At 39.2% G+C, this 104866-nt stretch overlaps 3 protein-coding genes across 6 annotated transcripts; 1 reads left to right on the top strand and 2 right to left on the bottom strand.

Annotated features, from left to right (window-relative positions):
- Positions 1-25610: 25610 nt before the first annotated feature.
- On the bottom strand, positions 25611-26534 carry LOC127107796 (uncharacterized). The gene has a single exon (XM_051045120.1). The coding sequence runs from the start codon at positions 26532-26534 to the stop codon at positions 25611-25613; it is 924 nt and encodes a 307-aa protein (XP_050901077.1).
- Positions 26535-29614: 3080 nt separating this feature from the next.
- LOC127107787 (uncharacterized) lies at positions 29615-46592 on the bottom strand. The gene is made up of 3 exons (XM_051045107.1): positions 45780-46592; positions 29864-29896; positions 29615-29683 (listed from the first exon to the last, which is right to left on the bottom strand). The coding sequence occupies exons 1-3, from the start codon at positions 46590-46592 to the stop codon at positions 29615-29617; spliced, it is 915 nt and encodes a 304-aa protein (XP_050901064.1).
- Positions 46593-97126: 50534 nt separating this feature from the next.
- Positions 97127-100952, top strand: LOC127137463 (metal tolerance protein 1). Of its 4 annotated transcripts, none has more exons than XM_051063931.1 (2): positions 97127-97294; positions 99532-100952. In XM_051063931.1, the coding sequence occupies exon 2, from the start codon at positions 99532-99534 to the stop codon at positions 100765-100767; it is 1236 nt and encodes a 411-aa protein (XP_050919888.1). In that variant the 5' UTR covers positions 97127-97294; the 3' UTR covers positions 100768-100952. The 4 variants fall into 4 exon arrangements, with proteins under 4 accessions (XP_050919888.1, XP_050919894.1, XP_050919901.1 ...); XM_051063937.1 differs by having other exon boundaries at positions 97136-97303; XM_051063944.1 differs by lacking the exon at positions 97127-97294 and adding an exon at positions 97397-97777.
- Positions 100953-104866: the final 3914 nt, after the last annotated feature.

Here is a 104866-nt window from a genome sequence, read left to right as displayed (position 1 = left end):
CCGTTCTGGAAAGTTGTTGGGTTTTGTTGTCAGCGAGAGAGGTATCGAGGTTGATCCTGCCAAGGTCAAAGCAATACAGAAGATGCCTGCACCCAAAACTGAGAAGCAAGTCCGAGGTTTTCTTGGCCGCTTGAATTATATTTCCAGATTTATATCCCACATGACTGCCACATGTGCGCCGATATTCAAGCTCCTCCAGAAAGATCAATCTCATGATTGGACCGAGGATTGCCATAAAGCTTTCGACAGTATCAAAGAGTATCTGTCTGAACCTCCGATCTTGACTCCACCTGTGGAAGGAAGACCTCTGATTATGTATCTGACTGTTCTTGAAGACTCGATGAGTTGTGTCCTCGGTCAGCAAGATGAATCAGGGAAGAAAGAATCTGTTATCTACTACCTCAGTAAGAATTTACTGATTGTGAGTCTCGATACTCTATGCTTGAGAAGATGTGTTGTGCTTTGGCTTGGGCTGCTAAGCGTTTGCGCCAGTACATGATAAATCATACGACTTGGTTGATATCCAGAATGGATCCAATCAAGTATATCTTCGAGAAGCCTGCTTTAACTGGGAGGATTGCCCGTTGGCAGATGTTGTTGTCTGAGTATGATATCGAGTATCGAGCTCAGAAAGCGATTAAAGGTAGTATCTTGGCTGACCATCTAGCGCACCAGCCGATTGAAGATCATCAGTCTGTTCAGTATGACTTCCCTGATGAGGAGATTCTGTATTTGAAAATGAAAGATTGTGATGAGCCTACACTTGATGAAGGTCCAGAACCTGGTTCCAGATGGACGATGGTGTTTGATGGCGCTGTAAATCAGTACGGAAATGGTATTGGGGCAGTAATCATTACTCCTCATGGCACACATATTCCGCTTACAGCAAGGCTAACTTTCAAATGCACGAATAATATGACTGAGTATGAGGCCTGTATTATGGGACTGGAAGAATGTATTGATTTGAGAATCAAGCATCTTGATGTGTATGGTGATTCGGCCCTAGTTGTCAATCAGATTAAGGGCGAATGGGAGACGAATCAGCCAAGTCTCATTCCGTATAGAGATTATGCAAGAAGGATTTCAACATTCTTTACAGAAGTTGATTTTCATCATATTCCTCGAGAGGATAATCGGATGGCAGATGCTCTTGCTACGCTTGCTTCAATGATTGTTGTCAAGTATTGGAATGAAGTTCCCAATATTGCCGTGATGCGCTTGGATAGACCAGCTCACGTATTTGCCGTCGAAGAAGTGAATGATGACAAGCCTTGGTATTTTGATATCAAGAATTTCCTCCAGAACCAGGTATACCCGCCTGGGGCATCTGTGAAAGATAGGAAAACTTTGAGAAGGTTGTCAGGCAGTTTCTACCTCAGCGGTGAAGTGCTGTACAAGAGAAATTTTGACATGGTTTTGCTCAGATGCGTGGATAGACACGAAGCAAACCTGTTAACGACTGAGGTCCATGAGGGTTCATTTGGTACTCATTCCAATGGAAATGCCATGGCAAGAAAGATGTTGAGAGCAGGCTACTATTGGCTGACAATGGAATCTGACTGCTGCAAATATGTGAAGAAATGCCACAAGTGTCAGATTTATGCGGATAAGATTCATATTCCTCCGACACTTCTAAATGTGATTTCATCACCATGGCCTTTCTCTATGTGGGGAATCGACATGATCGGCATGATTGAACCGAAGGCATCCAACGGACACAGGTTTATTCTCGTAGCAATTGATTACTTCACCAAATGGGTTGAGGCCGCTTCGTATGCGAATGTGACCAGGCAGGTGGTTGTGAAGTTTATCAAGAACCAGCTGATTTTCCGTTATGGTGTGCCAGATAAGATCATTACTGATAATGGATCTAATCTGAATAATAAAATGATGGATGAGTTGTGCGTTGAATTCAAGATTGCACACCACAATTCTTCTCCTTACAGACCCAAGATGAATGGGGTTGTTGAAGCTGCTAACAAGAATATCAAGAAGATTATCCAGAAGATGACAGTTACGTACAAAGATTGACATGAGATGCTGTCATTCTCTTTGCATGGATATCGTACATCTATCCGCACTTCAACAGGGGCAACCTCTTTCTCTCTTGTTTACGGCATGGAAGTTGTTCTCCCAGTAGAGGTGGAGATCCCATCAATGAGAGTCTTGATGGAAGCCAAGTTGACTGATGCTGAATGGATTCAGAGTCGTTATGACCAACTGAATTTGATCGAAGAGAAGCGATTGACTGCCATGTGCCATGGTCAGTTGTATCAGCAGAGAATGAAGAAAGCATTCGATAAGAAGGTCAAACCTCGTGTGTTCCGAGAGGGTGACCTCGTGCTCAAGAAAGTCTTGTCTTTCGCGCCCGATTCCAGGGGCAAGTGGACTCCAAACTACGAGGGTCCATATGTTGTTAAGAGAGCCTTTTCAGGCGGAGCTTTGATGCTTACAAAAATGGATGGGGAGGATTTCACTCGTCCTGTGAATTCAGATGCATTCAAGAAATACTTTGCCTAAAAAAAAGTATATGCAAATGAAAAACAGAATAGCTCGCTAAGTTGAAAACCCGAAAGGGCGACTTAGGCAAAAATGAGCGTCTCGGTGGAGAACCCGCAAGGGTAATCCAGGCAAAATTAGAGACTTGAAAAAAAAGTATATTTGCATCCCGCTAGATTGAGTACCTCACCCTGGGGAAATCTAGGCAAAAATTAGGGATTTGGCAAGTAACTGCATCCTGACAAGACTTTCTGTTCCACAGCCGTCTTTTCGTCAGAGGTTCTCGATTCGTCGTCGACTGCAGCTTCGGATACATCGAGATTCAAATTGGTAGAGAAAGGATCATTATGTTCAATGTAGCCCTCTTCCAATATATATCACTGATTTCAAATTTGTACAGATCTATGGAGTCTTGCCATTTGCAGGCTACCATTCCATCAAATCAATTTGAGCCTTTTATCCAATTATTTGCATTCTTATTTGTTTCAATTCAACAAATGTTTTGCATGTTTTAATTGATAAAATGTCATTGTTTTAAACAAATAAATTTTTCAAAAAAAAAATGTTGTTTTAAACAAAGTGAACATTCACAATGATGAAAGGATACTTAAGAATCTCTCAGTGCTCTCCCGAGGGTGGCATGATTTCCAACAGGTAAGACATTTGTTCATATTCCTGGCATTGGTTGTATCCTCTTTATCCTGATTTTTGTTGGGGCTGTTCCCCAAGCAGAGCTTTTGTTAGGGTTGTTCCCTAAGCAAAGATGTTGTTGAAGACTTCGTTTTCTTCTCCAGCAGTATTCTCCCCCAGCATGGGTGTTTTCCGTTTGGAAATTTCGGTAGTGGGTGGTTTGAGACCCCGGTACCCTATCACTCTCCCCAGTGCAGTCGTCAGCGGAGTTGTGGTCTTTCTCCTCAGCATGGTTGCTTTCCTGTTGAAAATTCAATGGTTGGTAGATTGATATCCCGGTACTTTACCGCTTTCCCAGCATTGTCGCATGCAGGATTGTTGCTATCTTTCCTCCGCACAGTCGATAGTGGGATCTGTGATATATCCCCAGGATAGAGTGCTTGTGGAAGACTTCGTTTGCTCCAGCAGTACCCTCTTCCCCGGCCACGTCGCCAACGAAGTTACTATATCTCCCTATCAGTGCACTTATTCCTTCAGCAGGGCAGTGATTGTGTTCCTCCTCAGCAGTTGTGGGTGTTCTCAGAAGGTGTAGTATTTGGTGGCCGATCCCCAGCTCTCTTCCGTATCCCTTAGTGGATTCTTCAACGGATCTCCCCAGGAGACGTCAGTAAATTTTTGGTTTGGTGGATCATGTATATGCAAAGTCTCCAATGGAATGGGTATTCCTCATCAGAGTCAGGATTGCATCTGAATATTCCCCTCAGAATCTCCGCCAGAGTTGGAAACCTCTGTTTTCCCCAGTAGGGTTGGGTAGTAATCTGTCATACATAGATTTGGTAGATTTCCTGTCGCTTTTGATCCCCAGTAGAGTGGCTTGTTGCAGAATCTACTTGTGTGATCTTTTCTTCCTCCTCAGTGGGTTGTTCCCCAATGGAATGGATATTTGCGTTATCCCCAGGTAGAGTTGCTTGTGCAGCCAGATTCTACGTGGATGATCTGTTCTCCCTCAGTGGGTTGTTCCCCAGTGGAGTTATTTTAGAGTTGCTTTCACAGCAGTTCTCGCTTGTGCAGTGAGCTCTTGTTCCCCTGCAGATATTTTGGGACTTATCCCATTCCCCAACAAGTTTGTCTGTGTGGCTATTTATGCCTGTTGTGACTTTCTGTACTCCAGTTGGGTTGATTGTTGATCCATCACTCAGAGATTTTGTGATATCTCCGATCTTTTGCCTTCCCGCAGATCTTTGCTTTTCAGCTTGAAGATCTCCAGCAGATTGGCTTTCCAGTTGGACCTCCTTGGTTCTCCCTGGAAGTATAGTACCGGGCGTTTGATTCCTGGGACCTGTTTGTGTTAGATATGTCTGTTTTGTCAGCATTCATCAAACATAAATCACGCATATTCATGCATACTCATAAACATTCAAATATTCATGTTGCATTTTCGCCATATATGTTTTGTTTGTTGTTTCCTGCTATAGTGATATAGATCTCCTTTATAGATCTCCCAAAGCAGATGTCGGGTGTTTAATCTCTCCAAGTAGAGTCAGCCCTTAAGCAGAAAGTGTCTATCCTTTCCTGCCATTTCCCCATTGAGATACATCCTCGTGGATGACGGTTGTTTCCGTTCCCTCCCAACGCACATTGGAACGGGTTTCCTTTTGAATTACATCCTCATTAGGACAAGTCTTGATTCAATCCGCCTTTTTGGTTCGATCCTAAATTGGCCTTTTTCAACTGTCTCTTGCGCTTCACTGTGGCATAAATGAATAGTTGCTTACAAACCGGCGCTCATTCATCTTATCCTCAGTGGAATGTTTGGCCTTCTGCCTACAAACCAGCAGTTGTAAGTCCTATCTTTGCGGTTTTCTACCTACGAACCGGTAGTTATAAACCCTGTTTTCTCCCCTAACGGAGTTAACTTTGTTCTTCATCCCAACCGATGACAATTCCCCTTCTATGGTTTTCTATCCAATCTTTGGTAGATGTAATCCCCTCTTTGTGGTTATCTTCATCTAGTTCTCAATGTTGATTTTCCTTCGCTTGGATAAGTCGCTTGAATAAGCACTTATATTCCCAGCAAGTCTTTTGTGGATAATTGTCGTATGCTAGCAATTTTATCCCCAGCGGGTCCCTTCACCTTTTGTCAGTGATTGTGTTCCCTGGATCATTGATTTTCATCAATGTATCCTCGGCGAGTCTTCTTTTATTTACCCTCTTGTTGGTAATGTTGTGACTCCTTGTTGATTGCCCATCTTTATATACCTAGTTCGGTATCCCGATGCCTTTCTTTTTGGATTTTATCCTATAAACAACCTACAACCCGGTTAAGGAAAATCTTCCTCTCGAGGTTATTATTCACGTTTTGACGGCAATGAATAGTATATCTCATTCGCTCTTCGGTCGAAACCTTTTGTGTTTCCCTAGTCGAGTAAGATTCGTTATTTCCCTTTGCGGAATCGAATATTTTGTTGTTGGATAATTGTCGGATGCTTGCAGTTTATCCCTTTGAGTTGTCCTTCGTGTACCCGTATGCTTGGTATCGATTGTCTCTCTTTTTGGTTGGTCATGTAACACCCTTCTAAAATACCCCAAATATTTAATTAAAATAGCAATATATCAATCAGAGTAATTATGCAATTAAGGGTGTCACACAATCATTTCACACCATTCACCAATTAACTGTCATGCTCTTTTATTAATTCAAAACATAAAGCATTTGCACAATACGCAGCGGATAGAAATCAAATCAATCATGCAAAACATGTAACACATTACATGTAAAATTATTCAACAAGGTAAAACATCCCGTCCCGATGTTACATCTATCAGAGCATGACCCACTAAGGAGACTACACTAGACTCCAAGCACTAGCTTCTACTCAATCACTGCTCGTTACCTGAAAAATAGTTGTAAGGGTGAGTTCCTCAATCGATATAAAAAGCATTATAAAATATCATGTAATGCTAAGTAAATAACACATTAATCACCCTAATTACATCACACATTCAGTAACGGCAACATCAACTCATACTCATAATCATACTCAACATAAACATCAAAACACACGTATAATATTGGAACACATTCATTCATATTATACACAATACATACATTATGCAATGAGACTCCATGCATGCGGTACCGACTATTCGTGAACATATAGTTCACCTCACCGATCAAATCCAGATACGGCTACCAAGCCCACTAGTCCCACTCATTTGAGACCTAGTGACTCACTCACTAATTCCTCACCACGGAAATTAGCTACCACCAACTCACTAATTCCTCACTATGGGAATTAGCTACCACCATACAGACTACAATATGCATGCTAAATCACCTAGCAATGCAAAATCATCAACAATAATCCACAATGATTTACTCACTAATTCCTCACCATGGGAATTAGCTACCACCATAAAGGCCACAATATGCATGCTAATTCACCTAGCAATGCAACATCATTAACAACAATCCACAATGGACATATGCTCACACTCTAAGCCATAAAACAGTCCATTCACCAACACATGCATAATATATACATTCACAACATTATGCATATTTTCACACATCATCAGTATATTTATCACATAATCATATCATGTCATGCCAATTAATCAATCACAGTATTAGCACACTCCACTAATACCTATACTGCTCAAAACAGCGGGAATTAATCCCTATTACATCATACGCCAATATAGGCCAAACACCAATTATGCACACATTATTCAAATATTAATTTTTTCCAATTTCCAACAGTGTTAACCGGTTAACACCCTGGGTTAACCGGTTAACGCAACACAGAACACGCTTTCTGGCAAAACTCAACAGTGTTAACCGGTTAACGCCCTGGGTTAACCGGTTAACGCAGACAGAACAGCAATTTCTCAGAAATCACAACAGTGTTAACCGGTTAACGCCCTGGGTTAACCGGTTAACGCAAGCAAAACAGCAATATTTTCACAGTTCATAACAGTGTTAACCGGTTAACACCCTGGGTTAACCGGTTAACGCAAGACAGAAAGCTGTTCCTGCGCTAACACGAAGCAGAATGCAGAATTCTCCGCATTTTCCGCCGTTGGAGGACTTCCGGACCTCCGATTCCGATTCCGTAAAAAGCTATACGTTCGGGAAATCACAACTCACACAAATACAGATTCAATTACAGTTTTCACATCATCTATTCATCACAATTTTTCAACATTCATAATCCAATTAGGGTCAAATCAACGGCTTATCACTACCCATTACATGTTAACCCATAATACCCATTAACCGACGATAAACCCCCCTTACCTGAGTTAATCCGGCGAATCTTTTAGCCTCAAGCTCTTCTCTTCTCCAACCTTCTTCCTCTTGCTCTGCCTCTTTGCCCTTTTCCTCTTTTCAGCCGCTTCTCTGCTTTCACGTGAAAACTCTTTTTACCAAAAATGGAACTCTTTTTTCCTTATTTCCAACTTATATATATTTTCCAATAATTATTATTCCAATAATAATAATAATAATAATAATAATATTCCAATAATTCCAATTATTTAATTAAATTAATAAATATAATATTAACTTAAATTAAATAATTATCTTATTTTTATCGGGGTGTTACAACTCTCCCCCACTAAAAGAGTTTTCGTCCTCGAAAACATACCTCAAGCGAATAACTCCGGATAAGACTCCTTCATCTGACTCTCAAGTTCCCAAGTCACATTGCCACCTGCTGGTCCTCCCCAAGCTACCTTTACCAAAACAATCTCTTTACCCCGCAACTGCTTCAATTCTCGATCCTTGATCCTCATAGGTGATGTTTCAACAGTCAGGTTATCTCTCACCTGTACATCATCTATTTGGACTACATGCGACGGATCAGGAATGTACCTCCTCAACTAAGACACATGAAAAACCTCATGCAAATTCGCAAGTGACGGCGGTAAAGCGATACGATAGGCTACCTCCCCTATCCTCTCCAAAATCTGATAAGGACCAATAAATCGAGGTGTCAACTTCTTCGACTTCAAAGCTCGACCAACCCCAGTTATCGGAGTAACACGAAGAAACACATGATCTCCCTCTTGAAACTCAAGTGACTTCCTCCTCTTGTCGTGATAACTCTTCTGACGACTCTGAGCAATTCTCATCTTCTCCTGAATCATCTTAATCTTTTCCGTAGTCTGTTGAACAATCTCCGGTCCAACCACAGCACTCTCACCGGACTCATACCAACATAAAGGCGTCCGACATCTCCTACCATACAAGGCTTCAAACGGTGCCATACCAATGCTCGAATGAAAACTATTGTTGTAGGTAAACTCAATCAAAGGTAAATAACAATCCCAAGTACCTCCCTTTTCCAAAACACAAGCCCTCAAAAGATCCTCCAGTGACTGAATCGTCCTCTCAGTCTGACCATCAGTCTGCGGATGATATGCAGAACTCAATCTCAGCTTAGTTCCCAAAGCCTTCTGCAAACCTTCCCAAAACTTCGATGTAAATCTAGGATCTCTGTCCGAAACAATACTCGACGGAATACCATGCAAACTTACAATCTTCTCAATATACAACTCGGCTAATCTCTCTAACGGATAATCCATTCTGATCGGAATGAAATGAGCCGATTTCGTCAATCTATCTACAATCACCCAAATAGCTTCAAAATTCTTACTTGTCCTCGGTAAACCAGAAACAAAATCCATACTGATACTATCCCACTTCCACTCTGGAATAGCCAACGGTTGCATTAGCCCAGACGGCTTCTGATGCTCAATCTTCGACTTCTGACAAGTCAAACAAGAATAAACAAAACTCGCAATTTCTCTTTTCATTCCCGGCCACCAAAATAATTTTTTCAAATCATGATACATCTTCGTAGCCCCAGGATGAATACTCAGGCCACTACGATGTCCTTCCTCAAGAATACTCTTCTTAAGTTCGGTAACATCCGGAATACACACCCGATTACCAAATTTCAAAACACCATTCTCATCAACTCTGAATTCACCACCTTGATCTTGATTCACTAGAGTCAACTTATCAACCAAAAGCACATCGGATTTCTGACCCTCTCTAATCTCATCCAGAATACCACTCGTTAACTTCAACATTCCCAGTTTAACACTATTGTGAGTACTCTCACACACCAAACTCAAGTCTCTAAACTGCTCAATTAAATCCAATTCCTTAACCATTAACATAGACATATGCAATGATTTCCGACTCAATGCATCAGCCACTACGTTTGCTTTACCCGGATGGTAATTCAAACCAAAGTCATAATCCTTCAGAAACTCTAACCATCTCCTCTGTCTCATATTCAGCTCTTTCTGATCAAACAAATACTTTAAACTTTTATGGTCACTGAAAACCTCAAATCTTGACCCGTACAAGTAATGCCTCCATAACTTCAGAACAAATACCACAGTTGCCAACTCTAAATCGTGTGTCGGATAGTTCCTCTCATGAACCCTCAGTTGTCTCGAAGCATAAGCTATAACCTGCTTATTCTGCATCAACACACCACCCAAGCCCAACAATGAAGCATCACAGTAAACCTCAAATGATTCCGACGAACTCGGTAATATCAAAATAGGAGCAGTAGTCAACCTTCTCTTTAACTCTTGGAAACCTTCTTCACATTTTGAGTCCCAAACAAACGCTTGCCCCTTTCTAGTCAACATCGTCAACGGTAACGCCAACTTAGAAAATCCCTCAATGAATTTCCTATAATAACCAGCCAAACCAAGAAAACTCCTTATCTCAGAAACTGACTTCGGAGCTTCCCACTTAGATACCGCTTCTATCTTAGAAGGATCAACAGCAACACCATCTCTTGAAATCACATGACCAAGAAAACTAACCTCTTCTAACCAAAATTCACACTTGGACAGTTTAGCAAATAACTTCTTTTCTCGTAGAACTCCTAAAACCATTCTCAAATGCTCAGCATGCTCTTCTTCCGATTTCGAATACACCAAAATATCGTCAATAAACACCACAACAAACTTGTCTAGATACGGATGGAAAATCCTATTCATATACTCCATAAATACTCCAGGCGCATTAGTCACACCAAAAGGCATTACAGAATACTCATAATGTCCATACCTTGTTCTGAAAGCAGTCTTCTGAATATCCTCAGTTTTCACACGTATCTGATGATACCCAGATCTCAAATCTATTTTGCTGAACACACTCGCACCAACCAACTGATCCATCAAATCATCAATCCTCGGCAAAGGATACCGATTCTTGATCGTCACTTTATTCAGTTGCCTGTAGTCCACACACAACCTCATAGTACCTTCTTTCTTCTTAACCAATAACACTGGTGCACCCCACGGTGACACACTCGGACGAATAAATTTCTTATCCAACAGATCTTCCAACTGACTCTTCAGTTCAGTTAACTCAACAGCAGACATACGGTACGGAGCCATCAACACCGGCCTAGTACCAGGTACCAAATCAATCGAGAACTCAACTTCACGCTCTGGCGGTAATTCATTCACTTCTTCCGGGAACACATCAGGAAAATCACACACCACAGCTAGGTCGCAAATCACCAGTTTATCTTTAGCCTCCAAAGTCGCTAACAGCATAAACAACTCTGCCCCATCTTCTACTGCCTCATTCACCTGCCTCGCTGATAGAAACAAATCCTTTCCTTCCTCAATCTCAGGAAAGATCACAGTCTTATCAAAACAGTTGATATAAACTCGGTTACCCACCAACCAGTTCATACCCAGAATAACATCAATCTGCACTAGTGGAAGACACACTAGGTCTATTCCAAAGTCCCTACCAAAAATACTCAAAGGACAATTTAAACAAACTGAAGTAGTAGTCACTGAACCCTTCGCAGGAGTATCAATCACCATACTTCCATGCATCTCAGATATCTCTAACTTAAGTTTCACAGCACAATCCAAAGATATAAAGGAATGAGTCGCACCTGTGTCAATAATAGCTACAAGAGGAAAGCCATTAATATAACACGTACCTCGGATCAAACGATCATCTGCAGAAGTCTCAGAACCCGATAAAGCAAAGACCTTGCCTCCAGACTGGTTCTCTCTCTTCGATTTAGGACACTGTGGGCTAATATGACCCAACTCTCCACAGTTGAAACAAGTCACAGTCTTCGACCGGCACTCTGCAGCCAAATGACCACCTTTGCCACACTTGAAACACTTCCTCTCAGCACTGGTACACTCATGGACACGATGTCCAGCCTGACCACATCTGTAACACTTAGCAGGGGCACTAGAGTCTCCCCCACTAGGCCTCTTCATTCCACTCTGTCTCTGGAAACCTTTGCCAGCTGCATACGGTTTCCCACAATCATTCTGATTCTTGCCTTTCCTATCAACCCTCTGCTGATAGCTTTCCGCTCTGGCCTTGGTATCCTGTTCAAAAATCCTTCAACAGTCAACCAAATCAGAAAACACTCTAATCCGCTGATATCCAATAGCCTGCTTGATCTCGGGACGCAACCCGTTCTCAAACTTCACACATTTTGAAAATTCCCCAGTAGCCTCATCATAGGGAGTGTAATACTTCGACAGCTCTGTGAACTTAGCAGCATACTCAGTAACAGACCGGTTTCCCTGCTTCAATTCCAAGAACTCTATCTCTTTCTTTCCTCTGACATCCTCTGGAAAGTACTTCCTCAGGAATCTCTCTCTGAACACAGCCCAAGTGATCTCAGCATTCCCAGCAGATTCCAACTCAGTGCGGGTAGCAACCCACCAATCATCTGCTTCTTCTGACAGCATATGCGTACCGAACCTGACCTTCTGGTTATCGGCACACTCAGTCACTCGGAAGATCCTCTCGATCTCCTTCAACCACTTCTGAGCACCATCTGGATCGTATGCTCCCTTGAACATTGGAGGATTGTTCTTCTGGAACTCACTCAGTTGACGAGCAGCTCCCATTCCCACAACATTCGGATTTCCTCCAAGTACTCCAGCTAGCATACCCAGAGCCTCAGCAATCGCAGCATCGTCTCTACCTCTTCCAGCCATCTCTATTCTGAAAACCCAATCAAGCTAAAACAATAAGTACTGATAGGGTTACACAACACCTATCCCGTACAGGGAAAACAGAATAATTACGACTCGACTCGACCGACTATGCTCTGATACCACTAATGTAACACCCTTCTAAAATACCCCAAATATTTAATTAAAATAGCAATATATCAATCAGAGTAATTATGCAATTAAGGGTGTCACACAATCATTTCACACCATTCACCAATTAACTGTCATGCTCTTTTATTAATTCAAAACATAAAGCATTTGCACAATACGCAGCGGATAGAAATCAAATCAATCATGCAAAACATGTAACACATTACATGTAAAATTATTCAACAAGGTAAAACATCCCGTCCCGATGTTACATCTATCAGAGCATGACCCACTAAGGAGACTACACTAGACTCCAAGCACTAGCTTCTACTCAATCACTGCTCGTTACCTGAAAAATAGTTGTAAGGGTGAGTTCCTCAATCGATATAAAAAGCATTATAAAATATCATGTAATGCTAAGTAAATAACACATTAATCACCCTAATTACATCACACATTCAGTAACGGCAACATCAACTCATACTCATAATCATACTCAACATAAACATCAAAACACACGTATAATATTGGAACACATTCATTCATATTATACACAATACATACATTATGCAATGAGACTCCATGCATGCGGTACCGACTATTCGTGAACATATAGTTCACCTCACCGATCAAATCCAGATACGGCTACCAAGCCCACTAGTCCCACTCATTTGAGACCTAGTGACTCACTCACTAATTCCTCACCACGGAAATTAGCTACCACCAACTCACTAATTCCTCACTATGGGAATTAGCTACCACCATACAGACTACAATATGCATGCTAAATCACCTAGCAATGCAAAATCATCAACAATAATCCACAATGATTTACTCACTAATTCCTCACCATGGGAATTAGCTACCACCATAAAGGCCATAATATGCATGCTAATTCACCTAGCAATGCAACATCATTAACAACAATCCACAATGGACATATGCTCACACTCTAAGCCATAAAACAGTCCATTCACCAACACATGCATAATATATACATTCACAACATTATGCATATTTTCACACATCATCAGTATATTTATCACATAATCATATCATGTCATGCCAATTAATCAATCACAGTATTAGCACACTCCACTAATACCTATACTGCTCAAAACAGCGGGAATTAATCCCTATTACATCATACGCCAATATAGGCCAAACACCAATTATGCACACATTATTCAAATATTAATTTTTTCCAATTTCCAACAGTGTTAACCGGTTAACGCCCTGGGTTAACCGGTTAACGCAACACAGAACACGCTTTCTGGCAAAACTCAACAGTGTTAACCGGTTAACGCCCTGGGTTAACCGGTTAACGCAGACAGAACAGCAATTTCTCAGAAATCACAACAGTGTTAACCGGTTAACGCCCTGGGTTAACCGGTTAACGCAAGCAAAACAGCAATATTTTCACAGTTCATAACAGTGTTAACCGGTTAACACCCTGGGTTAACCGGTTAACGCAAGACAGAAAGCTGTTCCTGCGCTAACACGAAGCAGAATGCAGAATTCTCCGCATTTTCCGCCGTTGGAGGACTTCCGGACCTCCGATTCCGATTCCGTAAAAAGCTATACGTTCGGGAAATCACAACTCACACAAATACAGATTCAATTACAGTTTTCACATCATCTATTCATCATAATTTTTCAACATTCATAATCCAATTAGGGTCAAATCAACGGCTTATCACTACCCATTACATGTTAACCCATAATACCCATTAACCGACGATAAACCCCCCTTACCTGAGTTAATCCGGCGAATCTTTTAGCCTCAAGCTCTTCTCTTCTCCAACCTTCTTCCTCTTGCTCTGCCTCTTTGCCCTTTTCCTCTTTTCAGCCGCTTCTCTGCTTTCACGTGAAAACTCTTTTTACCAAAAATGGAACTCTTTTTTCCTTATTTCCAACTTATATATATTTTCCAATAATTATTATTCCAATAATAATAATAATAATAATAATAATAATAATAATAATAATAATATTCCAATAATTCCAATTATTTAATTAAATTAATAAATATAATATTAACTTAAATTAAATAATTATCTTATTTTTATCGGGGTGTTACAGGTCACCTATTATATACCTCGGTATCTCTGGTGTCTCTTCCTTTTCGAGGTTATTATTCATGTTTTGACGGCTATGAATAATATATCTCATTCGCTCTTCGGTCAAAGCCTTTCGTGTTTCCCCAAGTAGAGTAAGATTCGTATTCCTTGTGGAATCGAATGTTCATCCTATAAACAAGTCTGCTGTTCTAACTTTCTTCAGGATGATGAGTGTTTTGGAACACAAACCAATTCACATTTTCGGATTTTTATCCTATAAACAACCTACAACCCGGTTCAGGATAATCTTCCTTTTGAGTATACTATTCACGTTTTGACGGCTATGAATAATATATCTCATTCACTCTTCGGCCGAAGCCTTTCGTGTTTCCCCAGTAGAGTAAGATTCGTATTCCTTGTGGAATCGAATGTTCATCCTATAAACAAGTCTGCTTTTCTAGCTTTCTTCAGGGTGATGAGTGTTTTGGAACACATACCAATTCACATTTTCGGATTTTTATCCTATAAACAACCTACAACTCGGTTCAGGATAATCTTCCTTTTGGGTATACTATCCACGTTCTAACGGTAATGGATATTATGTCTCTTTCACTCTTGGGTCAATCTTTTGATTGTTTTCTCCGCAGAGTAAGGTTCGTATTCCTTGTGGAATTGAATGTTCATCCTATAAACAAGTCTGCTTCCGCTCTCTTCAGGATGATGAGTGTCTTGGAACACAAACCAATTCACGATTTCGGATTTTATCCTATAAACAACCTACAACCCGGTTCAGAATAATTTTCCATGCGAGGATATTATCTATGTTTTGACGGCTATAGATAATATATCTCATGCACTCTTTTGTCGGATCCTTTGTTTGTTGCCCCAATTGAGTAAGATTTGCATTCTTTACAGAATCAAATGTCCATCCTATGAACAAGTTTGCTTTTCTAGCTTTCTTCAGGATGATGAGTGTTTTGGAACACACACCAATTCACGCCTTGGTCGGTCACCTGTTTCATACCTACAACCCGGTATCCTTGGTGTTTCCTTCCTATCTGCTCCCTATTACGACCCTGGTCCCCTGTGGAGTCAGATCTTCCTGAGTTTATGTACCTTTTTCAGGTCTTTCTCAGATGTTTGGTTGATTGATATCTCTCACCCGTATACAGGTCTTAGATATTCATTCTCCCTGAGTTTGTTACTCACTAACCGGTAACATCTCATCCTTTGGTTTCCCCTGGAAAGTCTTTTCTAGATTTCCCCAGCGGATTCGTGTTCCTATTCGTGTTGCTGTATTGGTGTTATCCCCAGTACATGCATTTTGTGAGTCAGCTTGAGTCTTTCCAATGGATGTATCCTCCTTTGGAATTTCTTTCTCTCCCCAGTTTGAGTCCTCTGCTTCCCCAGTGAGGTCTCTATTCCAGTCGTGTCTTGTTCACGCTGTGTCAATTTTGTTTTTCCCCAAATCAGAGTCGTGTCTTGCTCACGCATTCTTTTTCTTTCTGTTTTTCCCTATCAGAGTCCCAATAAGAGTCCCGTTTGAGTCTCTGTTCCTGGTGAGTGAATTACTCCGATGGATCGTCTTTTCTTCTGTGTGAACTATATCCCCACAGAGTTTGTGTCTTTTACATGCATACATTTGCATCGTGAGGTCTCTTAGGGACCAAAAATTTGTCTCATTACTGTTATTTAAGTCCATTCTACCGCGTCGAGATGAAGATTTCTAAACTTCACTTCTCCGGTTAGAATGACCTTAAATAGGGGCATCTGTAAGACCCCAATTTTGTCCCTAAGATCCTTCATGGCATCATATCATATCATCATTGCCTCAAGGATCATTGTGCACCTTGGCTTCCCTCCTAGTGGGTGGGTTATCTTTTGAGAGTGGTTCTTGATCACCAAGCATGTTTAGAATTTGTATATCATTGCTTTTCATTTGTTTACTAACCAAAAGTACAAAAATATTGTCATCTAACCTTGTTACTTGCAGATGAAGCAAAACTAGGTCAAGCCAGTCAAAGGCATTCCTTGAGCCATATATGGTGGCCATTCTGAAGAATTTGGGCACCATGATCATTCATCAAGAGCTCATATGAGTTGTGATATCATTTGGAATCAAGATCTCAAGTGGTAGAGGTTTGGAATTCATCAAGGCATTGTTCAGTCAACCAAAACCCTAACAAAGTCAACTGTGGTCAACTGTGCATAAAATCAGGGATTTGATGGTGGGAAATGGTCTGAGATGTCTCATTCATGTCCATACAAGCCTCATATAACATGTCAAACATCCACATTGAAGAATTGGAGGTCAGACAAAAAGTTTCCAAAAATAGTAAGTGACCTGTAATTTCAAACTGCCAAAAATGGAAAGGTCTTCTCCTCAACTTTACATCATCAAGCAAGCTTCAAATAAACTTTTGTCCAACATGAAAGTTGAAGATCTTGCTCTTACCTTTCCAAAAAGTCCAAGAACATCAATTTCTCATGTGTGGTTGGCAAGTTATGATCAAATCATTGTCAAGAAATATTGAACTTCAAGGAGGCATAACTCTTGAACCAAAAGGCCAATTCATGTGATTCTTTTTGGAGCAAATTTCTTTTGATCTCCTCTATCATAATCATGTATTACATTTCATCAAAAATCACCATACAAAAAGTGCATTTTTCAAGTGAATCAATTTGAATTTTGGTGGGAAAAAATGTCATTTTGAAAAGTACACATAATTCTCATGCCAAACCAATTGCCATTTGCCTCAAAACAGAATTTGTGACTTGCTGCAAGTGAAATTTTACTGTTCCATTGGTTACATTAGCATGAGGGCATTTTGGCCAAATTACATAACATGAGCATTTCACTAATCCAATCCATTTTGCCTAATCATGTTTAGCTAGTGTGATTAACATGTGGTATAAAGCACTAATCCTAACAGAATTCTCAATCAACAATTCACAATTTCAGATCCAAACTCAAAATCTCTCAAATTCTCTCAAATTCTCTCAAACTTTTTTTCAACTTTTGCATCGAATTTCACCATTCCTTTTGCTTGTTCTTGTGTTGATCATCATCTGCAGGTATAATTGAACATCTGTTGAAGCAAATATTGGAGGATTCTTGAAGAATTGGAACTGTTGAAGCTTGAACATTCACATGGCATTTGGAAATTTCATCGAAATCAAGTTGTGTTGAGCTGAAGTCTTGATTCCATACACTCATCTAAGCATCATTGAGCATCTGTTTTCATATTTCCAAGCTTTGAATCCAACAAAATCGGTTGCTGCATCTTCATCAAGGTAAACCTCGACCACTCCATTTCTTGCAATTCACATATGGCTTTTGTAGATCTTAGTATGTAGAGTACACTGCACTTTAGATCTAGCAATTTCATGCAAAATTGAGGAAGATATCTGGATTTGAATGTTGATTGTTAAAACTTGTTTTGATCGATCCTTTTGCTATGGTTAGAATTAGGACAAATCAACGTTAGATTAGTGATCTAGGATGAATGCTGGTTCGATTGATATATGGTTTGCAAGTTTCGGTGATTTTTTGTTCTTGATGATGATGAATGCTGAAGAATACAATGAGTTCTTAGGGTTTGTGTTTCCAGATTCTCTTTGATCTGCCTGGCCCGTGCTTGCATGGTTTTTTCTGTTTTCAGCGCATGGAGTGGTCCACTTGTCGTGTTATGATTGGGGCTGCGTTTCCTTTAATGAAACGCAGCGTTTCATACAGGCGCCAATATTCAAAAGTTCTGCTTATTTACAAGTTTGCCATGCGCTTCATTTAAATCATTTTCCAACTCAATTTTTATTTCATTTCATCATGCATCTTCAAAAAATCATAGAAACTTCATGGATGATCCAAATTGAATGGGAATTTTTGCATTGATCTCCATTTTTCCTCTAGTTTTTTACTAGCATGATAGCAAAAGTTGTGCACGGCCTGTTTTTGTTTTGGTCTAATGGTTTTGATCATGTATGCTATTTGCCTATGCTTTACCATTTTGATTGTGAAACCATGATGCTTGATTCTATGGAGCTGAAATTTTATATGCATGATCTAGACATCTTAAGTGATCTTTTGGTATATGGTTTGCGATTTTTGCCTTCCTGGATTGTGAGATATGATGTGATCTTTGGAGGTGTGACAATGTATGTCACACCATTTCTTGTTCATGTTCTTGATTTTATTTTCCATGCCATTCGATTGCCAATTGCTCTGAATTTTTGCATGTTGAATCTTCTGGATGTCTAGTTTGAGCATGATTTTTCCTGGAATTTTGGAATGCATTTTCTATTTGTTTGAGAATTTCTCCCCTGTTTGACCAATTGTGAACCTTTTGTGAGTCATGATCTTATATGATTTGTGAAATCCTTGGTGTTTATTGGATGGACTTGGAATTTGGCATGTGTATTATAGACATCTTGAAGTTTGACATGGCTTTGATTTGGGTCATTTATCTTATGTCATTTCTGTTTTATGCTTACTTGAAGTTGATGCATGATTTGGTGCCTTGTATGAGCTTGCTTGAACATGCTTTGACTTGTTGATTTTAATTGACATACTTCCACATATCCAAATGACATGATTTCTGGTGTGTTGCTCATTCAATGTGTTTTGTTTAGGCCTAATTTTTCTTGGAATTTATTGAGCCATTTTGGTATGGATATGCTTGTGTTCATTCTGTTTACTCCAATGTGTTCTCAACTTGACTAGTTTGACATGATTTGCTTGTGAAATGGAATTGGTGCATAGTTTTGACATGAGACCAATTGGACTTGGTTATTAATTGACTAATCTTGATTTTGGCCATTTTTCATGTTCTGTTTTAAGTTTTTCCCTATCTTGGACCCTAGGCTTTGGCCTAAGGGTTTACATCTCATGTTTGAAGCTTTGTTTCAGGTTGCACATGCAAGTTACACAATTGATGATGCCTCATCTTGAGAGCATTTGATATTTGCTTTTGATTACTAATGTGTGTTTTGTAGGTTGAAGTTGATTCAATTGGGATTGACTTGTGGCTTATGCCTTTGCCTATATTGGTTGTCTGTTGCATTAACTGTTGGTTGTTTGTCTGTATAGCATACTAATTTGTTTGATATTTCCACAGGTACATTTAGTTGCTATAGTTCATTGTGAACTTGCTATTTCTTTGCTTGATAGCTTAAGAATTGAGGTAGAATCTCTTGTCTCCATGTAGTCTGGAAGACCTGGCTTGTTACTTAGCCAGGCACCTGTCTGAAGTCCTCCTTAAGAGGCAATGTTTGTGATTGTTTATCTTTGTCCCCAAGCAGGAAAAGTCCTTCTAATAAGGCAATTGGTAGACAAAAGAGATGTGTAGTCTATCTCCTACTATTCTGTGTGTCACTCACCTTGCTCGCACCACATGTGTTGATGCATAGTGAGTAAAAGCCCAAGATCTATTGAGTCCTTAACTTGTGGAGAGAGTTCCAACTTTCTGAACTCCCACACCTTCTGATATTCAAAGCTCTCCCTGACCAGGGATAAGAGCATGAGGTACACCCCTCATATCCTTTCATTTGTTTCACCTTAACTCTTAATATTAAGGTTAAGAGCACCACTTACCCCATTCCAGTTGACTTTAAAGTCTAACCCTTGCTTGAGCCTGATTGCTTGGATATAGTGTGTGCTAAATGACTTTGTTTGATTGATTACTTGGTTCATTTGTACATGTTTGCTTGTTTGCCTTTATGCACTTATCATCATTAATTGTTCATTATTGCATGATCATCATTTCATATCTTTGTGACCATCTTTGGTTTACCCATTGAGGACAACTGTAAGTCCATTCATTTGGCCATTGTTCCTGTGATTTGGAAGGGATAGAGTGTAAGACCATTTCATTTGGTCACTTATGTCCATTGCTTCTGTTTGTTTGTTGTATGTGAGGATGCAATTGTAAGACCATGTTGTTGGCATTTGTATTCCTATGATCATCTGTTGGAGATTAGAGTAAGTCCAGATAGATTGGCATCTGACATCCATGTCTTGATTCTTTGGAGATTGGTATAAGACCACTTGATTGGCATCCGGTATCCACCCTTTTGTTTTGTTTTTGTTTTGTGAGATTGGAGTAAGTCCATTTATTGGCATCCGGTATCATTGTTTTGTTTTAGGAGATTGGTGTAAATCCCTTTTCACTTGTTGACTTTTAAAACTCGTAATGCTATTGTGCAAACATTCTCATCTCTTGTCAAATTAGAAACCTGGACCCTAAGTCCTTGACTTTTCAAACTCTATTTCATAACACTTCTTTGAATCAATCCTAATCATATCTTGACCATACTTTGTGAATACTCATAATCGATTAACTTCACTCATTCAATTGTTTTGTGGCTTTGTCCATTGTTAATATGTTTTCATACATTAGCCATAGGTTTCAATTACCATAGTGGTTGATGTAAATCTTACCTTATCCTTAGTGAGTTGATTGTAAGACTTCCGTACTGAAAACAGGGTTAACCCCTCTAGTACGTCGAAGCCGTCCTCGCATGGTGGATTGTTGATTCAGGTTGAGTTTTCTCCCATTGGTAATGAAAAACCTTAATGCTTTTGTTTTAAAATCAATTCACACACTTTTGGAAATCTTTTAGCCGAACTACGGCGTTTTTATCCTTACCTTTGATGGAAGGTACGTAGGCAACGGGTTCATCCGTTCAAACACAAAAATAATAAAATTGTACATTCTTTTCTCATTATCCCATTCATGTTTGCACAATATGTCATAAACAAATAAACATTTTCTTATACAACAAGTGTGAAAAGGGCTCCCTAGGAGTACCTAGGACGTGATGGGTGCCTAACACCTTCCCATTGCGTAATTTACCCCTTACCCAGATTCTCTGATCTTTTCATTAGTTTTCTATGTGTCAAACTTCTTAGGCTTTTGTTCGCTTTTTAGCCAGTCCTTTGGATAAATAAAAGTGCGGTGGCGACTCGATTCTTTGTATGTTTTGCTTATGGTTTAATCAATAAATCATATAGCGACGAATACACCGCTACAGAGCAGGACCAAACATATTGACATTAGACATCACTTCATCAGAGATCTGGTGGAAGACAAAGTGATTACCTTGGAACATGTAGCTACTGAACTACAACTTGCTGACATATTCACAAAGGCTTTGGATGCTACTCAGTTTGAAAATTTAAGGGGCAAATTGGGAATATGCCTTTCTGAGGATTTATAGCAACCAAGGATGTTTGGAATGTATTGTTTAATAATTCTAACTATTAAACAATTGAAAGTGTACTCTGATTGGTCAACAAATCATAGCTATTTCACTTGCTGCAAGTGTGTTAACAAGATGTTAAGGGGATGTCCTAACATGAGACAGCCTATGTACCTGCTGAAGTTCATGCAGGAGTGGTTCAAGATGTCATACACAAAGTCATGGCATCTGATATACCTGCTGTGAAGACAGAGTGTGTGTCTACTTGATCAAAGCTGTGAAGCAAGATCAAGTGGATGTTGTCTTGATCAAGGCTGAGAAGCAAGATCAAGATTGGGTTTCTGACAAGTCTGTGTAATTTTGTTTTATTTTGGTTTGTAATTTTAAGTGTTGCTTTGGCAACATTTTTGACAAAAAGGGGGAGTAACACCTGTGGTGCCCTAGGACAACAGATTTGCTATGTGCTTGAACGGATATTGAAGATCCTCTAATCCAGAGGTTGTGCTGCAGCTTGATGTTCAACTCCTATGTGTGATGAGTGTGAGTGTGTTGATGTGTGCATTCTGTAAGTGTGCTGCTGTTAGAAGTTTTTATTTAACTTCTGTGTATGTGCTGCTGGTTGAAGTTTTTATTTAACTTCTATGTGTGTTGAGTGTGTTGCTGCTCTGAGTGTATTAGCTAGGTTAATTTCCCTGCTAGATGTGTGTTTTCCGCTGCTGTGATACCAAGTTGTTTTAGCCAAAAATTTGCCAAAGGGGGAGTTTGTAGATGTTTGATTGGCTGCATTTTATGTCAAAACACTAACTGGACTCTAATGTCTTGACTGATGTCATGACATGCCTTGGAGATGTTTGATTGGCTGCATGTTGTGCTAAAACACTAATTGTACTCTGATGTCTTGACTGATGTCATAACATACTTGAGTAGTATGCTGCAGGTTTAGCTAATACAGGATTTACTGAATGTCAAACTAGATGTTATGACATTCATCCCTGACAGTAGATACTGAGGTACAAAATAGTTGGTTGTCTGTTATAACTCAGTATTTAATTCAGTCTGTTTATCAAGGGAATAACAAACCTGACATAAGGCCTACTGTCTGAATGTCAAACTGGATGTTATGACATTCATTAGTGACAACATATACTGAATAATAGGCAGGTTGATTTTTCTGCTACAGTTCAGTATTTATTTCAGTCTGTTCTTCTGGAGGATAACAGACCTGGCATAAGGCTCATTGTTAAAATGTAAAACTGGATGTTATGACATTTATCTCTGTCAGCTGATACTGTAGTATAGACTGGTTGGTCTTTTACAGTACAACATTTAGTACAGTCTGTTTTCAGGAAAATAACAGACTTAGCATATGGCCTATGTTCTGGACGTCAAACGGAATGTTGTGACATTCATTCCTGACAGCATATGCTAAATTGTAGGATGGTTAATTTTTCTGTTTCAGTATTTTTCTCAGGCTATTTTTCAGGAATCCAACAACTGAGCTAAAATCTAGGAAACTAACAACTGAGCTACAATTAATGAACCTAACAAATAGCCTATTTGTTAGCACCCTAATATTTGAAAATTAGGTTAACTTGCTTAACCATAATTTTAGGAAACTCAAGTACAAGGCCCAAGTGCTGCATTATAAAAGGATGGCAATCCTACTTTCAGCAATTCAGAGATTTCGAAGTGTGAAGCTTTAAATACATCACTGTATTTCATAGTTGTATTTTTATTGTGTTTTGTATTTGGTTGTATTTGTGAGCCAAGCAATTATCACCTAGATGATTGCATTGGACTAGGGTGTTCATTGAGTTGTAAGTGTTGTGTCACTCTAAGCTTTTAAGCGTGAGTGCTGTGTATCTTGATTAAAGCTGTTAAGCATAATCAAGAGTTGTTTGAAGTATAACTTCACCATTAACTTTAATCTAATTAAAGGTTGTAATCACTGAGGTCATTGAGGGGGAGTGAGTAGGAACTCTGGTCTTAGTTTAAGATTGAAATTGCATTGGGTAGGTATTAAGTGATAGGATTAAACAGGTGGTTTAAGGCCTGAATTAATACTGCTAATAGTGGATTTCCTCCCTGGCTTGGTAGCCCCCAGACGTAGGTGTGTGTGACACTGAACTTGGTAAACAATTCCTTGTGTTATTTACTGCACTTACATTTACCTGCTGTTTACATTCCTGTCTGCACAGAATCGGATGTCATAACATCCTGTGTGACATCGAAAGTCTGTTAACTAGAATTTCACCTTCCCTTAGGTTAGAAGTAACATTCAAATTTCCCATTATCACACCATCCTGCATCCAATTAAACTGAAGATTAAGATCTCAGAACTTTTCCAACAATGCATATTCTAACATCATCAACTCAGCTTTATGCATATTTTTCCGACTTAAGGCATATGCAACCTTATTCGCTTTCCCCGGGTGATACTTAAGCTCAATATCAAAGTCCTTCAAATACTCCATCAATTTCCTCTGTCTCATGTTTAACTCTTTCTAGTCAAATAAGTATTTCAAACGCTTGTGGTCGCTAAACATCTCAAAGCGCACTCCATACAAGTAATGTCGCCACACCTTCAATTAAGAACAACAACAGCTAGTTCAAGATCATGGATCAGATAGTTCTCTTCATGAGTCTTCAACTGACGAGAGGCATATGCTACAACCTGACCACTCTACATTAACACCCCTCATAATCCTTTCTTAGAGGCATCACAAAATGCTTCATAAGACTTACTAGGATCAGGGATGATTAAAATAGGAGAAGTTGTTAGTTTCTCCTTCAAACTCATGAAACTCTGCTCACACTTCGAATCCCATTTAAAAGAAATTTCCTTTCGGGTAAGTCTAGTCATTGGTAAGGCTATCTGTGAAAACCCTTTTATAAATCTTCTATAGTAACCTGCCAAACCTAAGAAACTTCTGACTTTGGAAGCATTCTTCGGTCTTTCCCAATTAATAATTGCTTCAAATTTAGATGGATCTACCGATACTCCCCCTTGTGATATGACATGACCAAGAAACTTCACTTCGTTCATCCAAAATTCACACTTACTTAACTTGGAAAAAGGTTGCTTCTCTTGCATTACTGACAGAACAACCCTTAGGTGTTCTCCGTGCTCTTGTGGAGTACGAGAATAAATAAGAATGTCATCAATAAAAATCACCACGAACTGGTCTAAGTAAGGTAGAAATATCCAATTCGTATAGTCCATGAAAACAGCAGGGGCATTCGTCACACCAAAAGGCATTACAAGAAACGCATAATGACCATATCGGGTTCTAAATGCGGTCTTTGGTACATCCGAGTTTTTAACTCTTATTTGACGATAGCCCGATCGTAAATCAATCTTCGAGAACACACAGGCTCCTTTCAACTGATCTAACAAATCGTCTATCCTTGGTAGAGGATACTTGTTCTTAATAGTGACTTTATTCAACTGGCGATAATCAATACACAACAGCATACTACCTTCCTTCTTCTTCACTAATAATACTGGAGCTCCCCATGGTGAGACACTAGGTCGGATGAAATGCTTGGTTAACAACTCTTCCAATTGATCCTTCAACTCTCTCAACTCGAGTGGCGTCATACAATACGGAGAAACGAAGATTGGAGTCATCCCAGGTACCAGATCAATAGAGATTTCCACTTCCCTTTTAGGAGGAAGAGAAATGACATCCTCAGGGAAAACTTCCGGAAATTCAAAAACGATAGGAATTTGCATAAAATTCAGATTGTCGCTAGATTCCTTGGTGAGAACTAAGATAACTGACTTTCCTTCTCAAATAAGAAATTAACCATGTCAACCGTACCTTCCAAGATAATAGTTAATACATCCTTTGGAGTAGCCTCACTAGATAGAACGATAATCAACTTCTCTTCACATCCAATAAACACCGAATTGGCGGAAAGCCAATCCATCCCCAACACCACATCAACCTTCTTAAGTGGTAAACAAATAAGATTAATCTGGAAAATTCTACCATTCACCGAGAGCGAACAATTCTCATAAATTAACGGTGTCTTAACCACATCATCCATGGCGGTAGTAACCACCATAGGAGGAGACAAGGGAATTGCTTACTAGCCAAGACACTTCATGCACTGAATTGATACAAAAGAGTGTGTTGCCCCACAACCAAACAATACAAAACAAGGATCATCATTGACGAGACACGTACCAACAATTAAGGCATTGTTTCTCTTAGCCTTCCTTGCATCCAAAGTATAAACTCGACCAATGCTCCTCCCCTGCATCTGATTCTTATCTTGAGGACAATCCCTAGCCATGTGTCCCTCCCTCTGACAAGTAAAACACTTAATTCCACTTCCGACACATCTTCCAAAATGAGACCTCTTACATACTTGACATTGTGGAGGATGGTTAGGTCTTGCATGTTGCACTTGTTTTCCCTTGAAAGCTTGACGTCTATGCCTAAACTGGTTACCCGACCTCCCTTGGTTCTTCTGTCCACTCCTATACTGATCCCTTTCTTCTTGAACTTTCTTCAAACTGTTCTCAGCCACATAGCATTGTCTTAGAAATTCAGCATAAGTAGTGAATTCCCTTTGAGAAACACTATGAGAAATTCCACCTCTTAGACCAAAAAGGAATTGATCGATCTTCCATTTCTCATCTGATGCATACTCGGCCTGTCTAAAATAAGCAGCCAGATCTTCAAACTTCTCAGCATACACAGCTACTGTCATAGTACCCTGTCTAAGCTGCTGAAACTCAAATTCTTTCTGAGTCCTCAAAGAGCTAGGAAAATACTTATCCAGGAAAGTAGTCTTAAAATGCTCCCAATCCCTAGGTACTCCTTGATTGGTCATAAGAGTCGAAGCACTCTCCCACCATCTCACAGTGGGACCCTTCATCATGTGAGAAGCAAATACAACTTTATTCTCTTTACTACAATGCACTATCTGAAAAATCCTTTCCATGCTGGTTATCCACTCATGAGCCTTCACAGGATTTAATCCACCATGGAATTCAGGAGGACTCATGCGAAAGAAATCTCAAAAACTACCACCTGCAGCTTCTTGTGGAACCCCTTGAGGATGAAAACCACCATTCCATTGTTGCAATATATGTTGCATGAATTGGTTATGTTGTTGTTGCATCTATTGCACGAACTGAGGTCGTTGAAAACCTTCACTACCACTTGGTGGTTCAGAGTTGGAATTCTGAGTTTTGGGTCTACCACGACCTCTGCCTCTGTCAGCCATGATCCTGAATGTCATACAAATAGGATTAAGTTGATTAGGCTCAATACTATGAATATATCATCAATGACAATGATGACAACCCATATATGAGGCATAAAGAAATACTTATAATATCTCATGGCTAGGTCGAGGATACGACCTGCTCTGATACCAATTGTAACACCCACATATAATATATGTCTATAATATATATTATACATAGTATAATACTGGTACTGAAATACATAAGCGCCTAGCGGCAATAGTGTACATATTTACATGCCCAAAAGAAACATAACATGGCACAAAATATACACAAAAGTGCCCAAAATAAAAACTAGGAGCTAGATCATTATACAATGATCTCAAAATATATACATAGCGGAGTAGCCATCCAAACATCAGGTAAGCAAGACATCACTCTATCTTGTCCTTACCCTTCGCCTACTCAGAACCACCTAAAAAATAATCAACAACATGGGGTGAGATAATAATCTCAGTGGGTTCCCTATCTTATGGATCCACTCGGCTCTACAGGGTTTTCTAATCAATATCCAACTTAAGTCAACAAGGGAAAGAAGACTTAAGTGATGGGGAACTAACTCGCAATGTATGGCAACATGTACCTGAGTTCTCGCAACTCAAAACAAGATCATTATTCAGATTCAGGAAACATCAATCCCTGAGCGGACTTACGTCTAGGGCAAGCCCAGTTCATGCATGCTCGTATGATTCGACTTTCGCGGTGGATATCAGGTCCTCTATGAGTTCCAAACTCATTTCAAGCGACTGTCACCCGTATGGGATTCTAACCCACTTAGGGTATCTTTCACCGTATGGGACTCTAACCCACTTAGGTGTCCACCTTTCCCCCATGTCCGTCGTGGTTGGGGCTCAAACCCAATTGAGGCATGAATCATCAGTCTCACATCCTTTTGCTTACTCATCTAAGCATATCAAATAGAGATGTGTACCACCAAGGGAAAAACATTCTGAATACATGATCGGTTCCACAAATCATAACAAGATTCATCAATCACAGGTGACTTCATTCACCAAAATACACAAGCAATAACATAGCATGTTCCATACAAAGCGTCTCACTCTCAACTATGGCAACCATTCGTTCACGACCTCCACATAAGTGTCGTACGAATGAATGTCGCCTTCTACTGTTATCTAAGTTATAAGTCTAAGTTATTTCCTAAATTGATCACTTGGTTAATTCACTAGATTCATTATATAATTCTCACATTAAAAATTGATTCAATTCAAGTATAACATCACAATTGATTAATTGTTGATGAAATGCATTTAGAAACATCAAAGAAATGAATTTTGAAGTGTTTGGCATAAGTCAATCGATTGGTTAGGGAAGCCTAATCGATTGGTTCCTCTCACATTTCTGTTTTTCTAAGAATACAGAGGATCAATCGATTGATCCTCAGTGTCAATCGATTGGCACCACAAAAATTTCTAGTTTTCCAAAACATAAAGTTTGTGCAATCGATTGGACTCCGATGTCAATCGATTGGTCCTGCTAAAATTTCCTTTTCTTCACAACAGAAAGTTGACACAATCGATTGCCATCAAGGACCAATTGATTGGTCCTAAGCATTTGCCACTTTTTCATACATAGAGACTTCATTTCTTCTACAACTTCCAAAATCCCAACCTGCATAATGTTTGCTTCACTTCTAACTACCAATCTCTTGACATGAACATAACAACACATCAACAAACTTCCAAGCAACAACCACATTATTATGTCACAAGAATCTAATAAATGCAAGAACACACATAGAGACAACATCAATGAAATTTCACATGATTCATAGAGAAACTCATCATAATCAAGAGGAAACATTCATCATATAGTATGGATTCTTATAGTCAACCTATGATTCTACAAACTAAATCCCTAGAAATATTAGGGTTTCTAACTAGAACCCACCTTTAGAAATGGAAGAGGAGGTTGAAGAAGATGATGAGATGAGATGGTGATGTTGATGAAGTGATGATGATGGATTCCAAGCTTTTCTTCCTCCACTAGCTTGTTTCCTCTTCTTCTCTTGAGCTTTTTCTTCCTCTGCACTAACTTGTTTGATTCATAGAGAAATGAAATGGCACAAGGTTGGTAGGTAATGGATAGATATATGTGGCCACCATTTGCCACAAGAAATGTGTGGTTAGATAGGTTGCTAGTAGTAACAAATATCTCAAGCGGTACCATACTTGTAATGTTTGTTCTACTAGAGCTATTGACCCATTAGTAGTGTTACCAAAATGTCCAAATTAATAAAAGGTCAGTCCCAATTAATATTAATTAAGTCAATCTGAATTCACTATTTATCCTATTTATCTCAACTGATAACTTTTAGAGCATATAGGAACTCAATTGATCACTTACCCAAAGAAGCAATAGATCAATTCATGTGATATTTAAAGGAAAATTTCTGTGGCCCAACATTGTAGAATGCAGACAATCCTAGCCATCGCAACCACCTCACCATTGAGATGCAATGCAGTGCCACAAATTCCCACCTAGCCATCACAACCACTTCACCATTGAGAGTGATGCGTTCGGAAGATCTGGATCCTCACCATCTCCAACCAACCTACCGTGAATAACCCCTATCCATGTTGCAGTAGATATAAATGTTTGGATTTTTCCAAAAGAAAAAACATAAAAGTTTAGCATGAAAATGTACACTATTCATATTCACATTCTTAAACGGCCAAAAAAACAAGGAGTGGACAGAAATTTTATTGTCTTAGACAAAGTTGACTTCCAGAAACATAATTGCATCTAGTCTAACTAAATCCCTCCCAGCAAAGCATCACTACACACAACAACAAAAAAGATTCAAAAAGAAAAACTAGCGTTCTATCTGCTTCAGGATTGATTTTAACATGATTTGTGTATGCTCAGTGCTGGGTGCTTCCATCTGCAATATTTTAGTCAAAATGTAATATTTATTGAGTTGGTGATAAACCAGACAAAAAAAGCATACACTTCCAAACACTAAATGAAAATATCTGAGTATAGCAATAATTTGAGAAATCATACAACAAATATGAATGAATTAAATGCTGTTTTTTTTTCTGATTAAAAGTGTCAGACATACTCGTGTGAAGAGCCAATCAAGTAAAACCTTATACTGAAAGCAATAGCAAAACAAGTAGACTAGCATTTAATTATTCACTACCCTTCACCTAATAACTGAATACTATTATTGTGGGCTCCCAATCTTATTAATAGATGTTGAATTTTAGCACATGCGGGATATATTTCAACACTCCATCATGCTAGAAGCACAACTCACTTTGTTTCCGGTGCTATGTTAGTTATAAAATTTTGAATGATATTTTTATTAAAGTATTTTTATCATATAATGATGAAAGTAATTAAAAAGTAAAATTGGAAAAGATGAATTAAAAATTAAAATTGATTATTTATTTTAAAACACTTATTTATTTTAAATGGATTATTCATTGTGGGACTGAAGGACCGATATATATTTTGATAATTTTTATAAAATACATAATTATAATTATGATAGAAATTTAAAATACATAAAAAATCTCATCAATTTTCTTTTTAAAAATGTAAAATGGAGACAAAAAACTGTTTGAGTTAAAAATATGAAAATCAAATAAAATTAAGGGATAAAAATTGTAATATAATCTATTTTTAAATATAAGTTAAAAATAAATGCTTTAATAAAAAAAACTAGTGATATTAAATTAGATATAAAAAAGTAAAATTTAAACATTAAAAAATAATAACTGAGGGAGAAAAAGTAAATCAAAAACAAAAATAAGAGCAATGAAAAGTTGAAAACTCAAAGAAAAATTATGATAAATAAGTGAACAAAAGTAAATAAGTGAATCTAATCTATTTAATGGGTACTGTATAAGCCCCCAATATTGTATATATGGATTGCTAGTGGAGTTATCCTATTGAATGAACCTGTTCGAAATGGGAATTAGATTCTGCACAGTGGTCCTCAAAAGTCATAATTGATTATAGAATTTTGAGATGCATATTCAGACATATCCTTTTAATATATTATCGCATAAATTGTTGATCCACGTTTATTTTATTAAAATTTAGTCTGCATATGCATCACTTTATCAACATTTGAGTGAGTCCGGAGATGTATATTTATAAGAATCCTTCATTCAAAATTTGGAAAATTTTACAGAGATACATATCCGAAATATACTTAGTTGGGTCAAACTAGAAACAATTGGAGAATGTTGGAAATACAACACAAATTAACATTAAAATACTTAACTTTACATAGATAACCGTTAACATAAATTTAATATTACATGTCATTACAAACATTCAGGATATTGCAACATCCTTAGAATATTTTCGACCGATCTTGCAATCGTCGCATCCATTTCAATCGGACCCTTTGTTGAGTAACACTAAAATGTACTACACCTAACCTTTAAATATTTGTTTGTCTTTAGTTCAAGCTTGGTGAACCATATTTTTCCTTCATCGTCAATTGAGGATGAACGACCATCGAGTTTGACAACTCTCCAATTTTCTGGATATCACAGGAGAGTATTCAGTTTGGATTTCAGATCGACAAGATATGTATCATCGGAGACCCTAAATTGAAGTGGGGGTTTACGCCATTGAAATGCACCAAAGCAAGATGAGGATATGTATTCATTATGGTTTGTTGTGTTTTTGTAAAGAACATGGAATGAGATACCTCTATTTATACAAGTTTTATATTAATTTGGACATTAGAAACACCATCCTTTCATCATGGCATATTTCAGATATACATGTTCGGGTTACCCTATTTTTTTCTATTTACGAAATACGGTGTTTACGAAGATGCATGATCAGTGCATTTTGATGCACTTTTTTCTACTAGTGTTGGATTACATCTCTATTTATAGTAATCTAAGGAGAACTCTAGACACACTAATTCTAAAGAGTTCTCAACTCTAGATATTCAAAGAGTATTCTAGAAAATATTACAATCTTAAGAAATATCTAGATACTCTAAATACTACAAGATTTTTCTAGAAATATTACCCAAAATAAACTAAGCCCAAATAACTAAACCCAAAATCAAATAATAAAATCAGGCCCAAATCAAGTTTAATATTTCAACATCCCCCCTTAAACTTGATTTGTGACTCCAAGCATATTCCTTAGCTTCACGAAAGTTTCCAACTTGAGTGGCTTAGTGAAAATGTCAGCAGATTGATCTTGAGACAATACATACTTCAACTTCACCTTGCACATCCATCTTATTCCGATTACTTTATGTCCTCGTGGAAGTGTAGTAAGTTCTCATGTATCATTCTTCGTGATTGACTTGATGTCTTCTTCCATGGCGTCTCTCCACTTTACGTTTTCAACTGCTTCTTGATAGCTTAGAGGCTCGCAATTACCTAAAAGACAAAAAAGGTTAATATCATTTATGTTTTCGGTTACCTCATAAAGCTCTTCAATACTCCTTAGTCGTGGTGTCCTCTCACTTGAGCTTGTTTCATCCAACCTTGGTGTCGATTTAGGAACAGGTTACCTATAACCTGCTCTAATGCCAATTGTAAGTTAAGGAGTGCCTTAGAGGCACTTAGAGTATTTTCCGGATTTTTGACGGTTTATGACTTTTACTTTCTGAATTGCTTAAGTGAAGAAAAGCGGTAAAGTGCGGAAAGTAAAGGACGCAGCGATGTATAGTGGTTCCCCTTACAGATTGAGAGTACTCCACTCCCCTTTCAACACGAAAGAGAATTTCACTATAATGTTAGATTCCTAGACAAGATATCTTAAGGTCTTTCTATCTATTCTAACACACCAAGAACAATCCTCTTGGATTTACAATGTTTAAAGTCCAATCGAGACTCAATTTCTCACAAATGGACCTCTTGTATCCACACACCGGATAACAAGGATAACACCTTACAAACCTATCCTTAACAATCCTAAGAATAAGTTGTAATCAAAGAATATAATTCTGAATAATTTGTATAAGATGAGATAGATGAAAATTGAAGTATATCAATTAAATAATTGATCTTCTCCTTTGTAACACTCAAATCTCACAATAATTATACAAGTGTTCTTTAAATGAAAATGAAATTATGATGCTGAAAATGAAGGTTTATGCAAAGTTTCACTCTTAAGGAAATTTGAATGAACACTTAGAAAGTTTGAGAGAATGTGTGTAAATGATTTAAAATTTTGCAAGGAGGTGATCTTGAAATCTGAAAAATGATGTTTATATAATGTCTAAAACACCTCCTCAGATGAATGCAATGATCCAAAGGTTTCCATGTTTCATGATGAAGAAGACATAAGAGTTTTCATGAAAAGATGCAAATATTTTTCATTCTGGATCAGTGGTAATCGGTTACCATAAATTGGGTAACCGGTTACATGCATTCAACGTTAAAAAATAATTTGAAATTTGCTTGAGGTAACCGGATACCTTAAATTGGATAACCGGTTACATGGTTCTAACGTTACAAAAATGTTTGAAAATCACACAGAGTAATCGGTTACTCTAAAACTGATAACCAGTTACTGTTTCACAGTTTTGAAAAATAACTTAAAGAGTGAAGTGTGGTGGTTTGTTTGATGCATAAAACTTATTTTCAATGATTATGATATGAATGCAACATATTATGAACACTTGTATAACTATCTAGAGTTCAAGTGTTACCTTATCCATTTGAAAGCTGATTCTTCATGTGATTCATCAAGACTTGATCATATGTTGGAAACTTCGTACACGAGCTTGAACCTTGATCAATCTTTTTGTTAATCCGACTTTAGCTATGTAGAAAGGTTTGTCGTCATCAAAATATCTGAGAAGTCATGTCTTCACAGATGAGGTCGGTGGTGTAATATTTTCTTCTATCATTGGTTGTTCCATTTCATCTTCTTCTTCAAAGTAAGGAAGAAAATTGTACCCGTCTTCTTAAAGACTCCAATCCCAACAATCTTCTTCTTCGAACTCCACGTCACGACTTATGACGATCTTTCCACTATTTGGATTATAGAGCTTGTACCCTTTAGAGCTTGAGTCATAGCCGACGAATACATACTTCTCACTTTTATCATCGAGCTTTGTTCTTCTTTCATCAGGAACATGAGTATAGGCAATGCTTCCAAACACTTTGAGGTGAGAGATCCCAGGCTTCCTTCCACTTCATGCTTCTTGTGGTGTCTTCTCATGCACGCTTCTTGTTGGGGAACGATTTGTCAGATAAACCGCACATGCCACTACTTCGGCCCAAAACTCTCTCGGCATCTTCTTGCTCTTAAGCATGCTTCGCACCATGTTAAGTATGGTCTGATTCTTTTTCTCTGCTACTCCATTTTGTTGTGGTGATCTTGCCAATGTTAGTGGGCGGCGGATTCCATGGTCTTCACAATATTTTTGGAACTCATTTGAAATGAACTCTCCTCCTCGGTCAGATCTCATGGCCTTAATGGAAAGACCACTTTCTTTCTCCATAAGGGCTTTGAACTTCTTAAAGTTTTCAAACACTTTTTACTTCTCCTTCAAGAAATAAACCCATGTTTTTCTAGAATAATCATCAATAAAGAGGAGAAAGTACTCTTACCAAAAGAGTTTGGATGATTGGTCCACAGACATTAGTGTGTATGAGCTCTAGTGGTTTTGTCGCTCTTGACGTTGATTCCTTTGGAAAGCTTTTCCGGAATTGCTTCCCAACTAGATATCCTTCACATAGTTAGTCTGGGTGGTTTATACTAGGCAAGCCTCTCACCATTTCCTTCTTTGACAAACATTTTAGACTATCGAAGTTGAGATGTCCTAATCGTAGATGCCATAGCCACGAAGAGTCGGTATAGCAAGTCTTGAGACACTTTGCAACATCATTTTGAATGCTTAAGAGGAACATTCTATTATTTGACATAGGCACCTTAGCAATCAAGTTATGTCTACAATCTCTTAAGAAAAGACTATGTTCTTTCAAGTGGATGTCATAGCCTTTCTCTAATAATTGTCCCAAGCTCAAAATATTATTCTTCATGTTAGGAACATAATAGACATTGGATATGAATTGATGACTCCTATTCTTTAAGCGTATAAGAATTTTACCTTTGCCTTTGATCGGTATCTTTGAGTCATCTCCAAATTAAACATTGTCAGTTGTCACTTTATTGATCTTTACGAACATGCTTCGATCGCCACACATGTGATTGCTTGCACCGGTGTCGAGGTACCATTTGTTTCTTTTCTCTTCAACTTGGTTTTGGCACACGAGCAACAAAGTTTCTTCTTCTTTGCCTTTTTCTTCTACGAAGTTAGCTTTCTCCATAACTTTCTTCGAGAATCTACATTCAGATGCATAGTATCACACCTCGAAAAAATGGGGATACGACTTTAAAGCGAAGCGCGATCGCACGCTCGCATTGATGGACTGAACAGAGTCGCCACCGAACTTTATTTATTCCTAAAAAGGAAAGGGGAAATATCGATAAAACCCAAGACAAAATGACAATGATTATGGTCGTCGTAACCAATATCAGGGTTCGGGAGTCAATTACGCAAGGGGAAGGTATTAGCACCCCTCACGTCCGTTGTACTCAACGGGAACCATTAGGCTAGTTGTGTGCGTTAGTGTTAGTTGAAATATTAGGCTTTTCGAATTATTAGGTGGGAAAGAAAGAAAGGATGAGAATAAAATATTTTTGGATTTTTGACGAAGGGCTAAACCTAAGTTTTTTATTAGTGGGCATGACAAGATTTATAAATCCTGCTCCTACGTATCTCAAAAGAGAAATCAAGGCTTACGTAGTTCTGGGTAGAAAAATGTTTGTTTGTTGGTCGATTTTAGCGAAAGTTATACTGTATTAATCGACGAAAACATTGTTTTACCCAAAACAGATGAGGAATGGACGCATATCACACATCGAACGGATTTATAAATCTACATTCGGAAAAGCGTCACTTATCTCGACTCAACAAATATCCAGCTATAATCCCGAATATTAGGCTCAAGCTGTAAGAGTTTGCAAGCCATAAATATTCATCTTCCCTTCCACACTCTAATATTCAAATCGTTTTCTAAATAAAATGTGAAGAAAAAGATTATCCTGGATGGAATATCCAGTTATAATCCCGAATATTAGGCTTAAGCTGTAAGAGCTTGCAAGCCATAAATATTCGTCTTCTCTCCAAAACATTCGTAAATATCTGAATCATTTTCTTAGCAATATTGGAAAGAAACAGACTGCCTGGGTGGAATGTTCAGACGTAGTCCCGAGTATTAGACCCAAGCTGTAAGAGCTTGCAAGTCACAAGTATTCGTCTTTCAAACTCCAAAATACTTAATTCCGATCTTAACCTCTTTCAATAAAGATGGAAATGGAACATGGTGTATACCGTGCACTCCTGAGAATAAGATTCGAGGCGGATGCCTCGCCTATCTTAACTCTCGCCATTGTCTAAAATTGTCAATGCGGTTTCGTCAAACCCTTTCTCAATCAAACCTAAAAATACTTAATCTTTATTAAACACTTTTGTCAATAAAGATGGAAATGGAACATGGTGTATACCGTGCACTCCTGAGACTAGGATTCGAGATGGATATCTCGCTCATCCAAGTTCTCGCCATCATTCAAAATATATCCAACCAATCAAACTCTTTCTCGCTGCCGTGCGATTAATCAAAAACTTTTTCATAAGCGAAAGGTATCTTGTCTTAAGTGATACAAAACAATGTTTCAGCCACGATTGTTGAGTCGAGATAAGTGACGCTTTTCCGAATGTAGATTTATAAATCCGTTCGATGTGTGGTATGGGTCCACTCCTTATCTGTTTTGGGTAAAACAATGTTTTCGTCGATTAATACAGTATAGCTTTCGCTAAAATCGACCAACAAACAAACATTTTTCTACCCAGAACTACGTAAGCCTTGATTTCTCTTTTGAGATACGTAGGAGCAGGATTTATAAATCTTGTCAGGCCCACTAATAAAAAACTTAGGTTTAGCCCTTCGTCAAAAATCCAAAAACATTTTCTTCTCATCCTTTCTTTCTTTCCCACCTAATAATTCGAAAAGCCTAATATTTCAACTAACACTAACGCACACAACTAACCTAATGGTTCCCGTTGAGTACAACGGACGTGAGGGGTGCTAATACCTTCCCCTTGCGTAATTGACTCCCGAACCCTGATATTGATTGCGACGACCATAATCATTGTCATTTTGTCTTGGGTTTTATCGATATTTCTCCTTTCCTTTTTAGGAATAAATAAAGTTCAGTGGAGACTCTGTTCAGTCCATCAATGCGAGCGTGCGATCGCGCTTCGCTTTAAAGTCGTATCCCCATTTTTTTCGAGGTGCGACAGATGGCGACTCTGCTGGGGAAGATAATCCCTAAGTGAGTCAAGCCTAGTTAGGTCGTTTGTGTGTCTTTGTTTGTTTACCTATGTGGCTTTTCTTTATTGTTTTTACTATCTCTATTGTCATATTGATATGAATCTGTTGTATTGGTTCGATTATGGTTTGGTACTTGGATACTCTGATTGTAAACCTTGTGGGAAAGACTTTTTACCCGAGTCTCGAGTAAAAACATAAGATAGGATGAGGTTGATTAGTGCGGGTCCGCGAGATGTATTTCTCGTTGGGTCGGTACGAGAACCTTACTTAGAGTAGATTCTTGAGAGGATGTTGTCGCTCGGCAAGTAAGTTGCCGTAAGCTTCGATATTTTCTTTAGGATCCATGACTCTGAGAACCATTTGTAGAACCTTAGTTCTTTGTCCAACTAGGAAAGATGGTTGCGTAGTGTGGGTCTGCGAGATGAATTTCTCGTTGGATCGATGCGAGAACCTCACTTAGAGTAGATTCTTTAGATGAAGTTGATGCCCGACAAGTAAGTTGCCATAGGCAGCAAACAGTCTAATGGATCCATGACTCTAGGAACTTTTTTGAAACCCTAGATCATACTCGGTGAGAACCTATTCTTGGGAAGCAATCAGATTCATCAGTACCTCAGAACCCGTGTATTGAAAAAAAACAAATATACATGGATTGCATTGCATCCATTCATATACCATTGCATATGCATTCGTCATCATGCATTTCATATCATTTTTCGCAAATACCAAAAAAAAACTCATCCATCCTTTGTCCATGATCAGCAAAGTGATTCCCAACACGCGTTTAGAACAAAGAACCATGTCTCAGGAGATGATGGACGAGCTAAGGAAAAGCCAAGAAGCACTGAAGGAGGAACTTAATCTTTTGAAGAGCCAAATGAGATGGATCTTGGAAATCCTGCAAGTCTTGTTGAGAAAAGAGGGTCACCCAATATACATTGCTGCAAGAAAGAGAGCTACTACTCCACATCCATCTGGTGTTACCCCAAGTCAAGGGAAATTCTATATGGCAACTCCTCGTCTACCGGCATATGGCCCTCCCTCAAGACGTCATCGTCAACATCCTCTGGCTATTCCTCCTCAAAATCACCGAAGTCAGGTTCAGAACAAAAATCAGAATCAGAACAAGAGGAACGAAAATCACAATGACCCAATTTCGGTGCCATATAGCAAGCTCTACCCACAACTAATCTAGAATGCTTTGGTGACCCCTCGAGCTCTCACACCTGTGTCACCATACCTGTCATGGTACAATCCAAATGCAACATGTGAATTCCATAAAGGAGCATTGGGATATAACTTGGATTCTTGCTTAGCGCTAAAAGCCTTGGTACGAGAACTAATTAACAAAAAGAGCTTAGTCTTTGAAGAAGATCACCCGAAGATCAAGTGCGGATACCATACTGGAACAATGGGGCACTCCATCGAGGAATGCAAGATTTTTAAGCTCAAGCTGCAAAGATTGATTGACATAAGGTCACCAACACTCAAGGAGGAAGGCTCAGGTACATATACCTTGGTTTCTGGGCCAGGTAATGAGAAAGGGAAAGGACCCTTGAGACCCCTCAAGGTTTTGTTCCACAAGGAAGATGTCAGGGATGTGGCTAATGAGCTATCATTGTTTCCTGGTAAGAGCATTGAGATACCGCCTTGGATTTCCAATGTCACGACCCATACCAATGAAAGAAAAGGAGAAGTGAGTAGTGGATCCAAGAAGGTTGCGTTCAACGATGAGATTGAAGGAAAAGAATTTGAAGATCATCATGCCAATGTCAAAAAGCTTTTTGATCCCAACCTTCAAGTTTGAAGAAGTCAATTCCCTAAAGATGGCAATCATTTGGCTGTCTCAACATTTCTTTTGTAGTTTCCTTGCATGTTGATTGTTAATTGCTTTTAAGCATTGTTGTTTTCTTTGAATAGGTAAGATTAATGAAATGTTTATGCATCTTTTAAATTAATCCATTCGTATTCACTCGTTTTTCATTCAAGTTAAAAACAAAAAATACTCCTCTCATTCACTTTTGTTTATCAAATCGTTGTGCTAACAAAGATTGGATGGAGGATGATGAAAACGAAACACCTGAAATTGTTGTGGTACGCTTTTGAGTAAAACCTTGTCGATGATGTAAGGCATTGTTTCAAATCCCCAAACACTGAAGAGATAAGGAGTTAGTCCCTAGTCAACCACTTTGAGCCTAGAAGTTGGTGTTTATTTCGGATCTAAAACCCTTAATCTTAACCTGGGGCAGGGTAGTCGTGTTCAGATAGTTTGATCGTGCATTCGATCTTTCAAAAAAAATCGTCCATATGTACGCCCTCCAAATAGGTTCAACCACATGTTATCTTTCACGCACATGTTGAAGTGTCAAAGAAGCTAAGAAAAGCTAAAATTAGTGTTGGTTGATCCTTATCCACCAATAATATGGCAGTCAACACCTTTAAAAAAAAGAAGATTGAAAAAAGCTCGCTAAGTCAAATACCACAAAATGACTTAGGAAAAAGTCAGGGCATCCCGATAGACCGAAAGCTTCAAAGAAACGGTCCAGGCAAAATCAGGGATAAGGAAAATCAATCAAAAGAGGTCATTAAATCCTCAACAAAAACAAAATAAGGTGACTGCCATTTCAAGAAAATTCGTCTTGAATCCTCATCACACCTTCGAACCCTCTTGGAAGTCGAATGCGTGTATCGAATTAACTGAACGTAGGATCTGGAGATCATCAAGAAGAAGGGGTGGGTAAAAATAAAATTTTGAGCCTTATATCCTTTTGTTTCAAAAAAAACCGTGAACCAGGCCACGTTACAACCCTTGAAAGACCTAATTGAGACAGGGTCTATTTTGAAAGCATACTACAATAAGGTTGTGTTAACTTGAATCCAAACAATTTTTTGTTAATCATTTGATGGCACCAACTTGCATACTGTGAATGACTTGATCACCTTGGTGTTCTTATCAACGACTCGTTCACTGTATTTCACCCATTCATATCAATAAACTTTGAATTCAAATTTTTGCATAAGCATTGAATTAAAATTACCATTTTTGAATGAACAATCTTATTTGCGAGTTAACACTTAGCATCAAATAAATTCCAACAATATGCAGTTGAGGAAATTGATAAAGTGAAAGAAGTCCAAACAGGGGAAAATCACTTTGAGCATCAGTTAATTTGAGCTAATCACCTTATGGGTCATCTCGCCAAGAGTAATTTGCTTCAAGACTCAGACCGGGGCAAGCCACCTCAGAGCTCAATAAGTCCAACTATCCAAGGAAAGTCAATCAAAAGTTTACCATTCCAACATTTGGTTAGTCAAGTTCGGATCATTGCAAGTTTCAAACACTTGGGGCAAGCCATCTCGAGGTAGTCTCATGGCAAGTTGTTTCCAAACCACTTTCAAGGTGAACATTTTCAAAGACCCAACAAACTGGGGCAAGATGAGCCACAAAGGGAAAGACCCCCTTCATGCTTTCAAACTGCTCAAATAAATTCTGTCATACGTCAACAACTATTGAGTTTAAGATGAGTGCCCGGAAATTATGCTAGCATGATTCATTAATCCTCTAAAAGGATCCCATTGACTAAGTTGTGGTTGTCAATCTTGATAGAATTCTCCTTTGATAACATCTATCATAAAATATTTGGTTGAGTTCTCGGTGTTGAGGAATCATGATCTCCATAAATAGTCTTTACAAACTCCCTGTCCACTCAAGTGTCAGCATTCTCATACCATGATCATTCATATATCATGCATAAAAAAATCCAAATCATGCATAGCCAAAATGTACTTCGTGCTCATTTTGCATTGACCTAGGTCTTATTGTTGATCCTATATCCTTTGACCTCTAATTCTAGTTTGTCTTTGGTGCCCTTGAACCAACATCCGGTCTTCAGAGACATTTTCAAGTCCAACTGTTGATTGGCACCAATCCGTTAAAATTTGGTTATAATCTATTAAGAGTCCAATTGTTGTTGAGCATTGTCAGGTCATATATGAACCTGTTGTTCAGTTCTATTCAGGTCATATATGAACCTGTTGTTGAACTTTATTCCATTCTCAGGTCATATATGAACCTGTTGTTCAATACTATTCAGGTCATATATGAACCTGTTGTTGAGCTTTATTCCATTGTCAGGTCATATATGAACCTGTTGTTCAATACTATTCAGGTCATATATGAACCTGTTGTTGAGCTCTATTATATTGTCAGGTCATATATGAACCTGTTGTTCAATACTATTCAGGTCATATATGAACCTGTTGTTGAGCTCTATTCCATTGTCAGGTCATATATGAACCTGTTGTTCAATAATATTCAGGTCATATATGAACCTGTTGTTGAGCTTTATTCCATTGTTAGGTCATATATGAACCTGTTGTTCAATACTATTCAAGGTCATATATGAACCTGTTGTTGAACCTTATTCCAGTGTCAGGTCATATATGAACCTGTTCTGAAGAGTCTTTCTCTATGGTTGTTTTAGTGTTGTCAGGTCATATATGAACCTGCTGTTGAGCTTTCATTCCAGTATTACCAGGTCATATATGAACCTGTTGATACACTCTTCTTGAATTTTTCTGAGTTTGTTAGGTCATATCTGAACCTGCTGTCAGAACTTCTTGATATTCCCCAGCATTGTCAGGTCATATATGAACCTGTTGTTGTGTTTTATTCCAGTATTACCAGGTCATATATGAACCTGTTGTAGCATTTTTTTTCCTTATTCGGGTTTAGTAAGTCATATATGAACTTACTACCGAAATCTCTTGTATTCTAAGTATCGTTTATCAAATTTCACTTTGAGTACTCCCCAGTGTGTGTCCGATTCTCCAGCAGGATTGTTTTCCCCAGCGAGTTGGTTTTTACCATTTGTCTGTCTCCCTGTGGACCATCAGCATTCCCCACAGATCTTTATTTCATTATGTATCCATCATAAAGCATCATGCTAGGGTTTATCTTATGTCTGATCATATCCCTAGCAAATCAAATAAAAAAGAGTCATTCATTCAGGCATTCATCTCATATCATATCATATCATTTACATTTCAGGATCAAAATTTGGGTCTTCTTAGTATTTAACTATTTCCCACTATGATCATATGAAGAGTGTACTTCTTCATATTGTCATGTTGAAGATACTTAAATAGGGGCAACTGTCACACCCCAATTTTGACCTTGAATCACCAATTTAACACATTCGTCATAATCGTTGCATCTTTACATATCATAACATGCATTCCATACCGCATAGGGCCTAGAATATCAGTCGAAATAATTTTTTGGAATTACAGGCGAACCGGCTGAATTAATCGCCAGATGTGCGTCAAATCAGTAGACGAAAAAATTTAAAATCAAGCTTGCAAACATCAATTTTATTAATCTACGTTTCGCGTAGTTTAATCCGGTATGCTCGATTTATTTTTTCAGCTAATTTTTCGGCCACTTTTTGATCAGCTCAAGCCTGTTTAACCGGTCAAAATTTATTTCAAAATTAAAAGAAACGCTGTATTTTTCCAATAAGTTTATTTTGCACTGATCATTTTGGTGCATTCATTTTAGTTTGTTGAGCATTTTTGCGTCCGACCTTTATTCATCTTGAGTGATTTAATTTATATTTCTTTGTCAAAAAGTTCATAATAATTAATTAGAATTATTTATGTTTTGGTTCCGATTTATTTTTATTTATTTATATTAATATTATTTTTATTTAATCTAATTTGTTTATAACTATTTTTATACTACAACACTCCAAAGGATAATATAGACATTTTGGTTGATTGAGAACCCTAAAAACTCAAGTATATAAACTTCGTTGGCAAATGAAGAAAAGAGGGGCACAAAATAAATCTGCCGCTCGCACATAGCCGCTAAGGATCTTTTTCTCAATTTGCAAGTAGTATTCTTACTTCCTCACACAGTAAACACTTCCACTCTTTTATTTCTTTGAGGCATCAAAATAAAACTTGCCATGTAAATTCTTTTTCTGCAATTTTTCTTCTTCTACACAATAACCTAACCTCATCATCAAATATTAATCTTTCTATTCTCTCTTTAGCTTATACATATAAGTCTCCTAAGTTTTTTTCATTTTTATTCTCTCACTGTTACTTCATAATTAATCTTAAACATTCACTATAAATTGAAAATGATGAAAATTCTAACACTTTTATTTTATCTTAAAGTTATATATTACTTTATTTTGTTTTTTTATATATACGTATACAATATTTGTTTTGATATATATACTTCAGTTTATAGTTTCATATATATATATTTTAGTAATTATATATAGATAAATAGATCTAAGCTTTTTGTTTTATATGTATATGTTGTTTTACACTTTCAGTTTTCGTTTATGTGTATATCTTCATTTTGTTTTGTTTTATATATATATTTGCAGCTGTTTTTTTTTTATAGTTTTTGCATATAGATACTTCGATTTTTTTTTTTATTTTAAGATTTATATAGTTACTTCTGTTTTTTTAGTATTAGATATATACCCTTTTGTTTCTAGTCTTATGTATATACCTGTTAATCTTATTTTAACATTTCATTTTATTTTTTTAATTTTATGTTGATTTTATAGTAATACAAATTTATTTTGGATAGCATGTGTGTATATGTCGTGTTAGCTTCTATTTTTTAATTATTTTGAGTTGATGGAATAAAATTGTAAGACCATCGTTATAATAATAATGTGCCTGATTGTTGCTCGATTTATTATTGCGTTACGATTTCGGAGTTAAAATCCAATTTAACTTTTGAAAATCATTTGGACGCATAGATTCGTTGGCTCAACTTCTTATAGAGTGATTCTTACATGAATCTACTCTAAGTTTGCTTAGAGCTAAATTCAGTTTTCTCTCGAATTCAGTTGGTTTTCAGTCTCGTGGCTTACTCTTGGGCCTTCTTACAATGAGCTTTTAAGCAGTACCAACTCAATTTTCAATAATTTCAAATCTCTGTACTTTAATTATTTTAATTTATTATTCAAGACATTTTCATAAGTAAGTTGGAAGAAAAAGATTACCTGGATGAGATATCCAGTCGTAGTCCCGAATGCTAGGCTCAAGTCGTAAGAGCTTGTAAGCCATGAGTGTTCGTCTTCCCCCTAAAATATTTGTAAATATTCAAACGTCTTTTTCTCAATAAAATCTGAAGAAAAAGATTATCCTGGAGGGAATATCCAGCTATAATCCTGAATATTAGGCTCAAGCTGTAAGAGTTTGCAAGCCATAAATATTCGTCTTCCCTTCCACACTCTAATATTCAAATCGTTTTCTAAATAAAACGTGAAGAAAAAGATTATCCTGGATGGAATATCCAGTTATAATCCCGAATATTAGGCTCAAGCTGTAAGAGCTTGCAAGCCATAAATATTCGTCTTCTCTCCAAAACATTCGTAAATATCCGAATCATTTTCTTAGCAATATTGGAAAGAAACAGACTGCCTGGGTGGAATGTTCAGACGTAGTCCCGAGTATTAGACCCAAGTTGTAAGAGCTTGCAAGTCACAAGTATTCGTCTTTCAAACTCCAAAATACTTAATTCCGATCTTAACCTCTTTCAATAAAGATGGAAATGGAACATGGTGTATACCGTGCACTCCTGAGAATAAGATTCGAGGCGGATGCCTCACCTATCTTAACTCTCGCCATTGTCTAAAATTGTCAATGCGGTTTCTTCAAACCCTTTCTCAATCAAACCTAAAAATACTTAATCTTTATTAAACACTTTTGTCAATAAAGATGGAAATGGAACATGGTGTATACCGTGCACTCCTGAGACTAGGATTCGAGATGGATATCTCGCTCATCCAAGTTCTCGCCATCATTCAAAATATATTCAACCAATCAAACTCTTTCTCGCCGCCGTGCGATTAATCAAAAACCTTTTCATAAGCGAAAGGTATCTTGTCTTAAGTGATACAAAACAATGTTTCGGCCACGATTGTTGAGTCGAGATAAGTGACGCTTTTCCGAATATAGATTTATAAATCCGTTTGATGTGTTGTATGCGTCCACTCCTCATTTGTTTTGGGTAAAACAATGTTTTCGTCGATTAATACAGTATAGCTTTCGCTAAAATCGACCAACAAACAAACATTTTTCTACCCAGAACTACGTAAGCCTTGATTTCTCTTTTGAGATACGTAGGAGCAGGATTTATAAATCTTGTCAGGCCCACTAATAAAAAGCTTAGGTTTAGCCCTTCGTCAAAAATCCAAAAACATTTTCTTCTCATCCTTTCTTTCTTTCCCACCTAATAATTCGAAAAGCCTAATATTTCAACTAACACTAACGCACACAACTAACCTAATGGTTCCCGTTGAGTACAACGGACGTGAGGGGTGCTAATACCTTCCCCTTGCGTAATTGACTCCCGGACCCTGATATTGGTTGCGACGACCATAATCATTGTCATTTTGTCTTGGGTTTTATCGATATTTCCCCTTTCCTTTTTAGGAATAAATAAAGTTTGGTGGCGACTCTGTTCAGTCCATCAATGCGAGCGTGCGATCGCGCTTCGCTTTAAAGTCGTATCCCCATTTTTTCGAGGTGCGACACATAGTGACCGATCTTGTTGCAGTTGAAGCACTTGATTTGTGATTTGTCACACCTCGACCATGAATTTCCTCTTACATGACCTCTTGTTGCTTGTGGGTTCCAAATTGTTTCTCCATTGTTAGAGTAGTTGTTGTAACTGCCTCTTCCTTCTCCTTCATGTCCTCGTCCACACCCACGATCTTGGCCACGACCTCGTCCTCTTTGACTCTTGTAATTCGCATAATTTTCTTCCTTTATGTTGAGTTGTAGTAGTTGCTCCATAGCCTCCTTTTGTTTAATTTTTCTCTTTTGTTTTTCTTCGTATGCTTGTAAGGAACCCATGAGTTGCTCAATAGTCATGGTCTTCAAATCCTTGTTTTCTTCAATGTTGGTAACAATGAAGTCAAAACTTGGATTTAAAGTGCGAAGTATTTTCTCCATGACTTTTACCTCATCAACATCTTCGCCATTTATTTTAAGTTGATTGACTACAATCAATACTCGAGAAAAATAATCAGAAGTTGACTCGGACTCTTCCATAAATAAACGTTCAAAATCACCTCTAAGAGTTTGAAGACGAATATTTTTCACCTGTTCCACTCCTTTGTTGCAAGTTTGAAGTTTGTCCCATGCTTCTTTGGCCGTCGTTGCGTTTGAGATCTTCTCAAATGTATCTTCATCCACCGATTGATAAATGAGGAAGAGAGCTTTCTTGTCTCTCTTTCTTGACTCCCTCAATGTCTCCTTTACACCTTGGCTTTGCGAGACTTCATCTTGATCATTGAAGCCTTTCTCAACAATATCCCACACGTCTTGAGCTCCTAGTAGCACCTTTATCTTGATACTCCAATTGTCATAGTTGTTCTTTGTGAGCATCGGCATTTGAAAAGGGAAACCTCCATTCGCCATTTTTTTAGGACCTTGAAGCTCTGATGCCACTTTGTTGGAAATAAACCTTTTTTGTGTTTAGAAAAATGTGTGGGAATATTATAGGCTTGAATAGAAACTTGGTAGGTGTAACACCTCAAAATTTGCCCTCCTCTCTTGGGACTAGCTTAGCATATTGCATTTCATTTTTAGGTCATTAGTCATTGCATATTTGCATATCATATGGCAACATTGAGCAAGTCATCCTCTTAGGTCTTGATCAGAAGATAAAGAGGTTAAAAGATTCAAGCCCGAGGGTCTCATGGATTGATCACTAATCATCTGAGGGTGTGTGCTTCAAATTAGGGCTTCTCAGTTCCTCAAGGAGATTGATCATCATCTTGGTTGAAATGGTACATCATCATCATCATGGTATTGTCATCATCCAAGGGTTTCATTGTGTTTGATCAGATTCCTTGAGATTAGGGTTTTGACCTCTAGTCAACCCTAATCATCTGTATTGTGCCAATCAGGGCTTGTTAAGGAGATGAGGTCTTCATGGAGATGGGGATCATTCTATGGTTTTAATAAGCTTATGGAAGCTAAGGTTTCATGTTTGAGCCATTTCATCAGGAGTTTGAGGCTCAAGATCATCAGTGCATAGCCAATTCATCTATCAGTCAAAAAAAGTCAACCAAAGGTCAACTGATGGATTTGGAGGTGGGAGAGGGTTAGAGACACTTCATTCATGTCCAAACAAGTTTCATTTGACATTTCAAACATCAACAATGAAGAAAATAAAGTCAGATGAAAACTTTCCAAAAATAGAAAGTGACTTGTAATTCTAAATTGTCAAAAATGGAAAGGTCTTCTCCTCAAAATTACATGTCCAAAAATGCTTCAAATGAAATTTTGTCCAACATGAAAGTTGTAGATCTTGCTCTCACCTTTCCAAAAGGTCCAAGAACATGAATTTCTCATTTGTGGTTGGCAAGTTATGGATCAATCTTGGTCAAGAAAAGTTGAACTTCAACAAGGCATAACTTTTGCACCAAAGGGCAAAATCATGTGGTTCTTTCTGGAGCAATTTTCTCTTGATGTGTATCATAATCATGCATCACATTTCATTAAAACTCATCACAAAAAAAGTGCATTTTTCACTTGAACTTATTTTGAATTTGGAGGGAAAAAGGTGAATTTGAAAACTAGGCCTTGGCTTCACATAATTCCACTTGCATTTGCCTCCAAAGTGATTTTCTGATGTGAATTGAAACTAAACCTGCACTGTTACATTGAATCACATGTGAAGGGTGAATTGGCCAATTTGCTAATGTGCACTAAACATGCATTTTCACTAATCATGTGCATTTTGGCTAATTGTAATTACCAACATCATTAGCATCACATATAAAAGCTAAATCATAACGGTTTCATTGCTAATCATAACAGAATTGAGATCTAGATCTAGAAATCCAAAAAACTCTTCAATTTCTCTCTCACTTTTTCTCCAAAAATCTGCATAAACATTGCATTGATCTTCATCAATCCTTCATCCCTGTGCATAATTGAGGTCATTAGAAACAAGATTGCAAGGAATTCAAGCTCAATTTGGAACTGTTGAAGTGAAGGTCATCCATGGCAATTTGATTTTTTGGACTTATCAAGCGCAATTAGCTTCCAAACCTTGCTTCATTCATGCATATGAGAGTTGAAGAACTTCTGTTTTTGCTTGCCATGGCCTGAAACACACGATTTCACTTCTGCTATCCAATTAAGGTACATTAGTTGCTATAGTTCATTGTGAACTTGCTTTTGCTGTTGCTTGGTTGCTTAACCAATTGAGGTAGAACTCACTAACTCCATGTAGTCTGGAAGACCTGGCCTGTTACTTGGCCAGGCACCTGTCTGAAGTCCTCCTTAAGAGGCAATGCTTGTGATTGTTTATCTTTATCCCCAATCAGGAAAAGACCTTTGTTAAGGCAATTGGCAGATACAAGAGATGTGCAATCCATCTCCTGCTATTCAGTTGAGTCATCCCTTTGCTCACACAACTGGTGTTGATGCATTGTGGATAGTAACCCAAGATCCTTGTACAGTTGTACAGTTGAGTCAGTGTCATAAGTGTAGAAGGGTTCCCACTTTCTGAACCCACACTTCCTTTGTCTAAAGCTCTCCCTGGCCAGGGATAAGAGCTGTGAGGCACACCCCTCACTTCCTATTTCATCTGCTTCACCCTAACTCTCAATGTTAGGGTTAAGAGCTAACATCACCTAATACAGTTGGCTTGCTTTTGCAGCCTAACCCTTGTGTGAGCCCACTTTGTCTGTATATAGTGTGTGCTAATCGTGAATGTTTGCTTTGTTTTGATTATGCTTGCATGATTTGCTTTGCCTGTTTAGGATTAGCTTGCTGCTTGTGCAAGTAGATAGAAAGCTCAACCTAGGACCATTGTGGAATACATGATAACTATTAGGCTCGAGTCAGTCTCCCTTCTAGTTTGTCATTTCCCGGTCTCTGGTTAGGAGAAAGTTTCTCCTCTGTTCAGGGGAACTACGTTGCCCTGATCCTCATACCAGATGAGGTACGTAGGCAGGAGGTCGTACGAGATCTCTCCGGGCACCCCTTTTTCTTTTTGTGTGTGTTTGCTTGACAGTTGCTAGGCTCGAGTGCCAGACTCCTTAGTAACTTGTTGCTTGTTTCTTCTTGTGTGTGTTAGGAGACGGATGTAAGCCCAGCGATTGACATTCCGTATCCTATTGTTGTGTGCTTGGAGTCCGGTATAAGTTCATCAAGTGGCATCTGGTTTCCAGTGTGGGTTTGTTTGGTTCGGAAGCTGATGTAAGTCCAGCGATTGGCATTCGGGTTCCATGTTTGCCTGCTTGTGTGTTTGTTTTGTTTGGCTTGCGTGAGCCGAACTACGGTAGCTCTGATTCTCATTCCATATGAGATACGTAGGCATAGGATGTGATGTCCTAGCGAGCCCTCTCCCCTCTTCCTCCACCTGTATTTCTTTCCAGTGTGTATGTGTGATGTTTGTGAGCAGTTTTAGCAACCTTGTTCTATCTTTTTGAGCGTGGATCCTGTCGAGTACGACAGATGCGTAGGGGTGCTAATACCTTCCCTTCGCATAACCGACTCCCGATCCCATTCTCTTTGGTCACGAGACCATGTCTTTTCCAGGTTTACTTTGAGCGTTTCCTTTCCCTCTTTTGGGATAAATAACGCACGGTGGCGGCTCTGTGTTGTTTTGTTTTAGCCCGCCGGTTGTTTTTCGCGGATGCGACAGCTGGCGACTCTGCTGGGGAAAATAGAAGTTGACCTATTGCTGGTCCATCTTCCCTAAGCGAGTCTCTCCTAGCGCTCTAGGATAGTTAGGGTTGCTTGTGTTGCTCTATTTATTGCATTTATTATTTTGCTGTGTATATATTTGCATAAATATTTGCATGCATCATACTATCATGTTGTTGTCCTCTGTACAGGTGGTTCCTCTGTTTTGGGGTGGGTGTTCTGAGTGGGGCTAAAACCCAGGCCCGAGTATACACCTAGGATTAGTGTGGTCTCACGTTCCTCACATGCTGGTTGGGCATGTTGTTGCGACGTGACATACCACGAGCCGGACGAGGTTCATTTGAGAGTGCTCTTCCTTTGTGGGGTTCCACTTTGGTTGGGTTACCTCTTTTGGGCTATTGACTTCGGTGACCGTTCATTCCCGGATCTTTGGTTTAGACGATCTTAAGAGAGCTGCAGCGGCAGACCCGAAAGGGCAAACCCGTTGAGTATCTTTGCCCGATTGTCGAGACTATTATCCGCCTTAGGATGACCTGATTAGAATTTACCTGTGAGGGGAGGGTTGATTCTTACAGATGCATGTTCAGATGGTGACTTTGATGGTGACTATTGGTTCCGTGGATCAGAGTCATATTTATAAGTCGGATTTATGGACAATTATTTCTGAGACGTCGGAGTGTTGTCCGTGTTATTTATCAGTGGGGATCCGTTTATTTCAGGATTCCCCGGGCCGATTCAGAGATCTTGTGGTTATCTGCTCAGAGATTGTCTGGTGATGATGGTGATGTACCTTTCAGTTATGTTTATTTTGGAACCCTTGAGTGGGATTTGTGGTTACATTTTCCTTCAGATGGTTGTGATCAGTTCAGAGATCAGGCTTCAGTGCAACAGATGTTCAGATGACTTGGAGGATGGCACAGTGCATTGCATTCACGCATCAGCATCATCCACATTTTGCATTCATCGGCATTTAACTCATGTCTATCCATACTCAGGGTACATTCTCGATTAAGATTCTGGTTGAGAGACATCCTGAAGTCAGAATGTTATTGTCGAAATATTATCTGTCTCGATGAAACCAGGATCAAAAGACAGAAGCTTCCTCGTATGGATAGACGTTGCATTCATGCATATTAACCTGTTTGCTGTTTTGCAGGTATCAGTTGCTAACGTGCTTGATTGTTTCAGGAATCATTGCTCGTGCTCGTAGAGTTGTACCTTTTCACTCAACCCGTCCTCACAGGTACTTCACCAGACGCAACACTCCTAGGCTGATGGATCTCCCAAACACAGATATTCTCGAACTGAAGGATAAGATGAACGAACTGATCAACATCATGCAAGGTTTTGCAGTTGGTCAGAAAGCATTGGCTGACAAAGTTGAGAAGCTCGAGCGGGCTTCAGCTGCCAACAGCGGTGTCAACCTGGATGGTGTCTCCAACCAGGGGCTGGGTGGTTCCAGAGATGGTGGAAAGAGAACGATTGTGGGTGTGGTGACCAACAATGCTGGTGGTTTTGATGCTGCCACAGGTGGTGGACCAGGTCCAGTGGGCAATAATATGAAGGACAGTCTGTTCCCTCATTTCTTTAGGGTTAAGGATGATAGGGAGGAAGACAGAGAAGCAGATCAATTCTCCATGCATAATGAACCATTCGGCCAGTACGGTGCCCAACCGCCAAACAAAGAGATTCAGGTGCTGGCAGAAAAGATCAGGGCTCTGGAAAGCCATGCCACTCCCGGGTGTCGCATTACGCGAAAAACCGGCGGGAAAAGAATGAACAACAGAGCCGCCACCGTGCGTTATTTATCCCAAAAGAGGGAAAGGAAACGCTCAGAGTAAACCTGGAAAAGACGTGGTCTCGCGACCAGAGAGAGGGGGATCGGGAGTCGGTTATGCGAAGGGAAGGTATTAGCACCCCTACGCATCCGTCGTACTCGACGGGATCCACGCGCAATAGGAAGGAAAATGGTTGCTAAAACACTGCTCAAATAAACATCTATACAGGCTGAAAGAGACACAGGAAAACAGACTGAAACTGACTCGGCAGGATATCGCATCCTGGGCCTACTTAGTCTATCAAGCATAGACATCAGAGTCTAAGTAGTTCGGACTGGGGAAACGACACATGCTCGCTAGGATGTCGCATCCTATGCATACGTATCTCCTTTGGACGAAGGAGAATCAGAGCATTCGTAGCTCGGCTGACACGCACACAAACAAACACAGGCAAAGGCAAACGTGGAGCCCGACAACCAAATGATAGAATTATGTCGGCATCCGAACCAAAACACACTCAAAAGGGCAAACATGGAGCCCGACAACCAATTGATGGGATTATGTCGGCATCCGAACCCAAAACACACTCGAAAGGGCAGACATGGAGCCCGACAACCAATTGATGGAATTATGTCGGCATCCGAACCCAAAACACACAACAGCATGTAACAAGACACAGGAATAAGAAGGGTCTCGATTGCAACTAGGGCAAGAGAAAGGGGAGGTCTCAATCGCAACGAGGGCGAGAGAAAAGAATTAGTGTTAGTTGTTAGTCAAACTCGACAAGACATCGCATCTCGTGCCTACGTATCTCATCTGAACATGAGAATCAGAGTTGCCGTAGTTCGGCTAAACTATTCCTGTTGGTTTGTGTTTTTTAAGTGGACGACGTCACTACGCAATCTACCTGATGCTCGACCTTTGGAGACTTACTCACCTGTAGTAGAAGGAGTTGACGTATCCTTAAGAGGGGATAATGTTTGTTTGTGTTTTAGGAAAGCTCAAGCAAGAAAGGAAGTCTTATACGAAGGAACCGTGCTACCTTAATCGACATGCAAACGAGACTACGCGGAGTCTAGCAAACCTAGGGGATACAGTCACGCCACACAAACATATACAGCATGAAATAAACACACCAACAAGGGGCTCAAACATCAGGGCTAGGCTTTAGTCGAGGGGTCATATCAACCTCAACAAACAAGCCTCTGTATCGGGGTCAGGTTAGCTCTTAACCTTGCCATCGAGGGGCTAAGGTGAAGCTAGATGAAAGGTGATGAGGGGTGTGCCTCATTGCTTCTATCTCTGGTCAGAGAGAGCATCAGACAAAGGAGCGTGGGTCCAGAATGGGGGGACCCTTCTACGCTCAGGACATAGACTCGACTGTACAATGTACAAGATCTTGGGCTTGGATCTCAATGCTACAACCATGTAATGGGAGCAAGGAGAAGACTCACAGAATAGTGGGGGATAGATTGCTTATCCCTACCTTCCACCAATTGCCTCAAATGAGGACTTTTCACCTGCTTGGGACAAATATAAACATACACAAGCATTGCCTCTTAAGGAGGACTTCAGACAGTTTTGCCCCGCCCGGTAACAGCCGGGTCTCCAGACTACATGAAGAAGAAGGTTCTATACCTCAATGCCAATTGCTTATAAGCAAAGCAATGCAAGTTCTTAAGAGAACTGAGCAACTAAGTGTACCTGTACAAAAGTCAAACAGAATCAGCATCCCATTCATAATCAGACAACAATATAATGACCAATTAACAATCCCAATGATGTGCATAGCACAAGTCCATGTGGACCAACATCCTACAAAACAGCCACATTAGTTTACAAGTATCAAGCAAAACATCCCAAATGTGAAACAATACCCTTAAGCCTTAACTCCTTAACCTGAAAAGCCACAATCACATTCAAATGTAAGTAACATGACCACTAGGACTAGCCTAGGGTCAAAAAGATGGAAAAATCCTAAAACAGCAACCAATTCATGATCAAAGTCAAACTATTTCAATAACAAAGGGATACCAATTGGTCCCATATCCTAACTATGCACACATTTTAATCTATGCAACATGTAAGGCAAAGTGAGCAATGGTGAACCACATATGAGCAACCAGCAAAATCTCATCACAAAAAATATCAAAACAGCATGGAAAATTCCACAAAAATTATATCCTAAACAGAGGACATTCAACAAGCTACATGTCAATTTTCAAGCAATTTGAAATAATGGAACTATGGGAATTAATTCAACATGACAAAGCATGCAAAAACACAATCAAATGAGATCAAAAAATATGTACCAACTTCAATTAAATGGTAAACAGTGGGATTACATGGGAAATTAGTAGGACCAAAGCCAAATGAAAGCTACACATGTCAGGAACTATTCTACCAAATTTCATGGTCATATCATTCATCATGCTCATTCTATGCACAAAATAAGGCAGACTAGTTCAAAGGAAGCACTAAGCCTACAAACAGAATTATTGCATTCAAATCCACATCAACACCATCCCAAAAATTCTCAAACAATTTACACCTAAACAGGACCTAATCCAGGTATGGCACACCAAATTTCAGCTTAATTGGGCAAATGGAACCATGTCAATGAAAATCAACAAAAACAGGCACAATTATAGGCTCCAAATCACAACATCAACACATACTTCCACTTCGAAAATTCATAATTCAATGAAAACAACAAAGAAATGGATGAGACCAAAACAGGGAGGTCCTAACATGTGTCTTCTACTAGCATATCAAATTTCATGATTATACAATACCACATGAGCATTTCACAATCAATCTACCAACATGCATCATATGAGCTTGCAAATTCAACCATCAGAAATGAAAAATCATGATCAATTAGAAAACACAATGAATAACTCCACAAAAATTCACAAAGGATCCTAACATGTTAATGAGCATCCATACCAAATTTCAATCAATTCTAACAAGGATAGGTCATACTAAAAAATCCAACAAATTGGCATCAAGAGGTGTGACACCAATTGTCACACCTAAGTTCAAAAATTCATAACTCCATGGCCAGGTATCAAAAACTCAAGAAATTTATATGGAAAAAAACCTCAGCCAGTCAACAATCAACACAAAAATTTTCAGCCATTTATCATACAATATGAGGATTTCATGATCAAATCATTCAAAGGTATCAAATTATGCACATGTGGAAGAAACCCTAGGTCAAATGAAAAATATTCCATGCACAACTTTGACCAATAGGTCAAAAATCATCTACAGTCAACCACAAAGTCAACAAAATTATTTTCACAATTTTCTGATTTTTTCTATGGTTTTATATGATTTTTCTAAGGTCACATGTATTTTTTTATGATTTTTTAAGAATTAATTGAAATTAATTAAATTAAATTAGAAATGGCATTCTCGTAATTAAATGCGCGGGGGAGGGAAACTCCCAGTTTGAATTTTCAAACTGAAATATGGATCTAGCGCATGACTCTAGTCGTCTTCCACATGAAGAAATTCCAGAAAATATGAAGAACACGCAAAACACCAAATCCACAATTCCTAACCAAAATGCACAATCTCATAGTCATTGGAACCGTTACAACACATAGATCATGAATCTCCACTCCAATCATCCTAACAACTCCTAAATCGAGCGGATCGATTGATCTAAGGTTCTAGATCTAAACTTCGAGTCACAATTTCTACGCCTACGATCGATCATTTTCAATTCCAAAAGCAGCACGATAACCTACATACTATGCACTACAACACGCACACCTTAATTTATCGAAAGCTTAAGATCGAAATCTGAACCAACCTGCAATGGCGGTTGTGGCTCGGGACGAATCGGTGCACGTTTTGGCAAAACAGCAACAGTATTGGCTATAGGAAGAGTGATGTGAAGCTCCGTTTTGCTCAATTGTGCTCCTAGTTCTTGCAATTCGAAATCACCATGTGAGGACCTTCTTTGTACAGTGGTGTATGGCGCGGCTATGGTAGCTTCCTTGCACAAACAGATGGAGTAATGGACAATAGGAAATCAATGCAAAAAGAAGAATCCAAATTGATCAAGGTTTTGTGGAGATTTTTGGATTTTGGCTCTTGTGAGTTCTTGAAGATTCTTGGAGTTTTTTTGATGATTTTGATCTGAAAATTTGGTGAATGAGAATTCTGTTATGTTTATGCAGAGATTAAGCTTTTATATGGTAGCTTTAATCATGATTAACAAGCCCTTAATCCAAATTGCAATGTTAAGCAAATGTGCAATTTTTCCCAAATGGCCAAAAATGCCCTTTCTCTATAACAGTCCAAATTGCAGCCCAATTTTGGTTCCAACAAGTCCAAAATGTCCTATGCAATGTGTAGAAACAATTCCCACTTCAATTGGATAAGTATTCTTGAATTTCACCATGTGATGGAAAATGTCCAATTTATGCACTTTCATTCTTCAAGCCAAAACTCAAATTATGAGGCCTAGCCATGAAATGAGGATTCAAACACATTCCAAATGCCATTCCTGAGGTGTTACAAAAAGTCCCATCGCAAAATTCCAAATATTTTGACATTTGGACAATTTTGCCCCTGATCCAATTTAACAGTCCAGTTGAAAAGTGACTTTTTGCATTGGCCACTTTTGGAAAAATCCAATGATGCACCCTTGAAGTACATGTCAAATGGAGTTTGTGCATATAAAGAACTTGCAATTTGGACAAACCATGTGGTAGTTATGGCCTCCTGATTACGGGTCTTTTCTGAAATTCACTGAGCCATATTTTGCAAACCACACATTGGATTTTCAAGTTCTTGGACTTTTTGGAATGGTGAGAACAAGATCTTCAACTTTCATGTTGGACAAAATTCCATTTGAAGCTTGTATGATGAAGTTATTTTGAGGGGAAAAAGTTTCCATTTTGGGCAACTGAAATTACAGGTCCACTTGCCATTTTGGGAAACTGTCTGCCTGAGCTCAATTCCTTCAACCTTGGTCTTTGAAATGCCAAATGAAGTTTATATAGACATGAATGAGACATATTCAACCAATTCCAATCCTCAAATCACTGATTAAATGTACAGTTGACCACAGTTGACCACAGTTGACTTTCTAGGGTTTCTGGTTGACTGAACAATGACTGGTGACTTCTGAGCATCCAATCTTTGGACAAACCACTTCAAAATGATCCTTGGACCATATGAGCTTGATAAATCCACCCTAGGGCCTTGTCCCAATGAAAATGGCACTCACTTGCTTGATTAACTGATCTCCTGACCACAGTTTGTCCTGATTGGTCAGCTGAGCTTGCACTTGGGCAAATGGACAATGCAATGTTATGCAGTGGACATTGTTAATTCTATGACCTAATATGAAATGAATGTACAAAATGGTAGGGTGCAAATTTGAGGTGCTACAGCTGCCCCTATTCAATCAACTGGGAACCCGAATGGATGAGAGCAATGGCTGTCAGACTTTCAGGGTAAACGGGGATTGAATACCAAGAACCGTAGAAATTTGCACACTGCTGGGAATTTTTCTTCTTGTTTTTGTTGTTCTTCAGAGGTACGACCACATCCAGACATCGACACACGATGACTGGGATCAGAAATCTCAACTAGATGCCAGCGGACAACTAGGAAAAACTCAACGTTTACCAAGACCAACGGAGAGGTAAATCAACTCTACTGGGGATAACCAGGAAAGGATACAACCATACGTCAGCGGACGCAACGGGAAAAACTCAGCGTTTACCAAGACCAACGGAGAGGTAACCAATCATCATAGGATGAATGGGAAGACTCGTGATACAACCATACGCCAGCGGACGAAATGGGAAAAACTCAACGTTTACCAAGACCAACGGAGAGGTAACCAGTCATTAATGAATGAATGGAAAGAGAGATACAACCATACGTCAGCGGACGTAATGGGGAAAACTCAGCGTTTACCAAGACCAACGGAGAGGTAACCAGACATCATAGGATGAATGGGAAGACTCGACCAGACGTCACAGGACGAAAGGGAGAAGCTCGACGTTTATCGACACCAACGGAGAAGGAGAAAACTCAGCCAAGACGTCATAGGACGAAAGGGAGACTCAACGTTTATCGACACCAACGGAGAAGGAGAAAACTCAGCCAAGACGTCATAGGACGAAAGGGAGAAGGAGAAAGCCACTTCACGAGGGAAAGGCACCACAACCGGAAACCGAATAGGACGTCTACTGGGAATTCTGGTTGGGAAGTCAACCAGACATTAATGAATGAACTGGGAATAGGGTATACAATCAGACGTTCATGGACGAATGAGAAAAACACAACGTTTATCGAAACCAACGGGGAGGTAAATCCACTTGGGGAAAGGTACAACTAGACATCATAGGATGAATAGGAAAAACTCGACGTTTATCGACACCAACGGAGAGGAGGAATATTCTGAGGGGAATCATCTGGTATTACCAAATGATCTGCGGGGGACAATCAACTATACGTCATAGGACGCACAGGAAAAACTCGACGTTTATCGACACCAACGGAGAGGAGAAAACTTCTGGGGACGACCCTGTGGGGAAAGATATCAACTATACGCCAACGGACGCAGAGGAAAAACTCGACGTTTATCGACACCAACGGAGAGGAGAAAACTTCACTAGGGAAGGGATAGCGACGTTATGAACATCGAAAGAGGATGTTTACCGACATCAAAAGAAGACCAGACACTACGCATGACTGGGAAATCACCGAAAGATGGTGTTTACCGACACCAAAGAAACAACACACGCGAGTGCTGATAGGATACTGACGTCTACATGTCTGGGCAAGGCCACATACTGGCAGGGGGTCTCACTGGGTAGAAACATGCTTTCCTTTCACCAACGGATGAGGAAATAAACCTCTGTGGGGATCATTAATCCCGAATGCTGTCAGGAGCAACTGTAGCAAACGTGTTGTACAAGTTAAACGAACATCCGCCTCTGCCGGGGATACGGTCTGACAGGTTTCGGAACACATGAATGCATATGTTTGAATTTTTCTATGGCGTAATGCTCCACATTGAATGGAAATGCTACGCGTTTTGAGGATGCCATGATTACTACATGCAAAATGCAAATGCACCCTGGCTACGGAGCCAAAAGATCAGGTACTCCAACTTGACGGGGAGACTCTGACTGAGGAATACTCTGCGGGGAGAGCCTTCATCTGGGGATGCTTTGCGGAGAAAGCACCGACTTCTCACTCATGCTGGAGAAACAAAACTGTTGCCGGGAATAAGATAGACTTCGCTGGGGATATCCTTCACAGGATCCAATCCACTCGGGGACTCCACTTGGGAAGCAAATAAACAATACTCCGCTGGGGAAGTAGACCAGGCAACTCTTCAGGGATAGTACTCGCCAGGGAGTAACAAGACATCTTTACCAGAGATTGATAAAGCGACTTCACTGGGGAAGATTCCACCAACCTTAGGTAGAACAGCTCTGCTTCGGGGAATAACCTCTACTCCCCTGGGGACGATCCACCCAATCCACAGGTAGACTAAGCTCAGTTGGGGATGCCAATACTGATCTGCCACGGGAACCCGTCCAATCCACAAGTAGGATGAACTCTGCTGGAGAAATATTTCTTTGAAACCCGCTCCACTCGGGGAACTTGCTGAAGAACAAACCCACGCCATTCTGCCGAGGAGAACAACTCTGGTGGGGATGATAACACATTATATCATACTGGAGATAGACCTTCACAACCCTGCTGGGAGAAACACTCACGGCCGTGCTGGGGATAACATATCACAAACCCAACTGCTGGAGAACAACATTCTCACGACAAACTCCGCCGGGGGAATTCCTGGGGAAACATCTGCCAGGCATTCAGCGGGGATCTCAACTGGGGGAAATCTGCCAACACAGGCCTGCTGGGGATATGCAGTCCTTACATCTGCTGAGGAAAGAAAATACCATCCACAGACACCTCTGCAGGGGAATACAACTCTGACAGATATCAAACTTGCTCCGAGAAGAACTTGCTGGGGAAAAGCTTACAGATGTCGACCTGTAAAACAGCAGAACACAATGCCCCAGGGGTACATGGACAAGATATGCTCAAGTGTCCTCAACATTCAAAATGATTTTCAAATGTTTTATCCTTCTGCAGGTTATTGTTAAGCCTTCATGTTTTATTATATGCAATGTTTATCAAAAATTCGGACGTTTTTGCAAACAAAACAGTAAAAATAAAAACAAGAGAGCTATTTATCTGAATAACAACTTTTATTGATTGAAAATGTGCCCGAAAAGGCAAATACATTGGGAAGCAATCCCTAGAAAGAGGTAATTGCGCACAAAAGGAAAATAAACTATCCTAATGGCAATGTGAATACGGCATCCACTATTTCCCAATTCTGTTATAACCCACAGATCATCAGTTTTCCTCCCAACTCCTTGCTTTCTGAGAAGAATGACTGGACCGATCACATCTTTCAAGATGGAAGCTGACGAAGCGCTATGAGGTACAGATAACTCAGACTGTAGTCTTCGCTTTAATCCCTCTTTTGGCTGGATCGCCCTTTCGGGTTTTCAATCCACCGGGATACCCATTCTTGCATAAGCCGCCCTTGCGGGTTTTCGACTTACCGGGTGTACAAATTCTTTTCATTTATATCCCTACTTTTTGCCCGAACCTTTTCTTTCTGTTTTTGGTTCGCCGGGATGCCCTTTTTTGCCTGGACTCTTTTGTTCTTTTTGCCCAGCGGGTCAATTTACGCGAAGTATTTTTTGACTACATCTGAGTTAACAGGGGACGGGAAATCTTCACCATCCATTGTTGTAAGCATCAAGGCTCCACCGGAGAAGACCTTCTTCACAACATATGGACCTTCGTAATTAGGAGTCCACTTGCCCCTGTTGTCGGTACCGGGAGGAAGGATCCTCTTCAAAACTAGATCTCCAGTTTGAAATGTCCGAGGACGCACTTTCTGATCAAAGGCTCGCTTCATCCTTCTCTGATATAACTGCCCATGGCACACAGCTGCTAGCCGTCTCTCTTCGATAAGGCTTAACTCATTAAACCTTGTACGAATCCACTCGGCTTCGTCCAGCTTGACATCCAATAATACCCTTAGAGAAGGGATCTCCACTTCAACTGGTAGGACTGCTTCCATACCATACACAAGGGAGTACGGGGTTGCCCCGGTCGACGTACGTACTGAAGTACGGTACCCATGCAAAGCGAAAGGCAACATCTCATGCCAATCCTTGTACGTAACGACCATCTTCTGCACAATCTTCTTGATATTCTTGTTAGCTGCCTCTACAACACCATTCATCTTTGGTCTGTAGGGAGAAGAGTTGTGATGTTCAATCTTGAAATCTCTGCAAAGTTCTTTCATCATCTTGTTATTGAGATTCGAACCATTGTCAGTAATGATTCTCTCGGGAACCCCATAACGACAGATGATTTCCTTCTTGATGAACCGGGCAACCACTTGTTTGGTAACATTGGCATAGGAAGCTGCTTCTACCCACTTGGTGAAGTAATCAATCGCAACCAAGATGAAGCGATGTCCATTCGAAGCAGTAGGCTCAATCTTCCCGATCATATCAATGCCCCACATGGCAAACGGCCAAGGCGAGTTCATGACATTCAACGGGCTTGGTGGTACGTGCACCTTATCAGCATAGATCTGGCATTTATGGCACTTCCGAGCATACTTAAAGCAATCGGATTCCATAGTCATCCAGTAATAACCGGCTCTCAACAATTTCTTCGCCATTGCATGACCACCGGCATGGGTACCAAACGAACCCTCGTGTACTTCTTGCATCAACATGTCTGCTTCGTGTCTATCCACGCATCTGAGCAAGACCATGTCAAAGTTCCGCTTGTACAGCACATCATCCTGATTCAAATAAAAGCTTCCAGCTAGCCTTCTCAGGGTTTTCTTGTCATTCTTCGATGCACCTTCAGGATACTCTTGAGTCTTGAGGAAGTTCTTGATGTCATAATACCACGGTTTCTCATCAATCGCAACAACAGACTCGGCTGCAAACACATACGCAGGCCTCTCGAGTCGATTCACAGCAATGTGTGGCACATGATTCCACCAATGAACTTTTATCATGGAAGATAGAGTAGCCAAAGCGTCAGCCATCTGATTCTCATCCCGAGGGACATGATACAACTTCACCTTCTTGAAGAACGTCAGTATTCTTCTGGTGTAATCTCTATACGGAATCAAATGCGGTTGGTTCGTATTCCATTCTCCATTGACCTGATTAATCACTAGAGCTGAATCTCCATAAATGTCAAGAGTTTTGATCCTCAGATCAATGGCTTCTTCTATCCCCATGATACAAGCCTCATACTCAGCTTCATTGTTGGTGACATCAAACGTCAATCTGGCAGAAAAAGGTATATGAGCACCTTTAGGATTGATCAGCACCGCACCAACACCATTACCATTCACATTCACGGCCCCATCAAACATCAATGTCCACTTGTCATCAGGATCCGGTCCTTCCTCGACAAGAGGCTCGTCACAATCTTTCATCTTAAGATACATGATGTCTTCATCAGGGAATTCAAACATCATAGGCTGATAGTCGTCGATCGGTTGTTCGGCGAGATAGTCTGACAAAACACTACCTTTGATAGCCTTCTGAGACGTGTACTGGATATCATACTCAGTTAAGATCATCTGCCAACGGGCAACACGTCCGGTGAGAGCCGGCTTCTCAAAGATGTATTTGACTGGATCCATCTTAGAAATCAGCAAGGTAGTATGGTTCAACATATACTGCCTCAGTCGGCGAGCAGCCCAGGCCAAAGCACAGCAAGTTTTCTCGAGCAGTGAATATCTTGTTTCACAGTCGGTAAACTTTTTGCTAAGGTAGTATATGGCATGCTCTTTTCGACCAGACTCGTCATGCTGTCCCAATACACACCCCATTGAATTCTCGGTAACTGACAGGTACATTATCAGCGGTCTCCCTGGAACTGGAGGGATCAGGATTGGAGGTTTCTGTAAATACTCTTTAATCTTGTCAAAAGCTTTCTGACAATCTTCATTCCACTTGATTGCCTGATTCTTTCTGAGCAGTTTGAATATTGGTTCACACGTGGCAGTTAGGTGAGATACAAACCTTGCAATGTAGTTCAATCTCCCTAAAAACCCACGAACCTGCTTTTCGGTTCTTGGTTCAGGCATCTCCTGAATAGCTTTGACTTTTGCTGGATCAACCTCAATCCCTTTCTCACTGATAATGAAGCCTAACAGCTTCCCTGATCTCACACCAAACGTACACTTGTTTGGATTCAGCCTCAGTTTGAACTTGACCAACCTGTCAAACAACTTCTGCAGATTTACCAGGTGCTCCGCTTCTGTCTGCGACTTCGCAATCATATCATCCACGTACACTTCAATCTCTTTGTGCATCATGTCATGAAAGAGAGTCGTCATGGCCCTCTGATAGGTAGCACCGGCATTCTTCAGCCCAAATGGCATCACCTTATAGCAGAACGTGCCCCAAGGTGTAATGAATGTCGTCTTTTCCATGTCCTCTGGCGCCATCTTAATTTGGTTATAGCCCGAGAAACCATCCATGAAAGAGAATACCGAGGATTGAGCCGTGTTATCAACCAATACGTCAATGTGAGGTAATGGGAAATCATCTTTCGGACTTGCTCTGTTCAGATCCCGGTAATCGACACACATCCTGACTTTGCCATCCTTCTTTGGCACAGGAACGATGTTGGCTACCCACGGCGGGTAGGTTGTTACTGACAAGAAACCAGCATCGAACTGCTTCTGAACCTCTTCCTTGATTTTCACTGCCATATCAGGACTCGTTCTACGAAGCTTCTGCTTGACCGAAGGACAATCATCTTTGAGAGGTAGTCTATGAACCACAATATCAGTATTCAGCCCAGGCATATCTTGATAAGACCAGGCGAATATCTCCATATACTCTCTCAGCATCTCAATCAACCTGCTCTTGACTTCAGGTTTCAAAGCAGCCCCAATTTTGATCTCTCTTCTGGCGTCCTCAGTACCAAGATTCACAATCTCCAATTCCTCCTGATGAGGTTGGATGACCCTTTCCTCCTGCTTCAACAATCTAGCCAGTTCTTTCGGGAGTTCACTGTCTTCATCACTCTCCTCTTCAGCTTGGTAGATGGGATTGTCGAAATCATACTGAGCCATAACAGATTTGTTCATAGTGGATGCCATAAGATCATTTCTGCATGTTTAATGCTTTATTTCAGAAAAAGAGTTCAAAAAAGTCACAAAAACAAAAACATTGCCATTTTTATTTTTTTGAAAAAATGAAAAACAAAATAGAAAGACAGGGATCACAAAATTGTTTGCAAAACGTCCTTTATTAATGATAAACAATGAAAACATGTGGCCCTACAATGAACCACTACGTCTTGGGCAGAACGTAGGGTTTTGTGCAGAATGAGAAAAAACAAAAGAAAATTACTCTGCCTGAAGAGTAACTTGGACTATATCCTCGGCAGTCCAGTTGTTGATCACTTCCCCTGGCGCACTCGGGCGGACCCAGCAGTCGAGATCATAATCGCTGTCGACATCTTCACCCTCAGTAGCAAAGACATCACCATGATTCATCAGCCCAGCGCTGGTGAAGGTACTCGGACCTGCTGCCCCCTGCTCTGCTCGGAGAGGCTCATAACCGATGCCAAACTTATCTTCTTTGACAGGCAAGTCCACCATCTTGCCCCAGCCTTCGGCCTTACCCGAGTCCACAACCTCCTTAGCTTGCTTGTAGGAAGTGATTGAAGCACCTGGCTTCTTCTGCTCAGCGTAGGCCACCTTCTCAATAGCCACCGTCTCGAATGCCTGGCACAGAGTTTCGTGGATCTCGCCATCCACCTCAACATATTTGAATGAGGACAGATGACTCACCAGAATGTCCTCTTCGCCACACACGGTCACAATCTGACCGTTCCAGACGTATTTGAGCTTCTGGTGGAGAGTCGATGAGACTGCTCCTGCTGCATGGATCCATGGACGTCCCAGAAGACAACTGTAAGCCGGTTGGATGTCCATGACATAGAAGACAATGTCAAACTCCTCCGGACCTATCCTTATAGGCAAAGTGATTTCACCAAAGACAGAACGCTTGGATCCATCAAAAGCGCGAACAACTAGGTCACTCGGCGTCAGCACAACCCCTTCAATCGGTATCTTCTTCAAGATCTGCTTCGGCAGCACGTTCAACGAAGATCCGGTGTCTACCAAGACATGTGACAGCACAGCCCCCTTGCACTCCATGGTGATGTGCAAGGCCTTGTTGTGACTCCGCCCCTCAGGTGTCAAATCAAGATCTGTGAACCCTACACCGTGTCGGGTAGTCACGTTAGCAATTACACCTTCAAGCTGATTGACCGAAATCTCCTGAGGTACATACGCCATATTTAACATTTTCAGCAAGGCGTCTCTATGTGCCTCAGAGCACAACAGCAGAGAAAGGATAGAGATCTTGGAGGGAGTTTGATTGAGCTGATCTACAATCTTGTAGTCACTCTTCTTAATAATTCGCATGAATTCCTCCACATCCTTCTCAAACGAGCCACCAGGCACATTTGTTTGAGCAGGAACTTCATCAACAACGGCCTGTTTGCCCTTAGCTTTAACAGATGCCTCAGCATTGGCATCCCTCAATTGTTGAGGCGCAAACAGCCTACCGCTACGGGTAAAGCCTCCGGGTCCACCCACATTGTCCACAGCAGGACTCGCAACGACCGGAGCTTTACTAGCAGGTGCATAAATTGTCACGGGCGCTTGATTCGAAGGCTTGACCCTGTTCTCAGCTCTCCTGTTGCTTCGATAGGCATTATCATACCTCCAAGGCACAGCATTATTGTCCACGGCCCTTCTAACCGGAGCGACGATTGTTGTTGGAGTGTTGGCAGCAACTGGTGCGGATATGGTAACCGGATTACCACTGGTTGTAGGCGCACGCCCTTCAGATGGCTTGAAAAAGATGGTGACAGTAGACACTGCCCCATGATCTCCGTCATCGGCCCTACCAAACTGAACATGGCCCTGATCCATCAAACCCTGGATAACAGCCCGCAGTAGATCACAACCATTCTCGGACTCTGCACAGCCCAAACAGTCTTCATCACAGCCCGGATGAATACCACTATCCAGCATACGGCCTTTAACTACCAGCAAAGAAGTCTGAATCTCTTCAACACTGATCACCAAATCCTCGGATTCAACCCCTTCAATACAATTTACCCTATGAGCACCATGCGCAGGCATAGGGTTGTTCACAACGTTCGGCACAGGGGAGAAATTGATCGCCTTAGAATCGATCAGATCTTGGACTTTATGCTGAAAAGCCCGGCACTTCTCTATATGATGTCCTGGTGCCCCAGAATGGAAATCGCACCGGACGTTTGCATCGTACCCAGGTGGTAGAACAGTCGGTGGAGCCATGGTTCTTAATTCCACGAAACCCAATTTGAGCAACTCAGGTAGAAGCTCAGCATACGACATGGGCAACGGGTCAAACCTTCTATCCGGTTGCAGCCTCTGTCTCGGCTGATAAGGACGTTGTTGCTGTTGTTATTGTTGTCTTGGTTGTTGAGGAGGTGGACGTTGTTGCGGTGCAGGGATGGTCACTGCAGCGACCTGTCTATATTGATGCTGATTTCTGTTCGGCCCCCGGCGATGCTGAACAGCACTGGTTTCACCTTCTCTACGGCGAGGTGCCCCAAAGAAAGGTTTCTTTGATGAAGAGGAACCCGCATCATTGATCTTCCCGGCCTTGATCAAGCTCTCGGTTCTTTCACCGCAGATTACAACATCAGAGAAGCTTCCGAATGGGCAACTCCCCATTCGGTCCATGAACACTCCCTGCAGTGTGCCAATGAACATATCAGTCAACTCCCTCTCCAGCATAGGGGGTTGAACTCTGGCAGCAAGCTCACGCCACCTCTGGGCGTATTCTTTGAAGCTTTCATTATTCTTCTGGCACAGACTCTGCAGCTGAGTCCTGCTCGGTGCCATATCCATGTTGTGTTTGTATTGTCTGAGAAAAGCTTCTCCCAGATCTCTCCAACATCGGATAGAATCTCGCTTGAGTTCCATGTACCAATCCAGAGATGCCCCAGATAGGCTATCTTGAAAGAAGTACATCCACATCTTCTCGTCATCTGTATATGCCGAGATCTTCCGATAATAAGCCTGCACGTGGGTGCGAGGGCAAGAAGTACCATTGTACTTGTCGAAGGTGGGCGCTTTGAATTTGTGGGGAATTCTCAGACCTTCCACTAACCCCATGTTCGTGACATCGAACCCAAGAGAGTTCTGGCATTCCATCGCCCTAATCTTTTCAGCCAGGGCATCGACCTTACGATCCCTATCTTCATTTCTAGCAACATCACCATCGTCCTCACCCATCATTGTGAACATGTCCTCTTGTCTATCAACAAAAGGAGCTGGATGACGCGCCGGAGCCCTGGTAGCTCTGGCATTAACCTCTGCAGCAAGAGGCTGACCATCAACCCTTATACCCCTGAGTTCTTCTCCAGTGGCGTAACCATAAACAGGAGCAGCAGCAACGTTGACATTCTCATAACCGGGTGGAGCAATAGGTGAACCATGGTTAGACGCCTGAATAACCGTTTCCTGTCTCTGAACCAAAGCACGGAGCTCCTCCTGACCCTGAGCAACCCCTTGCATCATCGTCAAAAATTGGGCCATGTTCGCCCTCATCTCAGCCATCTCAGCCTGAACCTGATCCATGCTTCTTCGCTGATTGGGTCTTGTAGAATACCGGTGCGGTCTCTGATCAGCTATCCTGCCTGACACAGGAACCAGAGTGAGAAGTCCGAACCAGAACACCTGTTATGCAACATGTTATGATTATGATGCTAATGCATATGATGCACATGATAATGATCATTTCTCAGGCCTTCAAAGAGTCTGATTCATCTTCGAAAAACAGCAATCTGCAGCAACGGCACAGTATACCAGAGCAATGAGTACCGAGTGAAACCAACAATTTCATCTGTAAATGATCACCCGGATCTATCAGTGCACAGACTCTGGAATGTACCTGAGAAATGATATGCATGCAGAGATCATTTTTTTTTTTTTTTTATTTATTGATTGCGTTTTTTTTTGAAAAGTAAACATGCTATGATGCACATGATGCAGACACGACTGGCAAGCTGTGCATATCTGGACACAGGATCGAAGCTTCGGCTCGAACTCTGATCACAACCATCTGAAACCCCAAAGTCAACTGGTCAACTGTCATCTGAACCCAATCTGAGGAACCGAGTCACCAACGGAGCAACCTTAAATTCAGCCTAGGGTTCCGAAATAAACGGAACCCTCTGATCAATACCGGGGTCAAACCTCCGGCGTCCAGAAATAACGATCCATAAATCCGACTTATAAATATGACTCTGATCAACGGAACCAAAAGTCACCATCAAAGTCACCATCAGAACATGCATCTGTAAGAATCACCCTCCCCTCACAGGTAAACTCTAATCAGGTCATCCTAAGGCGGATAATAGTCTCGACAATCGGGCAAAGATACTCAATGGGTTTGCCCTTTCGGGTGTGCCATTGTAGCTCCCTTAAGATCGTCTCAACCAAGAATCCGGGAAAGAACGGTCACCAGAGTCAACAGTTCATATGAAGTAACTCAACCAAAGTGGAATACCCACAGAGGCAAGCACTATCAAATGAACCTCGTCCGGCTTGTGGTACATCATGTTGCCAGGCACATGTTGATCTAACATGAAGGAGGCAACATGAGACCACACTAATCCTAGGTGTATACTCGGGCCTGGGTTTTAGCCCCACTCAGAACACCCACCCCAGACAGAAGAACCACCTGCACAGGAGACAGTTCAATGATAGTATGATGCATGCAAACATAAATGCAAACAATAAATGAAATGAATGCAATAAATAACAGCACAAAGCAACCAAGGCCCTAACCTAGAGAGCGCTAGGAGAGACTCGCTTAGGGAAGATGGACCAGCACAGGTCAACTTCTTAGACTCCCCAGCAGAGTCGCCAGCTGTCGCATTACGCGAAAAACCGGCGGGAAAAGAATGAACAACAGAGCCGCCACCGTGCGTTATTTATCCCAAAAGAGGGAAAGGAAACGCTCAGAGTAAACCTGGAAAAGACGTGGTCTCGCGACCAGAGAGAGGGGGATCGGGAGTCGGTTATGCGAAGGGAAGGTATTAGCACCCCTACGCATCCGTCGTACTCGACGGGATCCACGCGCAATAGGAAGGAAAATGGTTGCTAAAACACTGCTCAAATAAACATCTATACAGGCTGAAAGAGACACAGGAAAACAGACTGAAACTGACTCGGCAGGATATCGCATCCTGGGCCTACTTAGTCTATCAAGCATAGACATCAGAGTCTAAGTAGTTCGGACTGGGGAAACGACACATGCTCGCTAGGATGTCGCATCCTATGCATACGTATCTCCTTTGGACGAAGGAGAATCAGAGCATTCGTAGCTCGGCTGACACGCACACAAACAAACACAGGCAAAGGCAAACGTGGAGCCCGACAACCAAATGATGGAATTATGTCGGCATCCGAACCAAAACACACTCAAAAGGGCAAACATGGAGCCCGACAACCAATTGATGGGATTATGTCGGCATCCGAACCCAAAACACACTCGAAAGGGCAGACATGGAGCCCGACAACCAATTGATGGAATTATGTCGGCATCCGAACCCAAAACACACAACAGCATGTAACAAGACACAGGAATAAGAAGGGTCTCGATTGCAACTAGGGCAAGAGAAAGGGGAGGTCTCAATCGCAACGAGGGCGAGAGAAAAGAATTAGTGTTAGTTGTTAGTCAAACTCGACAAGACATCGCATCTCGTGCCTACGTATCTCATCTGAACATGAGAATCAGAGTTGCCGTAGTTCGGCTAAACTGTTCCTGTTGGTTTGTGTTTTTTAAGTGGACGACGTCACTACGCAATCTACCTGATGCTCGACCTTTGGAGACTTACTCACCTGTAGTAGAAGGAGTTGACGTATCCTTAAGAGGGGATAATGTTTGTTTGTGTTTTAGGAAAGCTCAAGCAAGAAAGGAAGTCCTATATGAAGGAACCGTGCTACCTTAATCGACATGCAAACGAGACTACGCGGAGTCTAGCAAACCTAGGGGATACAGTCACGCCACACAAACATATACAGCATGAAATAAACACACCAACAAGGGGCTCAAACATCAGGGCTAGGCTTTAGTCGAGGGGTCATATCAACCTCAACAAACAAGCCTCTGTATCGGGGTCAGGTTAGCTCTTAACCTTGCCATCGAGGGGCTAAGGTGAAGCTAGATGAAAGGTGATGAGGGGTGTGCCTCATTGCTTCTATCTCTGGTCAGAGAGAGCATCAGACAAAGGAGCGTGGGTCCAGAATGGGGGGACCCTTCTACGCTCAGGACATAGACTCGACTGTACAATGTACAAGATCTTGGGCTTGGATCTCAATGCTACAACCATGTAATGGGAGCAAGGAGAAGACTCACAGAATAGTGGGGGATAGATTGCTTATCCCTACCTTCCACCAATTGCCTCAAATGAGGACTTTTCACCTGCTTGGGACAAATATAAACATACACAAGCATTGCCTCTTAAGGAGGACTTCAGACAGTTTTGCCCGGCCCGGTAACAGCCGGGTCTCCAGACTACATGAAGAAGAAGGTTCTATACCTCAATGCCAATTGCTTATAAGCAAAGCAATGCAAGTTCTTAAGAGAACTGAGCAACTAAGTGTACCTGTACAAAAGTCAAACAGAATCAGCATCCCATTCATAATCAGACAACAATATAATGACCAATTAACAATCCCAATGATGTGCATAGCACAAGTCCATGTGGACCAACATCCTACAAAACAGCCACATTAGTTTACAAGTATCAAGCAAAACATCCCAAATGTGAAACAATACCCTTAAGCCTTAACTCCTTAACCTGAAAAGCCACAATCACATTCAAATGTAAGTAACATGACCACTAGGACTAGCCTAGGGTCAAAAAGATGGAAAAATCCTAAAACAGCAACCAATTCATGATCAAAGTCAAACTATTTCAATAACAAAGGGATACCAATTGGTCCCATATCCTAACTATGCACACATTTTAATCTATGCAACATGTAAGGCAAAGTGAGCAATGGTGAACCACATATGAGCAACCAGCAAAATCTCATCACAAAAAATATCAAAACAGCATGGAAAATTCCACAAAAATTATATCCTAAACAGAGGACATTCAACAAGCTACATGTCAATTTTCAAGCAATTTGAAATAATGGAACTATGGGAATTAATTCAACATGACAAAGCATGCAAAAACACAATCAAATGAGATCAAAAAATATGTACCAACTTCAATTAAATGGTAAACAGTGGGATTACATGGGAAATTAGTAGGACCAAAGCCAAATGAAAGCTACACATGTCAGGAACTATTCTACCAAATTTCATGGTCATATCATTCATCATGCTCATTCTATGCACAAAATAAGGCAGACTAGTTCAAAGGAAGCACTAAGCCTACAAACAGAATTATTGCATTCAAATCCACATCAACACCATCCCAAAAATTCTCAAACAATTTACACCTAAACAGGACCTAATCCAGGTATGGCACACCAAATTTCAGCTTAATTGGGCAAATGGAACCATGTCAATGAAAATCAACAAAAACAGGCACAATTATAGGCTCCAAATCACAACATCAACACATACTTCCACTTCAAAAATTCATAATTCAATGAAAACAACAAAGAAATGGATGAGACCAAAACAGGGAGGTCCTAACATGTGTCTTCTACTAGCATATCAAATTTCATGATTATACAATACCACATGAGCATTTCACAATCAATCTACCAACATGCATCATATGAGCTTGCAAATTCAACCATCAGAAATGAAAAATCATGATCAATTAGAAAACACAATGAATAACTCCACAAAAATTCACAAAGGATCCTAACATGTTAATGAGCATCCATACCAAATTTCAATCAATTCTAACAAGGATAGGTCATACTAAAAAATCCAACAAATTGGCATCAAGAGGTGTGACACCAATTGTCACACCTAAGTTCAAAAATTCATAACTCCATGCCCAGGTATCAAAAACTCAAGAAATTTATATGGAAAAAAACCTCAGCCAGTCAACAATCAACACAAAAATTTTCAGCCATTTATCATACAATATGAGGATTTCATGATCAAATCATTCAAAGGTATCAAATTATGCACATGTGGAAGAAACCCTAGGTCAAATGAAAAATATTCCATGCACAACTTTGACCAATAGGTCAAAAATCATCTACAGTCAACCACAAAGTCAACAAAATTATTTTCACAATTTTCTGATTTTTTCTATGGTTTTATATGATTTTTCTAAGGTCACATGTATTTTTTTATGATTTTTTAAGAATTAATTGAAATTAATTAAATTAAATTAGAAATGGCATTCTCGTAATTAAATGCGCGGGGGAGGGAAACTCCCAGTTTGAATTTTCAAACTGAAATATGGATCTAGCGCATGATTCTAGTCGTCTTCCACATGAAGAAATTCCAGAAAATATGAAGAACACGCAAAACACCAAATCCACAATTCCTAACCAAAATGCACAATCTCATAGTCATTGGAACCGTTACAACACATAGATCATGAATCTCCACTCCAATCATCCTAACAACTCCTAAATCGAGCGGATCGATCGATCTAAGGTTCTAGATCTAAACTTCGAGTCACGATTTCTACGCCTACGATCGATCATTTTCAATTCCAAAAGCAGCACGATAACCTACATACTATGCACTACAACACGCACACCTTAATTTATCGAAAGCTTAAGATCGAAATCTGAACCAACCTGCAATGGCGGTTGTGGCTCGGGACGAATCGGTGCACGTTTTGGCAAAACAGCAACAGTATTGGCTATAGGAAGAGTGATGTGAAGCTCCGTTTTGCTCAATTGTGCTCCTAGTTCTTGCAATTCGAAATCACCATGTGAGGACCTTCTTTGTACAGTGGTGTATGGCGCGGCTATGGTAGCTTCCTTGCACAAACAGATGGAGTAATGGACAATAGGAAATCAATGCAAAAAGAAGAATCCAAATTGATCAAGGTTTTGTGGAGATTTTTGGATTTTGGCTCTTGTGAGTTCTTGAAGATTCTTGGAGTTTTTTTGATGATTTTGATCTGAAAATTTGGTGAATGAGAATTCTGTTATGTTTATGCAGAGATTAAGCTTTTATATGGTAGCTTTAATCATGATTAACAAGCCCTTAATCCAAATTGCAATGTTAAGCAAATGTGCAATTTTTCCCAAATGGCCAAAAATGCCCTTTCTCTATAACAGTCCAAATTGCAGCCCAATTTTGGTTCCAACAAGTCCAAAATGTCCTATGCAATGTTTAGAAACAATTCCCACTTCAATTGGATAAGTATTCTTGAATTTCACCATGTGATGGAAAATGTCCAATTTATGCACTTTCATTCTTCAAGCCAAAACTCAAATTATGAGGCCTAGCCATGAAATGAGGATTCAAACACATTCCAAATGCCATTCCTGAGGTGTTACAAAAAGTCCCATCGCAAAATTCCAAATATTTTGACATTTGGACAATTTTGCCCCTGATCCAATTTAACAGTCCAGTTGAAAAGTGACTTTTTGCATTGGCCACTTTTGGAAAAATCCAATGATGCACCCTTGAAGTACATGTCAAATGGAGTTTGTGCATATAAAGAACTTGCAATTTGGACAAACCATGTGGTAGTTATGGCCTCCTGATTACGGGTCTTTTCTGAAATTCACTGAGCCATATTTTGCAAACCACACATTGGATTTTCAAGTTCTTGGACTTTTTGGAATGGTGAGAACAAGATCTTCAACTTTCATGTTGGACAAAATTCCATTTGAAGCTTGTATGATGAAGTTATTTTGAGGGGAAAAAGTTTCCATTTTGGGCAGCTGAAATTACAGGTCCACTTGCCATTTTGGGAAACTGTCTGCCTGAGCTCAATTCCTTCAACCTTGGTCTTTGAAATGCCAAATGAAGTTTATATAGACATGAATGAGACATATTCAACCAATTCCAATCCTCAAATCACTGATTAAATGTACAGTTGACCACAGTTGACTTTCTAGGGTTTCTGGTTGACTGAACAATGACTGGTGACTTCTGAGCATCCAATCTTTGGACAAACCACTTCAAAATGATCCTTGGACCATATGAGCTTGATAAATCCACCCTAGGGCCTTGTCCCAATGAAAATGGCACTCACTTGCTTGATTAACTGATCTCCTGACCACAGTTTGTCCTGATTGGTCAGCTGAGCTTGCACTTGGGCAAATGGACAATGCAATGTTATGCAGTGGACATTGTTAATGCTATGACCTAATATGAAATGAATGTACAAAATGGTAGGGTGCAAATTTGAGGTGCTACACCGGGGTCGTAAATATGTCGAATATGGGGCTGGTAGAGGGGATTGTGATCCCACAAAAGTTCAAAGCGCCTGCGTTTGATAAATATAATGGGAGTTCTTGCCCGGAAACTCATCTCCAGGCCTTTGTCCGGAAAATTTCCGCCTATACAACATATCAGAAGCTCTGGATGTACTTCTTCCAAGATAGTCTGTCTGGAGGATCCTTGGAGTGGTACACCAAGCTGAAGTCTTCTAACATTAAGAGCTGGCAGGATCTTGGCGATGCCTTCTTTAAACAGTACCAGTTCAATGTTGACATGGCTCCTAGTCGTACCCAGCTGCAGGGTATGTCTCAGAAGCCGAGTGAAGGGTTTAAAGAGTATGCGCAAAGGTGGAGGGAGTTGGCTGCCAGAGTTCAACCTCCGCTGGTGGACCGGGAGATGTCTGATCTGTTTATGGGTACCCTGCAGGGGACCTTTGCTAAGAGAATGGTGGGTTGTCCCGTCACTAACTTTGCTGACATTGTGGTGGCTGGGGAGAGAATTGAAAGTTGGCTGAGAATGGGGAAGATCCAGGGTGGTAATGCTTCGTCATCAGGATCGAAGAAGCCCTTCGGAAATGGCCAAAGGAAGAATGAGGGTGAATCGAGTGCTGTGTATGCCCAGAGAGGACACGGTAGGGATCGTTACTACCAGCACACTGCTGCAGTAACTACCCCTGCTGGTAATCAGTCATTACGACAACAACATCAGCCACCTCAACAGAGAGTACAGAGAGCCGGGTACCAAGTGAGGGGAAAAGGGATTGATCATCAGTTCGATAAGCCGCCCGTGACATATGTTGTTCTGTTCAAGAAGTTGATGGATCTTGGGTTGGTTCAGCCAAGGACGATGGTTCCGTTAAGATCAGATCAGAGGCCTCCTAACTATGATGAGAACGCCCAGTGTGAATTCCATTCTGGTACACCAGGGCATAACATTGAGGGCTGTAGAGCTTTTAAGCATGTTGTCCAGGATCTGGTAGACTCCAAGGCCATCAATTTTGCACCATCTCCGAATGTTAATGCCAATCCTATGCCAGCACATGGTCAGGCGATGGTGGGTGCATTTGCTGAAAATTCGGATCACGCCTTAGCGGTAGGTGAAGAGACTGACAGTAACTGCGAGTTTGATGGTTGGATAAAGCCGTGCGCACCAGGGATGAAAGTCCAGAACTGGAGGGCCTAACAAGATCATCATTGTCCCTTTATCTGAAGAGTAATATTTCCTGTTTTCAATTCTGTTTGCATGAAAGCCATACGTTTTGCCCGAAACGTAATGGTCCATTGTAAGGGCCACCTCATGTGTTTCATTGTGCAACATTTTGCATCATAAATAAACGGATGTTTTTCAGTTAAAAGCGGTGTTCCCTGTTTTTCATTTATTTTTGCAGTTTAAAAAATAATAAAAATGGCAATGTTTGGTTTCATTTTTTCCCTTTTTTATTTGTCTCGTTCCGACTTAAAAAAAAAACAATAATCCTCCAGATCTCGTTGATAACGATTTGGTTACACCTCATATGACTTCGATAATCCGAGCTATCATGCCGAAGAAGAAGGCGAAGAAGATCGTGATCTGCTGGAATTAGCCAGGGTGTTGAAATAAGAGGAGAAGGTGATTCAGCCGCGTGAGGGGCAAGTTGAGCTTGTTAACCTGTACGGTGAGTCAAGAGCAGAATGGTAGCCCTGTTGAAAGAGCCTATGGATACCTTCACCTGGTCATGTCAGGATATGCCAGGAGCGGATACCGATGTCGTTGTGCACAAGCTACCATGGAAAGAAGATTGTCCTCTAGAGAAGCAGAACGTTGGTGCCACCTACCAGAGTGACTTTGTTTCATGATATGATCCATCATGAAGTTGAATGTTATGTTGATGACACGATAGCAAAGTCCCAAACAGAAGAGGGGCATCTGGTGGATCTGGCCAAGCTGAGTGGACCAGTTGAGACAATTCAAACTGAGGTTGAATTCAGATAAGTGCACTATCAGAGTGCGGTCCGGTAAGATGTTGGGGTTCATTGTAAGAGAGGAAGAGGTTGATCCTGCTTAAAAAAAAAATAGAAATAGAGAAAAAAACAAGAAATGCCTGAACCGAGAACAGAAAAAGAGGTTCGTGGTCTATTAGGTAGATTGAACTACATGTCATGGTTCACATCTCCTCTAACAGCCACGTGTGAATCCATATCCAAGAAGTTGAAAAGAAAAGATCAAACGGTCAGGTGGAATGAGGATTGCCAAGGGGCATTGAGAGATAAAAGAATGAGTTGCAGGAACCTCTGATTTTGATACCTCCTGTGGAAGGAGCAATTGTTAATTCTGTACTTGACGGCCTTCGAGGGGTCTACGAGGTATATTGGGTCAGCATGACGAGTCTTGTCGAAAAGAGCATGCAATTTACCTTAGCAAAAAGTTTACTGACCGTGAAACAATACATTCACTGCTCGAGAAAACTTGTTGTACTTTGGCATAGGCTGCTCGCCGACCGAGACAGTATATGTTGGTTCATACCACTTTGTGGATTTCAAGATGGATTCGATCGAGTATGGGTTTTAGAATCTAGTATTAACCGGACGGGTTGTGAGAGTGCAAAAGAATATTGACTGATTTGTGATGCTATCAGAAGGCCATCAAGGGGAGTGTATTGTCTGATTACCTCGCTCAGCAACCCATTGAGGATTATCAACCAAGGAAGTTTGAGTTCCCTGATGAGGACATCTCGAGGTGCTCAAATCGAAAGATTGAGAGTAACCGATCCCGGAGGAGGGGCCTGACCCTGAATCCGAACGGATTCTGATGTCTGATGGGGCCATTAACATGAACGGAAGCGGAGTTGGTGTCGTTCTGGTTGCGCTGAAAATATCCCATATTCCTTGTGTTGCCCGGATAACATTTGAATGCACCGATGGTGTGATTGAGCATGAAGCTGGTATCCTGGGTATCGAACGTCGGTGCGTACATCTACTGGGGCAACGCCTTTCTCATTAGTATATGGGATGGAAACCGTGCTATCGGTTGAGGTTCAAATTCCCTCTTTGAGAGTCCTGATGGACGCGAAGTTGCAAGAGGCTGAATGGGTAAGGACCCGGTATGAAGAGTTAAGCCTGATTGAAGAAAAGAGGCTGGCAGCCATCTGTCATGGGCAGTTATACAAACAGCGGATGAAACGTGCTTTTGACCGAAAGGTGAGACCTCGTGTATATCACGTGGGTGATATGGTGCTGAAAAGGATCTTTCCTCCTCAAAACGATCGTAGGGGCAAATGGACACCCAATTATGAAGGTCCATTCGTGGTCAAGAAGGTTTTCTCTGGCGGAGCCTTGTTGTTAACGACCATGGATGGTGAGGATTTTCCATCCCCTGTGAATGCGGACGCAGTTAAAAAATACTTCGTATAAAGAGACCCGCTGGACGAAAAGAACAAAATAGTCCAGGCAAAAATGGGCATCCCGGCGAACCAAAAAACAGAAAGAAAAGGTTCGGGCAAAAATTAGGGATAAAAAGGAAAAAACTGTACACCCGGCAAGCTGAAAACCTGAAAAGGTGGCTTGGGCAAAAAAGGGTATCCCGGTGGACTGAAAACCCGGAAGGGCGGTCCAGGCAAAAGAGGGATTGAAACGAACAACTGCGTCTGGCATGATCGCTTGTACTTGGGTTAAAGCATCATGGATAATACCCAGTAGGGACCGATCGGAAGCGTCTTGTTCAGAAGGCAGAAAGCACGGAGAGTCTGAGGACATATGGGGTGTAACCGAGTTGAAACTTGATGAGATCACGGTTTCATATTGCCATTAGGATAGATTTTTCCATTTGTGCGCAATTACCTCTTTTCAGGAATTGCTTCCTTTGTATTGCTCATTCATGAGCCACACTTTTTCAATCAATAAAATGCATATTCAGTCAAATAATTTTGTTTTTGTTTTCATTACCGCTTTGATTACAAAAACATCCAATTGTTTGTGATAAAGAATCTTTGCATTTTAAGACATACAGGTCCCTTCCAATGCATGTTTATGAGATTGAAAACTTGAAATCTTATTCGGAAGGATGAGTGACCCAAGTGTTGAAATCTTGACACGCTTGGGGCACGTTTTTATCTAACGATCTCTTTTGCAGGTGCTGTTAGATGTTTTCGTTCACTTGCAGGTTGTGATGTGGAAGCTTTTGACGAACAATCCCCATGGAGTCCAATCAGGGACGGATGGATGAAGAATGGTGGAAAGACGACGAAAGACGTACGACGATCCTAGATATTAATCAAGAAGACTCTTCAAAGTCTGAAGATTAGAAAGTCTGTATGAATCCCAGGAGTTCGTTCTCCGTCGAGTACGGAGTGGTTGGGAATACAAGATGATGAATCAGAAAAGTCCAGATGAGTCTGGGAGTTCTCAAAATTGGAAAGCGGATAGTGGATTTGGATATGGGATGCCAAGGTTCGACGAGTCGATGGGTGTTCGGTACCGGACTTTCCTCACCTCCTCAAGCAGAGTCGTGAGGACTAATTCCCCAGCAGATTCAAGGTCTGTGGCTTCCGTAGCAGGGTCCGGATGGTTATCCCCCAGCAGGTTTTAGATCAATGCTTCCCTAGTTGCCAGGCCTGAAGGTTGCTATTTCCCAGCGGAGGTATCTGTGGGCGGTGGATTCCCTAGCAGAGTCGGGATTTATATCCCCAGCAAGTTAAAGACCTTTGTTTCCCCGCAGAGTGCATTGGTGGTTCTTATCCCCAGCGAGGTCCCCCAAGCGGATCGGGTGCAAAGGAGGTTTTCCCCAGCAAGGGTTGCCTTTTCCCAACAGCAGCACTATTCCCCAGCAGGGTGGAGGTTGAAGTGTTGGCGAGTTCCTCAGCAGAGTGTCTCAAGCACCTCAGGAGAGTCCCTTGAGGGGGATACTTTTTATGCATTCATCATGTAGAATAAGCATAGCATATTGCATAATAAATCGCGTAGCATTTCCATGATTATGGAGCATTACGCTGAAAAAAGTCATGCATCATTGCGAGCATAGGCTAGTCTCAAGCCGTGGTTACCGTTTGAGATATGGTTTGGCCAGTGGGTGAAGATGCTACTCAAGTCGTGGTTACCGTTTGAGGAGTGGTTTCACTAGTTGGAAAATTATCAGCATTGCAAGTATCAGTTACTCGAGCCGTGGTTACTGCTTGAGGTTTGGTTTTGCCGGATGGTGAAAATGTTACTCTGAGGAGTTTAACATCGTGGTGTTGGGTCAACAATATTCCCCAGTAGTGCGATACTGGAGAAGAGTTCTGTCGTGCGAGATAGAAGTTGGAAGATGTTACTCTGAGGAGTTTAACATCGTGACGCGATCAGCGCGACTCAAGCCGTGGTTACCGTTTGAGATTTGGTTTCACCGGATGGTGAAGGTGTTACTCTGAGGAGTTTAGCATCATGACGTCAGATCAACAATGTTCCCCAGTAGTGCGATATTGGAGGAAATTTTTCCGTCGGACGGAGATGGAAATAAAATCAAAGGACGTTACGCGGTCAGCGCGAACATGCATTTCGATCGGAGAAAAGGAAGTGTTGAGGCATTTTCTGGAGAGCGGGGTCCAAATGGAGATTGGAGTTGAAGATTATATCCGGGATGAGGTCCTCAGGATTGTCTTCTGTTCATGTGTCACCTTAGACTTTGGCTGAGGCCAACAGAGGTCGTTATGGGTGTCTTTTGAGGAAGAGATGCACATGTTACCTTCCTGTTGTGAAGGTGTACCCTCTGATATGTCGCCATCAGAGTGGTGTTTTGGTGTTATTTCCGACGTTGCCAGCGGAATTATCACAAGAAAGCAGAGAACGGGGTTCAAATGGAGAAAGGGAAATGTTGAGGCATTTTCTGGAGAGCGGGGTCCAAATGGAGAAAGGGAGACACGAGGTGTTTTCTGGAGAACGGGATTCACAATGGCGATCACAAGTTATCTCAGGCGACTGGGGTTCAAATGGAGAATGGGGTTCATTATTTTGGCAAACAAGATGTCGGGGTTCAAATGCAGTGATCCGGGATCATTTGCGCGAAAGAAAATTTCGGGGTTCAAGAAAAGGAAAAAATTATCAGTCAGAAAATTTCGGGGTTCAAGAAAAGCATTAAAAAGAGGTGATAATCCCCAGCGGATGTGGTGTTCAGGCCATGGTTATCCCTACGTTACCATTTATTTTGGTATACAGGTCGATATTTCTGTTTCGGTATTCAGGCCGACTTTCTCCGTACCAGACGGATTCTTCTTTCAAGGTTGTTCTTTGCCGATTCTGACAGGCACTGTTAATTATTTTCCCATCAGAGTGCAAATTATTCGTCTGTTCTTGGTATTCAATCTCTCTTCATCCTGATCATCTGAAAGCCGAGGCTATTCATATCGACAGGTTCACAGTGGATTGAATAGGGGCAGCTGTAACACCTTAAAATTTGCCCTCCTCTCTTGGGACTAGCTTAGCATATTGCATTTCATTTTTAGGTCATTAGTCATTGCATATTTGCATATCATATGGCAACATTGAGCAAGTCATCCTCTTAGGTCTTGATCAGAAGATAAAGAGGTTAAAAGATTCAAGCCTGAGGGTCTCATGGATTGATCACTAATCATCTGAGGGTGTGTGCTTCAAATTAGGGTTTCTCAGTTCCTCAAGGAGATTGATCATCATCTTGGTTGAAATGGTACATCATCATCATCATGGTCTTGTCATCATCCAAGGGTTTCATTGTGTTTGATCAGATTCCTTGAGATTAGGGTTTTGACCTCTGGTCAACCCTAATCATCTGTATTGTGCCAATCAGGGCTTGTTAAGGAGATGAGGTCTTCATGGAGATGGGGATCATTATATGGTTTTAATGAGCTTATGGAAGCTAAGGTTTCATGTTTGAGCCATTTCATCAGGAGTTTGAGGCTCAAGATCATCAGTGCATAGCCAATTCATCTATCAGTCAGAAAAAGTCAACCAAAGGTTAACTGATGGATTTGGAGGTGGGAGAGGGTTAGAGACACTTCATTCATGTCCAAACAAGTTTCATTTGACATTTCAAACATCAACAATGAAGAAAATAAAGTCAGATGAAAACTTTCCAAAAATAGAAAGTGACTTGTAATTCTAAATTGTCAAAAATGGAAAGGTCTTCTCCTCAAAATTACATGTCCAAAAATGCTTCAAATGAAATTTTGTCCAACATGAAAGTTGTAGATCTTGCTCTCACCTTTCCAAAAGGTCCAAGAACATGAATTTCTCATTTGTGGTTGGCAAGTTATGGATCAATCTTGGTCAAGAAAAGTTGAACTTCAACAAGGCATAACTTTTGCACCAAAGGGCAAAATCATGTGGTTCTTTCTGGAGCAATTTTCTCTTGATGTGTACTATCATAATCATGCATCACATTTCATTAAAACTCATCACAAAAAAAGTGCATTTTTCACTTGAACTTATTTTGAATTTGGAGGGAAAAAGGTGAATTTGAAAACTAGGCCTTGGCTTCACATAATTCCACTTGCATTTGCCTCCAAAGTGATTTTCTGATGTGAATTGAAACTAAACCTGCACTGTTACATTGAATCACATATGAAGGGTGAATTGGCCAATTTGCTAATGTGCACTAAACTTGCATTTTCACTAATCATGTGCATTTTGGCTAATTGTAATTACCAACATCATTAGCATCACATATAAAAGCTAAATCATAATTGTTTCATTGCTAATCATAACAGAATTAAGATCTAGATCTAGAAATCCAAAAAACTCTTCAATTTCTCTCTCACTTTTTCTCCAAAAATTTGCATAAACATTGCATTGATCTTCATCAATCCTTCATCCCTGTGCATAATTGAGGTCATTAGAAACAAGATTGCAAGGAATTCGAGCTCAATTTGGAACTGTTGAAGTGAAGGTCATCCATGGCAATTTGATTTTCTGGACTTATCAAGCGCGATTAGCTTCCAAACCTTGCTTCATTCATGCATATGAGAGTTGAAGAACTTCTGTTTTTGCTTGCCATGGCCTGAAACACACGATTTCACTTCTGCTATCCAATTAAGGTACATTAGTTGCTATAGTTCATTGTGAACTTGCTTTTGCTGTTGCTTGGTTGCTTAACCAATTGAGGTAGAACTCACTAACTCCATGTAGTCTGGAAGACCTGGCCTGTTACTTGGCCAGGCACCTGTCTGAAGTCCTCCTTAAGAGGCAATGCTTGTGATTGTTTATCTTTGTCCCCAAGCAGGAAAAAACCTTTGTTAAGGCAATTGGCAGATACAAGAGATGTGCAATCCATCTCCTGCTATTCAGTTGATTCATCCCTTTGCTCACACAACTGGTGTTGATGCATTGTGGATAGTAACCCAAGATCCTTGTACAGTTGTACAGTTGAGTCAGTGTCATAAGTGTAGAAGGGTTCCCACTTTCTGAACCCACACTTCCTTTGTCTAAAGCTCTCCCTGGCCAGGGATAAGAGCTGTGAGGCACACCCCTCACTTCCTATTTCATCTGCTTCACCCTAACTCTCAATGTTAGGGTTAAGAGCTAACATCACCTGATACAGTTGGCTTGCTTTTGCAGCCTAACCCTTGTGTGAGCCCACTTTGTCTGTATATAGTGTGTGCTAATCGTGAATGTTTGCTTTGTTTTGATTATGCTTGCATGCTTTGCTTTTCCTGTTTAGGATTAGCTTGCTGCTTGTGCAAGTAGATAGAAAGCTCAACCTAGGACCATTGTGGAATACATGATAACTATTAGGCTCGAGTCAGTCTCCCTTCTAGTTTGTCATTTCCCGGTCTCTGGTTAGGAGAAAGTTTCTCCCCTGTTCAGGGGAACTACGTTGCCCTGATCCTCATACCAGATGAGGTACGTAGGCAGGAGGTCGTACGAGATCTCTCCGGGCACCCCTTTTTCTTTTTGTGTGTGTTTGCTTGACAGTTGCTAGGCTCGAGTGCCAGACTCCTTAGTATCTTGTTGCTTGTTTCTTCTTGTGTGTGTTAGGAGACGGATGTAAGCCCAGCGATTGGCATTCCGTATCCTATTGTTGTGTGCTTGGAGTCCGGTATAAGTTCATCAAGTGGCATCTGGTTTCCAGTGTGGGTTTGTTTGGTTCGGAAGCTGATGTAAGTCCAGCGATTGGCATTCGGGTTCCATGTTTGCCTGCTTGTGTGTTTGTTTTGTTTGGCGTGCGTGAGCCGAACTACGGTAGCTCTGATTCTCATTCCATATGAGATACGTAGGCATAGGATGCGATGTCCTAGCGAGCCCTCTCCCCTCTTCCTCCACCTGTGTTTCTTTCCAGTGTGTGTGTGTGATGTTTGTGAGCAGTTTTAGCAACCTTGTTCTATCTTTTTGAGCGTGGATCCCGTCGAGTACGACGGATGCGTAGGGGTGCTAATACCTTCGCTTCGCATAACCGACTCCCGATCCCATTCTCTTTGGTCACGAGACCATGTCTTTTCCAGGTTTACTTCGAGCGTTTCCTTTCCCTCTTTTGGGATAAATAACGCACGGTGGCGGCTCTGTGTTGTTTTGTTTTAGCCCGCCGGTTGTTTTTCGCGGATGCGACAGCAGGTAGGAGAATTATTTATGGAAGAGAGAACTTTATATTTTTTGCTTGATGCAAAAGTGTTAGATTACATCTCTATTTATAGTACTCTAAGGAGAACTCTAGACACATTAATTCTAGAGAGTTCTCAACTCTAGATATTCAAAGAGTATTCTAGAAAATATTACAATCTTAAGAAATATCTAGATACTCTAAATACTACAAGATTTTTCTAGAAACATTACCCAAAATAAACTAAGCCCAAAATCAAATAATAAAATTAGGCTCAAATCAAGTTTAATATTTCAATAGTTTCTAACTGGTGCCCTAATAACTTACTATAATAACATCCTATATTACTCATTATTACTCATTAGCATTTTCACTCATTATTACACATTAGTTGGCATTAAATATTGGTTATATATCTAAGTTACCTTTTAAGATGGTTTAGATTACTTGTTATGGTCAAAGTGTATGATTTGGGATGAATTCAAAACTACCTTGAGTGGTGCAGATTTGGTTCTCAAATTTTAATGTACTATAGTATGCTAATGTAGAAGGCGGGTGAACTTTTTCACTTTTTGTAACCGTTAAGGTTGTTGCCTTGTAACTTTGTGGTTTATGGTTGATAGTTATGAAAATGGGATTTCTGCACATGCGAGTAAAATTGTGTACAATGTACATTCTAATTTTTACCATTCATAATTAATCCTTTAAATCATAATTTCATGAACTATGACAGAAGAGTATGACTGCTACTGAAGATTAAAATGAAGAAAGAAATGAAGATTCTTTCTCTGGTGATGATCTTGGTGATTCTTTCTCTGTTGATGAAGAAATTATAACTAAAAAGGGTTTGATTGATTTGATTCTTGAGAGAAAAGATGAAGAAGATTCTACAAATTATGAGCTTAGAGTAAATAAGGTGAAAGAATTTAACATTATTAACATTTGGAAGAAAAAGGGAATATTTCGTGTACCGGTGGTGTATGAGCTTAACCTAAGACCAACTCCAGGAAAAGTTAGTATGAGTAGAGTATCTGCAATCTAAGGAAGCCATTAAGATTAAATTGAAGTTGCTACATATTAGCTACGATTTTAGCTACCGATTAGCATTAAATTGAGTCATGTGTTATGTTCTGTATAAGGAATTGACCATTGAGAGAATTACTTTATTTTTGTATGTGCAAGTTGATTTACATATACTTTTGTTAATGATTCTTGTTCTCTTAAGCCAAAGTGTAATGCTCTCTCTTTTGCAGCAGTTGGCATGTAATATTAACAACGATGTGTCTCAAAGGCTCACAGGGATGACTGATGTGGATACTGCCATTAATCCATAACATCTCATGATAACAATGCATGTCAAACTCATATTCGAGCAAGTATATCAAAACTTAATCATCAATGTAGCTTGCCTATAATAATTGGTGTTGAAATTTAAAGTATCTGTCTTTTATTGCATATCATCAACTTCATGCTTACAAAATGTAAATGATTTATATATACACGTTAATTAAGAGGTGAAAAGGGTGTTAATCGATCCTCGCAACTCTGCATATATTCTATTCTAGAGTACCTTCCAGGGGCTTCAGACAAATCCTCAAGATATCATACATTTCCATAGTTAAGCGTGTTTGACTTGGAGTAGTATTGGGATGGGTGACCTTCTGGGAAGTTTCCCGGGAAGCGTGTGAGTGAGGACAAAACATGCTGAAAAGACCCGTGTTGGTTTGTGGGGTTAGTCGGTAATCCTGAAAGCAGTTTGGGGTGTTACATTGTCCATGCATCACCTAAGCTTAAAATATCCCTTACCTAATGTGAGTGTGAGTATTGTTCTGGAAGACCAGGTAGTCGTCCAAGAATGTTACCTAAATAGTCTAGCAGTAGCAAGGGAGCCCCTCAACCTGGTTGCAATCCTTCGCCTTGGAATGGATGACTCTGATGCTTCAAGCCGCAGAATTAGAACGGGTGCATAAAGTAAAAGGCTCACCCCAATCGAAGATTTGAAAGAGGTCCAGATTGGGCCTCTGTCGCACCAGTTCACCAAGTTGGGCACCTCGTTGTCTGAATTGGAAGATGACAACTTGATCGCCTTGCTCAGAAAGAACATCAAATTGTTTACTTTGGCTCCTTCATATAAGTCTAGCATTGACACCAGAGATGTGTGTCATCTAATCCCCATAGATCCCTCAGTCAAGTTGGTATCCTAGAGAAAATGCAAGGTCGATGGAGAAAATAGAGCAACAGTTGAAGAAGAGGTTCAGAAGCTGACAAGTTTCAGTTTTATAACAGAGATCAAATAATCTTTGTGGCTATCTAATGTGGTTCTTCTAAGGATGGATCAAACAAGTGGTATATGTGCGCCAACTTCACTGATCTCAATGCAGCATGCCCTAAAGATCCTTATCCCTTACTTAATATAGATCACCTGATTGATGGGTCATCGAGCTACAAAGTGTTAAGTTTCATGGATGTCTATTCACGGTACATCCATATCAGGATGAATCCCATAAATTCTCTTAATATGGTATTCATGTCTAACCACGATAATTACTAATACGATGTCATTCCTTTTGGGGTTAAGAATGTTGGCACCACGTACCAATGACTCATGGACGCGGTGTTTGTGAGAAAGGCATGACACAACCTGGAAGTTTACATTGATGATATGACCCTAAAGACGTCAAAAGGATAAAGTATCATAATAGACTTGGAAGATATCCTAGGATCCATCAGGGATTACAACATGCACCTTAATCCAACCAAGTGATCCTTCGGTGTACATGCGAGAAATTTCTTAGGTCTCATGCTCACCAAGAGAATCATTGAGGAAAATCTAGATAAATTACAAACCATAATAGACATGAGACGTCCCTAAAATGTTAAAGAGGTTTAACAAGTAATCTCGTGCTTAGCCACCCTTTCTCATTTAATTTCTTGCATAGGTGACAAGTCTTTCCACTTTTTTGCCACACCGAAGAAGAAGGACAAGTTTGGGTGGACTAGAGAATGTGGGCATGCATTTTCTAGGATGAATGATTTCTTATCTTCTCCGCCTATTTTGACGCGCCCAATATCAGGTTCTTCATTATATCTTTACTTATGTGTCACAGATTAGGCGTTAAGCTCAATAATGTTCCAAGAAATAGATAAGGTAGAGAAACGCGTCTGTTTTTTAAGCAATGTGTTAAAGGGTGATGAGTCTGCTATCAAAATATAGAAAGACTCACATTAGTAGTGTTGGTACCCGCGAGAAAACTTATGCCTTATTTTCAAGGACACTAGATATTGGTGAAGACAAATTATCCCGTATACCAAATTCTAAAGAAGCCAGATCTAGTTGTAAGAATATAGTTGTTTGGGCGTGTCAAAATAGGCGGAGAAGATAAGGTAGAGTGTCATGTCTATTTTGTAAGCAAGGTGTTCATGGGTGAGGAGGTCCACTATCAAAATATATAAAGACTCACATTAGTAGTAGTTGTAACTATGAGAAAACTTAGACCCTATTTTCAATGACATTATATATTGGTGAAGAAAAACTATCCCATAGCTAGATTCTAAAGAAGCCAGATCTAGTTGTAAGAATGGTTGCATGGGCAATCGAGCCGTCTATATATGACATGCAATACATTCCTAGTGGATGCATTAAATTATAGGTTTTGGAATATTTTTTGGTTGATTTCAACACACCCATCGGCAATGAGGTTTCCCTCACATGTATCATATCACTAGATAAAGCTTCTAAGTAAAAGGAAGCAATATTAGGATTGTGTTAAAAGGACCAGATTTACTGATCAAACTGTCATTAAAGTTTGAATTTTAGTCTATTAACAATCAAGCTAAATATGAATCTGTCATCACTGGCATGCCACTCACCTTAGAAGTAGGCGCGTTGATGCTACAAGTTAAAAGCAATTCCCAGTTAGTGACGAGATAAGTCTCCGATGAGTATCAGACGAAGGAGTCTTAACTCATCAGATACTTAAAAAAGGTATGTGTCTTACATGAATGTTTCAAATTGTTTGAGATAGAATATGTACCAAGGGAACAAAACTTTAGGGAAAACCTTGTGTCGAAGTTGTTTAGATAAAAAAAGGAGTATTTAAACGTAATGTGATATAAGAAACACTCATCATTCCTAGCATAAAATCATAAGAAGTGAATTCTATTGATATCGCCCTGGCTGGTGGTTGGATGACACCCATAGTCTGTTATCAACAATCAGGCGAATTACCATAAGATGAGGTAGAAGTAAAGAAAATCTATAAATAGGCGACAAAGTATGTCAATATGTTTGGAAATCTCTGAAAAATGGGAAGAGTCGCTCATATGCTAAGATGTTTGGGGGAACAAAAAATGCCTTATTTTTAGCTGAAGTTCACCGAGGATCTTGTGGTAGTCACATTGGGGGATGTGAACCTTGGCCCACACACTGTTAATAGCAGGATATTACTAGCCCATTATAATTAGGGGATCGTAGATTTCATTAAGAGGCGTGACAAATGCCAGAGGCACGCAAACCTCAATCATGCGCCCACTAAGCTTCTTCAATATATATCAACGCCTTGGCCTTTCTATTAGTGGGCTATGGATATTATGGGACATTTTCCTTTTTCTCCTAGCCAACTAAAGTTCATGATAATTTGAGTCGATTAGTTAACAAAATGGATATAAGCATAGATTGTATCAAAGATAATGGTAGAAAGAGTTCATTTCTTTTATTGGCAGAAGATCATGTGCAAGTTTGGTTTACCAGGAGCCATTGTCTCAAATAACAAAGCATACTTCGCTAGTGCCATTGTGATCGATTTTTAAAAAGAGATGGGGGTACACACTAAATTCTTATGTTTCGTTCTCCCAGAGATGAATGGACAAGCAGAATCGACCAACAAGGTAATCTTGAAAATGATTAAAAAGAATTGGATGAGGTGAAAGGTTTGTGGGTCGATAAATTGCACTAAGTACTATGGTGGTACCATACAACCCTTCATTCCACCACTGCATAACTTCCTTTCACATTAGTATATAGGAAAAACTCCATGTTGATAGTCATGATCGACACGCCCACATGGCAGTGCTCTCACTTCAGTAAGGAGGGTAACGACGATGGGCTCAAATGCAACACTGGCCTGGTGGATGAAATGAAGGGTATCACCCATATCTAAGAATTTACCGTCAAATAGATGGTGGCTAGGAGATATAATTCTAGAGTAATACGAAGTGATATTTTTGAAGGCGATTTAGTATTGTGTCAAGTCATAGTATCCGCCTAATAGGGAAAATTACAACCTAACTAGGAGGGACCATATCATGTCTATCAAAAACTCCTTAACATGCCTTATAGGCTCGAGGAGTTGAATGGACGAATCATTCCCAGAACATGGAATTCACCCAACCTAAGGTACTGTTATAGTTAAGTGATAGAAGGTGAACCACTCATGTACGAAAGTTATTGTGATGAATTATGGTATTTGCAACAAAATATTGTATTTCCGCTACTAGGTCGTATTGTTGGAATTCCACAAGAGATTTCTTGCTTCCCTATGGGGTAATCATATTGTTGGACTTCCACAGGAAGATCCTTGCTTCCCTACGGGATAATTATATTATTGGAATTTCATAGGAAGATCCTTGCCTCCTATGGGGTAGTCATATTTCTAGACTTCCACAAGAAGATCCTTGTCGCCCCTACGGGATAATCATAATGATGAATTTCCACAGGAAAATCCTTCCCATCATATGGGGTAATTATATTATAGGACTTCCACAGGAAGACCCTTGCCTCCCTATGGGGTAATCATATTGATGTACTTCCATAGGAAGATCCTTGCCAACAAACAGAGTAATCATATTGTTGGACTTCCACGAGAAGATTAATGCCACCCTACATGGTAATTATATCGCTGGACTTCTACAATAAGATCCTTGACTCTCTATAGTGTAATTATATTGTTGGACTTCCACATGAATATTCTTACCACCCTACGGGAGTAATTATATTGCTGGACTTCCACAAGAACATCTTTGTCTCCCTATGGGGTAATCATATTATTGGACTTCAATATGAAGATTCTTGTTGGTCTTTGGGGGTAATCATATTGTTGGATTTTAAAAGGAAGATCCTTGTCTCCCTACAGGGTAATGATGTTGCTAGGCTCACTCAGAGAGGTCCTCCTTACTCAGATTAACATATATGAATCGATGGAGTGTAACCCTTAATAAAAGGCTTATGAAAATGGGGAGTTCAGGATCCTCCACAAGGAACATAACTCGCTAAAAAAAAACTATACCTATTTTATGTATACATTTGGGAAGACACAATATAGTTGTCAGGAAGACTCAACATAGTCTCGTATTAGGGACTTAACACAGTCTCATCGGAGGGACTCAACACAATCTTGTTAGGAAGACTCGTCATAGTCTCTCTTAAGGGACTCAACATTGTATCGTTAGGAAGACTCAACATAGTATCGCCTGAGGGACTTGACATGATTTCTTCAAGAAGACTTGACATAATCTCGCCTGAGGGACTCAAACTAGTCTCGTATGAGGGACTCATCATAGTCTCGTTAGGAGGACTCAACATAATATCGCTTAAGGGACTCAACATAGTCTCTCTTGAGGAACTCAACATAGTTTCGTCAAGAATACTCAACATAGTCTCGCCTGAGTGACTTAACATTGTCTCGCCAGGAAGACTTAACATAGTCTCACTTGAGGGACTCAACAAAGTCTCGTCGGAGGGACTTAACATTGTCTCGTTAGAAAGACTCAACATAATCTCGCTTGAGGGATACAACATAGTCTTGTCAGAAAGAATCAACATTGTCTCGCCTGATAGACTAAACATAGTCTCGCTTGAGGGACTCAAAATAGTCTCGTTAGGAAGACTCAACATAGTCTCACTTGAGGGACTCAACATAGTCTTGTCATGTGGAGCCAACATTGTCTTATGAGAGTAACACAACATAGTCTCACTAGAGATATTCAACATGTACCACCTGAAGGGCCCAACTGAACCTCGACTAGAAAGTTGCGATCAATCTTCCCCTAAGGGAGGGGGTGGGTAAGCACCGCGATTAAGCTACTCGAAAGGTTAGAAGTTGAAAGGTTAAAACACTTTAGCCTTTATGAGCCCTTGTGGTCGAGGGACTGCGTAATAGAATAATTGAGGAAGGATCTGAGGCAAGGGCGAGAGCCGTGCACAATATCCTTCCCGAGTCGCCCTTTCACCAGTTCAAGCGCCTTTCATCGGGTTCAATCACCCCTTGTTTGGATCAGTGGCCCAACTTCTCATTCACCGTCCATGACGTATGCGCATTGAGTCAACACTTAATACCTAGGAGATCGTGGGGTTTAACTAACTCCCCTCAATTCTTAGGTATTAACCACCCACTCCCGTGAAGATTGCTACATTCTAGAGAGACTATAATCACTTGATTAAAGGACATTAGGGGATATAAATAGAGGGGGGATCATGATATTAATGAGGACAATCTCTAACAGACAGAGAAAAACCACCATATAGAGCTTCTCATATAATCGCTTGTGAGCTAGCTCTAACCATCAACATACCCTCAGTCTCTGACATCCATAATCCATTTGGAGTTGTTTCGCTCATTGTACTCTTATCCTGTACATATGGGAAATGAAAATATGGTCCCTTGTTCCTCTCAATGTCTTCATCTTCACGACATTTGTTAGCCCAAATTCTCCTGTATGTTTTATTCTTATCAATTTCTTCAACCATCATCTTCTCCTCGTAGTTAATATATGGTTGAGCTATGACGAATAGTTATATCATGCATTGAGACTATTTCAAACCCATATTTTTTTTTATAAAAACGCAATATGATTTCAATACTTTATCAAAGATCCAACACTTTAACTTGTCATTTCTCCCTTTAACCTTTATGTCGTTCTAGTGATTTTTTTCAATGTATTCTTATTAGGTCTCCATCTTCCTTTGCAAAAAGGAGTTGATTACGATCATTATGTTTGATTGGCGCTTTTTGGAGGTGAAATAAGATGGTAATTCTTTGTAAAGTGTTTTCCAAGAGTCGATATAGTTATCCTTCATACCATTGAACCAAGTTATGACAATCCTTATCAACATGAGAACCAAAGTTTAAACTTTACTATGCTTTTGGCTTAATGGTAGTCTAAGATAATCTCTACATGCCTGTTGCACTCGTAAGGGTCCTCATCATATTTCTCCAGCATTAGAAGCTTCTTCAAGGACCAGGGGATGATGCACTTTATGACTCTTCTTGTGAATACATTTTGTCGATGATGAGTGATGGTATCTCTGAAAGAGTTTTGCTGGTGCCTCTTTTATGGGCGACAAGAAGAATGATGTATCATTGGATGATGATTACCAAGTGGTGTGTTCTTTCTACTTCCACCATCAAAGTAATATGGTATAGAAGGATCGTCCTGGGGGAAAGAACTTGGTCTTTTTGGATGATCTTGAATTATTGATGGTTGTGAATCTATATTGGTGGATGCGTTCACTAGAATTTTTCTAGTTCAGATACGTTGCAAGACCTCGATTTGCATCGCTTTCTCAACATAAATCTTGTCTTGGATCTCTACTACATAGATGAGCCTCACATTTTGTTGTTTTAGAAATGTCAAGATGTTCAATAAAATAACATTTGTCCTTAGAGCACCAAACGAGTTTTGAGAATTTTGAAAGTGAAGGAGAATAGCGATCCAAAACGCAGCGGAAAATTTAAAATTTTCTTTTTTAGTGATCCTTACGAATGGGCATGATCAGTGATAGAATCGTTACCTCTTGTGGCGATTGAAACCTTTGATGCAGATCTAAGGAGTGATCACGAAAGTTGAATGGTGACAACGCCTCTACGCAGTTTACACGAACGGATTCCTTAAATCTCAGTGCTAGTTGCTACGAATGAAGGCTTTGAGTGAGTGAGAGAGAGAGAGAGAGAGAGAGAGAAACAAAATTTTATCTGAACCAATGCTTCTGCACAAGGGTTCTATTTATAGAACCACTTGTGTGGACTGTAAGCTAAAAAACCCACTTAAGTATATATGGCATATATCTTATGATATACCAAAATCACTTAAGTGCGTGGTACCTTGCCATATTTCGTATTCTACATAAGTGCACCGTACCTTACAATGTTCTAAAATTCACTTAAGTGCACCGTACCTTACGATGCTTCTTATTTACTCTATCTCTCATCAATCTGTCCTTTTGTGTGTGACCCTGTAGATTTTCGTGACATTGACAATTGTATTAAATAACATATTTAACATAATAAACAGTGACCGATATCTAGCAACACATCACTGCTACTCAAGACACGAAAATGTCATGTGATCTGACAAATCCTTTTGTGATAATACTTATGTGTACAATTACCCTTTTGCCCTTATGTTTATATTGAACACAAGGCATAGACCAGGCCATCCTTGTCCAGTTCAATATTGGGCCCTTAGACATTTATCCTGTTACGCAGGATGGGAAAATTCCATCTAGGCCACTCATGTCCCTTAGCATGCTTCGTGGAGTACCCATCAACTGTCTTTATGGTCATCTAGTTACGAACAATGTTTGATCAACAATAAAACACTAGACTCTACATCTAGGGTCCATAGTGGTTTCAGGTCAAAGGGTGGTATACACCACTATCACCATGAGAATAACTTATGACATTTTGCATAACATTCTATATAGTATTCTCATAGCGGGTCAATCCAGTATGAATATTACTCCTAATATTCATACCTATGTTTAAGACTTGATAACTCCTTATCCATGATCCATGAGATGTGATCATCAGTCTATATGCATAATAGTCTTAATACTTTAATGTTATCCCACTTCACAACAAAGCTCGACTACGAATACTTTAAGAATAGTGTCCTTATGTTTAATGGGATCTCATGATTAAGTCACACTTGGTACATTAAACGAACTAGCTATTCTATGGACTTTATTAAACAAACATAATAAAGAAAAAAGCCTTTTATTATTAATAAATAATTCGATACAAGTACCAAAAGTATTGGCCTCTAGGGCTTACACCAACAGAAAGAAGCGCACCGATGAAGAAGTCAAAGCATACAGTCGAGGAAACTGAGCATGTAGTGTAAGAACCATTACGTTAAAGGTTTGTTATGAAGCTTATAGATATTGTTGTAGATGAGTATCTTCACTAACTAGAAAAAAATAATTGATGCATCATTGTCTTAGAGGATCTGAACTGATGACAACAAGATTGATATTGACCACAAGTTTACCTTGAACCATGCATCAAAGATACAATTGAAGGTAGTTACAGTTGCAAGATTGAAAAAACTTAGGAGAATCAGAAGACTATACCCACACACTGATGATATTGTCTCGATCTGGAACGAAAGATGGTTAATGCGATGGAGAAAACCCCAATTAAATGCTTCTAGCGCCATGGTGATGGTTCTCTGATGACCATAGAAGGTACATGCAAAAACAATTAGCACTTTGATGCTTAAGTATGTATGAGATTGAGGTGAAACTTTGCAAGTTTGTAATAAATTGTACTTGATTGTGACTCAATGTTACAATTATATATGAGAGACCGTCGTGACTGTCTCCAAATTGTCTGACGTGGAATGCATGTGATTGTTAGATGATGATCATGTGAATCATAGAGAAGTGAGACACATACCTATGTAGTGAGGTACGAGAGAGGTACACATATGTGATAGCATGACACATATCTTAAAAAGATTAGACCTATGTGAGTTAGGTCGATCTTATGGATAGTTCATTAATCCATAACAAATCTAAACACTACTAAAGTATTTAGCCACCATCCATTCTAAAGCTCTACATATAAGCACCTAAGACCTATCATGTTTCTTAGATCTTAACGTTCCAAGTCTTAGAGCGGGGAGATTATGAAAATCTTAAATTCATCCAAAAGAGATAACATTGTAAATGTGGGTTTAGTGTTAGGGATCTCTGTATGGTTAATCTTGCTCTGTTGGGGAAGTGGAAATGAAGGATTCTTATAGGCGATTCATGGCTCTAGAGGGACATCCTGACTACTAGATATGGGGAGGTATCCTTCTCCTCTCTTAGTAGTGTTATAACCAGAGGTTCTAGGTCTTTTTCGCCCCGGTGGAAAGATCTTTCTCATCTTGGGCATAGAAAAGAGAGACAATCTGATTGGTTTTCTAAAGGTATATCTAGGAGAGTGAGGCCGGTTCTTCTTACTTCCTTTTGGGAAGATCCTTGGTAGGGGACCACCCCCCTCAAGCTTCAGTTTCCTATATTATTCTCCAATTCTCTCCGATGAGTGTGTAAGGTGGGAGAGATGAGAAAGCTTATCAATGGGATACCTACCTGGGATCTTCGATGGAAGAAACCTTTCTTCACTAGAGAGATCCCACTCTTAAGGTGTTTCATGCTTTTCTTAGAGAGTATGATCTTTCTCTAGATAGAGATGGGTGGGTATGTAAACATTCTAGAAATGACTCGTTCTCTATGGCATCAACGCTTCACGCTCAGTGGGAGAGACTTTCTTCTTCTATGTCATCTCTGACACACCAGGGCCATATCCTTTCCCTTATTTAGAGTAGTTAAGCTCCTTCTAAGGCTTTGATTTTCTCGTGGCAATTATTGCAGGATAAAATCTTGTATGGGAACATATTTTCGAAGATGGGTGTTTTTAGATGCTAGTAGCCAATCATGTCCTTTTTGTGGGCATCCGGTAGAGACCTCCTCTCACTTGTTTGTTTCCTATGATATTGCTTCTATTGCCAATGCCTTTAGGTGGTTGGGGGTAGCAAGTAGTATTAGATGATGATATTGGATTCTTATTTGAGTTTTTTCTATCTTTAGGAGATAGGGTTAAGTTTGGTGGAGGGGGCTCTTCTGGTCTGACATGTAGTTATTTGGTCTATATGAAAAGGTAGGAACAATGTAATTTTTAACAAAGTCACAATAATAATAAAATAGTTGGAGGAGAAAAGCATTTTATTGAATTGGAAATGGTTTTCGAGGTAGGTTGAGAGTGAACTCTTGCACTTTCACGAATTATCTTCAGAATCCTATCGTGTTCCTTCACCAATAACAGTTTAAGTGTTTGCCTTGTTTTCCGAGTGTAAAGGTGGTTTTTTGGTTCCTTGCACTAGGGGTTTGTTTTTGTTGATGATGGATCTAGTTGGTTTGAGATCCACTCTGAGATTATCAATGTAGTTTTGTCGCAACTGTGTTTTCTTCCTTTTGGTTATTGTTTTTGTTTTTCATGTTTTTTGTGTATCTTTGTTCCTTTTGTATTTTTTTTAAAACACTTCTTATGCTTTGTATTCTGTTTTGTGAGAAGTTTTTCTCGCGTTTATTAATATATATATATATATATATATATATATATATATATATATATATATATATATATATATATATATATATATATATATATATATATATATATATATATATATATGTATATTGCCATTAAAAAGAGTTTAGAAGAATTATGATGATTTTTTACTGACTTTCTTAAATTTTGACCAAATAAAAAGTTTTTCTCAGACGAAATTTTATCTTGCAATAGTTATTTGATGTTAATAATTATTAACTCCAAAGACACAAGTTAAGAGATAAATATAATAAAAATTTATTAAAAATTGTTTGTTAAGTTTAATATAAATTTTATAATTAATAATTTTTTATTTTTTTTAATATAATATTTTTATTTGTAGTTTTTTTAACATGTGTCCCAAATACGCAAGTTAGTATTATCCATAAATTAAAACTAAAAACAAGTAACAAAAAAAATTGAAAGTTGAAATGAATGTGAAAAACCACGTACACCGTTTGGTCACAATTATAAACAAAAATAACTAATTTCATATTATTTAAAAAATTAATTAATTAATTAAAATTAATTTTATTGATTTCATATTAAATCAAAATGAAATTTACAATACTATCTTTAGTTATATTTAATGAATTAAGTAGCTATCAACATTAAATGCTTTTGAATTAAATGAAGGACATATTAATGATACAATCATTAGCTAGTTTCAAAATTATAAACTTTTGATTTTAATAGGAAGCAAGATTCAAGGTCACTTTTTTTTTTTGAATTAACTATCAACATTAAATGCTTTTGAATTAAATGAATGACATATTAATGATACAATCATTAATTAGTTTCAAAGTTATAAAGTTTTGATTATAATAGTAAGCAAGATTTACGAGAGGGTAATACCATTTTTATTTATTATTTCATCTATTTTATAATAAATATCTTATTTAAATTTTGTACGATTCTTAAAATACTCTTAATATAATTACTATAGTAGTTGAAAAAAATGAAAATTAATAATATCTAAAGATATAATAGTGAAAAAAAATAATAAATATTGTATCGAGATTTTAAAGTGAAATTTATTTTGAGACGAATGTGACGAGATTGAGTGAGGAAAAATAAAAATTTATTCAATCATATGGCTATACTGTAGCCTTAAACATGCCTTGTTTGTCCAAACGACCACATATTATACCCCTCACCGCGAAATAAACCCCCAAATAAATAAATACCAAATATAAACAGAGTAAGAAACCACAAGGATTCAGAATCAACCAACAAAGAAGGGGAATCACATTTCTGCAAAAGTGCGTTCGGTAAACCCTATCCTTTCTCTCTCTGCTCTCACCCTTCGCATTATCATTCAATTCACATTATTCTGTCTCTTTTTGTGCTTTTCTGTTTGTCTTAATGCTTTCTTTTTAATTGAAATCACTTTTTTTTTAACTTGTTACTTTTGGCTTTTAGGTGTAGTTTTGTTCTTGTGCTGTTGCAAATTTTTGATTTATTCTTTGTCAGGATCCTACAACTCTAGAAGCTTCATGTTATTATGTGGTGTTAATAATTGTGTGTGAGATTTAAGTTGAATTAAATAATTAGGATATTTCATCAAATTTCTATATTTATAAGGTCAATTTGGGGATTTTTTTGCTTTCTATTTCTATGTGATTTTGGGGCATTTTGTTGTGAAGGTAGGTTCATTGTGGTTGTTTGATAAGTGACTAGTTTTGTTATGCGATTTTCTTTTGTATTTGAAGAATCTTAACAAGGGCGCTGAATTTTGTTGATCGGTACGTTATTGAGTTTTGATTCTCTATTTGTTCTGTTGTGTTTGGTTTAGTTTGAGTTTGTGTGTTAATTTGAGCTTTGAAGTGTATTCATGATGGAGTGACCTTGTTGTTATTGTTTTTTGTTTCACGCTTTGGGAATGCTTTTATAATTTTCTCATATGCTCTTTCTTGCACTTGTGGGAATTCATTTTAGTCCTTATTTGTAGCACAGATATGAGTATTTGTTGGAATAAAACCATTTGTTCATATGCTTGTTGGAACTTGTTAACTATTAAAATATCACTAAATGTTTGTCTGAATCACATATCATCTTGGTTAATGTTTTTCTCCTTTGATTTTGGAAAGCAATAATGTAAATTTGCACTTTAGTTGTTAGTTATAGTTGGGTTTTAAATCTCTTTTGTCATGTTAGTTCTTGTAAATTTGTCATTCATAGTGAGAGTATCATGCTTCAATAATGAAAATTGTAGGTACTCTTAACTAAATCTATGCATTACCTTGTATAAACTAGTTAACCATCAAAGCAATCATTATATTACAGCAACCAAATGACAAGTTTAAATAATTTATGATGGTGATACATGTATGTCAGCTGGGGAAAATTAACGTAGTTCGTTATCCAATTTGTTAGTTAGTTGGAAACTTGTTAGAGAGGATAGGGTATCACACTGTATATAAATAATTGAGAATGGAGAGGAAGGGGTTCTTTTGGGAATTTAAGAGAGTTTTAGGCCTTTTGGCATTTGGAGGTCGCTGAGGTTCTGATAAGCAAAGAGTCTGTTTTGATTACAGAAAATGGCATAGCTTCTAGGGTTTGGCTAACTGTCTGTTTTGATTACAGAAAATGGCATAGCTTCTAGGGTTTGGCTAACTGTCTGTTTTGATTACAGAAAATGGCATAGCTTTGAGGGTATGCCCAACTGTCCCCCTAACACACAAACTAACAAATCCGTTATCTAACTAAATCTCTTAACTGTAACAGAATATACCTATGACCATCAAAGTTCTGTATTGTTGTTCTATAATCAAGATGATTATTTCTAATCATTTGAAATAAAATTACAGTTTGTATTAGATTGATTAGATATTGAGTTAACAACTTCATTTGCTTATATTATATCTTCTTTCTTATAAAGCTATTACTTTTTTAAGTAGTTGAACTGGGACTGAAATTGCAACTAGATACTTTCGGATGCTCTCTGGTTTGATCGGTTATTAGTTAGAATTTACTCTGAGCAATTCTTAGCGTCTATATTTCAAGTAGGAATTTAATGAATGGCTTAGGGTTCCAAAGTCATAATCAATTGCTAAGTACTTCAATTGCACTTTTGATTTTTATTTCTTATAGTTGAGCATAGAGACCCCTGTATCTAATTAATGCAACAGATTTCATCATTGGTTTTCCTTTCCAAAATCCAAAGAAATCTTCATATATGTAGTGTGATGGATTCATTCTGTGTTTTTTTCTAATGTTTCTTTTCAGTGTCTTGTCAATATTTTTCCTCCTTGTAGGTAGTTGTTGGAAACATATTGTTTAAATGCCAGTCCTTCAGGTCTACTTATTTTTCTATTGCTTTCAGTTATTCGTCAATTTTATATAGCTGTGTTAAAAGTTTTACTTGGCTCTTCACACGGTGTATGTCTGAAACTTTTAATCAGAAAAAAAGATCATTTTATTCATTCATATGAAATTGTTTTATTTGACTCTGATTTTGTTGCAAGATTTCTCAAATTATTTTATTAATATATTGCAGATGGAATCACCGAGCACTCAGCATACACAAATTATTGAAGTCAGCAGAGATCTTCCTGATGTAGCAAGGAAAATTTGTGGGGAAGCAACATGTGAGTTCTCAGATGCTGGATCCATCTCAAAGGATGCTGAAGAACGATCAACTTCGATGCGGAAGCTTTTGATAGCAGTGATCCTCTGCATTATTTTCATGGCTGTTGAGGTCGTTGGTGGTATTAAGGCTAACAGTCTTGCAATATTGACTGATGCAGCACATTTGCTTTCCGATGTTGCAGCATTTGCCATCTCCTTATTTTCTATATGGGCTGGGGGATGGGAACCGAATCCTCGTCAGTCGTTTGGATTTTTTAGAATAGAGATTCTCGGCGCTTTGGTTTCTATGCAATTAATATGGCTGCTTGCTGGGATTCTTGTATATGAAGCCATTGCTAGACTCATTGCAGGTCCTCAAGATGTGGATGGGTTTTTAATGTTTGTTGTTGCTGCATTTGGTCTTGTGGTTAATATCATTATGGCTTTGGTATTGGGTCATGATCACGGACACGGCCACGGACATGGACATGATCATGGACACGGGCATGATCATCATGGCCACATCCATGGTATTTCAGTTTCTACCAATCATGATATAAAGCAAACACAAGATGAGCATCATCACACTCACCATCATGATGATGAAAAGCATTCAAAAGATGCCCATCACCATACTCATGATGATCACATGCATCCTCATGAGCATGATCACAAAGAGGGTGCTGCACCACTTCTTGGTGAATCAAAAGGCAGACCTGAGAAGAAGAAACGCAACATAAACGTACACGGGGCATATCTCCATGTACTTGGGGATTCTATCCAGAGTGTTGGAGTAATGATTGGCGGAGCAATCATATGGTATAAACCTGAATGGAAAATAGTTGATTTAATTTGCACTCTAATCTTTTCTGTTATTGTTTTGGCCACAACTATCAACATGCTGCGAAACATTTTGGAAGTCCTGATGGAGAGTACGCCGCGTGAGATAGATGCTACTCAACTTCAAAAGGGGCTATTGGAGATGGAAGAAGTAGTGGCTATTCATGAGTTGCACATATGGGCCATTACAGTTGGGAAGGTATTGCTAGCTTGTCATGTTAAAATCAATCCAGAAGCAGATGCGGACGCAATGTTGGACAAAGTTATAGACTACATAAAGAGGGTGCATAACATTAGTCATGTAACTATCCAGATAGAACGCTAGTTTTTCTTTTTGAATCTTTTTCTTTTTTGTGTGTGTAGTGATGCTTTGTTGGGAGGGATTTAGTTAGACTAGATGCAGTTATGTTTCTGGAAGTCAACTTTATCTAAGACAATAAAATTTCTGTGCACTCGTTTTTTTGGCCGTTTAAGAATGTGAATATGAATAGTGTACATTTTCATGCTCAACTTTTATGTTTTTTCTTTTGGTACAACCCAAACATTTATACCTACTGCAACATGGATAGGGGTTATTCACGGTAGGTTGGTTGGAGATGGTGAGGATCCAGATCTTCCTAGCGCATTCTATATGATGCTGAAATTTGATGCAATGGTTCAGGTGGTAAGGATCCAGATATGCTGCTGAAATTTTATAGGGAGATCATTATTTAAAACGCTTAAATTAGAGGATAAAAAAATACATTTAAGCTTACATATTTTTACTTACAAAAAAATACTTTTAAAAATATTAAATAAAAATAAATTTAAATAATTGTTTTTAAACTGTTATTTCATTATAAATTTTTGTAAATACTAAAATTTCAAAAATTCACTTCAAATTGAAGATATTTAAAATAGTTTTTTATAAAAATAATTTTTGAAATACATTTAAAAAAAATATGATTTAGACTCTATTTTAATTTTAAATAATTAATTTTTTAATTTATAAAAAGTAAATTAAAAATTTTTTGTAAGTAACATTTAAAAAACATGTTTTGAAAATCATTTTTGAGACAGGTGGTGTGATAAAGGCTATGTTTCCAACATTCAATTTTTGCGGGTCACTACTTAAATGTGATAAATGCTATGCAATAGAATTTGTGGTCACTACTACTTAATGTGATGGCTTTATACATTTGGTGATTTAAGTGAGTTTCTTTTTTTTTAATTGTAAGCCTCTTGGCAAAATTATTCAAATAAATAAATTTTGATTAAATTTTTAATCACAAATCAAACATGAACTAAATAATTATGAGAGTGGCCCTTAAAGTGTGTTTTAATTTTGATCATAAAAGAGAAAATATCAGTGTCTACTTATAAACTATGAAAACAAAACAAAACAAAACGTAATACCAGTAATTTTATGATAAAATATGAAAATTTAAATTATCACGTAAAGAGAGTGATTTTTTCTTCTATTCATAGAGACTGAACTATTAAAACTATAATACCTTTATTATAGACTTTTAAAAACTAGTTCAATAATATTTTATTCATTTAAATTTTTTGTTGAATACAAAATATTAATTAAATTAAGGTATAATTAACTTTTAATTCTCATTTATTTAAGAAAATAATATTTAATTAAATAAGTTACATATACTAATGTATTAAATAATATTAAATATAATTATTATCTAATTAAATTAAATTTTATTTAACTAATTAAATTGATACACATGTGATTCTTATAGTAATAATATTAAGAGATTAATTGTAAAACATTTCAAATAAAAGTCAAACATTTCAAATAAATTAATAGTTATGATTAATTGACTGTGTAAAAAATATTTACACATTATCAATTAATCTCTAATATTAAATAGTTTATTAAATATTATAAATAATGAATATTATCTAACAAGTGAATTTTGACTTAATATTTATGTGATAATTGAAGTTGCTCTTCTTCCTATGACTTTGGTTTTGTTGTTTGTTTTGTTTAATATCATTTATCATTTTTGTAATTGATGATTCTATAAGTTAGATCTTTGCAAATATCTTAAAATTGAGGACAATTCCTGTTAAATAAGTGTTTTATATTAAATCATGTTTGCATGCATAAATTAAAAGGTTTGTTTTTGAGTATGAGCAATATACTTTAAGTCATTTTGTCAAATTTTTGAATCAATAATCATATTTGAGATAAGTTCAAGTCATGACATTAGTAGAATCTCAAACATCTTTAAAATTACAAAAAATTAAGATTTTAGATGTGTGATTTGAATCATACATTCTATCATTCAATTCAAATAAACATAAGCTTTTAAGAAATTTTAAAAAATTTGGATGATCTCATGACTTGACTCGCATCATGAGTAAAATATATTTAACTCAAATTATTATAATATTCTAAAAATTTAAAATATATTAATGATAAATATTTATTTATTATTTTATACAAAATTATATTTTCAAAAATATTAAAGATTTATTTTTATATATTTTTCAACTTTCATTTTTATGAACTTTCCTCACCTAATTTGCAAACAGAGCCTGATGGCAAAACAAGATGGTTAATATTGTTATGGTGATAGGTGCTTAATTTTAACATATTTGATATTGTTCTATTCATGGTTAACATCTTTAATCTTTTTGACCATTGATTAACTCACTCATGACATAGTAGATTCTCTATGTCTTTACTAAATAAAAATCTCACAAAGAAAAAATAAAGATATTAAATTATGTATATTATAATGATGATTAAAGACTATCATAATTCACTATATATCTTTTTTATATTCGTGCTTTTTAAAATCCTTTTTTGATGGATATTTGATAGAGAAATTATTATAGAAGGAATACAACTCTTTACTCAGTTATCGTATTTGAATCTTATCAAGTCATCACTGTTTATAGATATTATTTGTACCTATTCACACTAACACATTTTATTAATAGATATTATTTATTCTCATTCATAATAATACCTTTGTTGGAACTTAAAAATCATAAAATTGGTAAAACAATGGAGAAATTAGAGTGTGGAAAAAAAGAGAGGAATTAATAGAGAGATAACTGATTGAGAGTGAGAATATTCACTTAACATTGATGAAGATGCCTCCAAGGCATATATACAAACAATACAAAATGATCGGGACACAAGTCATACAATTACATAACTAAAAAAATAAAAAAATTCGGACGTGTAACCGATTACACTAAACCTGGAACCGTTGTTACAATTGATACAAAATTAATTCTATTTTAGTGGTAACTGGTTAGGTGATTATGTTAGCCAGTTACACCTACGATGCATGTTCTGTTTCTCAACTGCAAAAGTGTTTTTCCCTTGCTGTAACCAATTACACCCTCGTGTTAATAGGTTAGAGCACTTAAATTACCAAAATATTCTTAACACACCACCTTAATTCAAGTGCTCAAAGTCTTCCATGTCCATGTTCATCTTCAACCTCTTGAACACATCATTTGTGACTCCCTTAGTCAAAAAATCAACCACTTGATCTTTAATTCTATAATATCTCAATCTAAACATTCCTTTACTAACAAGTTCCCTCAAGTAGTGAACCCTCATCTTAATGTGTTTGCTCCTCCCATGTGCAATTAGGTTCTTAACAAGATTTATCATGGAAACATTGTCAACCAGAAGTGTAGCAAATTCACCCTCATTGTTGCCCAGCTCTTACAATAGATTCATTAGCCACACGACTTGGCACACACATAACGAATGCACAATGTACTCAGCCTCACAAGAGTAAAGTGCACCTACCGGTTCCTTCTTCGAACACCATGAGATTGGTGTTCCTTCGAGCATAAAGATGTATTATGTTGTAGACTTTCGATCATCTTTATCTCCACACCAATTAGAATCGGGAAAATCGAGCAAATTTCATTTTCTTCCCGTATCTGCTGCTGGGAAAGAGAATTCTGCAACCAACAAGCCCCCATATCTTAGGATTCTCTTGACTGCTTCCAAGTGAGACACATTCGGTCTCTCCATGAATCTACTCACAATACCGACACTAAACACCAAGTTTGGTCGCGTATTGCACAAATAACGCAAGGATCCAATCAACCTCATATACTGAGTTGGATCAACATCTTGCTCATCCTCACTCTTCGACAAATTTAACATTGGTTCGCATGGAGTAATTGTAACATTACAATGCTTCATTTCAAACTTATTCAATATCTCAAGCGCATACCTTCTTTGGTGCATGAGTAATCCCCTTTTGGACTTGTGGAACTCAATTCCAAGGAAGTATGTCATGAGGTTAAGGTCAGTCGTCTCAAATTCTTTCATAAGTTCACTCTTGAACTTAGAAATGAACTTTTTGTTGTTGCCTGTTATCAATAATTCGTCTATATATAGACAAAGAATAATCACTCATTCACTTGTATTCGTCTTCACATACACG

The sequence above is a fragment of the Lathyrus oleraceus genome, chromosome 1 (assembly GCF_024323335.1).
Source record: "Lathyrus oleraceus cultivar Zhongwan6 chromosome 1, CAAS_Psat_ZW6_1.0, whole genome shotgun sequence".
Taxonomy (NCBI): domain Eukaryota; kingdom Viridiplantae; phylum Streptophyta; class Magnoliopsida; order Fabales; family Fabaceae; genus Lathyrus; species Lathyrus oleraceus.
This window is presented reverse-complemented; position numbering and strand designations above follow the sequence as displayed.

Bases quoted from the DNA above. Each gene is read 5' to 3' on its own strand.
- LOC127107796 (XM_051045120.1), bottom strand. From the start codon at position 26,534: ATGAGTCCTCCTGAATTCCATGGTGGATTAAATCCTGTGAAGGCTCAT.
- LOC127107787 (XM_051045107.1), bottom strand. From the start codon at position 46,592: ATGGCGAATGGAGGTTTCCCTTTTCAAATGCCGATGCTCACAAAGAAC. The intron at 29,897-45,779 runs GTAAGAGGAAAT...TATTGCTTTCAG, and splicing joins CACAAGCAACAAGAGGTCAT to TATAAGGTTTTACTTGATTG. The intron at 29,684-29,863 runs GTATGTCTGACA...AAAATATTGCAG, and splicing joins TTGATTGGCTCTTCACACGA to ATGGAAGCACCCAGCACTGA.